General features: G+C 43.0%; 4 protein-coding genes across 4 annotated transcripts; all 4 read left to right on the top strand.

The window, feature by feature from the left end:
• Positions 1-26,679: 26,679 nt before the first annotated feature.
• LOC311138828 (aquaporin-5-like) lies at positions 26,680-28,128 on the top strand (the record flags this gene model as incomplete). Its single annotated transcript, XM_084173636.1, has 4 exons — positions 26,680-27,189; positions 27,376-27,537; positions 27,737-27,817; positions 27,961-28,128. 4 exons carry the CDS (start codon positions 26,680-26,682, stop codon positions 28,126-28,128), a joined length of 921 nt encoding a protein of 306 aa, XP_084029762.1.
• A 1,421-nt stretch (positions 28,129-29,549) lies between these two features.
• On the top strand, positions 29,550-49,894 carry LOC311138817 (integrin alpha-IIb-like; the record flags this gene model as incomplete). The annotated part of the gene is made up of 27 exons (XM_084173629.1): positions 29,550-29,585; positions 29,673-29,854; positions 32,227-32,357; positions 33,941-34,038; positions 34,448-34,619; positions 34,971-35,020; positions 35,209-35,254; positions 35,688-35,807; positions 36,091-36,135; positions 36,462-36,515; positions 37,231-37,276; positions 37,459-37,566; positions 40,790-40,845; positions 40,950-41,101; positions 41,457-41,573; positions 41,733-41,800; positions 42,049-42,196; positions 42,481-42,573; positions 43,102-43,181; positions 43,485-43,565; positions 44,120-44,225; positions 44,472-44,624; positions 44,813-44,911; positions 45,183-45,299; positions 48,561-48,662; positions 48,849-48,971; positions 49,238-49,894. 27 exons carry the CDS (start codon positions 29,550-29,552, stop codon positions 49,364-49,366), a joined length of 2,712 nt encoding a protein of 903 aa, XP_084029755.1. The 3' UTR covers positions 49,367-49,894.
• Positions 49,895-50,265: 371 nt separating this feature from the next.
• LOC311147662 (protein FAM171A2-like) lies at positions 50,266-121,414 on the top strand (the record flags this gene model as incomplete). Its single annotated transcript, XM_084184409.1, has 8 exons — positions 50,266-50,431; positions 69,588-69,815; positions 84,628-84,720; positions 101,114-101,272; positions 102,949-103,128; positions 113,874-113,987; positions 119,153-119,279; positions 119,752-121,414. The coding sequence occupies 8 exons, from the start codon at positions 50,266-50,268 to the stop codon at positions 121,412-121,414; spliced, it is 2,730 nt and encodes a 909-aa protein (XP_084040535.1).
• Positions 121,415-125,420: 4,006 nt separating this feature from the next.
• Positions 125,421-141,904, top strand: LOC311147675 (synaptogyrin-1-like; the record flags this gene model as incomplete). The annotated part of the gene is made up of 4 exons (XM_084184429.1): positions 125,421-125,534; positions 136,328-136,565; positions 137,777-137,922; positions 141,695-141,904. 4 exons carry the CDS (start codon positions 125,421-125,423, stop codon positions 141,902-141,904), a joined length of 708 nt encoding a protein of 235 aa, XP_084040555.1.
• Positions 141,905-144,179: the final 2,275 nt, after the last annotated feature.

Below are 144,179 nucleotides of genomic sequence, written 5' to 3'. Positions count from 1 at the left end.
TACCGGGCGCTCAATGACATCAAGGTTTAGAACCGCTACCCACTCCCCCTGATGATGACGGCATTCGAGTCATTGCAGGGAGCCTGGGTCTTCACCAAGCTGGACTTACGAAATGCCTACAACGTGGTGAGGATTCAAGAGGGGGGGGGGGGGGGGCGAGTGGAAGATGGCTTTTAACACACCCAGTGGACATTACGAGTACCAAGTCATGCCGTTCGGTCTAGCCAATGCGCCTGCTGTGTTTCAGGCGTTGGTCAATGATGTGTTCTGGGACCTCCTCAACGTCTTCGTGTATTTGGATGACATCCTAATATTTTCAAAGAACATGAGTGAACACCAGCATTACGTTTGACAGGTCCTCCAACACCTTCTCCGTCACCAGCTCTACGTCAAGGCGGAGAAGTGCGTGTTCCACACAGACAGTCTCCTTCCTGGGGTTCATCGTCACCCAGGGGTACCTACGGATAAACCCAGCCAAGGTCAGCGCGGTACTGGATTTGCCCAAGCCTTCATCCCTCATTTAACTACAACGTTATTTAGGGTTCGCTTATTTTTATAGGAGATTTATTTGCAATTTTAGCTCACTAGCCGCTCCCCTGACAGCCCTCACCCAGACGAGCGTGCGCTCCTTCGCCTGGACCCCGGAAGCGAGGAACGCATTTGAGCACTTTACATCGGCCCCGGTCCTAGGGCATCCTGATCCATCCCTGCCGTTCATTGTGGAGGTGGATGCTTCAGACGTTGTGGTGGGAGCAATCCTGTCCCAGCGGTTCCTCACAGATGGTAAGACTCACCCTTGCACGTTTTTCTCCCATCGACTGTCCCCAGCGGAGCGGAATTACGATGTGGGGAACTGTGAGCTGCTAGCAATCAAACTCGCCCTGGAGAACCGCATGAAGAGCTCACGTCAGCTCGCCGCAGGGCTGCTCTGACCCCTGCCTATCCCCAAGCGCCCCTGGTCCCACATCTCGCTGGATTTCATTTCCGCCCTACCCACCTCAGATGGATACACAGTCATCCTGGTCGTTGTGGACCGGTTGTCGAAGGCTGCCCACTTCATTCCGCTTCTCAAACTCCGGTTGGCCCGGGAGATGGCTAAGTTGGTGGTGCAGCACGTTTTTCAGAGTCCACGGCCTTCCCCAAGATGTGGTGTCGGATCGGGGTCCTCAGTTCGCCTCCAGGTTCTGGAAGGCGTTCGTCACATGCCTCAGCACCTCCCTCAGCTTGTCTTCCGGCTTCCATCCCCAGTAGAATGGGCAGACGGAGTGTGTCAACCAGGATCTGGAGGGGGTGCTGGGGTGCTACGCCTCCAGCAACCCAGCTACGCGGAGTACGCCCACAACACCCTTCTCTGCTCGTCCACCGGCCTGTCTCCCTTCCAGTTCCAATACGGGTACCAACCCCCCCGGCGTGTCCCGGCCCCAGTTTTTCGCCCGGGACAGAGGGTGTGGCTCTCCATGCAGGATCTTCCCCTTCCAGAAAGCTGTCCCTCTGGTTCGGGCCTTTCAGAGTGGTCCGGCGAGTCAACCCTGTGGCCTACCACCTGCAACTTCCCCCCACCATGTGGGTGCATCCCACGTTCCATGTGTCCCTACTCAAACCCGTCGCCACCTGTCCCTTGGCTCCCCCTCCTCATCCTGTTCCCCCCCTGCGCCTTGTCGGAGGGCAGCCGGCTTTTACTGTGGACCGGATCCTGGACTGCCGGCGGGTGGGTAGGGGTCTCAAATTTCTGGTGGACTGGGAGGGTTATGGGCCGGAGGAGTGGTCCTGGGTGCCCAGGAGGGACATTCTGGACCCAGGGCTGATGACAACAAGTTTCCAAGATGATTCAATAGACATCTCACTGTGTCCAAAGGGAATGATATTCCGGTAATGGCTGAAACTGGTTTCTATACCATGGACCAGTATCAGATTAATTTAGTGAATTTCCAGATCATATGTATAATTCATCCATTTCCCCCACTACAGTGCCAACATTTGTTAGACACTTTCACTTTCAATGACTTTCCATTTCCTAGGAGTCAGATTCAAATTCATGCAGGTTGTTGAAGGATTCACTGGTTTCTATTATGTTCTGTCCTCTGATTACTCTATTTTGTCCTCTGGTTACCCTATTTAGAGGTAAGTCTTACCTGACAAAAGTAAGGCGATTACATTAAAGGTTTCATTTCGTAAAACACCAAACGTCTTCCATAGTCCTGCTAGAATTCCATTTGGAGCTAATAAATTGATGATCATACCTTTTCAATTGTGGTTTGTAACATTTACGCAGAATTTTTTAATTTATTAATATATTCCAAACAGAATTGGACACTTTGTAAATGTTTTTCCAGATATTTTCCCATGTTTCAGGAGAAAAGTGGACACCCAAATAATTCTCCCAGCACAGTGCTACACCTTGGCATGCAGAAGATCTGGAGTTATTAAGGAATTTATCAAGTTGACTACCAATGTGTCTTTTGGATTTAAGAATTCCAATACATTTGATTTCCAATCTACTCTCCCACATGTTTTGAAAAATGTGACCTTATTTGTAAGTAGAGTAGGAAGTCTATAGTAGGTCAATTGAATTAATTTCTGAGTTGTTCAAACATTCTCATATTGTTGTCATCAAAGAAAGCCGCCGATCAGCCTGATTGCAAAAAAACAGGATGTGTCCTGTTGAGACAGAGACTGACTCCTAAATGGTTTCCTCGCCCCATCCCCTTTCTGTCATTACTACTGATAAGTCATAGAACTTGATAGGTCTACACCAGACCTAGAGTGCCAGATGGGTGGGATTTGCACTTTTGGGACTATTCCATCAGTTGCACCAGGTAATCTAAATCAAGCCTATTTGAAGAATCCATGATGAATTGATAAGGCTTGTTGAGCTCCTTCCATCAGATGTATGATTTGGGTAGTTAAAGACCATTTTGTTTGAGAGTGGGAGGTGGATAATGAGGGGTTGGTGGCTGCTGAGTGCTAAATGAAGGAAGGGGTGGATGACAGTGGAGAGGGTGTATCAGGGTTGCCTCAGGGGGTGGATGACAGTGGAGTCGGGACATCAGCACTGACTCCAGCGATCTGAAGCTAATATGGATAATAACGCACATGATGAGTGGTGACCTATCAACGTCACCGAAGTTGTCCATCTTTGTCACAGCGGCTGCTTGCCAGTGAGGTGGCCATATGTCACTAAGCACACGGATGGATCAGCACAGCCTGTGCCCTCTGAGGGTACAGCCCACCCACCCAGCACAGAGGACTGAGGTCTTTTTCAGGAGGGTGAAAAGTTGTTAACAGAGCACACCGAATTGGACTAACTTGCACAAAAAACTGTACCCTACAACATTCAGAACATTTTGTCATACTGTTTGTTGTGGTTTGTGTCCTGGCCAGGACCATTTCAACTTAAAATAAAAACTGTAATTTGGAACTTACAGTGGGGAAAAAAAGTATTTAGTCAGCCACCAATTGTGCAAATTCTCCCACTTAAAAAGATGAGAGAGGCCTGTAATTTTCATCATAGGTACACGTCAACTATGACAGACAAATTGAGAAAAAAAATTGAGAAAATCACATTGTAGGATTTTTAATGAATTTATTTGCAAATTATGGTGGAAAATAAGTATTTGGTCACCTACAAACAAGCAAGATTTCTGGCTCTCACAGACCTGTAACTTCTTCTTTAAGAGGCTCCTCTGTCCCACTCGTTACCTGTATTAATGGCACCTGTTTGAACTTGTTATCAGTATAAATGACACCTGTCCACAACCTCAAACAGTCACACTCCAAACTCCACTATGGCCAAGACCAAAGAGCTGTCAAAGGACAACAGAAACAAAATTGTAGACCTGCACCAGGCTGGGAAGACTGAATCTGCAATAGGTAAGCAGCTTGGTTTGAAGAAATCAACTGTGGGAGCAATTATTAGGAAATGGAAGACACACAAGACCACTGATAATCTCCCTCGATCTGGGCCCCACGCAAGATCTCACCTTGTGGGGTCAAAATGATCACAAGAAATCCCAGAACCACACAGGGGGACCTAGTGAATGACCTGCAGAGAGCTGGGACCAAAGTAACAAAGCCTACCATCAGTAACACACTACGCCGCCAGGGACTCAAATCCTGCAGTGCCAGACGTGTCCCCCTGCTTAAGCCAGTACATATCCAGGCCCGTCTGAAGTTTGCTAGAGTGCATTTGGATGATCCAGAAGAGGATTGGGAGAATGTCATATGGTCAGATGAAACCAAAATATAACTTTTTGGTAAAAACTCAACTCGTCGTGTTTGGAGGACAAAGAATGCTGAGTTGCATCCAAAGAACACCATACCTACTGTGAAGCATGGGGGTGGATACATCATGCTTTGGGGCTGTTTTTCTGCAAAGGGACCAGGACGACTGATCCGTGTAAAGGAAAGATTGAATGGGGCCATGTATCGTGAGATTTTGAGTGAAAACCTCCTTCCATCAGCAAGGGCATTGAAGATGAAACGTGGCTGGGTCTTTCAGCATGACAATGATCCCAAACACACCGCCCGGGCAACGAACGAGTGGCTTCGTAAGAAGCATTTCAAGGTCCTGGAGTGGCCTAGCCAGTCTCCAGATCTCAACCCCATAGAAAATCTTTGGAGGGAGTTGAAAGTCTGTGTTGCCCAGCGACAGCCCCAAAACATCACTGCTCTAGAGGAGATCTGCATGGAGGAATGGGCCAAAATACCAGCAACAGTGTGTGAAAACCTTGTGAAGACTTACTGAAAACGTTTGACCTGTGTCATTGCCAAAAAAGGGTATTGACAAACTTTTGTTATTGACCAAATACTTATTTTCCACTACAATTTGCAAATAAATTCATTAAAAATGTGATTTTCTGGATTTTTTTTTCTCATTTTGTCTTTCATAGTTGACGTGTACCTATGATGAAAATTACAGGCCTCTCTCATCTTTTTAAGTGGGAGAACTTGCACAATTGGTGGCTGACTAAATACTTTTTTCCCCACTGTACCTCTGACTCACTGGTGTCTGTGTTGGTGTGGCCTGTAATCCTAGAACCTGAAAGGAAAATGTGTTTAGTAAATGTTACAAACCATAAGTGAAAAAGTATAATCATCACTGTATTAGCTCCAAATGGAATTGAAGCAGGACTATGGAAGATGTTTGGTGTCTTACAAAACCTTTAATGTAATCGCCTTCATGAAAATGCCTGTCTCAATTGTCAGGTAAGAATAGCCTCTATATAGGGTAACCAGAGGACCAAATAGGGTAATCAGAGGACAGAACATAATAGAAACCAGTGAATCCTTCAACACCCTGCAATTCATTGCTAAACACTGTGATGCTTAGTCTACAAGCTGTGATGTACACGGTGACAGTCAGTCTGTATAACAATGCTATGTTACAGCTTTCTGAGCCATGCTAATTCAGAGCGTTATGTTTTTTTTTTAGAGCAGTCCTCTTGGAATTGCTTCTCAGAGTTTGAAGATATTTTCTTAATGACTTCCCTGAGGAAGGAAGACACCATGCAGATGAGTTAATCCCTGGTCCATAGGGCTCTGGTCAAAAGTAGTGCACTGTATAGGGCATAGGGTGCCATTTGGGACGCATTCCAAGTCTTTTATTCCACAGAACAATTAACCAATAGGATAGTCTATAGAAGTGCATTAATAGCTTTTCAAAGAAATATACTGTCTGTTCTGGGGTTTTTTTTTTCTTTGCTACGACGGTTGTTGTTGCAGTGGAAATGGAATCAGCTAAATCTAAACGAACACACAAATGCCCCTGAAGCATCCCGGTGGGTATTCTTTTAATAGAATCTTGGGTTAGAACTGATGGATACACCATTCCATATTATGCCATTCATTTCTAAGGCAGAAGGATTGTACAATAGACCTCCCCCATACACTCAACTGTTAAAGGCGTACATTCCCTACTCTCTGTATCCACAACACAAAAGACCTGAAGTACTGTCTCAGCTCTGGGCTGCTCCCCTCTGTCACATATATGATGTGTGACTGTGAGACGTTGGAGGGGGTGATGGGAGGTGTGGGAGGGGGTGGTGGGAGGAAGGTAGCTGGTCCAAGGTGTAGACCTGGTTTACAGTTCATGAGTATTCAGGCTTCGGCACATATTTAGACCTGGCTTAGTTGACTAATTAGGTTCAAGCACAGGTGGAGGCTTCGTAGGTATGTCAATTGGAGCTGAAGTACAGGTGTAGACCTGGTTTGAATGACTATTGGGGCTGACATGTAGCAGTAGACGTGTTTTTAGGGGGGTTATCAATATTGGGTTAGACGTGCAGGTGTACACCTGGTCTGTAAGAATATTGGGGCTGAAGCATATCCATGGGAAGTAGTTTGGGGGTGCTGTTTAAAAAAAATATATATATATATTATTTATTTAAAAAATTCAAAGGGAGGTGCTGATAAAAAAGATGCCCCCTGATTTTTCAGGGGGTGCTGCAGCACCCTCAGTACCCCTACGTCCTCCCGCTATGGGCTGAAGTACAAGTGTAGACCTGGTTTGTATGAATGCTGAGGCTTGGGTGCTGGGGTAGACCTGTTTTATATGAGTGTGCATATGGATTTACCTGGTTTATATGTTTAATGGGGTGTAGGGATACACAAGGCTCATACAGGTAATGGGTCTGGATGGACGTCTATTGCCCATTCAAATCCTTTCTGGCAAGTTCGTGGCAGGAAAAAAAGTGAATGGGGCTGGGGCACATGTGTTATAACCCTGTACTTTTATAGTTTATCTATGAAATGATTAGCGTATACAGTCAGAGATCATAGGACTAAGATATTCAAATAACAAGGTTGGGATGTGCAGCAAATAGCTGGATATAGGTTAATGTTGGTGACTTTGGGAATACAGGCCTAGGTAAAGTGGGTAACAGGGCTGAGATAGGAAAGAAACAGGGATGAGGTGTATTGGCAAAGGAACTGGGGTCTATGATTAGCAAATAGGGCATTTAGGACTAGGATATGGGTGTATCGGTACTTGATTGTATCAATATTAGGGTATTGGCATGTGGGTTTTAGTGCATTGGGGTAACAGTGTTGGGGTGTGTGGGTTAGTTTGTAGAAGTACATAGATATTGGGGCTGAGGAATAAGGGGTAAATGTATCTTAATTGTATTATAGGCAGAGCACTGTATGTTACCATCGGACACATCGATCACAAAAATACTTATTAAAATACTTTTCAATATAAAAAAGCAATATGGATTACTTGATAGGGTTACTAATGGCATAAGATTTGCATAGTGGCATGTCTGGGAAAAATTGGGGAACAAATGGGTTAACTGTCATCTCCATTGTTACATGTAAGGCGTGGTACTCTCCATGTCAATCAAACGAATGGTCTTTGTGTTAGTAACATAAGAGCGATATGGTCAAATTATTCATTATAACCTACATAATAGGTTATAATTAAACAAGTAATCCAAATAGGGAGTTCATTTAAACTCTTTGCAATAGGTAATATGTTGTAGCCAATGCCGACAGGCTATAACAACTGGATTAGAGTAGGCTTATTTGTGATGCTCTCTGTCATTGAACCTGGATATTTATGTTAGCCTATATTGTCATGATGCCCGACATGTCATGGTGTAGGTCCAATGCAGCCGTTTTTATGTAAATATCAAATCATTTCTGGGTAACAATTAAGTGTCACGTTCGTCGGGAACAGAGGACCAAGGCGCAGCGTTGAATGCGAACATATTTATTGTTAGAGAGAAAACACTCGAACAAAACAATAAACGATAACGTGACAGTCAACGGTCTAACACAAACCAACTCGAACAAGAACCCACAAACACAACGGGAAAAACAGACAGTTTAAATATGGCTCCCAATCAGAGACAACCAGACACAGCTGACACTCGTTGCCTCTGATTGGGAGTCACTCAGGCCAACATAGAAATAAACTACATAGATCTACACACCCTGGCTCAACATAACAGTGTCCCCAGAGCCAGGGCGTGACAGTACCCCCCCCCCTAAAGGCGCGGACTCCGACCGCGCCAACTAAATACCACAGGGGAGGGACAGGGTGGGCACTCCACCTTGGCGGCGGATCCGGCTCCGGGCCTGATCCCCACTCCCTCTCCAACCCCCCAAAGTACCCCTGGTCCGGTCTGGCCCCCCTGGCCGGAGCTGGACTGCACACTGATGGAGCGGATTGCTCTAGCTCCGGCGTAACGCATCTGACCGGTGCCGGACCAGGCACCAGTGGAACAGGCACGGGCCGTGCCGGACTGACGACGCCCACCACTGGCTTGGTGTGGAGAACAGGCACGGGCCGTGCTGGACTGACGACGCACACCACTGGCTTGGTGTGAGGAGCAGGAGCGGGCCGAACCGGGCTGGCGACGCGCACCATTGGCTTGGTGCGGGAAGCAGGAGCGGACCGGCCTGGGCTGACGATGCGCACCCCTGGCTTGGTGCGTGGAGCAGCAACGGGCCAGACCGGGCTGACGATACGCACCCCTGGCTTGGTGCGTGGAGCAGGAACGGGCTGGACCGGGCTGACGACTCGCACCATAGGCTTGGTGCGAGGGGCAGGAGCAGGCCGGGCCGGGCTGGCGACGCGCACTGTAGGCTTGGTGCGAGGGGCAGGAACAGGCCGGGCTGGGCTGGCGACGCGCACCTTACACTTGGTGCGGGGAGCAGGAACAGACCGGACCGTACTGGGGACACACACCACTGGGCATACACTGGGATCTGGAACGGGCCGGACCGGACTGGTAACACACCCCAGTACCTCTCGCCGTGCCTCTACACCTTCCATCCCCTCTTTGACCAGTGGCCCCCGTAACCTGGCGGCCTCCTCTGCCAACCCGCTGGACCGCTCTATCGCGGCCTCCTGCTGCCCCGACGTCGTGAGCCCCCCCTAAAAAATTTCTGGGGTTCTCTCCTCCCCGTGGGCCAGGCCTCTATAATTCTCACCCAACTCTCGCTCTTCTGCTTCCAACTCCCGCCATTCAGCTCCTCATTGGGCTTGACCCAGTCGAAGCTCTTCCTCCACTGTTCCCAAGTCCACCCTCTCTGCTCCTCACTAGGCTTGACCCAGTCGAGGTTGCCACGGAGATCTGCTAGCGATGGCTCCTGGACACGCTGCTTGGTCCAGTTTTGGTGGGATCTTCTGTCACGTTCGTCGGGAACAGAGGACCAAGGCGCAGCGTTGAATGCGAACATATTTATTGTTAGAGAGAAAACACTCAAACAAAACAATAAACGATAACGTGACAGTCAACGGTCTAACACAAACCAACTCGAACAAGAACCCACAAACACAACGGGAAAAACAGACAGTTTAAATATGGCTCCCAATCAGAGACAACCAGCCACAGCTGACACTCGTTGCCTCTGATTGGGAGTCACTCAGGCCAACATAGAAATAAACTACATAGATCTACACACCCTTGCTCAACATAACAGTGTCCCCAGAGCCAGGGCGTGACATTAAGTACCTTACTGTGATTGTTATAAATTAAAATTGCCAAAAAGAAACAAAAATAGCTCCTTAGCAAAGAATAATTTCTCAAGCAATAATTTTGCTAGGACTGTCTGGGAGTGGACTGTGATGGGGAAACTGAAAAGTAGGTGTTATTGGCAGAGAGGTAGGCCAAAACTCAATCCCACCAAAACAGGCTGAAATTTCAGGCGGCCTTTTGAAGAAAGCTCTTACACTATAACTTCACAATTTCACAGTATTATTCCAACCTCACAGTGTGGAAATACAGTGGGGAAAAAAAGTATTTAGTCAGCCACCAATTGTGCAAGTTCTCCCACTTAAAAAGATGAGAGAGGCTTGTAATTTTCATCATAAGTACACGTAAACTATGACAGACAAATTGAGAAGAAAAAAATCCAGAAAATCACATTGTAGGATTTTTTATGAATTTATTTGCAAATTATGGTGGAAAATAAGTATTTGGTCACCTACAAACAAGCAAGATTTCTGGCTATCACAGACCTGTAACTTCTTCTTTAAGAGGCTCCTCTGTCCTCCACTCGTTACCTGTATTAATGGCACCTGTTTGAACTTGTTATCAGTATAAAAGACACCTGTCCACAACCTCAAACAGTCACACTCCAAACTCCACTATGGCCAAGACCAAAGAGCTGTCAAAGGACACCAGAAACAAAATTGTAGACCTGCACCAGGCTGAATCTGCAATAGGTAAGCAGCTTGGTTTGAAGAAATCAACTGTGGGAGCAATTATTAGGAAATGAAAGACATACAAGACCACTGATAATCTCCCTCGATCTGGGGCTCCACGCAAGATCTCACCCTGTGGGGTCAAAATGATCACAAGAACGGTGAGCAAAAATCCCAGAACCACACGGGGGGACCTAGTGAATGACCTGCAGAGAGCTGGGACCAATGTAACAAAGCCTACCATCAGTAACACACTACGCCGCCAGGGACTCAAATCCTGCAGTGCGAGACGTGTCCCCCTGCTTAAGCCAGTACATGTCCAGGCCCGTCTGAAGTTTGCTAGAGTGCATTTGGATGATCCAGAAGAGGATTGGGAGAATGTCATTTGGTCAGATGAAACCAAAATAGAACTTTTTGGTAAAAACTCAACTCGTCGTGTTGGGAGGACAAAGAATGCTGAGTTGCATCCAAAGAACACCATACCTACTGTGAAGCATGGGGGTGGAAACATCATGCTTTGGGGCTGTTTTTCTGTAAAGGGACCAGGACGACTGATCCATGTAAAGGAAAGAATGAATGGGGCCGTGTATTGTGAGATTTTGAGTGAAAACCTCCTTCCATCAGCAAGGGCATTGAAGATGAAATGTGGCTGAGTCTTTCAGCATGACAATGATCCCAAACACAACGCCTGGGCAACGAAGGAGTGGCTTCGTAAGAAGCATTTCAAGGTCCTGGAGTGGCCTAGCCAGTCTCCAGATCTCAACCCCATAGAAAATCTTTGGAGGGAGTTAAAAGTCCATGTTGCCCAGCGACAGCCCCAAAACATCACTGCTCTAGAGGAGATCTGCATGGAGGAATGGGCCAAAATACCAGCAACAGTGTGTGAAAACCTTGTGAAGACTTACTGAAAACGTTTGACCTGTGTCATTGCCAACAAAGGGTATATAACAAAGTATTGAGAAACTTTTGTTATTGACCAAATACTTATTTTCCACCATAATTTGCAAATAAATTCATTTCTCATTTTGTCTGTCATAGTTGACGTGTACCTATGATGAAAATTACAGGCCTCTCTCATATTTTTAAGTGGGAGAACTTGCACAATTGGTGGCTGACTAAATACTTTTTTCCCCCACTGTATATATAAAACACAGAAAAATCTGGTGTTTCACTGCACTGGGCCTTTAAACGAAATTGGGATCATTAACATTTAAAAACAATCCCTAACCCTTTCCTGGAGATCTACGGTCTTGTAGGTCTTCAGTCCAACCCTAATTTAGCATATCTGATTCAGCTAGTTAAGGTCTTGTTGAGCAGCTAGTAAGTAGAAGCAGGTGTGTTAAATTAGGGTTGGACTGAAAACCCACAGGACTGTAGATCTCCAGGAAGAGGGTTGGGCAGCCCTGGTATATATACACTACCAGATTAGGGCCTAATCAATTAGATTAGGGCCTAATGAATTCATTTCAATTGACTGATTTCTTTATGTGAACTGTACCTCAGTAAAATTGTTGTGTTTATATTTTTGTTCAGTATATATACTTCAAATACTGCCTGAGACACCTTTGCTATTTGTCTCGGTACTCAATACAAAAACACTATTTGTGATGGTGTTCTTTTTTCATATGTATATGCATAAAATGTACATTATGGAATACATGTCTCACACTCAGTCATAGTTAGTAGAATAATGAATGGATTGGCAAGATTTTGGCACTATTCACTTTTAGTTAGAAAGTTAATCATTTAAACCACCTAAATATACTCACATTCGCTGAACATTTAGTCAGTATGTGTTGCACCTGTGCTGGCTTGTCCATCTCGTTAGTCGGAAGGTTTCACCTCTGCTGGCCCAGGTGATATTTAAAAGTGTCTGGCCTAGTGCTCCAATTGTCTTGAGAGATGTGGAGGGTCAACACATTTAGTTGGCTTACCCTATTTGATTTCTAGAAATAAATTCCTTATATCTTCCCCGTTTTCATTTTGCTGCATGTCTTTAAGTTTGCTGTGTTTTTTTTTGTTTTTTTGCCTCTTAGTGGCCAAATTTAGTGGGCACTGATGGTGGGTGTCTTTTAGGTCCCAGTTGTTGTTGCTATGCAACTTTCAGTGGACACCCTGATGCGTGTCTTTTAGAGCCCCTCCTAAAACCCCACCTATTTCGTTTTGGTTGTTGTCAATGACTCTTTGTTAGTTCCCCCTTCTGTTTGAGCGACATTTTTGGTTTTCTTTGCAGGGGAACTTAACATTTATGGGCTAATATGCATATGCAACTGTTATTTTTAAACCATTCTAGCAAACATGAAACACAAACATCTTTCTATCTACATGCTTTTATTTGGGTTTCTATGCAAAGTATACACTGAGTGTTTAAAACATTAGGAACACCTGCTCTTTCCATGACATAGACTGACCATGACACCTTATTGATGTCACATGTTAAATCCACTTTATTCAGTGTAGGTGAAGGGGAGGAGGCAGGTTAAAGACACATTTTTAAACCTAGAGACAATTGAGTATGTATGCCATTGAGGGTGAATGGGCAAGACAAAATATTTAAATGCCTTTGAGCGGGGTATGGTAGTAGGTGCCAGGCGCACCGGTTTGAGTGTGTCAAGAACTGCAACACTGCTTGGTTTTTCACGCTAAGCAGTTTCCTGTGTGTATCAAGAATGGTCGACGAACCCAAAGGACATCCAGCCAACTTGACACAACTATGGGAAGCATTGAAGCCAGCATTCCTGTGGAATGCTTTTGACACCTTGTATAGTCCATGCCCCAATGAATTGAGGCTGTTCTGAGGGCAAAAGGGTGTGTGACTCAATATTAGGAAAGTGTTCTTAATGTTTTGTACACTCAGTGTATGATTGAATGTTTCTTGAAGCCTGCAGTTAGTTACTTGAAATGAGACGCACTGTATAAGCTTGACAAAACATGATTCAACTATTTAATTCACTGACAGAGATAGCTAATGAAACACAAATGTACAGTTTCAGTAGCTGTCAATCAATCAATCAATTTTATTTTATATAGCCCTTCTTACATCAGCTAATATCTCGAAGTGCTGTACAGAAACCCAGCCTAAAACCCCAAACAGCTAGTAATGCAGGTGTAGAAGCACGGTGGCTAGGAAAAACTCCCTAGAAAGGCGAAAACCTAGGAAGAAACCTAGAGAGGAACCAGGCTATGAGGGGTGGCCAGTCCTCTTCTGGCTGTGCCGGGTGAAGATTATAACAGAACCATGCCAAGATGTTCAAAAATGTTCATAAGTGACAAGCATGGTCAAATAATAATCAGGAATAAATCTCAGTTGGCTTTTCATAGCCGATCATTAAGAGTTGAAAACAGCAGGTCTGGGACAGGTAGGGGTTCCATAACCGCAGGCAGAACAGTTGAAACTGGAATAGCAGCAAGGCCAGGCGGACTGGGGACAGCAAGGAGTCACCACGGCCGGTAGTCCCGACGTATGGTCCTAGGGCTCAGGTCTCTCAGTTGGCTTTTCATAGCCGATCATTAAAGAGTTGAAAACAGCAGGTCTGGGACAGGTAGGGGTTTCGTAACCGCAGGCAGAACAGTTGAAACTGGAATAGCAGCAAGGCCAGGCGGACTGGGGACAGCAAGGTGTCATCATGCCCGGTAGTCCTGACGTATGGTCCTAGGGCTCAGGTTCTCAGAGAGAAAGAGAGAACGAGAGAATTAGAGAGAGCATACTTAAATTCACACAGGACACTGGATAAGACAGGAGAAGTACTCCAGGTATAACCAACTAACCCCAGCCCCCCGACACATAAACTACTGCAGCATAAATACTGGAGGCTGAGACAGGAGCGGTCCGGAGACACTGTGGCCCCATCCGAAGAAACCCCCGGACAGGGCCAAACAGGAAGGATATAACCCCACCCACTCTGCCAAAGCACAGCCCCCGCACCACTAGAGGGATATCCTCAACCACCAACTTACAATCCTGAGACAAGGCCGAGTATAGCCCACAGAGGTCTCCACCACAGCACAAACCAAGGGGGGGCGCCAACCCAGACAGGAAGATCACGTCAGTAACTCAACCCACTCAAGTGACGCACCCCTCCCAGGGACGGCATGAAAGAGCACCAGCAAGCCAGTGACTCAGCCCCTGCAACAGGGTTAGAGGCAGAGAACCCCAGTGGAGAGGGGAACCGGCCCGGCAGAGACAGCAAGGGCTGTTCGTTGCTCCAGAGCCTTTCCGTTCACCTTCACACTCCTGGGCCAGACTACACTCAATCATATGACCTACTGAAGAGATAAGTCTTCAGTAAAGACTTAAAGGTTGAGACCGAGTCTGCGTCTCTCACATGGGTAGGCAGACTGTTCCATAAAAATGGAGATCTATAGGAGAAAGCCCTGCCTCCCGCTGTTTGCTTAGAAATTCTAGGGACAATTAGGAGGCCTGCGTCTTGTGACCGTAGCGTACGTATTGGTATGTACGGCAGGACCAACTCGGAAAGATAGGTAGGAGCAAGCCCATGTAACGCTTTATAGGTTAACAGTAAAACCTTGAAATCAGCCCTTGCCTTAACAGGAAGCCAGTGTAGGGAAGCTAGCACTGGAGTAATATGATCAAATTTCTTGGTTCTAGTCAGGATTCTAGCAGCCGTATTTAGCACTAACTGAAGTTTATTTAGTGCTTTATCCGGGTAGCCGGAAAATAGAGCATTGCAGTAGTCTAACCTAGAAGTAACAAATGCATGGATTAATTTTTCTGCATCATTTTTGGACAGAAAATTTCTGATTTTTGCAATGTTACGTAGATGGAAAAAAGCTGTCCTTGAAACAGTCTTGATATGTTCGTCAAAAGAGAGATCAGGGTCAAGAGTAACGCCGAGGTCCTTCACAGTTTTATTTGAGACGACTTTACAACCATCAAGATGAATTGTCAGATTTAACAGAAGATCTCTTTGTTTCTTGGGACCTAGAACAAGCATCTCTGTTTTGTCCGAGTTTAAAAGTAAAAAGTTTTCAGCCATCCACTTCCTTATGTCTGAAACACAGGCTTCTAGCGAGGGCAATTTTGGGGCTTCACCATGTTTCATTGAAATGTACAGCTGTGTGTCATCCGCATAGCAGTGAAAGTTAACATTATGTTTTCGAATAACATCCCCAAGAGGTAAAATATATAGTGAAAACAATAGTGGTCCTAAAACGGAACCTTGAGGAACACCGAAATGTACAGTTGATTTGTCGGAGGACAGACCATTCACAGAGACAAACTGATATCTTTCCGACAGGTAAGATCTAAACCAGGCCAGAACTTGTCCGTGTAGACCAATTTGGGTTTCCAGTCTCTCCAAAAGAATGTGGTAATCGATGGTGTCAAAGGCAGCACTAAGGTCTAGTAGCACGAGGACAGATGCAGAGCCTCGGTCTGACGCCATTAAAAGGTCATTTACCACCTTCACAAGTGCAGTCTCAGTGCTATGATGGGGTCTAAAACCAGACTGAAGCATTTCGTATACATTGTTTGTCTTCAGAAAGGCAGTGAGTTGCTGCGCAACAGCTTTTTCTAAAATTTTTGAGAGGAATGGAAGATTCGATATAGGCCGATAGTTTTTTATATTTTCCGGGTCAAGGTTTGGCTTTTTCAAGAGAGGCTAGTCTGTCTAGGCTAGTCTGTAACATTGGCTAGCTTTCAATCAATTGGATAAATAGTCTGCGGAGTTACCTCTTTAGATGATCAAGACAATTTGTATTGAAAGCTGCATATTTCAAGTGCACTCATAGATTTATCTTATTTCAGTCTGGGAGTTAGCTAGCTATCTCTTTTCATCTTCATCAGACAGCAGCTCACATTTTCATAAGAAGCTGTGTTTACATTGTATTGGCTGCCTTCATCACAAAGGGGTATGTACGAGAGTTCTGATTGGTTCCAAGTTTAGTCGTTTGGCAAATTTGCCTGAGCAGCCAAGTGTTGAAATATACCTTATTAGTAAATGTGCAAGAATTGAAGGTGCCGACAAATGTTATAGTCATAATGTTTTACTGTCATATACAAAAAATCAGCTCCTCCCTCGACGGGATCAATCAACTTCACGTTTAATGGCTTTGGCCCACCAGCTAGCTAGCTATCTAGTTATTTTCATAAACTGAAGTTCAATTTCATTAAGAGAACAACAAGTGGCTTCCTAGCTAATACTCAGTCACATGGAGTCCTAAATCATTGCTAAGAATATTGAAAATGATTGCAGTTTTCAGGTTGGTTGCATTGGTGCTAGCGCTAGGTACCACGCTAAAGCTAGCTAGCTACAATGCCTTCAGGAAGTATTCATAGCCATTTGTTTTGTCACTGGCCTACATACAATACCCCATAATGTAATTGGATTTGTTTTTCAACATTTTTACAAATTAATAAATGTAGAGCTGAGGAAAGCCCAAAAAATTGTCTAAGACTCCAGTCCCCCAAGTCATAGACTGTTCTCTCTGCTACCGCACGGCAAGCGGTACCGGAGTGCCAAGTCTAGGACCAAAAGGCTCCTTAATAGCTTCTACCCCCAAGCCATAAGACTGCTGAACAATTAGTCAAATGGCCACCCGGACTATTTACATTGACACCCCCTCCCCTTTAGTTTTTACATTGCTGCTACCCGCTGTCTATTATCTATGTATAGTCACTTAACCCTACCTACATGTACAACTTACCTTGACTAACCTGTACCCCCACACATTGACTCCGTACCGGTACCCCCTGTATATAGCCTTGTTATTGTTATTTTATTGTGTTATTTTTTACTTTCGTTTATTTGGTACATATTTTTTTAACTCTTTCTTGAACTGTATTGTTGGTTAAGGGCTTGTAAGTAAGCATTTCACGGTAAGGTCTACACCTGTTTTATTCGGTACATGTGACAAATGAAGTTTGATTTGATTTGAAATGTCCTGATTTAATAAGTATTCAACCCCTTTGTTATGGCAAGCCGGAATAAGTTCAGGATTAAACATTTGCTTAACAAGTCACATAAGTTGCATGGACCTATTCTGTGTGCAATAATAGTGTTCAACCTGATTTTTGAATGACTAACTCATTTCTGTACCCCACACTTACAATTACCTGTAAGGTCCCTCAATCGAGCAGTGAATTTCAAACACAAAGACCAGGGAAGTTTTCCAATGCCTTGCAAAGAAGGACACCTATTGGTAGATGGGTAAAAATAAAAAAGGCAGACATTGAATATATCCTTTGAGCATGGTGAAGTTATTAATTACACTTTGGATGGTGTATCAATACACCCAGTCACTACAAAGATACAGGTGTCCTTCCTTACTCAGTTGCCGGAGAGGAAGGAAACCGCTCAGGGATTTCACCATAAGGCCAATGGTGAGTGACTTTCATCCTTAAATCACACTTCTCCAGCATGCCAATGGCCATCGAAGGTGAGCATTTGCCAACTGAAGTCTGTAAGGACGACGAGCACACAGATGAGCTTTCCTGAGACGGGACAGTTTGTGCAGAAATTATTCGGTTGTGCAAACCCTCAGTTTCATCAGCTGTCCAGGTGGCTGGTCTCAGACTATCCCGCAGGTGAAGAAGCCTGATGTGGAGGTCCTGGGCTGGCGTGGTTACACGTGGTCTGCGGTTGTGAGGCCAGTTGGACGTACTGCCAAATTCTCTAAAACAACTCAGGTGGCTTATGGTAGAGAAATGAACATTCAAATCTCTGGCAACAGCTCTGGTGGACATTTCTGCAATCAGCATGCCAATTGCACACTCACTCAAAACTTGAGACATCTGTGGAATTGCATTGTGTGACAAAACTGCACATTTTAAAGTGGCCTTTTATTGTCCAAGGTGCACCTGTGTAATGATCATGCTGTTTAATCAGCTTATTGATATGCCACACCTGTCTGGTGGATGGCAAAGGAGAAATGCTCACTAACATTGTGTAAACAAATGTGTGCACAAAATTTGAGAGAAAAGCTTTTTGTGCATATGGAAAGTTTCTGGGATCTTTTATTTCAATTCATGAAACATGGGACCAACACTTTACATGTTGCGTTTATATTTTTGTTCAGTATAAATGAGCTTTCTGTATTTCATTTAACAAATTTGCAAAGATTTCAACAACAAAAAAAATCACTTTGTCATTATGGGGTATTGTGTGTAGATGAGTGAGAAAATAAATCATTTTAATCCATTTTGAATTCAGGCTGTAACACAACAAAATGTGGAATAAGTCAATGGATATGAATACTTTCTGAAGGCACTGTAGCTACCCCAGAAGTTGCTAATTGTCACGACTTCCTCCGTGGCTGCCTCCTCTCCTTGTTTGGGCAGGCTTCAGCGTTCGTCGTCACCGGCTTTCTAGCCACTGCCGCATCACATCTCATTATACCATTTGTTTTGTCTTGTCTATTGCACACAGCTGGTTCATATCCCCTCATTATCGATTACTGAACAGGGGGACGGAACAATTTAGTTATCCTCTCCCCCTCATTCCTTCGGTAATTGAGTCAATGCATGGGGCGCGCTTCTTCACCAAATTAGATCTCCGGAGTGCGTACAACCTGGTGCGTGTCCGAGAGGGGGACGAGTGGAAGACAGCATTCAGCACAACCACGGGGCATTATGAATACCTGGTGATGCTGTACGGTTTGATGAATGCTCCATCCGTCATCCAGTCCTTTGTGAATGAGGTGTTTCAGGACATGCTTGGTCACGGTGTAGTGGTCTACATCGATGACATTCTGGTGTATTCCGCTACACGCGCTGAGCATGTGTCCCTGGTTCGCAAAGTGCTGGCCCAGAAGGCCAACTGCCACCGCAGTGAGGCCCGGTCTTCGTACCGGGTGATCGGTTCTGGCTCTCGACCAGAAATGTGCCCCTCCTCCTGCCCTGACGGAAGCTGAGCCAGCGGTTTGTGGGGCCGTTCAAAGTCCTGAGGAGGATAAATGAGGTTACCTATAGGTTATTACTCCCACATTATTATCGTATTAACCCCTCGTTCCATGTGGCTCTACCTCAGGCCGGTGGTGGCTGGTCTGCTCCAGGAGTCTGAGGTGCGGGAGGTCCCTCCACCTCCTCTGGACATCAAGGGGGCCCCAGCGTTCTCCATCCGTTCCATCCTGGATTCGAGGCGTCGGTTGGGGTGCCTTCAGTACCTCGTGGAGTGGGAGGGGTACGGTCCGGAGGAACGGTGCTGGGTCCCGGTGAGGGATATCCTCGATCCCTCCCTGTTGCGGGATTTCCACCGTTGCCATCCGGCTCTTCCTGCTCCGCATCCTCCTGGCCGTCCCCGAGGCCGGTGATGTAGCCACTGCCACATCTCATCATTCCATTTGTTTTGTCTTGTCTATTACACACACCTGGTTCATATCCCCTCATTAGTACGTGTATACGTGTTCCCTCTGCCCCCTTGTCCTTGTGGGGGATTGTTTAATGTGAGGAGAGTGTAGCTCGGTTGAGCTCCGTGAATTTTGTATTGCTGTGTGCCTGTTTGGTTCCTGTGCGCCTGTTTTGCGCACTGGACTGTTTGATGCAATTCTGCATAACTCTGTATTCCGGAATAAACTCTGTATTCTGTGATTTACCCTCCTGCGCCTGACTCTTTCAAATCACCCATCACACTAATAACATCTGTATAAACGATATGTGTGAGTGACTTTGTCATGCTGCAAACCGAAGTCAAAGTACTAGGGACAATGTTGGCAAAATGATTGATTGATTATTTTCTGTATTTTGACTAGCTGGAATGAATCAGGTGCAAGTGTTTGGGATGTGGCTGGCTGCCACTGGGATAGTTGCATGTCGGGGAGAATGTTGGGCTACCTAGCTACATTTGTTTAATCCTGATCTAATTTCAAATGCTCACACAGATGTTTTCCCATTTGGTCGAATAAATAATGACTGTTTACCAACGTGGTATTGTAAACACCAACGCGGTATTGTGGCCGGTGTGTGTGCTTGTTTGCAGACTTTTTGTTATTTTTTTGACAGTGTTACTGAATATAGTGGTGGCGCTTGGTCTGCGCAAATTACAGCTTTATTTTACACGTCAAATAGATATATGTTTTGATCCGCAAAGTCCCAAACGTTGTTCCATACCCGGATGGCATATCTAGAGCCAGACAACAAGATGCCATGTCAAAAAACCGTGACAGCCCGGATGGAGAAATTGTATTAACTACAATCATTGCTGAGTGGGTGGAGGACAGCAGTAAGTGCCGTCTGGTAGTCATGACTGCGGTAGATGGAACTGCATTGCCCCCTAGCGGTCATACGCAAGACCATATCTGCATTATGAATTCACATGTAATTTTATGATTCTTTTTTTCTTATCCTTTAACAAACTTTTAAGTATATAGCTTGGATGCATTTGTGACCTTCAGGTCAAAAGGGTCAAACTCAGTGATTAAATAAATCTTCTATTCCCATGACCACCACTGTGCATAGGAAGTAAATGTACCGCTACGACCAGTCCAGTCCTGAAAGCATTTGGTCACAAAAATAAATGGTTCAAAGGGTCCCGCCTCCCTGTTTTTCCACATAAACATGGTTGACTGAAATTTCCAGCCCTCACTCTTTGAGGTAGCCTCTCGAGAGGACATTTTAGAAATAAGGCCTAAATATCCCTACTGATTTCATGTCATTCTGGTCATGAAGAGCCAGTTGATGATGAAGAATGGCCTAGAAGACTGGTCTGGACTGGAGTATCCTCTGTGTCCAGCGTCCAACACAAACTTTTTTCCTGTACAGACAGGGTAAAGGTAACAAGTCTCTCTCCAGTGTAAACAATCTGGAGACAAGCTGAGGGATTTATTGAGTGCCTGCTACATTTCTTGGTACCCCTTCAGAGAAAAATCCTCAATCTTGAAATAATAATGAAAACACATTGTTTATGTGAGTGGAGTGTCCTTACATAGTATGCATACAGTACATACCTGGAACTCAGTCTACCTAAATATTACATAATTTTTTAAAAGTCTATCTAACACGATGAGACAATGAGTATGTGTTATATTGTATTTCAACTTGGACTCTTCACAGTGATATTAAGCTTCAGGGAGGATTCCAAGTATCACAGAAAAGTGGTTCCAAAGGGCCAATGTCTCTCATCGAGCACATTGTGGATGGTTAATGGGATGTGTAAGCTCCCATGGCTATTCCAATGACATCTCTGGGTTTGTGTGCCCACTATATTGAGCATATACTGTATGTATCTTTGACCACAGAGGATACGTATTTTTTTTGTGTGCACTTTGTCAAAAATGACTACATGTAACATGACAAAGGCTACCAGAATACTTGTGAATAATTGTGCTAATGTATCTGCTTCTGTCTTAATGATGAATATAACATTTTATAGATACGGACATCATTGTTCTTCTAGTGCTGAAAGTGTCCATTTAAGTTGGACATTTCAGACCGTATTTAGCTCATGCAAACTGAACGTAAATGTTTTGAACAGTGTGAAAAAAGGACAGATTATTCAAGAACAATTGAGCACTCTGTTACAGTCAGTGATTTTATAGATATCAAAGACAAGCACTGCCCCTGTAACCAAAGCAACTGAATGGAGAGGGGTGACCGATAGAAGCCCTAATATTCTGCCAATGTTCACTGTAAACCCTCTCTAGGGCTTCTGCTGATGCTCACTGTCTACCATTTAGCCATGGGAAACACTCTTTATCAAACAACTGACCAGTTGAACAACACCCCTTGGCGACACTACTATTTATTTAGCTATTAGGTTCTGGTCCAGTGTCATTGTGATGCGACGTGAGCACTCCTGGCTATCACTAATCAGCCCAGAGCCGGAGGACAGAGAACTGGAGACATTGGAGGCCGGCGCCTCGAGCCTTGATCGTTTTCTGAGGCATGCCACTTGCCTGCCAACAAACTTCTCTCCCCATCAGCTCTTATTTCACTGTAATGTCAGAATACAATATTGAGCGAGGCGCCATAGGATTGTTTGTGTTCCGCTGCACCACTGCCATTTCTCTATTCAACTGCCTGCCTCTCATGGATTCTTCCTGTCTCTCTCGCTCTTTCACACTCTTGTATAGTAAGTAACATATAAGAAATATGAACTAACACATTGTACAATGACTTGGCTTTTCATGTCATCTTTATAATTTGACATGTACCTTTTAAACAAGATCATGGATACTCTGAGTTATTTGATTAGGCTCAGTGCTTCGTTTCAGTGGGAGCAATGAAGCTCTGTTTTAAACGAGTGCAGCTGTTACCAAGGTGATGTCAATTACGTGCAGACATACTGTAGGAGAGGGATTTGTTGTCTTTGGGGATGAAGGGTGGAGGAGTTCTCAAAATCATGTTTTTAGCACAGCTTATTTGCAAAGCAAATCTGGAGCACTACATCAAAGTACGAAACAGATGAATGAACTACATTGTATTTCAGAGGACCTGATGAGTGGATAATCAGTTCAGTTAAGTGTTATAGTGCTGGGTTGGAGCAAAAGCCTGCTTAATGTAGGTCTCCAGGACAAGGTTTGGTGAATACTACTACAGTATATCTGAGTTGGGATTTTTCAAAGAAGCAATGTTGCCCTCTAGTGAAAATAGTATTTAAAAGCATGCTGTTCAACATGTCCTTTTAAGCTGGTTTACTGGCTGTCTGAAAGATTTGATGACATCAGAAAACTAAGGGTTAAGAACAGTGAGTGCACACACACACATTTTAAGCAGTCATCCATCTCCCCACACTATGCTCATAAACTCTTTGCTCCCTATCCCTCGTTTCCATATTAATAGTATCAAGGGTGTTTGACTGACGCATGGCTAATGATTTCACAAACACAACTTAAAACATAACGCCTCTGAATGATTGTTTAGTGTACCAAACATTGCATGAAAACAAGCTAATGAAACAACATTGACATTTTACCACATTTATGATGGGCTTACTACAGCACACAAGCCTTTCCAAAAAAGCTTTCCAGTCGTGCAATAAGAAAGTGTTTATGATTCCTTCATTAGATTAGTTAAACTGCAATAAAAAAGCCAGAGAAGCTCAATAATAAATGCTCCGCTTCAGAAAAAAAACATTTTTCTTTGAGGTCTGACCATTTCCATCTTCAAATGGTTCTGGCAGTGTGCATTACAACTTCTGACTCTGCTGCCAAGGTCATATAGCCATCAACAAAATACAACTTAGCTGCTAAATGGTGTTGACTGCGTCGCAAATGGCACCCATAGCCCTTGGTCAAAAGTAGGAGTGCCCTATGGGCTCTGGTCAAAAGAAGTGCACTATATAGGGTGTCGTTTGAGACACAGCCTGTGACTCAGTTTTTCCAGCCCAGTAGAAAGACGTAATGAGAGACGATCAGACCATGAACAGCACATTAGAACAGGTGTCGTCGGGACTGATCACGATTTACAAGCCGTTTGCATTTGGCGTAACCCAACCCGGGACAGGCCAGGGGCCCCGAACCGGGCCTGTATCAATGTGTTGTTTCAAAGCTACCCATAAATAACTGTCTTTGTATGCCTATCAATCACAAATGTACATTGTTTGAATCACTCTTTAAAAAGTCTGTCACAAATGATAGCTCCAATAAGCCCCCTATGGTGAACGATGCTTGTAGAATCATGATTCTGTCAAGTTTTTAGTTCGCTGCTAGATGGTCCTGCATTACTGAATCAAATTGTTTATAATTTTTGTCATTTTTTGTTGGGGGGGGGTTACAGGTCCATTATCCATTTACATTTTTAAGTTTATGAAACATGTACCCATAGGGTGCCAAAAAAGGGGAAAAAAATATAAAACAGTAAGAAATACATACAGAGTTTAAGTAATAATACATTCAGTAGAAAAAGGAAAAGAAAACACAAAAGAAGTGGCCCTCCACCCCTACCTCATCCCATTCCTCCAACCCCAACTCCCAACAATTTCCTTTGATTGATGAATTGCCTGGTCCAGGGGTTCCATGGATAATAAAAATAGCAAAGGCGAAATTGGATCACCTTGTCTGCTGCTTCCAGTGATTCTGAATAGAGCAGAGCAGATATTGCCTGTTATAATTATGGCTGATTCAGTCTTAGTACTGGTGGTCCTCTGTAGCTCAGCTGGTAGAGCACGGCGCTTGTAACGCCAAGGTAGTGGGTTCGATCCCCGGGACCACCCATACACAAAAAAAATGTATGCACGCATGACTGTAAGTCGCTTTGGATAAAAGTGTCTGCTAAATGGCATATTATATTATTATATATTATACTGAATGTGCTGAAAAGACCTGAGTCAGTAAAAAAGAGATGAACTTGGTTGCGGTGCGTGTGCGCGATGACGTCTGGTCGTAGTACATTTTTTAATGTGATTTCCTCATTCAATAGCATCGACTGTTCTGGGTTTTTAATAATATGTTTTTATCAATTAAATTAGACTAGTAATGTCATTTTTTACGACATAGCCTAGGCATTTACAATCTATCTAGCACCCAATCCGTCTTTTGCCCCTTTTTGCATTGGTCTCAATCTTATGTAAAAACATGCAGAATTCCTGGGCACTGGCACATTTAATTCCCAGTGTGTCCCATGGCCATGCCAATGTCAAAAGTGAGTCTGGAGTGGAATGTGTTAGTGTGACCACTGCATGGGGAGTATTGGCAGGCCATTGAAAGTTCAGACCCAACCTCATAATTTACTCTCCATTAGCTACAAACTGAGACAGAGTCCTCCTCACGTTTCTGGAGAGTAGAGAGGAGAGGGACTCACAAATAAGTGGGTCGTCATCGGATACAAGGGGAACGGGCCCGGCTTGGGAAACAGAATAGCCACACGTAGCCATCTGGGAGAATCGGTCTCTTAGAAGAAAAACAAGTTGCTTGACCTTTGCAGAAAAGCAAGGGAGTAAAAGGAACAACACCTTAGATTCTGTTGCCGCCAATTCCCTGTGATGGTGCCATGGCACACGTGACTGTCACAGTCCAAATCCCCTATACCCCTTTATCCATTAGTGGTAAGTACTGAGGGGCACTCAAAGCTGTTTTAATCAGGGGAGGGGGGGGGGGCATAAAGGAATTCTTTGTCAGTAAGGAACTAAGACAGGAATGCAAGAGAATGGGGAGGCAAGGTGACAAGGAGACAAAGAGGAATCAGTACAGATGATGGAGAGATATGACAATGGAAAGATGACTAATAACTGAAGGACAGCAGATTCTACACTAACTCAATTCATCTATATACTGTATTTCATTGCACAGTATCTGCACAGTAGGGTACAATGAATCCCAGCTAACCATTCTTAACTTTTGTTCTAGACTGTAGGCTACCTTTTAAGATACCCTCCTCATGTTTTTATATGAAGAACATTTCACAAATGCATGCCTCAAGTTTCCCCTTGTTAACACACACACACACCAATTTATACTTTGTATAGTCTAAAGGGTCATACTGTACTCTCCCCCTTTTCCGTTGTATGTATAATGTCCTACTATGACATTCCCTGTCATCTACATTCATCCCGATCTCCACATGTTGTTATATTTTACACAGTTGTCCGCTCTGTCCTGACTCAACCAGCCTCAGGTACTGTATCAATTTCCATGACCTTGGTAGGAAGCTATCTCTGCAGGGGAATCTCAGTATAACTGTACTGCCATTGTTCCTAACGGACCTTCACATATTTTACTGTGGTCGTTTCTAGTTACCCCACCCTCTCTTAGTCACCCTGTTACAGTAAAACTTCCCTGGGCACTCTGAGGTGCACCTTTTGAGGGGATAGAAAATGCCCCTCTTGGCATCCTTTACCTGCTACGCCGGCTTAAAATGCTTTATTTGGCTTGTTTTTGGTTGGACAGAATATATAGTATCTTGTTTAGTTTACTTAAAATTACATAAATTGATCCTACATTTTGATTGACCCCAGGTCAGGAAAGTACACCTTTTGGATGAATCCCAGGGCACCACTAACTGCAAATCAGTTAGTTGGCTTCGGCTTGTTCAGCTCAAACCTCAGCAACACTCCTCTTCTACCTGAAAGATAGAAAGCTTCAGGTAACCCTATAATCCTCTGTGGTGAAGCACTTTTCTTTGAGAAACAGAGGCAAGGGTGTATGTGAGAGAGTTAGAAGAAGGGAGAAGGAAGTGACCCCCCCCCCCCCCAGCTGCAAAGAGAGACCAGAAGCTAGCGACCCCTAGCTAGTGGCCCCTCATTACCTATGGGTAAATCTGTGGCCCCCCGGAAAGAAGACACCACTCGACATTTACCGGCAGCCATCTGAGAGTACGGGAAAGCAGAAAGCCAAAACATGCATTGGCTAAGCTAAGCCTCCCCACCTCCCCTCCACCCTTACCCACCTACAGTACACATCACAATACAAGCAGTATACTGAGGGGACAGGTAAATAATCTCAGCGGGGGAAATAAAAGGCCACCTTCCTGATATATGCGTCACACAGCGGTAGGTGCCCCCTCTATATAGGTTACCATTGCAGTCTGTTGTGGTTGTTTGGTTCTGCTGCTGCTGACTACTGGATGTGTTTCATGGCAGAGCAACAAACAAACAGAGAAACAGGACAACAGAGAGACAGAGATTCATTCATCCATCATGCAAGTCCTTTCCAGTCTGGTGTTGGTTCTGAAGAACATTTGGACACTCTCCTTCCTCCGGGACCTTCTGTGTGAATTTGTGGGCACTGCCCTCTTCCTCTTCGCCAGTCTGGCCTCGGTGGTGCTACGGCCCCAGCTTCCAGCCTGGGATGGTAGCCTCTCCAGTCCCACCAGTGATCATCATCTCCATGCCTTGTCCTTCGAGTCAGACCCATCCTCTCTCTCGGACACCCAGCCCCTCTCAGAGTGCCACCCTGACCCCCTGCATGTGGCCCTGGCGTTTGGGACCTCTGTGGCTGTGGTATCTGTGTGCCTGGGTCCTGCTACCTCTGGAGGAGGGGTCCACCTGAACCCGGCTGTGACCCTGGCTCTGGCTGCAGGACTGAGGGTGAGCCCCTGGAGAGCTGTCCTCTACGTGGGGGCACAGCTCCTCGGTGCACTCTGTGCCTGTGCCCTCCTCATGGGAATGGTGCCTGCCCCGCTCAGAGGGCATTTGGGGCTGAACGAGGTGAGTCACGTCTGATTCATTTTTATTTGATTCTAGGTTGTAGTGAAGTATTGTTTTTCTGTAGTATTATAGCTTCCGAAAATACATTATTAGAAATGTTTTGCCAAAAACGTCTTTGTATTTTTGTATGGGCTTAATTGATTATGGGTGTTGTAAACATTATCTATAAAATGTTTCTTTTTCCAGGTAGCCTTGGGTGTCCACCCATGCCAAGCCTTCTCAGTGGAGACAGCCATCACCTTTCAGCTGGTAGTCTGTGTCCTCACTACGTCTCGACCCAAATCAGCCTTCCACCTCCTGGGTCCTGTAGTGGTCGGCTTGTCTGTCACTTTGGGAAATCTAGTAGCGGTAAGGAAGATGACAGATCCTATTTATGTTAGTTTAAATTCTGTCTGACCACAATAGAGTTTCTATGGGTAATTTGATGGATTTTGTCAATTAAAACATTTTGTAGATCTTTACATTTGTCCTATGTCTTATCTTTTGATTTCATGCCCCCTTTCTCTCGTATTATCCCTCTCTCTCTTTACCTTCTACCTCTGACCAGATTGGGTACACTGGCTGTGGGATGAATCCTGCTAGGTCTTTTGGTCCAGCTGTGGTCACTTTAAAATTTCATAACCATTGGGTGAGTCTGGCCAAACACAAGTTGACTATCTCTCATTGTGCTCCATGAAAATTTCAAAAGTATATTGACGCTATTTACTAACATCACACCACAGTGCACACATACAAATCTACTTACAAAAAAAGTATCTCTCTCCTCTGCAGGTGTATTGGGTGGGGCCGTGTGTGGGGGCGGTACTTGCTGGCCTACTACATGACCTGGTGCTCCACCCACGTTGGGGTTGCCCTGGCGACTGGTTGGCTGAGTTTAAGGAACTGTTTCCCAAGGATCCACTTAAACAGCCCACCATCTTGGAACACACAGTGGAGTAGAGATGGAGGCAGTTCTCTTACCATTTTCTGACCATTGATCAAAGGTGACCACACACCATTCTCTGATATCTGACCACTCGCCACTGGTGTACACAAGTGGCCGTGCTAGCTGGGTCCATCGTTGAGTACCACTGAATGAAGAAACTCAAAATGTGTACACATCTACAGTATTCATGCACATCTACAATGTAGCTATGATAATATACTCTGCTGTATTCTCTGGGAGACTGCTCTCTCCTCTCTTTTCCTGACTGTACTGGCTAGTTTCCTTTCTGGCTAGTTCTGCGATAGAACTGAACAAAGCACTAATCCACCATCTCAGGTTCTTCACAATCATGTTGTTTGTCAGCTTGACCTCATTTTGTGCATCTTTGTACCTCTCTGAGGTGTTGAACCATCTGTAGAAGCAGATAATTTAAATTCAGACCAAAGCCTAGACATTTTAATGAGTGTCCAAGGGGATTTCATTCAGGTCAGTTAAAGTACGGGTACAGTTCTTCAACCAGCTGTGTAATCATTCACATTATGGGACAGATCACTATGATATGTGTTTTTATATACCACAATCATGGGGTTTGTCCTGTTATACATAATTCAATGACAGCTGTATGACTCAGTAAAATGTTCTTTATTATAGAATTAATTCTACATTTGTTTTTCACTAAATTGAAACAGAGCATTATGTTTTTCATGTCCTCTGTGCAAGAGTTTATTAAAGATGAAAACACCAAACTTATGAGTCGTCCTACCGTGGGTTCAGGGGAGGGGAGTGTAAAGTGAGTGTGAAGCTACAGGAGTCATTTTGTGTCAGGTCCACTTACATTTTTCCATCTGTTTCCATTGTCATGCCCTGGGGAGGACTCATCTGGGAAGGAAGGGATTGGGTTTAATCTCTCAAACCCAGCAACCCCGCCCTGTGTGTGTCTGTATATGTGTCTGTGTGTGTCTCTGTCTGTCTGTCTCCCTCTCTCTCTCTCTCTCTCTTAACTGAGAGAAAAAAATAGAAAAAATAGTATTTGGATCCACATCACGATAGTTTTATACCTTGGTTATGCACGCTCTTGAATCGTGTACTTAATACAATGTTTTTTTTATTTTTTTATTTATGTGCTATGAAAGACATTGTTGACAAGTTAATATAACACTATAAATATATGTGCCAATGTGTGTGAGAGCTGCAGTTCTGTTCTGACAGACTCACATCTCTTCACTTCATTGCGCAAAATATTATCTGCAAAGTCCTATCTGCAGGAAACAGAGTTTCCATATTTGGTGGCATACACTCCACTCACCACAATGCTATGAGAGCTGCAAAGAAATTTCGTTTAGCAAGAAAGAAATCCTTAAAGAACTCTGCACTATCTATGACAGCCCTCTCGATGTGACTGTGTAAGTTCCCTGCCTTGCGGAAACAACTGAAGATGATAAGAATTACTCACATAGGAAGAACACATTTGGTAAGAAATTTGGATTACAGTTTCACTTGCAGTGAGGGAGCCTTCCTTTTAGGTGAAGGAGTTGACGTAGAGACAAAAGCGGTATAGCTGAAAAAGATGGAGGAACACCGGATTCATATGATAATACAAATGATGGGTCTCCTGCTATTTGCTCTCCCACATTACTCTGACACCTTAAATCTAAACCTGGTTAACTTCACTGAATTCTCTGGCCCTGAGGGAAGCTTCTTTGGCTTCTCTGCAGATTTCTATCAGTTTAGCAACAACACGTGAGTATTGCAATGTACTATTTGGTAAGTTTTGGCTATGCTTCATTCAGTAGGGTTTGCATAGTTTTTATGGTATCTGTAAACTACACTATATATACAAAAGTATGTGGACACCCCTTCAAATTAGTGGATTCGGCTATTTCAGCCACACCCGTTGTTGACAGGTGTATAAAATCGAGCACACCGCCATGCAATCTCTATAGACAAACATTAGCAGTAGAATGGCCAACTGAAAAGCTCAGTGACTTTCAACGTGGCACTGTCATAGGATGCCACCTTTCCAACAAGTCAGTTTGTCAAACTTCCGCCCTCCTAGAGCTGCCCCGGTCAACTGTAAGGGCTGTTATTGTGAAGTGGAAACATCTAGGAGCAACGTCTCAGCCACGAAGTGCTAGGCCACACAAGCTCACAGAACGGGACCGCCGAGTGCTGAAACGCGTAGCGCGTAGAAATTGTCTGTCAGCAGTTGCAACAATCACTACCGAGTTCCAAACTGCCTCTGGAAGCAACGTCAGCTCAATAACTATTCGTCGGGAGCTTCATGAAATGGGTTTCCACGGCCGACCAGCCACACACAAGCCTAAAATCACCATGAGGAATGCCAAGTGTCTGCTGGAGTGGTGCAAAGTTGGCCGCCATTGGACTCTGGAGCAGCGGAAACGCGTTCTCTGGAGTGATGAATCACGCTTCACCATCTGGCAGTCCGACAGACGAATCTGGGTTTGGCGGACGCCAGGAGAACGCTACCTGCACCAATGCATTGTGCCAACTGTAAAGTTTGGTGGATGAGGAATAATGGTCTGGGGCTGTTTTTCATGGTTCGGGTTAGGCACCTTAGTTCCAGTGAAGGGACATCTTAATGCTACAGCATACAATAACATTCTAGATGATTCTGTGCTTCCAACATTGTGGCAACAGTTTGGGGAAGGCCCTTTCCTGTTTCAGCATGACAATGCCCCCGTGCACAAAGTGAGGTCCATACAGAAATGGTTTGTCAAGATCGGTGATGAAGAACTTGACTGACCTGCACAGAGCCCTGACCTCAACCCCATAGAACACCTTTGGGATGAATTGGAACGCCGACTGCGAGCCAGGCCTAATCGCCCAACAACAGTGCCCCACCTCACTAATGTTCTTGTGGATGAATGGAAGCAAGTCCCCGCAGCAATGTTCCAACATCTAGTGGAAAGCTTTCCTCTTAAGGATCTGACAGTTTTTTTCAATTTTCGCCTAAAATGACATAACCAAATCTAAATGCCTGTAGCTCAGAACCTGAAGCAAGGATATGCATATTCTTGACACCATTTGAAAGGAAACACTTTGAAGTTTGTGGAAAAGTGAAATGAATGTAGGAGATTATAACACATTAGATCTGGTAAAAGATAATACAAACTAAAAAACATGCGTTTTTTTGGTTTTTTTGTTCCATCATCTTTGAAATGCAAGAGAAAGGCCATAATATAATATTGCAGTTTAGGCGCAATTTAGATTTTGGCCACTGGATGGCAGCAGTGTGTGTGCAAAGTTTCAAATTGATCCAGTGAAGTATTGCAATACTGGACTATTTTGTATCAAGTCTGCCCAAATGTGCCGAATTGGTCAATTGATAAATTTTCAAGTACACAACTATAGAGAACATACAACAATTATATGGTAATACAAAATGTAAGTTTACACACTCCCAGGAATGTCATACATGATGGATCATTAGCTTATACACTAACTTTCACACATCTAGATGGCCGGGCGGGGTTGGTGTGGAGCCAGAGACAGCAGGGGTTCAAACTGTAGAACTCAGTTCCTACATTTGAATCTAAAAATGGATTTGATCAAAAAAAACTATGCTACATTTTATCCCTGGGACCCTTAGGATGACAAATCAGAGCAAGATTACTGAATGTAAGTACATTATTTACCTTCAGAGGTGAATGTATCAAACCAGTTGCCGTGATACGTTTTTTGTTGTTGTGCACTCTCCTCAAACAATAGCATGGTATTTTTTCACTGTAATAGCTACTGTAAATTGGACAGTGCAGTTAGATTAACAAGAATTTAAGCTTTCTGCCCAAAGAAGACATGTCTATGTCCTGGAAAGTTTGCTGTTACTTACAACATTCATGCTAATCACATTAGCACATTTTAGCTCAACCGTCCTGTATACGGGACACCGATCCCGTAGAGGTTAATGCCCATGATTTTGGAATGAGATGTTTGACGAGTAGCTGTCCACATACTTTGGGTCATGTAGTGTATATGCTGGTATTACTCTTATATTAAATTGGGTAAGTTATGTGGTGTTTGAATGGCTTTTCATCAGATGCTTGTCTGAAATCTCAGAGGTTATTTTAACCCTATTTTTTTCTGTCCCACAGCATCAGTGTTGTGGTTGGGGCCCCCAGAGCCAACACAAGTCAGCCAGGAGTCACTGAGGCGGGGGCTGTGTATCTCTGTCCCTGGGCACAGACAGGAGGCGCCTGTACTACCATGACCTTTGACACAAAAGGTAAACATTTACGTATCAACAGTCAAATTCATGCATTTCTCTATTTTTTACTGATGCTGTAGCATACTGTAGATCAGTAAGTACAATACAAGTCAAAAGTTTGGACACACCTACTCATTCAAGGGTTTTTCTTTATTTGTACTATTTTCTACATTGTAGAATAATAGTGAAGACATCAAAACTATGAAATAACACATATGGAATCATGTAGTAACCAAGAAAGTGTTAAACAAATCAAAAAATATTTTATATTTGAGATTCTTCAAAGTAGCCCATCTTTGCCTTGATGACAGCTTTGCACACTCTTGGCATTCTCTCAACCAGCTTCACCTGGAATGCTTTTCTAACAGTCTTGAAGGAGTTCCCACATATGCTGAGCTGTGTTGGATCATTGTCCTGTTGAAAAACAAATGATAGTCCCACTAAGCGCAAACCAGATGGGATGGCTTATCACTGCAGAATGCTGTGGTAGCCATGCTGGTGCCTTGAATTCTAAATAAATCACAGACAGTGTCACCAGCAAAGCACCCCCACACCATCACACCTCCTCCAGGCTTCACGGTGGGAACCACACATGCAGAGATCATCCGTTCACCTACTCTGCGTCTCACAAAGACACGGGGGTTGAAACCAAAAATCTCATATTTGGAATCAGACCAAAGGACAGATTTCCACCAGTCAAATGTCCATTGCTCATGTTTATTGGCACAAGCAAATATCTTCTTATTATTGGTGTCCTTTAGTAGTGGTTTGTTTGCAGCAATTCGACCATGAAGGCCTGATTCACGGAGTCTACTCTGCACAGTTGCTGCTGAGATGTGTCTGTTACTTTAACTCTGTGAAGCATTTATTTGGGCTGCAATCTGAAGTGCAGTTAACTCTAATGAACTTAACCTCTGCAGCAGAGGTGACACTGGGTCTTCCTTTCCTGTGGCGGTCCTCATGACAGCCAGTTTCATCATAGTGCTTGATGGTTTTTGTGACTGTACTTGAAAAAACTTTGAAAGTTCTTGATTTTTTCCAGATTGACTGACCTTCATGTCTTAAAGTAATGATGAACTGTCATTTCTCTTTGCTTATTCGAGCTGTTCTTGCCATAATATGGACTTGGTCTTTTACCAAATAGGGCTATCTTCTGTATAACCCCCCTACCTTGTCACAACACAAGTGATTGGCTCAAACGCAGTAAGAATGAAATAAATTCCACAAATTAACTTTTAAGGAGGCACACCTGTTAATTGAAATGCATTCCAGGTGACTACTTCATGAAGCTGGTTGAGAGAATGCCAAGAGTGTGCAAAGCTGTCATCAAGGCAAAGGGTGGCTACTTTGAAGAATCTCAAATATATTTTGATTTATTTAACACTTTTTGGTTACTACGTGATTCCATATGTGTTATTTCATAGTTTTGATGTCTTCACTATTATTCTACAATGTAGAAAATAGTAAAAATAAAGAAAAACCCTGGAATGAGTAGGTGTGTCCAAACTTTTGAATGGTACTGTAAGTAAAGTAGGTATTTATTTATTCTGGGCTCAATTACAAAAAAGGTTGACAAACTGAGCTGTCTGATGTAAATACAGGTGATGAGGTTTATCCTCACCAGAACTTAGGGATAAGGTCTTCAAAGTCCCACCAGTGGTTTGGAGCTACTGTGCGATCCTCCGGAAACTACATTGTGGTGAGTTTTTCCAGCCATTGTGGCACAATACTCTTCCCACTCTCTCTGACTCTTTGAATTCTCATAAACCAGTCACTCATTGTGTTGTGAGTCTGAAGGCCGCTGTATACAGTCACTGTGCAGTATAGAATGCATCAGATATCGATCCTCTAAATCTTTTACACATCCCCTCTCCCTCCCTCGATTTATTTTATTTCCTCTCCCACTGTCATTCTCCCTTTATCATTATGTTTCTACCAACCACTGACCCCCTCTCTCTTTCGACCATTGTTATGTTTGTATGCCTCTGCTCATTCTCTAAATCCCTTTGTTTTACCCTTCTATTTATCTCTATATCACTTTCCTTCTCCCCCACTTTCTCTTTCTCTCTCTCCTCCCGTCTCTCTCTCCCTCCCTCACCCTGCGCCAGGCCTGTGCCCCCCTGTTCCACTGGAACGTGATAGACGTGGGTAAACGTGACGAGGCCCAGAACACTCCAGTGGGGAACTGCCTAGTGTTGAACACACTGACGGGGAAAACGGTTGACTTCTCCCCCTGCAAAGAAGTCATGACGGAGAAGGTTTACAAAGCCCTGAAGTACAGTAAGAGATATTAGTCATGCCATTAGTACCTGTACAGTACAGTACTTTTGTCCACTAAAAACTTAAAGGCTGCATTTATGCATTCAGCCCAATTTTGATCTTTTACCACTAATTGTTATTTTGACCAATCAGATTGGGCAAAAGATCAGATTTGGGCTGCCTGTGTTAACGCAGCCAAACAAGCATCCAGTCAGAACCGTGGTGGTAATTTAGTATTATTCTCACTGCTATGCCTCAAAACGACTAGGGCATTCCTTCTTAAAATAGCTGACTTCATGTTCACAAGTTTGCCTGCTGGTCTTTCTTTCTACTCTGCGTGTTTTCATCTTTAATCCTAATCTTGATTCTCAGATAACGACAGACGATACTGTGAAGTGGGATTTAGCTCCGACATAACAAAGGTGCCCACACTCCAAACTTTTTCTTTTTGATTCATATAATGTTATATATTGCACAGTAATGTAGCAGAATAGATCAGTAATGGTTAGATCCACATAGTTTATGATATTTTAAGGTAGTAATTACACCAACAGTGTTATGATACCATCTATAACAATAATTTGATTTGTTTCTTGCTGTACTATTCTAGGAGGGAAGACTCCTTATTGGTGCCCCTGGAGGCTACTACTTTCAAGGTAACATGTGTCATCTGGTGTTCGGAGTGTGTTAACAAACTTATTAGCCTGGTTAAACCAGATTGAACCATTCACTGCGGTAAAACAGTGATGAGTGCAGCGTTCAGTCTGGTTTAACCAGGCTACAACATGGTGTCTTCCATAATTGCATTCATCAACACTCCTAGGTAGAATGTGTACATTAATAGCCCTGTTCTTAGGATGTCTCTGGGAAGATAATGGTTGATGATGACTGAGTATGATGAATTATCATGTTACTAGTCTCGGAAATCCCAGACCTAGAGCAACAGCATGTCAGAACATTGTGTGGGAGGCAACCCGTCTGCTTTATTTTACTAATATCACTGTGGAATATTATGAAATAAATACGTATAAACATTACTAAAGTGTCTTCCCCAAATGCTGATTGCGGTGCTTAACCTTTCTGTTGCAGGTCAGATCATCAGTGCAGGACTGCTTGACATTGTCAACAGTGCCAAGAGACAGAATGCCAAACCTTATGTGACAGGACAAACCCATTCCCCTGAGACTGGTGGATACGATCGTTACCATGGTAAGAGGGTTACACTCAAGACTTGTGGTCTAAAGCAATTGTTTTCAAGCCTCTTCTCAGAGACGCCCAGATGTTTCACTATTTTGTTGTAGCCCTGAACTAGCAAACCAAATTCACCTAATCAAGGGCTTGATGATTAGTTGACAAGCTGAATCAGGTGTGCCACCCCGAGAAGATGTTTGAGAACCACTGGCCTAAAATATTCAGTCCAATGATATTCAGAGACATTCTCATTAGTTCAATAAACCAGAAAGGTTGATGCGTTACACTGGTTCGCCAACAGGGTATTCTGTGGCCACTGGCGAGTTCACTGGAGACTCAATACCAGGTGAGAAAGTTTCCGTCAAAAGTGTCCACACAACCAGATAATTACTAGCCTGGCTCAGTTTGTACTATCATTCCAACTCATTGTCATGCCAAGCATTTGTTCATGTTTGGCATGACATGGAATGGCAAGGAGTGGAATGTTAGCACATGGCACAGACTGGTGCCCAGGCTAGAGAATAACTTCCTACACTTTATGTGCCTGGTAGTGATAGTGACAGCTGCACAAACCTTCAAACATTTGTCGGTAAGATACAAAAGGTTGAAACATTTCTCAATAATTAATGATTGTGTTTTAAATCCAGTACAAGTATTTATTTTCTGTTTCAGATTATGTGGTTGGGGTGCCTAATGACCGCAACACAGCAGGAACAGTAAGGGCCAGCTCCTGACCTAAATAGATCTTAGCACAACATTTTACTCAACATATCATATTCCATATTCACTATAACAAATATATTTACTACGACATTAGCAAGAACCGCCACATCCTCAGCCGGCTAATCCAGTGTGTGAAGTTTTGCGGAGTGTTTGAGTTAGCTTTGCGAGGCAAAGATGAAACTGAGGGCTCCACCAACCCTGGTAAGCCAACACTTTTGAGATCAGTCAATAAATGCTTCTGGTATTGACTTATATGCTGCCCCTGTCTTCATGTTGTTGCTGGACATATCTTTTTTTTAAATGTGTGTAGGTCACCTAAATCATCAGAAAAATTGCCCCTCCTGAGAATTTTTTCAGGAGCCGCCACTGCACTCATGGCACTCTTTGTCTCTTGTCTCCCCAGTGAGGTCGTTACAGTTCAACTCTTTGGGACAAACTGGTCACTGTGAAAACGATTTCCTTTTTTTTTCAGCTGACCTCTTTCCCTGAAAATAGTTTTGTTTCTTAGGAGTCGCCGTGATATGAAAGCAGACGTCCTGGCTGTTAGCAAAGGGCAATCAATCCCATGGACTATTTTTGTGACGCTTTCATGAGAAAGTGCTATCGATCATGTATATCTTTTTTCAGAAGTTGTTTCATGACCCTATATTTCTTACGTTTCAAGGCTAGAAAAATAAGAGCTTGCAACTTGTTACTATGAATCTTTGTTGCCTCACAGATCTAATTGTTGGTGCATGGGGAGTCAATAAGATTGCTGTGTACAGGTAAAGTAGTGTGAGATAAACAAACAGTTTATATGTTACTTTAAATTAACTCGAGAAATGTTATCTATAGCAGGATTAACATTTGCATTCACAATGTACCCACAACGTCTGTTCAGTGGAATGAATGTCTATTAGTATTCTACAATGTCTATTTTTTCTCTGTTTGTGTGGGGTTGAACCAGGGCTCAAGCCGTGGTGATGGCCAAAACCCAACTCTCCCTCTACCCTGACTTCTTGAACCCAGATGTGAAGGAGTGTGAGCGCCCCACCACCAACGAGCCTGTGGCCTGGTAAAGATTCTCCTCATACCAGAGTATCATACCACTAGTGTGGGCATTAACCATAGCTGCGGGAAGTAGTTTGGGGGTTGGGGTGCTGCGTTGATTCTTATTATTTCATTATTGTATTTTTTTAAGGGTGGGGAGTGCTGAAAAAAGATTTGTGCCTGCACTACAGACGCTATATCGGTCCGCTAATAGCACTATTAACGGTCCAGTGCAATATTTTGTGAACAAATGTTTAAAAGTTGTATTAATATTATTTTTTATTCCGATTTTTTTAGGGGGTGCCGCAGCACCCTCAGCACCCCTACTTCCCGCCGCTATGGCATTAACCCAACTCACCTCTGCTGCAGGAATGTTTGTGTATTTTTGGCCAACTGGGAAGAACATTTCTGATGGACAAATGTTGGTGGGCATGGCAAGCATGCACATGTTGGCACTATGTAGAATTCCTGTAGTATCCTAAGTGCCGAACACATTATTGAGATGTGTGACATGCCTGGACAGTTCCTGGTTGTGTTAGACCAGTGGCGGCTCCTGAAAAAATTCTCAGGAGGGGCAATTTTTCTGATGATTTAGGTGACCTACACACATTTAAAAAAAAGATATGTCCAGCAACAACATGAAGACAGGGGCAGCATATAAGTCAATACCAGAAGCATTTATTGACTGATCTCAAAAGTGTTGGCTTACCAGGGTTGGTGGAGCCCTCAGTTTCATCTTTGCCTCGCAAAGCTAACTCAAACACTCCGCAAAACTTCACACACTGGATTAGCCGGCTGAGGATGTGGCGGTTCTTGCTAATGTCGTAGTAAATATATTTGTTATAGTGAATATGGAATATGATATGTTGAGTAAAATGTTGTGCTAAGATCTATTTAGGTCAGGAGCTGGTTATAAGTTCTGTTCCTATCCAATAACAATGGACAAAAGGGTCCTATCTTGTCAGCCTTGTCAGCAGGTGGCCAAGGACAACACCCACGCCATAGGCCTCTCAGTTCTTCCAACTCACGAGTTCTTGCTCTGAGGACACACACACACACACAAACACACACACACACACATCATCACTGTTAAACACACACACACACACACACATCATCACTGTTAAACACACACACACACACACACATCATCACTGTTAAACACACACACACACACACACACAAATCCCCTCTCTTAGGCTGAACATTTGAAGACAGAGAACCCGACTCAGAGCCAATGCAACAGTGACAGTAGCCTGGAGGTGACCTCGCCCAACTCATCAGGACCAATCAGAAGATCAGAACTACTAGATTGAACCTACTTCATTTATTGCATAAAATGTCTGCACACAATGTTTCGGGGCTCTCTTCAGATAATAATAATAATAATAATAATAATAATAATAATAATAATATGCCATTTAGCAGACGCTTTTATCCAAAGCGACTTACAGTCATGCGTGCATACATTTTTGTGTATGGGTGGTCCCGGGGATCGAACCCACTACCTTGGCGTTACAAGCACCATGCTCTACCAGCTGAGCTACAGAAAGTGGATACTCATGGGTGCGCATTGCAATTGTAAAATGTCAACACAATTGGAGACACCACGTCATTTTTGGAGACATGTTATTGACAGTAAACTATTGTAGATGCGACTGCTAACTAAATAAAACATTTTAGCTGGCTAGCTAATCATCTTAGCTAAATGTGGGGCAAACAATTCAGTTATTTACCGTTAATTTGAGGGATTGGGGTGAAAGAAATCGAGTTACATAGTGATACTTTACGATATACTGTATTGACAATATCGCAATATTTTAGCGCTAGTTGGCTGTACCTGCACCAAAACACCATTATTGTTCCTTCATAGCTTGTTCTCAATCTTTTCACATTGGGAGCCAATTAGTTTTCAGCACTTTTATTTCCATGACTGATCAAAACTCGTTCTCATGGCTTTCTGATCCCTCTGCAACAGACATATGGTGCGCAATAAAATCACAGTATCGAATCGCAATACGTATAGAATCATGAGACTCGCAATGCTGATGCATATATCTTATCGTGAGGTTCCTGGCAATTCCCAGGCCAAGTTCATTTGCCACAACAAATCTCTTCGCTAGCAAACGCGATGTCTTCTCCAAAACGACAATGTGTCTCCAGCAATGTTTACTTTTTTGACGTTCTATGGCATCTCCACTTTCCAAGCATATATGACCACATGTAATATTTTGGTAAGTGATGCAAATAGTGAACTATGTAGGGCCAGGATGTAAAATATATGTAGCTGCAGCAATTTCTCTTATCTGATATGGATATGCTTAATTTATAGCTCCCTAAGAGTTTGACGAACGGGTCCGTGAACGCGATTCCAGATATATTTACCTCTGAATAAACTGCCTTTATTACACCATATCCACATCCAGTAAACTTGTGATTATCAACACTAACCTCATCGTTGTGGCGGCGGACAGCTAGCCTGTATCCCTCGTCATCCAGTTGAGTGAGTGGCAATGTCTTTTTTCGTTCGTACCAATTTTTGGAAAATCCTCGGGTGTAGGACTTTCCGCCTTTAGTAGAAACCTGTTGAATTATTAAATTTGGTCTGGGAGGTCCTAATTGTTTCGTTGCCAATTTATCTTCATTTGTTCGCCGACAAAAAGGAACTTCTTTCAAAGACACAATCGAGTTGGACTGAAGCCTAGCCATTTTGATAGTAGTAGTGAATTGATTGAGGCTGCTACCTGGTCTTTTCTTAGTTACGTTCATTCGTGGTTACGTTATGTATGACGAAAGCGCGTAAGTGCAAGCCCACAGACACCCATAGAGAATGTATTGAAAGCTTTGAAATGTGAAAAAAATAGATTTTACATGACAGGCTATGAGAGACTTCTGGGCGATTTTCAACCTGACTGAAATCGCCCAAAAAACGGGCGGGGCCATTTGAAGCACGACTTTAGCCTGATTTGACATTTAGTGGCTGTCAGATCAGACGTGAACACTGATAACTGCTGTTGCCGTGATATAATTTTTTATAAATTTATAAAAAAAATATATAATTTTTTTTTTTTTTTATTTTTTATAATTGATTAGAAAAAAAATCCCTTCCTTTTCCCGTTTGGCAGTGCGTCGCCCATATCGCCCTATTGAACAAGCCGTCCCTGTGTTAGACTGATCTTTCCCATGATGATGTGTGAATTTGTTCTTTTAAATTCAGAATGACATTATGACTGTCTCTCTTCTTACAGCTTCACAGTCATGATGTGCATTAGTGTGTCTGGCCACAGCATTCCACAGGAGATAGGTAGGAGATGCATACTGAAGTCATTGATTCCTGTTGAAACATACATATTCTCTTTGAGTTTGAGTTTTCTGTTTGTTCAAGATACTGTAAATCCACTCTTGTAGTTCTAGATGCAGAGCTTCAACTGGACAAGATGAAACAGCCAATGGCCAGGAGGACCCAGTTGCTGCAGACCAATCTGCCCCAAGAGTATTTCCAGCTAACCATTCAGAGAGATGTGGGAGTGGTCTGCAGGAACCAAACTGCTTACCTAAGGGTGGGTTGCTTTTGACAATTTAGCCAATTTATAGGCCTGTATTTTGTTTATAGAGTATTACAATGGTCAGTGCTCAAAACCTGAATGTTGCAGCATTGTTCTTACCAGGCTGATGCCTCCAAGTGGCCATTCACTGAAGTGACACTACAACAGGCTCCAATACTATTAGTAACCTCAGAAACATGTAGTGAACACTGCCATTGTCAGTGGCAACAGACAAACCTGAAAGGGGAGTAGATTGATATTGTCTTAACACAACATGATCCACTAAACTGCAGTAGATTTTTACTGAATTTAAATTGAATTAAGGGTAAATTGCATCAATGTCAGTACTGCATCCTGTCTCTCTTTCCAGCATGAGTCAGAGTTCAAGGACAAGCTGAGCCCCATCTTCATCTCCCTGAACTACAGCCTGTCCAACTCCAACTCCCAGGAGGCCTTGCTGCATGGCCAGAGAGCTGTGGTCACACAGGTGACATCACACATTATATTCTAAATGTATTAATACATTTTAGTTTGCAAAGGAATAACATTTTATAAGTGGTGATTACACAGTTGTAACTTATGAATTAGCCTACGTGTTTCTTTGTTTTGGTATACAAATGTGTCTATGTGTCTGTGTGTTGTACAGACCAGGATCATTCTGGACTGCGGAGAGGACAACATCTGTGTCCCTGACCTGAGGCTGACTGCTGAAGCGTGAGTGTCAAACTCCCCTGAGGTCCACATCACTTAGTAGTGTCATCTGTTTTCTTGGTCAATCTACATTTTCAAGACTTTTAACAAGTGAGATCTCATGGGATCAGTGTGCTGGAAAATAGGGTTACGTTATTTGTACTACGAACCATGCAGGTAACGGAATATCAGGGAAATGATTGTCTAGTTAGAGCATTTTATTCCTGTCTACTATACAACCCTTTACGCCTCTACCTTTGACCCATCCTCAGAGGTACCGACCGTCTTCTGATAGGGGATGACCACCCTGCCCTGTTGGTCATCACAGCGGAGAACAGAGGAGAGGGGGCCTACGAGACCGAGCTGGAGATAATCCCACCAACCAACATACACTACCAGAGTATGGTGACTGATAGAGAGGTGACTGTCACTCTCCTGTTCATAATAAAAGGGAATTGTTAATAGAGTGATATCAACTGTCCCACGCACGTGACCTGCAGGAAAAACTCTGAGCCCAGAGTTTTGCTGGTCAGGTTACGTGGTCAGCATAACCTACTGGCTCTACGTAAAACACACTGTCTGCATCTGAAATGGCACCCTATTCCCTATTTAGAGCACTACTTTTGACCAGAGCTTCATGGGCCCTGGTCAAAAATAGTGCACTATATAGTGAATAGGCTGTCTGAGTTTGCCATCTCTCCCAGGGCTTCAGCAGGTTGATCTGTGCTCAGAAGAAGGAGAACCAGACAGTGGTGGTGGTCTGTGAACTGGGGAACCCTATGAAGCAGGGCCAGAAGGTAACCACCATGTAATTATAGTAAAAGTAAATACCCTTGAACGTGCCTTGCATCTCCTGTTTCTGTAGCATGAGGCAGCTTGATGGACAGGACACTAATCTATCACAGGGCCTTAACCCCAATCTCCTTAATGCTGTCTGAGTGCCAAGCAGAGACTCATCGGGTTCCATTTTTACAGTCTGTAGTATAACTTGGCCGGGGATCGAACTCCCAACCTTCCAAACTCTGGCCGGACACACTGAGTTGGCATAGAGTTACATCTAAAATAATAGTAATTCAATAGGATTTCTGTGGTAACCACTAACCATAGCTAGTGCTAGGGGAGAGGTGTGAATGTGTTACCGAGACATGTCACTGTGTGCTCTGGTTTCCTGTGAATGTGTGAAAGCATCAAGAAGGCTTCCGGTCGTTCTGGGTCTTCGCTGTCAACGGACGTGGATGACATGTGACTGTGTGTTTACAATAGCTTTGTTGTCCTGTCAGTCTGAATGATACAGTACAGTATGTTCTTCTCTCTGTCTGTCGTAGCTCCAGGCCGGTCTGTTCTTCAGCGTGGGGAACCTGGAGGAGGTGGAGAGCCAAGTGTCATTCACATTACAGATCAAAAGGCTAGAACAACACTTTCGTCCCGATTTGTGATTTTAATGCCCTCAATGCCCCCAAGGCATTGTTTTTATGGTTTTTATGTAACATTTGAATGTGAGAATTCAAGATAATATTTAGTGTAGAGTGATCAACACAATGTAAGGCATATTTAGAGTCTCTGAGATACACATGGTTTACATGCTGGTTAATCCTGTCGTCTGTATTTTAGACATTCAAGGTGTCAGCTGAAGGTTCATGGCTTTTCTAATGAGACAAGGGAAATGTTCTACACTCATTCAGCTTCTCCGTTCCTTTATTATCTCTAGCAAGAACAGCCAGAACCCTGACAGTAACGTAGCCCATCTGAGGATTGATGTCAGCGCTGTGGCAGCTCTGGAGATGCGGGGGTGGGTGGGCCTTCCTTCATTCTCCTCCAATTATCATCAGAGCCATAAACTGTGCTGTTTTGTGCTACCATGGCAACGAGCACTCCTCCTGTGACCTTAGACACACTTGCTGTGTGACAATTCAGAGCTGCCTTGGCAGACTAGTAGCAGACTGACTATCTAATATCCAAAAGGGATTAGTGATGTTTGCCATTGGAAGATGTTGTCCTAATGCGAGCGTATTACAGTACAGTAACAGCATGGTTTCCTCTTGTCCTTGTAGTTGTTGGCTTTCCCAGGACACGTAGTTACTAATTATCACCAGGGCTATTTAACTATAAGACCGAAAGGTGCAAATTAAGCATCCTGAAGCAGTCTGATCCCTATGTCCCACTGAGATCAGTTAGAAACTAGGCAATATATTGGATCCCGGATCGGCTGTCTGTGCTGCCATGCATGACAACAACCATATAAGCATTGGCAAGACAGCAAAAAACAATCTGGGACCAGGCTAGTGTTATCAGTGTTGTCCTCAGTGTTTGGTCCACCCTTGTAGCCTGTTGTTTTTTGGACAGGGGCTCCTCTCCACCTGAGTGTGTCCTGCCCATTGCCAAGTGGGAAGAGAAGGAGCAGCCTGCTGACCTGGAGGAGGTTGGCCCACTAGTGGAACATGTCTATGAGGTAACCTTATTATGGTTTACTCAGGTTCACTCAGTGATTCACTCAGAAAAGAAACAATGCATTTAAGACATTTGTCTCTCTGGGGTTGGTGCAGTTTCAGGCCAAAATGCGTAACATCTATTTGAAGAGTCCATAAGGCCCTTATAGAGCATGTTTTGTATTCGTTATGTCATTTATACAAAGACAATGAGATCCAACTTAGTGAGTGAAACCTGAAAGCATGTGTTTTTGTGTTGAAACACTCAGTTGAGGAACCTGGGTCCGAGCACGGTCAACGCCAGGGTGGAGGTAGAGTTCCCCACCCGTCACCATGGAGACTTCCTGCTCTATGTGTTCGCCAACGCCTCTGAGGATTTCCTCACCTGCCACACTGACTCCCCTGACATCGACCCATACCAGGTGAGAGAGGTAGCCATGTTGTGGCCCTGCAGTGTGCCAGACAGCAAATCTTTCTATAGCGGGAAAAATATGTTTTATTTAAAAGGAAATCACTATTTTATTTTATATTTGCCTTAAATAGAAGCAAAACCACATGTTCTATTCATTCTTTTCATATGAAATTGGAGTACACTCTTCTGTTTTGGCAGTTGGTGAAGACTGGGAATGCTACTGTTGGTACAGTGTACAAGGTCAAACAGAATGAGGTGGCACGGCCGGAGACACAGCGCAAAGAGACCGTTCACGTGGTAAACAAGTGTCGCCTCATAATGACATGCATCAGTGTACTTCTGACAGCAATACAATCAAACTGTCTTGTCTTTACTTGATGCTGTACAGTAGGCTAGTACCACTTTGCTGCAATTTCAGTGACAACTTGCAATATTCTGTATATGCCACAAGAGGGGGATGTACAACAAAATATTGCATCTCTCAGGTGGATGGGGACATTCCATTGATGTGTTATGGGGGAAACAAGTTGACTCAGTTCGGTGTGGTCCTCTCTCGATTTCTCCACAGAACTGCACCAGTGGAGATACCTGTCTGAGGTTTGTGTGTGAGGCCACAGGTCTGGAGAGAGGCTGGAGCGCTGTGGTGAAGGTGATGTCCCGACTCTGGGTACAGACTTTCCTGGAGGTGAGTGAGTGAGTGAGTGAGTGAGTGAGTGAGTGAGTGAGTGAGTGAGTGAGTGAGTGAGTGAGTGAGTGAGTGAGTGAGTGAGTGAGTGAGTGAGTGAGTGAGTGAGTGAGTGAGTGAGTGAGTGAGTGAGTGAGTGAGTGAGAGAGAGAGAGAGATCCAAAACTGAGATGTATGGGTAAACCACTTCTCCAATCTTTTTGGCCCTATAACAAAGAACAAACAGAAAAAAAATATACATGATCAAATGGAAATCTTAGAATCAACTATTAAAGACTACCAATGAATGAACTACAGGACAAAATACAAACCCTCCAACCCAAAAAGGCCTGTGGTGTTGATGGTATCCTCAATTAAATGATAAAATATACAGACCACAAATTCCAATTGGCTATACTTAAACTCTTTAACATTACATTTACATTTTAGTCATTTAGCAGACGCTCTTATCCAGAGCGACTTACAGAAGCAATTAGGGTTAAGTGCCTTGCTCAAGGGCACATCGACAGATTTTTCACCTAGTCGGCTCGGGATTAGAACCAGCGACCTTTCGGTTACTGGCACAACGCTCTTACCCACTAAGCTACCTGCCGCCCCCACATCATCCTTAGCTCTGGCATCTTCCCCAATACAGGACTGATCACCCCAATCCACAAAAGTGGAGACAACTTTGACACCAATAACTACCGTGGGATATGCGTCAACAGCAACCTTGGGAAAATCCTCTGCATTATCATTAACAGCAGACTAGTTAATTTCCTCAGTGAAAACAATGTACTGAGCAAATGTCAAATTGGCTTTTTACCAAATTACCATACGACAGACCATGTATTCACCCTGCACACCCTAATTGATAAACAAACAAACCAAAACAAAGGCAAAGTCTTCTCATGCGTTGTTGATTTCAAAAAAGCTTTTGACTCAACTTGGCATGAGGGTCTGCTATACAAATTGATGGGAAGTGGGGTTGGGGGAAAAACATAAGACATTATAAAGTCCATGTACACAAACAACAAGTGTGCGGTTAAAATTGGCAAAAAACACACACATTTCTTTACACAGGGCCATGGGGTGAGACAGGGATGCAGTTTAAGCCCCACCCTCTTCAACATATATATCAATGAATTGGCGAGGGCACTAGAACAGTCTGCAGCACCCGGCCTCACCCTACTAGAATCTGAATTAAAATGTCTACTGTTTGCTGATGATCTGGTGCTTCTGTTACCAACCAAAGAGGGCCTACAGCAGCACCTAGGTCTTCTGCACAGATTCTGTCAGACATGGGCCCTGACAGTACATCTCAGTAAGACAAAAATAATGGTGTTCCAAAAAAGGTCCAGTTGCCAGGACCACAAATACAAATTGCATCTAGACACTGTTGCCCTAGAGCACACACAAACTATACATACCTCGGCCTAAACATCAGCGCCACAGGTAACTTCCACAAAGCTGTAAACGATCTGAGAGACAAGGCAAGAAGGGCCTTCTATGCCATCAAAAGGAACATAAAATTCGACATACCAATTAGGATCTGGCTAAAAATACTTGAATCAGTTATAGAACCCATTTCCCTTTATGGTTGTGAGGTCTGGGGTCCGCTCACCAACCAAGAATTCACAAAATGGGACAAACACCAAATTGAGACTCTGCATGCAGAATTCTGCAAAAATATCCACTGTGTACAACGAAAACCACAAAATAATGCATGCAGAGCAGAATTAGGCCGATACCAGTGAATTCTCAAAATCCAGAAAAGAGCCGTTAAATTCTATAACGACATAAAAAGAAGCGATTCCCAAACCTTCCATAACAAAGCCATTACCTACCGAGAGATGAACTTGGAGAAGAGTCCCCTGAGTAAGCTGGTCCTGGGGCTCTGTTCACAAACTCAAACAAACCCCACAGAGCCCCAGGACAACAACAACAACACAATTAGACCCAACCAAATCATGAGAAAACAAAAAGAGACTTACTTGACACATTGGAAAGAATTAACAAAAAAACTGAGAACTAGAATGCTATTTGGCCCTAAACAGAGAGTACACAGTGGCAGAATATCTGACCACTCTGACTTACCCAAACCTGAGGAAAGCTTTGACTATGTACATACTCAGTGAGCATAGCCTTGCTATTGAGAAAGGCCGCCGTAGGCAGACCTGGCTCTCAAGAGAAGACTATGTGCACACTGCCTACAAAATGAGGTGGAAACTGAGCTGCACTTCATAACCTCCTGCCAAATGTATGACCATATTAGAGACACATATTTCCTTTAGATTACACAGATCCACAAAGAATTCGAAAACTAACCCAATTTTTATAAACTCCCTTATCTACTGGGTGAAATACCACAGTGTGCCATCACATCAGCAATATTTGTGACCTGTTGCCACAAGAAAAGGGCAACCAGTGAAGAACAAACACCATTGTAAATACAACCCATATTTGTGTTTATTTATTTTCCCATTTGTACTTTAACTATTTGCACATTGTTACAACACTGTATATATATACATAATATGACATTTTAAATGTCTTTATTCTTTTGGAACTTCTGAGTGTAATGTTTCCTGTTAATATTTATTGTTTATTTCACTTTTATTTACTATCTACTTCACTTGCTTCGGCAATGTTAACATACGTTTCCATACCAATAAAGCCCTTAAATTGAAATTGAATTGAAATTGAGAGAGAGAGAGAGAGAGAGAGAGAGAGAGAGAGAGAGAGAGAGAGAGAGAGAGAGAGAGAGAGAGAGAGAGAGAGAGAGAGAGAGAGAGAGAGAGAGAGAGAGAGAGAGAGAGAGAGAGAGAGAGAGAGAGAGAGAGAGAGAGAGAGAGAGAGAGAGAGAGAGAGAGAGAGAGAGAGAGAGAGAGAGAGAGAGAGAGAGAGAGAGAGAGAGAGAGAGAGAGAGAGAGAGAGAGAGAGAGAGAGAGAGAGAGAGAGAGAGAGAGAGAGAGAGAGAGAGAGAGAGAGAGAGAGAGAGAGAGAGTGACTGACTGACTGACTGACTGACTGACTGACTGACTGACTGACTGACTGACTGACTGACTGACTGACTGACTGACTGACTGACTGACTTGGGGGCCTATAGCATATCACAGTGACATCGTTTCCACACAATTTTTCACTATAGCTACATTCATAGGTGCAAAGTAAAAGCTCTCCAAGACAGCTCTGCATCAAATTAAGATAGCATTTTGTATGATCTTACCTCTTTGACATCAATCTGTAATGATTATGAAACCCTCATTCTGTTTCCCCTAGAGGCCCTATGAGAATTATGTTCTCCACTCTATAGCACGCTATGAGGTTATTGATATGCCCTCTAAGATCCAGCCTAAAGAGCTGCCAAGTGGACAGGCTGAGGTAAAAAATTTACCAAAGTTTCCCCTTTTAACTTTTATTGGTGTGTAGACAACATTTATTTACTAATTAAGTAATTGACTTACTTGAGGCATATACACAACCATATCTCACAAAGCAACCATTTCTTCAGTACTCATTGGAAAAATGAAATTGGAGCCAGTTGACCATCTGTGTATGTGTGTGTAGATCCAGACCAGTGTGGTGTGGAGAGCTCCTGATGGAGAAAAGGAGGTGCCGGTGTGGTGGATCATTGTGGCCGTGGTCTCTGGCCTCTTCCTCCTCGCTCTGCTAGCTCTGATCTTCTGGAAGGTAATGTACTGACATAGTTTAAACAGCAGGTGGCGCAGGATTGGGCCCATAACTGGGTAGCGTTTAGAATGTGCTACTCAGCTATCATCTAAGTATTGATCAGTCAGTCTTTTTAAATTATGTGTTTTTCTCAAACCTGTAACTATTGTTTTAAATGGTGACAATGTAGAGGGGGCATAAAGGAGAATGTCCTCAGTGACACACAAATGAAACCGGAATCAGGATACAATATGTGGAAATGTAAATGTTTTGTGTCTATGCTTCAGGTGGGGTTCTTTAATCGCAACCGTCCCCCATGTGATGATGATGATGATGACGATGCAGAACAGCTAGCTGGTGCTGGACAGTCTGAATACGCTGAGATGTCCCCAAACACAGAGGACAAGCAAGCATAAACAACTACTGTATCACCCTGAAAACCCTGGTGTTTTATGTATTTATTTGATTTGACACAGACGCCAACACTTTTTCTGAGTGTTAAACTGTTTCACATGGTTTGTAAATGTTGCTATGGGCTTCTTGTTTTACTCCCTATAACTGCAAATTTTTTAAAGATGCACCCTAAAGATGTTTTTTAAAGGGTATCTTGCAGCTATTGCATTTCGTAATAGAATAATCATATAATCTTGATTTAACACTTTGTGTCCTTTTGAAGCCAAACTGGCATTCCATTGTTCACAGAAGGGATATCCTTGTTAGTGTGATGGCATCGGCCTGCTCACTAAGTAACCATTGTGTTGGGGAGACCATCATGACTCACTGAAGGCTGAGACAGCTTCCTGTTATTGTAAAGGAGAGAGGGTAGAGGGGAGACCCTAGAGTGACAATAACACTCAGACCAGGCAATTCTGTGTTTATGCAGCCCATGTAAAAAGAATAAGAAATAAATCCCCAGATATGGCAAGAAGGGTACAGTACTTATACCTATTTGTGTGTTTTTGTTACACTGACATTTTATATGCATTTCAATACAAATGCAAATGAATAGTGGCTATTGTGCATGCAAACAGATAGGTAGCCTACTTTTAAGTGAAATGGAACACTGTGTGCTTACATTGTAATTACACTGTCCTCCGAATTTGGTTTGAGATCTTACTTATCAGGGCCCATAGACATTCATAGGGGCTCATCTGTGAACACACTCTACCTTGGTACCGTTAGGGGGCGATCACGACCACCCACTATGCAGAGCAAGCGTCCCCTCCCACGTAGGACAATTTAATTGTGAAGCCACTCTGGAGCGCAAGCCGAGCAAGGAGTGGGCATCCGAGGCAGCGCAGAAAGGGAGCAGTCAATGCCAACCTCAAAAGCAATATGGATGAATGGCCACCTAAGTGGAATTGGTGATGTCGCAGTAAGAATGCCACCGCCCCACATATCTCGTCTTCTTTTTCTCTTTCTTTTTCTCGGCAGTCTCTGGGAAGGATTTGCTAAATCCATTCCGGACAAGGGAGCACTTGGTGAGTTATTCGTAGAGATTCGAGTTTTGAGGGGAAAGTCTATGGTTGGGAATAGGATAGGCTGCTACAGCTAACGCCATTGGCTGTTGTTATTATTTGTGCCCCTTGTCAGTGATGAGGACAGTTATTATGTAACCGTTCATTAATTCCGCTATAACAGGCTACGCACGAATAGATACAATGTAGTCGCCGCATGCTTTAGTCTTGTGGCTACTTCTTTGCATTCGAGAATGGAATAGGGCTTCAGTTTTTAAACAAAGGATCCTGAACTGCAGCCCGCTCCCCTGATGGGCCATCTGTAAGTTAAATATGTAGGTCAATCTAACTTAAAGCTAGGCTATATAGCCTATCAATAGTAGTTGCATTATTCCGTTACGATGTGCGATCTGAGTTGTGCGATAGCAATTAGGCTACGATGAGGAGTCAGCTTAGTTCAAACTTCTATCCCTGCCCAGTCTGTTAACTTTATGTAACTCTGGAAGATCCTAACTAGATATTTTCAATTAGCAAACGGTCAATTGTCAGACACCAATGGTTAGTATAACTATTTGTTATGAAAATCAACTTATTGAGAAAAGCATTCCATGCAAGAAAAATAGGCCTATAAGAGCTTCAAGTCTTTTAGCCGGTATAGCACGAGCTCATGTGTATTTGTGAATGCGAGATGGTCGACAAGCTTGTTTTGGCAGCTGTCATCTGCACGCACCCGTTGTTGTTGTTGTTGTTGTTGTTGTTGTGTCCCAAGAGGCCTCATGAATGGCCAAAGGACATAATGTCAACAATGTTTGTTTGTGGTTAGCAGGACTTTTGACACATTTCAGTTATCCTACTTCAATTCAGTTTCTCTGCAGGAATCATTTCACCATTTTATAGCCATATACAATGTACATTTTTATCATTGATTGTTGTATTATTATTATTATTATTATTATTATTATTATTATTAAATAGACTGTCCTGGGACAGTAGACTAGGGTTTGCAATGAAACAGACTGATATAGGCCTACTGTCTTTCTGCTGTCATAGTAACTGAACAATAGAAGAGGGGACTTCCAAGGTGCTTGAAGTGGATGCTAGTGTCAATGCTTGGTAGTGCTTTAGTGAGTGTCAATGCAATGGTAATTTGTCCATTGTGAATCCTGCCCCATCCCCTCTTAGTGACCTCTGTGTTGTCTCCTGGTCCAAGCACAGTTTAGTTCAAATGCTTTCAATATGTTGCAATTCCTTGTAGATGCCTCTTTTTAGAGCTAAGCAGGCTTTTAGGAAGTCGTGTCCATCATCTATATTTCATTAGCTAAGCTGTTTCCCAACAAAGAAGCCTATTTCTGGAAGATGTGCTTAGTGCTTTGGACAAGTTTGTCAAGATGGCTTCTTAACCCGTACATGTCAAATTCAGTGTGCTTTCATCTTTTAGCTTCTCTAATATTATCTATGAATAATCATAGATTATCCATGTGAATACCGCTAGTTTCACTGACTGAGCAAACTGGTTGTGGTTGGTCTAATAGTTTGTCCTTGCAGTATAGCTATATAGATTAAACTTTCTTGAAACACTTTCAAATGGGAAATCACATCTAAGTCAATCATATTTCTACTGGAGAGACAGGAAATGTTGATTTAATTCATTTGAAGGTGCTATCGTCAACCCCGACCTCACCTTCACCCCATATTGATTTGTCAGACTGTGTTCTTTCATTACTTTATCATAGAGCTCATGACCTCAATCTCTCCTCAGAAGTAAAGGTCTATTTGAAGCAGTCAGAGAGCTTGGATGGGAAACTAAGTTGAGTCGCTGAAAGAATTTGGCGCTTGTGGATTGAGCTGAGGCCGGGAAGCTTGGGCTGACTGTTAAAAAGCTTGAGTGTCTCTCTTTTTTATCGCAGTAGAAATTCATTTCTTTTAACAGCACAGTGACTTGCAATGTTCTTTCGGCTCAGTAGCTCAGCAAGAATGAGATGAATCACCAGAGCCTATCAAAAAAAGGGCTACTATAACCAATTAAATGCTTGGTCTAGGAAGAAAAAGGAAATTCTTTCAGAGATCAGTGGAGGGTGATGCTATGGACAGGGTCAAAGCATGCCAGACTGTCTTCTTGTGTCAGCTCAGCTCCTCCTGAAGATGCATATTTAGTTACGGGTAGATGTTGGGTACGTCCCAAATGGCACCCTATTTCCGATATGCCCTGGTTAAAAGTAGTGCACTTCATAGGGAATAAGGTGCCATTTGGAATGTGGAGTTTTGGTACACACTCTCTGCAGCATCCGTTATCAAGGCATACATATTCATGATATACTGTTGAAATTAATTAAGAAGGGATTAAACCCAGCCATGGGGATGTTATGTGTTCAGTGAATAACATTATAATTTAGTCTAATAGCGCAATATTCAATGTAAGCCTGATGTCCCCAGAGAGAAGGTTTGCCTACTGGGCCCCGTGTAGCTCAGTTGGTAGAGCATGGCGCTTGCAATGCCAGGGTTGTGGGTTAGATTCCCACAGGGGGCCAGTATGAAAAAATTAAATAAAAAAATGTATGCACTCTGGATAAGGGCGTCTGCTAAATGACTAAAATGTAAATGTATGGTAATGGAGTTAAGGGTACTTTGAAATACTATGTATGGAAATGGGTCAACATGTCTTATTTTTTCAAACAAATTTGACCTTTCACTGACATCAGAAATCATCATATCTGAATTATTGTCCTGAAAATAAACTTTTGGTACAAGGTCATCTTCAGTTTGGTGTAAACCATACTCTTGGTTTATCTTAACATTATTTCACGCTGAATTCTGCTGATCATTTGTCCTCTCTCTGTCACGTGATGTTGTAGCCATGGTAATCTGTCCATGGTGAGTCCTGTCCCTTCCCCTCTCAGTGACATCTGTGTTGTCTCCTACCCAGTTGAGGTGCTTTGTCACATGTCAATTTGTGGCTTTCTTTGGAAGTTCATGTTTATCTGTCTTACAAGAGCAAGGTGCTGTCTGTCATTCAAGACTGAAAGAAACCCTAATAATGACATGCGCCATCATAACTGAGATAATCATACGATCGTTGATCCTTCTACGGTACGTCTCCTTGAATTTTCAAACGTCTATGGTGTACTGCTAGCTACTTAGCGCCTGGGGTTGATTTAAAAAAAACTATTTTGTGAGGATGGATCAGGGGTTTATGTAAAAGCATCAGCTGTGCATACTTGCAGACTGACTGTGCCCACTGCCCAGAGCAACAACCAAAGCATGAACAATTTATGTTATTCTTGGGCTGTTTCTGCACGACCAATACTTGACTGTCCTAATCGGTCTGACACCCTGTGCAGCCTGCCCCGGTGTGTCAACAATAGCCGGCTAAGGCCTGGCCAGGCAGGGGTCTAATGTTAGCTGACTGCCATGGCTTTGTGTTGTCTGTACCCCCCATCTTTCTCTCCACTGACGCTTGGCAGGTGAACCATACAGACTCAAATTCATAATTGTTCAGATTCGTAATTGTTTGGCAGTTCAGTCCCTTCTGTACCCTGAGATCTAGGTTTTATTGTGTTTTTCAGAGAGCAAAATGATACATTTTCTTGTTTGGTTTCTATCGATGTCATGGGGTAGTTCAGTCAAAGGGCGGTTGTTCTGTATAGCTACACTTCAAGGATAGTCTGTCCATATCTATACACTGCTGCACTTTGAGCCTCTATCGCAGGGATCGGCAACAGGCGACCAGTGGGCCAAAACCTTTCTTTTAGTTTTTGGTCCAAAAAAACTGTACAATCACCAGGAATTCAGCAAATATGTGTTTTAATTAGGAAAACTATTCCCACGAATAAAACCCCCACACACGTGATCATGTCTCAATGTAATCAAGGTATGATTTTTGGGCTTAGTTGTGGTCAGTTTGCAGTGTACAAATTATTATAATTATGTTTCCGGCCCCCGACCCATCCGCTCCGACAATGCCACCGCCGCACCTCCACATACAAGTATTATTTCGTTTCTCCTTCATTGTGGTCATTGGGGACCCCTTTTTCTGATGGATTAGGCCTACAATCTCTACAGGTCATATTATTTGACATTTGATCATTTCTGATCTGGATTGTGGATCTTGTGAGAATCAAAAATGGCTATATTGTGATGTGAAAATGTTGTCTCACTAAACCGTCCAGGGGAAATAGCAGGCAGTATAGACTAGACATGAGCTTATGTTAAATATGGAAGCAATGTCAACAAGAGGTCAGTTCTAATTAGCAATTCAATCATTTCTTTTTAATTATACATTCTACTGCTGGGAGTGGAGCTGAGGCATGTGCAAATAAGGTGGTTTCTACTAAAGAGTGTTAGCATGGTCCCAGATCTGTCATATGGTCACAATGACCATAGGAGTTGGCAAGACAGCACAAACAGATCTGGGACCAGGCTAGAACGAGTTAGTCTGTCTGACTCATAAGATCTTGCTTTGACTGACATCCCTGTATTAGAACTCAGAGCACCGTGGACCAGGACCAGCCAGTCTGTTTTGCTGCAGCAGTAGCCTATGAAGGGGGGCTGGCTATATGCCGAGGAATTTTTGCCCAGGCAGCTGTACAGTGGGAGGAATCCGACTGTTGACACCTAACACCCTCTCTCCTCTCATAGGAGACTAGTAGAGCTGTCTGGACGTAGCACAGCATAGCACCCCTTTGGAAATATAGACAGCCTAACACACCTGGCGCAGTCCTGCTATGACAGGGACCAGCCCTACTCATTGAGTACTCAGTCTTTTCTTTTATTCTATAGAAGGTCTTTATTGGTTGTTCTTAAGCACAACAAAAGACATGTCCATACATGGATTACGTCACAGCAAAAGTTTTCCATGGCTTTTGTGTGCCGGACAAGTTATATACACATATTCTTCCTAGGCTGATGATAACAAATATCATTCGTACTGGACATTTTGTTGACACTGGCGCATATTCTTTTTGGAAATCTTTTCAGAACAACAACTGTTTCTTGTTTCCGCACAATGGGTGGATCCCTGAACCGTGGCTCTTTCCTCAAATTTCTTGCCTTGTGACTTTATTTTCCTCCTAATTCTGGAATGAGATTCATTTACAGCAAAAGTGAGCCTGATAAAATCTCAACAACCTGCCTTGTCTCTAAACAAGGACTTCCAGCAAGCAATACCTAAAGATATCGTTTGACTTGCAATATAGTATTCAGTTCGGCTAGGATACTAACAGTTCATATCCAACTTTCCTGCCCTTAGTAATGGAGTAAAATCTTCTCCTTGGAAAATTGGATATTTTGAAAGGCTTTCAGTAAGAAACCATATTACATAATCTGTTGATTAGCATTTAAAACTAAGTCCCCTCATTATTTTCTGTTTGCACTGTATTATCTCAAATGTGTTAAGTGGGCTTCCACATTTTAATCTGGATTATGTTTGAGAACAGTTGACTAATTTGCCACACATACCCATTTTAGAAAATGTCCAAAGATAATTTTCTCCCATTTCCCAAATTCAGTTGGAGCACAACATATTTTGTAAAGAAAGAATGGCACAAAAAAACTGGTGAGAAAATACTGGAGCCAAATAGTTAAGTAAGATAACACATTTTAGTCTACGCTCTTATCCAGAGCGACTTAAAGGAGCAATGAGGGTTAAGTGCCTTGCTCAAGGACATATCGAAAGGTTTTTCACCTAGTCGACTCAGGGATTCGAACCAGCGACCTTTTGGTTACTGGCCCAACACTCTTACCTGCCGCCTTATGACATTGCAAAGAAAATGCAAAACAGTTGCAGGAAATGATGGACACAATAATGTTGTCAGTTTCTCAACTACCCTTTCTCTGTGTGAGGATGAGTGCACTACATCGTCTTATAACTGTCATGATATCTTTCCTTGATTTATGATGATGTTAACGCATGATCAGCCATAACTAAATCATGAGATACTGACACTGTACAAGGTTGTTGTATGTATGTCAGTGCCATATACTGTATGGAGATACTGCATGAAAGGTATGTAATTCACCTCCACATGCTAGTTTCTCTAGCTACTCCTCTTAATCCTCTCACTGACCACATACAGTACAAGCCAATGTGATGTCCCAGGCCAGCTTTAAACATCTGGGTTAGGCTGCAGAGATCCAAAACATCTGGACTGATGACCAAGTTGTATTACTGCATCCCAGCAAGCTGCCGTGGCCTCACTCTGACCACAGATTATTCCTAGTGTAACCAGATCGTGTGTGTGCGTGTGTATTTGTGTTTTTTCCCTTCCAGCAGCTGTTTGATTCAGATACCATTGTTTTGCTCAGAGTGCTATGAGTGCCTGAACATCACATAGATTCAACAATCTTCTGTGACTAATTTATGACTATGTAACACAAAAGATTTTGATACCATTAATATGTACTAGCCGGTGTTTTGTGTGGGCGCGGGTGAGCGTGTTCTTCGATGATTGCCATGGTAACAAATTGCCGCATTCGGCCTGTTGTGTTGACATCAGGTTCTGTGGAATCCTTACTGTAAACAATGGAAGTATCGGTAATTTACACGCCACTCATAGTAATGTGGGGAAATCATTTGATTTGATTTGATTATTCACCACTTCCTTCTTGTGCAAATGAGCAGAAACAATTACTATTACCCAGCAATGAAAAGTAATAACCCCTTAATTATATGAATCACTGTTCATAATTACAGATCAGAAATTACTATTGATTTCATATGGAGCAGGATGGCACCGGTAAAAAAAACCAGTTGATTGTAACAGTTATGTTTCTACTTTGTCAATCAGAAATTGTGCCATCTGTTTGATTGGTGTGTCTTATCCTGTTTTCTCTTATCAAGTGTATGTAGTGTCCTCTCCTTTCTTCACTGGGATAATCAAGGGGACTAGCCTCTTGTCCACTGGGATCCTGGCTCTCAAGGAGATCACAGTAGGGGGAACTGTTTGTGGACTTTGGCTTGGAACTCGGAACTGTGTTTTCCTGTTCTAGAACAGCCTTGATGTGTCCTGTGAGGCTGTGATTCCACAATGCTCTGTATGAGTGCCAACACGGTCTGACCTGTGGATGGGTTTCCTCTCTGGGGACACTCAGCAGTAGTTTATGACACTTGGAAATCACCCATATCAACATATCAACCTTAACTGTGTACTGTACTGTTAACCTGCTGCTGAGGAAGCTTAAATCTTTTTTATTTCATCAAAACCTTTACAACAAGCTAAATAACGACAAGCTAAGCTATCATTGCTTGCAGAGTCAGTCAGAAACCTCCACGCATGTTACGACAAAAGCACCAAATCATTCACTTTCCAAGCTCATCTCATGCTGGCTATTAGTGGAGAGTGGAGCTGTAGTTATTCTGAAATGTCTTGGTAAAGATCTCAATGTTACACATTACATGCTTTTAGGGCCCTTCTTGTGTGTAACCAAAGGTAGCTTTTTTAGCCTCATAGGTGGTAGGGTTGAAGCTGAAAGTCTCAACCAAAGCTTAAAAAACTTTAAGGACCCCTACAAACCTTCACACACCATATAACTCTCCCCCTGGGCCCTGGTAGACAACGGTGCTGAGGCCTGAGAGACCCTTTCTACTGATGTGCTCCAGCTGTGGACCTAACCTTGGACCCCCCCTCACCCCCACCCAATTCTCTCTTTCTCTCTCTCTTTCCCTCTCTGCACTCTCTCTCTCTCCTCTCCCCTCTATGTGCAGCCTGGGGAGGTCCCTCATGATGACTTCCAGCTGGTCTATGCGAGTAGGGAGGAGGTGGAGATGATTTGGTTTGATTCATCTCCTCTTAACTCTCTCCTCACCCTTGGTACCTCTACCTTAAACCCTTTGTATTTCATTTGGGGTAAGAGTGAGTCTCCTTAGATCAAGAAGTTTCCAAGGAGGATTGACCTTGCTCACAGGAGAAGGACAGACTGGGATTGTGACACGTCAGCCTTCCATCCTATCTGCCCTCTCAGGAAACTCCCCCAAACAGTTTTACAAGGCTGTCCAGATTGAGGAAGCCCTTATGGAAAAACCACATGATTTCACATGTGGAAAATCACCTGATTTCACATGTGAAATGTCCACATGTTTTGCACATGCAACATTTTATTTCATAATGTTGTTATTATTATTATAAATAATGTAAAACCATGTGGTTTTGGAAAACTTCACGTGATGCTATTTCACATGAAGTTTCACATGTGGATTTTCACGTGATCACACATTTTGCATTCATGGTGATTTGTTTTTACATGATTCCCTTCATACAAAAAGTTGTTAGGAAGTCCCAGGGAATGTCATAAAATAGCTGCAGTGTTTCCCTCTTACCTATTTGACACACTTTGACATTGTGTATGTTTATTTATACTGTATATATTATTCAACATGTCCTCACCTGGGATTTGAACTCACAAGCTCTTGGTTCATGGCATTCCGATCTTCCTGCTACGCCACCATGTCTGTGTCAATGACTGATTTCTCCTGTATTCCTAGACTTTGGACTTCAAAGTAAATCTCAGCTTTGTATAATACACTCAATAAAATTATTATATTTATCATAGTGATTCAGGAGTAACATTAAAACAGAATAACATGCCTCACCAACATTAGACAACTACAGTGAGGGAAAAAAGTATTTGATCCCCTGCTGATTTTGTACGTTTGCCCACGGACAAAGAAATGATCAGTCTAAAATGTTAATGGTAGGTTTATTTGAACAGTGAGAGACAGAATAACAACAAAAAAATCCAGAAAAACACATGTAAAAACATTTATAAATTGATTTTCATTTTAATGAGGGAAATAAGTATTTGACCCCCTCTCAATCCGAAACATTTCTGGCTCCCAGGTGTCTTTTATACAGGTAACTAGCTGAGATTAGGAGCACACTCTTAAAGGGAGTGCTCCTAATCTCAGCTTGTTACCTGTATAAAAGACACCTGTACACAGAAGCAATCAATCAATCAGATTACAAACTCTCCACCATGGCCAAGACCAAAGAGCTCTCCAAGGATGTCAGGGACAAGACTGTAGACCTACACAAGGCTGGAATGGGCTACAAGACCATCGCCAAGCAGCTTGGTGAGAAGGTGACAACAGTTGGTGCGATTATTCGCAAATGGAAGAAACACAAAATAACTGTCAATCTCCCTCGGCCTGGGGCTCCATGCAAGATCTCACCTCCTGGAGTTGCAATGATCATGAGAACGGTGAGGAATCAGCCCAGAACTACACGGGAGGATCTTGTCAATGATTTCAAGGCAGCTGGGACCATAGTCACCAAGAAAACAATTGGTAACACACTACGCCGTGAAGGACTGAAATCCTGCAGCGCCCGCAAGGTCCCCCTGCTCAAGAAAGCACATATACAGGCCTGTCTGAAGTTTGCCAATGAACATCTGAATGATTCAGAGGAGAACTGGGTGAAAGTGTTGTGGTCAGATGAGACCAAAATCGAGCTCTTTGGCATCAACTCAACTCGCCGTGTTTGGAGGAGGAGGAATGCTGCCTATGACCCCAAGAACACCATCCCCACCGTCAAACATGGAGGTGGAAACATTATGCTTTGGGGGTGTTTTTCTGCTAAGGGGACAGGACAACTTCACCGCATCAAAGGGACAATGGACGGGGCCTTGTACCGTCAAATCTTGGGTGAGAACCTCCTTCCCTCAGCCAGGGCATTGAAAATGGGTCGTGGATGGGTATTCCAGCATGACAATGACCCAAAACACACGACCAAGGCAACAAAGGAGTGGCTCAAGAAGAAGCACATTAAGGTCCTGGAGTGGCCTAGCCAGTCTCCAGACCTTAGGCCCATAGAAAATATGTGGAGGGAGCTGAAGGTTCGAGTTGCCAAACGTCAGCCTCGAAACCTTAATGACTTGGAGAAGATCTGCAAAGAGGAGTGGAACAAAATCCCTCCTGAGATGTGTGCAAACCTGGTGGCCAACTACAAGAAACGTCTGACATCTGTGATTGCCAACAAAGGTTTTGCCACAAAGTACTAAGTCATGTTTTGCAGAGGGGTCAAATACTTATTTCCCTCATTAAAATGCAAATCAATTTATAACCTTTTTGACATGCGTTTTTCTGGATTTTTGTTGTTGTTATTCTGTCTCTCACTGTTCAAATAAACCTACCATTAAAATTATAGACTGATCATGTCTTTGTCAGTGGGCAAACGTACAAAATCAGCAGGGGATCAAATACTTTTTTCCCTCACTGTATACTATTTTAGTTGTCAGTTAATCTGACTATTCTCTCATCATTGATTTTATTTACTTATCTGAGGTAAGTCCATTTTGCTAAGAGAAGTACATTTGATCAATGATGAGAGAATAGTCAGATTAACAGATAACTAAAATAGCAGTGCTAAGTGCAAAGATGTACTGTATTATAGGTAATGAATGTGTAGGGACTTCTGAGAATTCTACAGAAAGATCAGCATAACCCAAATCCGGAGGTTTGCGACTTCAAATCCAAGGTGGGGTCATATTGAAAAGTCAGTTGTAAGTGATCATGCAAATGTAATTATATTGTCATTGGTTAAAGATTTTACAACTTTTTTTATTACATCATTTAGCTCAACAGTGTACCATTTAGCTTAAAGGTATAATTCTTAATTGAAACAATACGAAAGCTGTCACTCCGCCTGTGTTTTGGTGAAAAGCTGAGGGATGGGCCTGGCGAAATGTAACCACTCTCAAATTCACAAAAAAAAAGTGTGAAATCACATTACCTTCCCATAAGATCACGTGTGGAACGTGAAATCATGTGGTTTTTCCGTAAGGGAGGTTCTTACCCCATGTCAGATACACATTCTACACATAAGGAGCTATTCATCAGTCAAAGTGCTCCACTATATCCCCCAGTCTCAGGAGAGCTGTGTGTCTGTCTGTCTGGATGGAGGGCCCAGAGTCTGCTGGCTACTGAGGAGGGTCACAGACAAGCACAGACATTCCTGCAAGGCTGGGGTTTGTATGCTACCCCCCCCCCCCCCCCCCTCTCTCTCTCTCTCTCCCTGAACAAACAAGACAGCTATCTCTCTTTCTCTCTCCTTGTGGCCCGTGGAGCCCTCTGTCACTGCATTGCATTCTGGAACAATTACTGCTTGCACTGAGACCACCTAATAGGGAGTGTGAGACAGCAGCAGTGTGTGTGTAGGCATTGGGACAGAGGAGCTAAAGACACATAATGAAGATGATCTCCGTTTTACATCCTCGTTCAGTGGAGGCTCCTCAGAGGAGGAAGGGGAGGACTATCCTCCTCAGTGAATTTCATAAAAATAAAAATAGTGAAACATTAAAAAAGTTATCCTTTTTAGATTAAACTATACTGAATATATTCACATCACCAAATAATAGATTAAAACAAACTGTTTTGCAATTAAGGTCTCCAGTAGCCGCAACGGCACTCTGTAGGGTAGCACCATGGTATAGCAGGAGGACAGCTAGTTTCCTTCCTCCTGACTTCAATACAAAACCCAGGAGGCTCATGATTCCCACCCCCTTCCACAGACTTGCACAGTAATTATGACAACTTCTGGAGGACATCCTCCAAACTATCAGAGATCTTGCAGCATGAACTGACATGTTGTCCACCCAATCAAAGGATCAGATAATTAATCTAGTACTGAAAGCATAAGCTGCAGCTAGATAGCACAGCAGTGCATAAAATGAAGGAGCAAGAGAGAGAGAGCTAGCTATATTCCATTATCTTTCCCCCCCCCCCACTTTCACCTAGCTAGCAAATGCAGCTAGCTAGTTTAGCCTACTCAAACACCCGGCTCAAACAGCTAGGGATGCTATGTTAGCTAGCTGGTTATGGCTATCCAACACTAGAACTCTTCCAAGTCAAGGTAAGCTTTTGGTTTTATTAATTTATTGCCACCGGGGCCCGCTGGTGTAACTGCTAAACTGCTAGCTGACTGTACACTGTACTGCATGATTCTAGCGGGTTTGCTAATGCGTTAGTTCTAGTAGTTATGTTGACTTTAGCTAATATTGTGACAACGATGTAGGCTGTGTGTAGCAGTAATGATATGAAGGTTTGGCTTGGGACGTTTTTTTAGGCTTGGGATGTTTTGTGCACTGAAGTCCACAAGCGAAGGGAAAAGGTGAGAGGAGGAGAGTGTGTAGATGCGAGAAGGAGTGATACAACAAGCAAAAATTAGCATGCTGTTTGTATGTGGCTGCTATTAAAGTGAACTGTGTTTGCGTGTGATCAAGTGTGTATTCATTCTGCCGATTCTGTTGAAAAAACATTTCTTAAATGGAAGCAAACGGAACGAAACTGGGATATGCATACCGGAATTTGTCCAATAGAAACTCTCGTTTGCAACTGTTGGACTAATGATTACACCCTAGATCAGCTAGATGCAGGCAAGAGTGTGCAAGGCGGTATTGAATGTCTGTCACCTTGATTTCTCAAATTAATTATCTCGACCTGTGTACCTATGTTTTAAACTTTCATTCATAGGCTAAGTTAGGTTGTAGCAACCTCATGATGGGTATAGGGAAAATGTTAGTATCATGTAGTAGCCTAAACCTATCGATGTTACATTGAGCTGGGTGAATGGAATATGAATGACAGCAATATTCGTATAGAAATAAGGCCATGCTCAATTTAAAAAAAATTGTCCTCCCTCATCTTAAACGTCACCGACCGCCACTGTCCTTGTTCACCCCCTAAACCTCATCATTAGTAACCCACACATATGCTTGAATAGGTTTGTGCATCATGTCTGGGGAGGCTAAAGAAAGAAAGTGTGTGAACATTGAATAACAGCTGATTTCTATTCAAATAACCTACAGTACCTCAATCTGCAAAATCACCCATTTATATTGAGCTGTGTAGTGTGAGCAAGGTGTGAAGTGACTAGATGAGATTTGGCCCATACCCATAATGAGCTGGCTCAGATCAGATCGTGGTGGGTAATGTCTGTGTTAAACAATGGGATGGAAATGAGCCAACTGTACATACAGGAAGAGCTGATACAGGAAGCTACATCATAATAGCTGCATTAGGTAGTTAGCTGAATGCTAATGTTAGCAAACCTTAGCTGAACCATAGCTAGATAGTGCTTAGGCCTACATTTACATCATTTAGCAGACGATCTTATCCAGAGCGACTTACAAATTGGTGCATTCAACTTATGATAGCCAGTGGGACAACCACTTAGAAGGATTACTTTTATACTATTCCAGGTATTCCTTAAAGAGGTAGTGTTTCAAGTGTCTCCGGAAGGTGGTCAGTGACTCCGCTGTCCTGGCGTCGTGGGGGAGCTTGTTCCACCATTGGGGCGCCAGAGCAGCGAATAGCTTTGACTGGGCTGAGCAGGAACTGCGGGAACTGTGCTTCCGTAGAGGTAGGGGGGCTAGCAGGCAAGAGGTGGATGAACGTAGTGCCCTCGTTTGGGTGTAGGGTCTGATCAGAGCCTGAAGGTAAGGAGGTGCCGTTCCCCTCACAGCTCCGTAGGCAAGCACCATGGTCTTGTAGTAGATGCGAGCCTCAACTGGAAGCCAGTGGAGTGTGCGGAGGAGCGGGGTGACATGAGAGAACTTGGGAAGGTTGAACACCAGACGGGCTGCAGCGTTCTGGATAAGTTGTAGGGGTTTAATGGCACAGGCAGGGAGCACAGCCAACAGCGGGTTGCAGTAATCCAGACGGGAGATGACAAGTGCCTGGATTAGCACCTGTGCCGGTTTCTGTGTAAGGTAGGGTCGTACTCTGCGAATGTTGTAGAGCATGAACCTGCAGGATCGGGTCACCGCTTTGATGTTAGCGGAGAACGACAGGGTGTTGTCCAGGGTCACGCTAAGGTTCTTTGCACTCTGGGAAGAGGACACAATGGAGTTGTCAACCGTGATGGCGAGATCATGGAGCAAGCTGTCCTTCCCCGGGAGGAAGAGCAGCTCCATCTTGCCGAGGTTCAGCTTGAGGTGGTGATCCGACATCCACACTGATATGTCTGCCAGACATGCAGAGATGCGATTCGCCACCTGGTTATCAGAAGGGGGAAAGGAGAAAATTAATTGTGTGTCGTCTGCATAGCAATGATAGGAGAGACCATGTGCGGATATGACAGAGCCAAGTGACTTGGTGTATAGAGAGAATAGGAGAGGGCCTAGAACTGAGCCCTGGGGGACACCATTGGTGAGAGCACGTGGTGCGGAGACAGATTCTCGCCACGCCACCTGGTAGGAGCGACCTGTCAGGTAGGACGCAATCCAAGAGTGAGCAGCGCCGGAGATGCCCAACTCGGAGAGGGTGGAGAGGAGGATCTGATGGTTCACAGTATCAAAGGCAGCAGATAGGTCTAGAAGGATAAGAGCAGAGGAGAGAGAGTTAGCTTTAGCAGTGCGGAGAGCCTCCGTGACACAGAGAAGAGCAGTCTCAGTTGAATGACCAGTCTTGAAACCTGACTGGTTTGGATCAAGAAGGTCATTCTGAGAGAGATAGCAGGAGAGTTGGCTAGAGATGGCACGCTCAAGAGTTTTGGAGAGAAAAGAAAGAAGGGATACTGGTCTGTAGTTGTTGACATCGGAGGGATCGAGTGTAGGTTTTTTGAGGAGGGGTGCAACTCTCGCTCTCTTGAAGACGGAAGTGACATGGCCAGCGGTCAAGGATGAGTTGATGAGCGAGGTAAGGTAAGGGAGAAGGTCTCCAGAAATGGTCTGGAGAAGAGAGGAGGGGATAGGGTCAAGCGGGCAGGTTGTTGGGCGGCCGGCCGTCACAAGTTGCAAGATTTCATCTGGAGAGAGAGGGGAGTCAAAGCATAGGGTAGGGCAGTGTGAGGAGGACCAGTGGTGTCATTTGACTTAATAAATGAGGATTGGATGTCGTCAACCTTCTTTTCAAAATGGTTGACGAAGTCATCCACAGAGAGGGAGGAGGGAGGGGGAGGAGGAGGAGGATTCAGCAGGGAGGAGAAGGTGGGAAAGAACTTCCTAGGGTTAGAGGCAGAGGCTTGAAATTTAGAGTGGTAGAAAGTGGCTTTAGCAGCAGAAACAGAGGAAGAGAATGTAGAGAGGAGGGAGTGAAAAGATGACAGGTCCGCAGGGAGTCTAGTTTTCCTCCATTTCCGCTCGGCTGCCCGGAGCCCTCTTCTGTGAGCTCGCAATGAGTCGTCAAGCCACGGAGCAGGAGGGGAGGACCGAGCCGGCCGGGAGGATAGGAGACATAGAGAGTCAAAAGATGCAGAAAGGGAGGAGAGGAGGGTTGAGGAGGCAGAATCAGGAGATCGGAGGGAGAAGGATTTAGCAGATGGAAGAGATGATAGGATGGGAGAGGAGAGAGTAGCGGGAGAGAGAGAGCGAAGGTTGCGATGGCACATTACCATCTGAGTAGGGGCAGAGTGAGTAGTGTTGGAGGAGAGTGAGAGAGAAAATGATACAAAGTAGTGGTCGGAGACTTGGAGGGGAGTTGCAGTGAGATTAGTAGAAGAACAGCATCTAGTAAAGATAAGGTCAAGCGTATTGCCTGCCTTGTGAGTAGGGGGGGACGGTGAGAGGGTGAGGTCAAAAGAGGAAAGGAGTGGAAAGAAGGAGGCAGAGAGAAATGAGTCAAAGGCAGACGTAGGGAGGTTAAAGTCACCCAGAACTGTGAGGGGTGAGCCATCCTCAGGAAAGGAACTTATCAAGGCGTCAAGCTCATTGATGAACTCTCCAAGGGAACCTGAAGGGCGATAAATGACAAGGATGTTAATAATATAATATAATAATAAAGCTTGAATGGGCTAGTGACTGTGACAGCATGGAATTCAAATGAGGAGATAGACAGATGGGTCAGGGGAAAAAGAGAGAATGTCCACTTGGGAGAGATGAGGATTCCTGTGCCACCACCCCGCTGACCAGATGCTCTCGGGGTATGCGAGAACACATGATCAGACGAGGAAAGAGCAGTAGGAGTAGCAGTGTTTTCTGTGGTAATCCATGTTTCCGTCAGCGCCAAGAAGTCGAGGGACTGGAGGGTAGCATAGGCTGAGATGAACTCTGCCTTGTTGGTCGCAGAACGGCAGTTCCAGAGGCTGCCGGATACCTGGAACTCCACGTGGGTCGTGCGTGCAGGGACCACCAGATTAGAGTGGCAGCAGCCAAGCGCTGTGAAGCGTTTGTATGGCCTGTGCAGAGAGGAGAGAACAGGGATAGACAGACACATAGTTGACAGGCTACAGAAAAGGCTACAATAATGCAAAGGAGATCGGAATTAACTAAACATCTGGGAAAGCGAGAAAGCGGGGCCTCCCTCACTTATGTTTCACTGAAACACTCAAATATAACTCTCCCAACTTCCACTTTAGAAATTATAATTGTTGTAAACTACAGCGGTCCAATGTTTTCTAGGAATAGACTCTAACTTAGTTTATTCAGCTAGGTAACTTGGTACAGTATTCTTCCGTGAAAACCGCCCAGGGCACCGTATCCTATGACGCCATAGCTAACTAGCATGCTAGCTTCCAATAACACGGTTTAGCACCAATACACAGTTACAACAAACTACCAATAGTGTGTTAACGCGCTAAACAGATCATTTGTGTCCGTGTCTAACGTTGTGTAAAGTTTTGGGGTTAGTTTTGAAAGTTTGAGTGAGTACATCGTCAACTTATTCAGCCAGTTAGTTAGCTAGCTAGAATAGTTAGCATATTAGCTAGCCATTGCTCTCTGTCAACGAACCAACCCCTCCTCTCACGGTATGAAACACACAGAGAGAGCCAAGCTAACGTTAACTAGTCACCCATGTCTTGAATTCCTTTTGAACGACTCTGGTTACCAGTATGTAAATATAAAATTAAAATAAATGTAGGTTATACCTTACCCTTAGTAGCTACTGTTAGCTAGTTAAGTGTAAAGCTAGCTACTGAATCGATTTAGCCAGTTCGCATCTGTCCCAACAGAGAGAAAGCGTTTCCAAACATTACAGCTAGGTCGTTCCAGCTATTGTTTAGTTAGCTATCCAGGTATTAACAAGCTAGCTACATTTCGAGTACAGTAGCTACTAACTACCTAACGTTAACGCTTCAGATTATGAGGTTAGAAAAACAGCTGAATGGTAGGTAGCTAGCTGGCATAATTACAGGTACTCTTAAGCGTGAAATAACATAGGAAACAACTATCCACAGTTGCTAATAGTTGCCAGTAGCTACCCGCTAGCTAGCTAGCTTTAATGGTCCAGTTAGTGGGTTAGCTAGCCTCGTGCTTCACCGGGCTCAGACGAATGCAATACTTACCTACAATAATTACCTACAATAACTACCTAGATAAACTACCTACAATACCTAACTACAATACCTACCTACAATCTAAATACATGGTTTAAGCTTTACTCGACACCACTCGATATAAAGAAGAAGCCAAGCTTACCTCCCGCTTAGAGAAACACAACCTCACCCCATCGCGTCCTCTGACTACATTACAACTTCAGCGTATTACATGAAAGGTTCCTCCATCTTATACAGCGACAATTTCAGAATGTAACAGGCAGTTACTGCAATTTCAGGTGAATACTCTATAAAACAAGTAATCTCCTTCAACTTTCATCAATGTAAAAAGGACCAAAGAGATAGGTACCAGAGAGGGTGCTGGGAAAGATAGAGAGAGAGGGGCGTACTCTAAGCCTGTTCAGTGTCAGGTTTAAAACGAAAAATATTTAATTTGCATCACAATGTATTTCCTTCCATTATTTCAGCCTTTTAGCTATTGGCTCTGTATCCTCAAATATTTAGGAGGCTCTCTCATCAACCTCAGCTTGCTGCATTGGCACAATAAACATTATTTTGCCTAGCACTACATGGGGGACCACCAACAACCTACTGAAGTCGCAGAGAAAACTTTATTGTAATGTGGGCACATAGATGAATTCAGTACCTCTATTGAGTACCAGTTCATGCAATGTGATTTCCCTCATAGCTTCATGTGGGTTGTTGTGTTTGTTGATTAATGTTGTATGTTGATTATGGAGATGAGATGATATCATCTTCTCGGTATGGCACCATGGAATCACTGGGCCTTGTCCTCCATGCTAGATGGAGCTGCCAAGCGACCCATTTTCCCAACATTATTTTCTGGGGACACCTCAGAGTATCCATAGCAACATGCATCAATTGAGCCATTGACCCATTTAGAATCAAAATAGTTTTCTGAAGGACTCTCTGGAGCATGTGAAAATGTGAACTGGGCCAATCAATGGTCCTGTGAATGGGCTAGCCGTACACACACACACGCACACACACACACACACGTGATTCTGCGAAGCACATAGTGTTACAGTGTTACCCCCTACAGAGTCTGTATCACAGTCTATTGAGAAAGAGTATCACAGCCAATAAAAGCAACTGTTAATTGCAAAAATGTCTGTCAATAGACCTTGGACTCTGTGTGTGTGATCTCATGATCATGAGAGAGGATGTTTTCCATGGAATATATTCTTGAACTGAATAACTAGAATTGTTCTGAACAGCTTATGAGGAGTATGCCTGTATGATCCAGGTCATCACCATGGGTACTAGAAAGCACATGGTCATAGCAGTGGAATCAGCCAGCCGTTCTGCCCCTCCAGACAGTTTGGCTGGGGTTTGGAGGATCAGTCGAATCTGATGGCAGAAGTCCCAGCATGTCCTAATATGGTCGGGTACTAGACCGCTAAACTCCATTAAATGCTTTTTGATCTCATGGTAAACAACGATGAGTCATCATGCTTTGTCAGCTGAAAACTAGAACACTTCAACAGAGACAAGCTTGCTCTGTCATTTACTTTATGTAGGGCAAGATGACACTTGAATGTGTTATATAAGAGCAACACATGTCCTATTGTTAGCTACAAGGGAACTTAGAAACTACAACATAAAAAAAAAACATTTTAGTAATTTAGCAGACGCTCTTATCCAGAGGGACTTACAGTAGTGAATGCATACATTTCATACTTTTGATCCCCCGTGGGAATCGAACCCACAACCTTAGCATTGCAAGCGCCATGCTCTAACAACTGAGCTACATGGGACCAACTATATGTGAAAAAGCAGAACAATCGGTGTGCTTTCAGATTGCAATAAGAGTTAATTGTAGAAGTTGTACGATGGTCTACAAGTTTAGCCTTCAACTTTTAATCAAAACCAAACAATACTTTTGTGCATTCACTGCATATTATTATTTCTGATTTAGTTTGAATAATTTAATCATTCTATTTCATGTCTCTCCACAGAGGTGCTCATCAGAGTCCAGGTGTTTGACAACAGTGACCTTTCACCTCTGGCAGAGGCTGCAGTGGAGGTTTATGGGAACCAGTCTACCTTGGCATCCAGCAAGGCGGGCAAAGATGGTGTCGTCATGGTCACCTTCCTGTACCACCCTGGCACGTGGGTCATTATCACGGCAACCAAACAGGGCTTTGTCACTAACTCCGCCCCCTGGCATGCCAGCCGCATCCCCTGTGAGTATAGTGTTTCATTTCTAACATATCACTCTTTCACCTCAGGAATGAAAATAATGTTGTGTTGTTGTGGTATACCACCATTCCATCAAAGTCTTATTCATACTACTTTGTGCGATCACTTTATGAGAACTTAATCCTCACAAAGCTATATTTTAAATACTGATGGCTAAACTATGCAAGTAACGGAAGAATTACAAGAATAATTACCAGAATCCTTTGGGACATTTGATGGAATCAGAGGCCAGGATGCCATCATAAAGGAATGTCCAACAAGCCGTCTCTGCCGATCTATCCTCTGTGGTGTGTGGACAGTCCTATCCAGTTGTTGTTTAACCTCAAATCCTCCACCACATTTCACCTTCTTTGCCTCCTCCTCTTTGGGTCCACTGCCAGGGTGTTACCCCTACGTTGGCACACCCCAGATAACTCCCATCATCTGCAGCATCTCTGTCTCCACCCGCCCACTCCATCTCACCCAGTTGTTGCTGTAGTTATATCCCACCATCGGAGCTGCAAATTCAGCCGTAAGTGAAAGAGCTGTCCTGTCGGCACTAGCGGCTGGAAGCCACTTAGCTGTTAGTGCTGGTCTACTTTTAGCATCAGGGCCAAAAAGTGACAGGAGCCTGGGCTTGTATGAACTGTATGTTGTCCTCCACCATCCACCCTTAAGAGTTAAGCAACCCCATGGCTGCATCATGGGCCCTGGTCAAAAGTAGTGCACTACATAGGAAATAGGGTGCCATTTGGGAGTGGTGTTTTTTGTTTTTTATAGCATCTCCTCTCTGATCCTTGAGGGTAAAATGTCATGGATGCCATCATGCCATGGATAGGGCTGTGACAAATTTTAAATAACCGTGTAATCGACGATTATGGATGAAGTCCGTCATGAAAATAAAAAAAACGTCATAACTGTTTTAATGTAGAAAATATATATATTAGTATTTTTTCAAAATACATTTATATTCAAGTCGACAAACTTTACCCAAAAGTGTTCATACTCTCATACCGTTTCTGTACCATGCCAGAGTATATGGTATTACTGAATGTGCACACAAGGAGCGCTATTTAAAAAAGATATATATATAACCTCAGCAAAAAAAGAAACGTCCTCTCACTGTCAACTGTGTTTATTTTCAGCAAACTTAACATGTGTAAATATTTGTATGAACATAACAAGATTCAACAACTGAGACATAAAATGAACAAGTTCCACAGACGTGACTAACAGAAATTGAATAATGTGTCCCTGAGCAAAGGGGGGGTCAAAATCAAAAGTAACAGTCAGTATCTGGTGTGGCCACCAGCTGCATTAAGTACTGCAGTGCATCTCCTCCTCATGGACTGCACCAGATTTGCCAGTTCTTGCTGTGAGATGTTACCCCACTCTTCCACCAAGGCACCTGCAAGTTCCCAGACTGGGGGGAATGGCCCTAGCCCTCACACTCCAATCCAACAGGTCCCAGACGTGCTCAATGGGATTGAGATCCGGGCTCTTCGCTGGCCATGGCAGAACACTGACATTCCAGTCTTGCAGGAAATCAAGCACAGAACGAGCAGTATGGCTGGTGGCATTGTCATGCTGGAGGGTAATGTCAGGATGAGCCTGCAGGAAGGGTACCACATGAGGGAGGAGGATGTCTTCCCTGTAACGCACAGCGTTGAGATTGCCTGCAATGACAACAAGCTCAGTCCGATGATGCTGTGACACACCGCCCCAGACCATGACGGACCCTCCACCTCCAAATCGATCCCACTCCAGAGTACAGGCCTCGGTGTAACGCTCATTCCTTCGACGATAAACGCGAATCCGACCATCACCCCTGGTGAGACAAAACCGTGACTCGTCAGTGAAGAGTACTTTTTGCCAGTCCTGTTTGGTCCAGCGACGGTGGGTTTGTGCCCATAGGTGACGTTGTTGCCGGTGATGTCTGGTGAGGACCTGCCTTACAACAGGCCTACAAGCCCTCAGTCCAGCCTCTCTCCGCCTATTTCTGACAGTCTGAGCACTGATGGAGGGATTGTGCGTTCCTGGTGTAACTCGGGCAGTTGTTGTTGCCATCCTGTACCTGTCCCACAGGTGTGATGTTCGGATGTACCGATCCTGTGCAGGTGTTGTTACACGTGGTCTGCCACTGTGAGGACGATAATCTGTCCATCCTGTCTCCCTGTAGCGCTGTCTTAGGCGTCTCACAGTACGGACATTGCAATTTATTGCCCTGGCCACATCTGTAGTCCTCATGCCTCCTTGCAGCATGCCTAAGGCACGTTCACGCAGATGAGCAGGGACCCTGGGCATCTTTCTTTTGGTGTTATTCAGAGTCAGAAGAAAGGCCTCTTTAGTGTCCTAAGTTTTCATAACTGTGACCTTAATTGCCTACCGTCTGTTAGCTTTTAGTGTCTTAACGACCGTTCCACAGGTGCATGTTCATTAATTGTTTACGGTTCATTGAACAAGCATGGGAAACAGTGTTTAAACCCTTTACAATGAAGATCTGTGAAGTTATTTTGATTTTTACAAATTATCTTTGAAAGACAGGGTCCTGAAAAATGGACGTTTCTTTTTTTGCTGAGTTTATATTATTATAAAACTATTTAGGCAACAGAAATCTTGATCCAGGAGTGGATTGAATGTCTCTGCTGTAACCAAGAAGCTTGATCTTGACATCTAGCCACTTAGCTATCAAGTTAGCAAACCAAATGCATAGCTGGAGCCCTGAGCTGGATATAATGTATTTGACAGGTCTTACATTTCTTATAGTTATACTTAATTTATAGTCTGTGCTTAATTTGGAACAGGATCCGGCACCTCTCACGGCATGATTTATTAATTGTTTGATTACATTTTTAAGTCCAACAATCAAGAGAAAGATGGTGAATCGAACCCGAAACGAGCCGGAGAACTGTCAGTGCCAGATGAGAGGAGTGAGGGGAAAACTGCCTTAGCTAGCAGCGCTGCTAATCCCGCCAGTTCAGCACCACCACCGGCACCTAAACTAGCTAGTAGGTGTACTAGCGAGTCAGACTCGGCGGGAGAGGGGGACGGGGAGCTGGGGAGGGGATGGGGGACAGTGAATCCACCGATAAAGTGTTCGGAGCAGGTTCAATTTGGACGGAAGCTCAGTTCGAGAACAAGCAAACGTATAACCCCTGGCTTGTCATGCAAAATTCAAAGCTGGGATGTACAACATGCAAAAACGTAGGGAGCTTGGGTCTAGAAAAGACTGGAGGGATTAAATTAGTCAAAGAGTAGGTGGAATGTACAGTAACGTCCTCTGCCTCTGACGTAAACAAACAACAAAGGGCACTCCGTTTTTCAACATACCCGAACCAAGGTGCATTTGGTGGCAGCAAGCATTGTAGACAAGGTTAAAGAGGGTTCCCAGGTTTATAGTTAACACTCAAAATGAGAAAAAAAAATTGACACTACAGCCAGAGTCTTCCGAACAGCCTTACAAGGAGTATAAACGTCATGGCTTTGAGCAAGAAATTAACTGTCAGGAGTTAAATGGACTTGACAAGGGGAGAGTCATTGTGGGAGATTTTGAAAACTAAGGTAGGAACATATTTTTCCTTTACAAACTTGTTCTGTACTGTGAAGTTAATCTGAGTATGTGCTTCATATTATCACAGAGGCAGGAGGCCTATGTATTCTCATATGTGTGTTCTGCTGTAGCCTACATTGATTTATTTTATTGTGATATATATATATTCCAATATTGTGATATTTGTTCTACTGCTACATTGATTTCTTGAAAGTTATATGACATTCGGGTCTTGTAAGCTCCACAGCTGAGTATGTGTGCATATGTTTTTGGCGGGTGTTTTGCAGTGACGTAATTTTATTTTGCTATACATTGATGTCTTGAAAATTAGGCTATAAGAAATTCGGACTTGTGTAAGCCCCACAGCTATACTCGAGTATGTGGGGTGTTCTGCAGTGACGTCTAAAATGCTTTTAATTAATCAGCACCTTGGAGAGCGCTGTCCATTTCACCACCATAGATAGTAGGCTAATTGGCTGTTTAGTCTGCCTGCTGCCCTGCTATGTTGTGTTTGTCACTTTTTTTTCTCTTCCAGTACCTCAGAGGCCCCCGGATAACGCCCCCACTCGTGCTCACTATGTGTTCCGGGACCTCCCTATTTACAAATTAAGCAGTGTGCATTGTAAGGGCACCCCAATCTCTGATCCCAGGGTTGGGGTCAATTACATTATAAATTCAGTTAATTCAGGAAGTAAAGTTTCATTCCATTTCAGTTAGCATTGGAATAGAAAGTTGGCATTGGAATGTAAGTTTCCTTACTGAATTGAAACAGAATAGTCCCTACCCCTGTTTGATCCCTTCACTGATCTGGCTCCATGCCTTAGACGGTGGTGGGAATATTTCCTGTGGTTTCCATCGTCGTATTTCATCCCTCATGCCGTTTGAGTTGATAATGTTCTGAAAGCATCTGTTGTCACTCGAACAGCCAGGCGGATTGATCCAGCACACATTTCTTGTTGATAGTCTTGCTGAGACCTCCAAGCTTTTAAAAGGCCAATAAGCTTTTAACTGCCATTCATTTGCGGGCAGAGAGCTGCTTCAGAAGGGATGGAGCATTACTGTAGCTCTTTCCTCCATTATTCCAACCGCAGCACCTTTTTGATCTAACACTTTTTTACCTGCACTCTCTGATACTGTAGCCTACATTCAATGACATACAGTACCAGTCAAAGTTTGGACATACCTACTCATTCAAGGGTTTTTCTTTTTTAAACTATTTTATACATTGTAGAATAATAGTGAAGACATCATAGCTATGAAATAACACATATGGAATCATGTAGTAACCAAAAAAGTGTTAAACAAATCAAATATATTTTATATTTTAGATTCTTCAAAGTAGCCACCCTTTACCTTGATTACTGCTTTGCACACTCTTGCCTTGATGACAGCTTTGCACACTCTTGGCATTCTCTCAACCAGCTTCATGTGGTAGTCACATGGAATGCTTTTCCAACAGTCTTGAAGGAGTTCCCACATTTGCTGAGCACTTGTTGGCTACTTTTCCTTCACTCTGCGGTCCAACTCATCCCAAACCATCTCAATTGGGTTGAGTTCAGATGATTGTGGCCAGGTCATCAGATGCAGCACTCCATCACTCTCCTTCTTGGTCAAATAGCCCTTACACACACAGCCTGGAGGTGTGTTGGGTCATTGTCCTGTTGGAAAAACAAATGAAAGTCCCACTAAGCACAAACCAGGTGGGATGGTGTATCGCTGCAGAATGCTGTGGTAGTCATGGTGGTTAAGTGTGCCTTGAATTCTAAATAAATCACAGACAGTGTCACCAGCAAAGCACCCCCACACCATCACACCTCCTCCTCCATGCTTCACGGTGGGAACCACACATGCGGAGATCATCCGTTCACTTACTCTGCGTCTCACAAAGACATGGCGGTTGGAACCAAAAATCTCAAATTTGGACTCATCAGACCAAAGGACAAATTTCCACCGGTCTAATGTCCATTGCTCGTGTTTCTTGGCCAAAGCAAATCTCTTCTTATTATTGGTGTCCTTTAGAAGTGGTTTCTTTGCAGCAATTCAACCATGAAGGACTGATTCACGCAGTCTCCTCTGAACAGTTGATGTTGAGATGTGTCTTTTATTTGAGCTCTGTGAAGCATTTATTTGGGCTGCAATCTGAGGTGCAGTTAATTTGCTGATTTCTGAGGCTGGTAACTCTAATGAACTTATCCTCTGCAGCAGAGGTAACCCTGGGTCTTCCTTTCCTGTGGCGGTCCTCATGAGAGCCAGTTTCCTCATAGCGCTTGAAGGTTTTTGCGACTGCACTTGAAGAAACTTTCAAAGTTCTTGCAATGTTCCGTATTGACTGACCTTCATGTCTTAAAGTAATGATGAACTGTCATTTCGCTTTGCTTATTTGAGCTGTTCTTGACATAATATGGACTTGGTCTTTTACCAAATAGGGGTATCTTCTGTATACCCCCCTACCTTGTCACAACACAACTGATTGGCTCAAACGCATTAAGAAGGAAATAAATTCCACAAATTGACTTTTAATAAGGCATTCCTGTTAATTTAAATGCATTCCAGATGACTACCTCATGAAGCTGGTTGAGAGAATACCAAGAGTGTGCAAAGCTGTCATCAAGGCAAAGGGTGGCTACTTTGAAGAATCTCAAATCTCAAATATATTTTGATGTGTTTAACACTTTTTTTTGGTTACTACATGATTCCATATGTGTTATTTCATAGTTTTGATGTCTTCACTATTATTCTACAATGTAGAAAATAGTCAAAATAAAGAAAAACCCTTGAATGAGTAGGTGTCCAAACTTTTGACTGGCACTGGATGGTCATAATGATTGAACCACAATGTTCATCCAAGTGGTAAACCTCTTTCTTGTCTTTTTTTCTTTCTCTTTTTGTGTTTCTCATTTTCACAAACCCTTTTTAATTGCTCTTCCATTTCATGCCTGCATTTGTTCCCCAGCCATTGTTGTCTCTGTCAACAAGTTCTCTCCACAGAGCACACACACTGTCAGCAGACTTAGCATTGTAATTATGGGTATACAGAAATAGACAAACTTCAATGTCCCCAAGTTATCCCCCTGGGCCCTGCCTATTACCCCAATTACGTTTCCATGGATTCTGGAATCACTGAAGTCATTCTGAAGTGAACTGGATTGATTAAATTAACTTCATTTGGAATATATTTCATAATATTTATTCTCTATAGGTCTATACTATAATCCTATTTAATTTAATTACAGTATATCCATATAAATTCCTGAGCCATTTTAATAAGGCACTGCATGGAAATTGGAGAGGGCTGCAGAGTGCTGACAACAGAACAGAATCATGTCTTTGATGATTGTGATAATGAGAATCCACTCGGTCTGTTTGCATTTCACAAACTTTATAGACACTTAAACCATTATGACATTGCAGAAATCCAAAGAGAGATGCTAGCCTGGTTCCAGATCTGTTTATATAGTCAACTCATATGGTCGTTATCATAGGGTAGGATTTGGCAAGACCGCACAAACAGATCTGGGACCAGGCTGGAGATATACAGCTTTTCTGTCCCTATCACAATAACTACCATATGTGTGTGAACATAAGTTAATCAATAACTATGTGTAAACTGTTAACGTACTATAACCATGACTCAACAAACTGAGAGAGGATGTGGGTCGGCCCTGCATCCTTTGTCCCTTATGCTTTCAAACCCAAAACGCCTTCCCAGTCTCCGTCAGTAGTGTTCTGTTCGTCACTGACTATGTTTGCCCCTCTATTCTCCTCTCGTATTTTATTATCGTCGGTCTAAGAGAGACAAATGTCTATTTTGAAAGCCGCAGTGTCCTACAGCCCGGCTAGGCCGTCCCCTCCAGCCCTTCTATAATCTGTGGTTGTCATGCAAGTCCCAGGGATGGATGACTCATCGCCATCGCTGATATGTTTCATTGTGCAGCGAGACTAGGTGCTGCTCGCTCACAGCTCTGGTTGATTCAGCTGAAGTCAGGGGGCCGAACCTGAACTGAAGGGTGGATGATAAAACTGGTGTCTAGGAGGCAGGTGTCTTGTCTCTCTTTCCCCTAATGTGGATCCTCCTCTCTCTCTCTCTCACTTTCCTCCCCATCCCCTTTCCCTTCTCCCCTGTGTCAAATTCACCCTTTTTTCTCCCTCTGTCACAAAGTCTTTTCTGGCTCTAGATCTGGCTCTTGTCTCTCCCCCTATCTGTGCCTCAGGCCTAATGCTGTATATGCTCTGGTCTGACAAGCAGTCACCTTCCCTTTTCTCTGCTTCCCATGGTGGAGAATATTAAACACTGTGGGATATGCCTGCCTGTTTGTGTGTGCGTGTGTGATCTCTCTGTGCGTGTGTGCGTTTGCGATCTGTGTGTGTGTGTGGGAGAAAGGGGCGAATTTCCCAGTTCTCTCAGTTAAAGCACCATCTATGAACCTGGGGTGGCGTAACCTGCCAGTCTCACTCTAACTGTAGCTCTTAGCTCTTGGAAAGCATCCACCCACACACAGAGCATACCTATACAGCTTAATAATTCAAGCTGCAGGGAACGGTGTAAACACTGCATGCTGCATCGACTCTCCTTCTAAACCACAGTGACTTCAATACAGACATCTGCACACAAAGCTTTCCCTTTATGGAATGATCAGCATTTAACATACAATGCACGGTATACAGTGGGGAAAAAAAGTATTTAGTCAGCCACCAATTGTGCAAGTTCTCCCACTTAAAAAGATGAGAGAGGCCTGTAATTTTCATCATAGGTACATGTCAACTATGACAGACAAAATGAGAAAAACATTTCCAGAAAATCACATTGTAGGATTTTTTATGAATTTATTTGCAAATTATAGTGGAAAATAAGTATTTGGTCAATAACAAAAGTTTCTCAATACTTTGTTATATACCCTTTGATGGCAATGACACAGCTCAAACGTTTTCTGTAAGTCTTCACAAGGTTTTCACACACTGTTGCTGGTATTTTAGCCCATTCCTCCATGCAGATCTCCTCTAGAGCAGTGATGTGTTGGGGCTGTCGCTGGGCAACACGGACTTTCAACTCCCTCCAAATATTTTCTATGGGGTTGAGATCTGGAGACTGGCTAGGCCACTCCAGGACCTTGAAATGCTTCTTACGAAGCCACTCCTTCGTTGCCCGGGCGGTGTGTTTGGGATCATTGTCATGCTGAAAGACCCAGCCACATTTCATCTTCAATGCCCTTGCTGATGGAAGGAGGTTTTCACTCAAAATCTCACGATACATGGCCCCATTCATTCTTTCCTTTACACGGATCAGTCGTCCTGGTCCCTTTGCAGAAAAACAGCCCCAAAGCATGATGTTTCCACCCCCATGCTTCACAGTAGGTATGGTGTTCTTTGGATGCAACTCAGCATTCTTTGTCCTCCAAACACGACGAGTTGATTTTTTACCAAAAAGTTATATTTTGGTTTCATCTGACCATATGACATTATCCCAATCCTCTTCTGGATCATCCAAATGCACACTAGCAAACTTCAGACGGGCCTGGACATGTACTGGCTTAAGCAGGGGGACACGTCTGGGACTGCAGGATTTGAGTCCCTGGCGGCGTAGTGTGTTACTGATGGTAGGCTTTGTTACTTTGGTCCCAGCTCTCTGCAGGTCATTCACTAGGTCCCCCCGTGTGGTTCTGGGATTTTTGCTCACCGTTCTTGTGATCATTTTGACCCCACGGGGTGAGATCTTGTGTGGAGCCCCAGATCGAGGGAGATTATCAGTGGTCTTGTATGTCTTCCATTTCCTAATAATTGCTCCCACAGTTGATTTCTTCAAACCAAGCTGCTTACTTATTGCAGATTCAGTCTTCCCAGCCTGGTGTAGGTCTAGAATTTTGTTTCTGGTGTCCTTTGACAGCTCTTTGGTCTTGGCCATAGTGGAGTTTGGAGTGTGACTGTTTGAGGTTGTGGACAGGTGTCTTTTATACTGATAACAAGTTCAAACAGGTGCCATTAATACAGGTAACGAGTGGAGGACAGAGGAGCCTCTTAAAGAAGAAGTTACAGGTCTGTGAGAGCCAGAAATCTTGCTTGTTTGTAGGTGACCAAATACTTATTTTCCACCATAATTTGCAAATAAATTCATTAAAAATCCTACAATGTGATTTTCTGGATTTTTTTTCTCAATTTGTCTGTCATAGTTGACGTGTACCTATGATGAAAATTACAGGCCTCTCTCATCTTTTTAAGTGGGAGAACTTGCACAATTGGTGGCTGACTAAATACTTTTTTCCCCACTGTATATCTTACCAAGCTGTAGATATATTGTGCATCCAATAAAATAAATAATGATAATGTATCAAGCAAATGACAACTGTATACCAATTGACTGATGCAGATGAGTGTGCACTTGGTTTTACTGTGAGGATCTGTACAATGAAAAAATGCACAAAAAGCTTGATTAATGTTATGTTTTGAGTCCTTGAGTACACGATGTCTCTGCTGAATTATACACACAGGCTTATACCTCAGGGGATACATCAGTAGCAGTATCACCCTGATTCTTCTCAATAACAGATGGGCATTAGCCTGTTTAACCCAGACTGAACACTGTATTCAATGATGCGTTCAGGGTTCAGTCTGGTTAAACCAGGGTAGATAGGCACAGGGCACTGCAGCTTACTCCAGCCACCATGCTAATGTGTCCTGGAGAGTAGCCAGCACTTGCTACAGCTTCAGATGCTCCAGACAGCCCTAGGCTATACTGGTCAGTGGGTATAGTCAGATTCCTAGAGACAGATGGGGGAAAAAACATTCTGGAGAAAACAATGCCCAAATGCCATAGAGTTTAGTTGTAATTTCTGCTGACGCTGAGCCAAGTAATGAATGCCATTCAATAACCTTACTCTACTTCAGTGGTTCCCAAACTGTGGGGCGCGAGGGGCCCCCCAAAACTCAGTCCGGCTTTCAACTTACTCCTGAATGTTGTGATAGTAAACTCAGCAAAAAAAGAAACGTCCCTTTTTCAGGACCCTGTCTTTCAAAGATAATTTGTAAAAATCAAAATAACTTCACAGATCTTCATTGTAAAGGGTTTAAACACTGTTTCCCATGCTTGTTCAATGAACCATAAACAATTAATGTACATGCACCTGTGGAACGGTCGTTAAGACACTAACAGCTAACAGACGGTAGGCAATTAAGGTCACAGTTATGAAAACTTAGGACACTAAAGAGTCCTTTCTACTGACTGAAAAACACCAAAAGAAAGATGCCCAGGGTCCCTGCTCATCTGAGTGACCGTGCCTTAGGCATGCTGCAAGGAGGCATGAGGACTGCAGATGTGGCCAGGGCAATAAATTGCAATGTCCGTACTGTGAGACGCCTAAGACAGCGCTACAGGGAGACAGGACAGACAGCTGATCGTCCTCGCAGTGGCAGACCACGTGTAACAATACCTGCACAGGATCGGTACATCCAAACATCACACCTGCAGGACAGGTACAGGATGCCAACAACAAGTGCCCGAGTTACACCAGGAACGCCCAATCCCTCCATCAGTGCTCAGACTGTCCGCAATAAGCTGAGAGAGGCTGGACTGAGGGCTTGTAGGCCTGTTGTAAGGCAGGTCCTTACCAGACATCACCGGCAACAACGTTGCCTATGGGCACAAACCCACCGTCGCTGGACCAGACAGGACTGGCAAAAAGTGCTCTTCACTGACGAGTCACAGTTTTGTCTCACCAGGGGTGATGGTCAGATTCGCGTATATCGTTGAAGGAATGAGCGTTACACCGAGGCCTGTACTCTGGAGCGGGATCGAGGTGGAGGGTCCGTCATGGTCTGGGGCGGTGTGTCACAGCATCATCGGACTGAGCTTGTTGTCATTGCAGGCAATCTCAACGCTGTGCGTTACAGGGAAGACATCCTCCTCCCTCATGTGGTACCCTTCCTGCAGGCTCATCCTGACATGACCCTCCAGCATGACAATGCCACCAGCCATACTGCTCGTTCTGTGCTTGATTTCCTGCAAGACTGGAATGTCAGTGTTCTGCCATGGCCAGCGAAGAGCCCGGATCTCAATCCCATTGAGCACGTCTGGGACCTGTTGGATTGGAGGGTGAGGGCTAGGGCCATTACCCCCAGAAATGTCTGGGAACTTGCAGGTGCCTTGGTGGAAGAGTGGGGTAACATCTCACAGCAAGAACTGGCAAATCTGGTGCAGTCCATGAGGAGGAGATGCACTGCAGTACTCCAGATACTGACTGTTACTTTTGATTTTGACCCCCCCCCCCCCCCCCCCCCCCTTTGTTCAGGGAGACATTATTCAATTTCTGTTAGTCACGTCTGTGGAACTTGTCCAGTTTATGTCTCAGTTGTTGAATCTTGTTATGTTCATACAGATATTTACACATGTTAAGTTTGTTGAAAATAAACGCAATTGACAGTGAGAGGACGTTTCTTTTTTTGCTGAGTTTAGAATGCACAAGGTGCAATTTTGAAATTGGTTAGTGCATCAGCAGTTTTCCTCTTGTCATTGCAGAGAGCTATTTGTAACTCAGAAATGTCCAGGTCAGCTAATGTTTTTTAGCAAGTTTTTTTCCCCATTGATTTTGTTGTAATGTTTGAGTCACTCAAATATCACACGAACACACATAAGACATGGCAAAATGTATAGAATTGCAGGAAATTAGCTTTAACACTAGAACCGCTGGGCCTCGAAGGACCCCCCCTCAAGCTAATGAGCAGTCATTCTGACTGCAACATTCTTTTTATAAAAAAAAGAAGTTAGTTAGTTTAACAACTAAAAACACCAACAGTCAAGTGTTCAATCAATTTATTTTTTGTGGAGTACCTTTGTTACAACTATAAAAGAGAAAGCATATGTGTTGGAACACGGTAACCGCTTATTTTTATAACAACAAAATAAAAAAAATACCCCAACCCCAAAGACGCATGGTCAGCAAGACCCACAGTCAAATTATGAAAACACCAGTATCCTAAACATCATTATAGTGTGCTTTTTATCAAGTTCATCAAGTGTGCTTGGTAAATAGTGTAAATCTGAACAAAAGCAATAATGGCATTATAATGAATAGAAGTATCTATATGACAGCAGTAAAAAAGCAGTCAATTATTGTCAGTGCTTGCTGTTCTGTACAAACTTGTTCCAAATGTCAGATACCATGGCGAATTTCCAGGCATCACGTTCTAGTTTCTTTGTCATTAAAATGGAGGTAACGCATGGTCTCTCGAAATGAAGCGATCCCTTGAAATGCTTTCTCCAAAGAAAGGTATCCCATACATTTTGTGTGATAATTGGCCCGTAACATTGGTCCCATGTTTCATACGCACAAAAAGCTTATTTTTTTCTCCAATTTTGTGCACACATTTGTTTACATCCTTGTTAGTGATCATTTATCCTTTGCCAAGATAATCCATCCACCTGACATATTAAGAAGCTGATTAAACAGCATGATCATTACACAGGTGCACCTTGTGCTGGGGACAATAAAAGGCCACTGTAAAATGTGCAGTTTTGTCATACAACACAATGTCTCAAGTTTTGAGGGAGCGTGCAATTGGCATGCTGACTGCAGGAATGTCGCCAGAGCTGTTGCCAGATAATTGAATGTTCAGTTCTCTACCATAAGCTGCCTCCAACGTTGTTTTAGAGAATTTGGCAGTACGTCCAACTGGCCTCACAACCGCAGATCACATGTAATCACGCCAGCCCAGGACCTCCACATCCAGCTTCTTCACCTGCGGAATTGTCTGAGACCAGCCGCCCGGACAGCTGATGAAACTGAGGAGTATATTTGTCTGTAATAAAGCCTGTTTGTGGGGAAAAACTCATTCTGATTGGCTGGGCCTGGCTACCCAGTGGGTGGGCCTGGCTCCCAAGTGGGTGGGTCTATGCCCTCCCAGGCCTACCCATGAATTAATTTATTTCAATTGACTGATTTCCTTATATGAACTGTAATTCAGTAAAATCGTTGAAATTGTTGCATGTTGTGTTTTATATTTTTCTTCAGTATAGTTTCGGTTCAGTTTCGGGGTGATTATCAACTGGGCACGGCACTTTCAAATGTCGGGAGAAGGAGTGGAGCAATACCTACTGTCGGGAGAAGGAGGGGCAATAGGGGAAAACCATTTAAAAAATGACATGCCCTCTTAAAACTGATTATAACTTCAGTTCTGTTTGTGATATTAAGATTCTAACAACAACACTGTGTAATGACTTAACAAATGGCAGAGTAATATATATATATATTTTTATTAATGAGCAGTCCAAATGACTGCTTTAGTGGTTCTAGTGTTAAAATGGCAACAAAAAAAGCCTCCATCCCATGGTAAAATGTATAGAATGGCAGAAAATAAGCTTTAAACCTGCTAAATGTTTTCTCCACCAACAAGAGGGGTGTGAATAGTGCTTGTACCCATAGAAATATATACGCGGTGCGGGATGTTCCCCAATGCTGGAAGGGGGGCCTGAGTCAAAACGTTTGAGAACCCATGCTCTACTTAATACCTCGCTTATACCTAATGCTAATACCTGACAACAAACAGAGACGGGTCATAGGTTTCACAGCATAGTGCTGGTTGTTTAGTCTACGCCCTCTCGAGATATAATCCAATACATGTAACTCTCCTGATCAGCAAAGCATACACCTGTCAGGAGTGTAAAGACAGCACACATCCTTCCACGCCCCCTGAACACAAAAGCGAAAGGATATGAGAGGCTTGTTAATGTCAAGTGTGTTTTTAATCTATCCTGAGCGCTTTCGCTCTGGGTGGATTTCAACGCCTTGTCACAATCCCTCTTTCAAAGATGTCAACGAACAGAGACGGTTATTGCTCATTACCTGTCTCTACTCCCCTAGTGGAGAGTAGAGACACACACACACGCTCCTTTCAGTCTGCCTGTCAGGGAGGGAACTCTTAGGTGGGATGCACTAGGATTTCCTCACCACACGTATATAGTATACTCTGTGGACCGCTGAGGAATGAGGTGGCCTGGTTTCTTTTATATAACCCCACGCTGGCTGTATTGTTTGTCTTGTTGCACAGATGGAAACACTTTGTGAAGGGAGCAATCTAGGTCATGACTGTCTCTTCATGTTTGATAAACGTTGTGTTGTTATGACTTGGGGGGGGGGGGGGACAAAACAGCAGTCAACAGAGTCCGGTGTCTGTCTGACTGATGATTGATCTGTCATAACTAACTCTGCTTGTTTTGTTTCTCTCTCTCTCTCTCCATTTTCCTCTCTCTATCTCGCTCTCTCTCTTGCTCTCTCTCTCAGTGTATGCGTCAGTCAGCCTCTACCTGCTCCCCCAGCGGCCTGCCAACCTGATCCTGTATGATGACGTAGTCCAGGTTCTGCTGGGATCCCCAGGTGAGTGTCTACATACATGCCTGCCTGGTCCTGTATGTGGTCCTGTATGTGGTCCTGTATGGCTCAGTAGGTAGCGCATGGCTCTTGTAGCACCGGAATTGTGGGTTTGTTTCCCGGGCCCACCCATACGTGAAATGTGTTTATGCATGCATGACTGTAAGTCACTTTGAATAAAAGCGTCTTCTAAATGGCATATATAAAATATGTACCTATACCTTCTCCAAACTATACTTACCGTCCTCTTTTACACATCTCTCCTCTTCTTCCAAACACAAAACTCCATTACAAAATGTCTGGCTTGTGGCTTTTCAACCCTTCTCCACATGACCTTAGATCAGTAATCACACATTTGTAAATAGAAAGTCTATAATTTTCACATGGTTGAGGGCCCAAATATATTTTCACTGTGGACTGTTAGGGTAGTAGCACCGCTTGATATAACACTTATAAAGCGTAGCATTGGGTTCAGTGCACCCTAGCACAGACAGAGCAGAACAGATACTGTATTACGGCCCTACTATAGCCATCAGGCGTCCGGCATTGCCATCAGCCATTTAGGAAAGGCTTCCTTTGAAATCAATGAAAGCTCACGTTGCATCATATCCAATGGCAGCATCCAAGCTCAAGAATCGGCAAGGTTAAATTCTCGATTGCTGACGCGCGCATTCATTCTATCATGTGAATTTAAATAATGACGTCACAAGAAGCTACTACTACTAGCTAGCTAGCTACATTGACTAGCTAGGTTCACAATGTAAACAAAAGCAACTTGGAAAATTACAGGATAATTTAGTACAACCACTAGCAACAGTTTAAAGGTGCATTATGCAGAAATCACTCTGCCATTTCCTGGTTGCAAAAATGCAAATAATTTGCCTAATTTCAGTTTATGTGACAAAACAAGCATAGAGAATCATTGTACCATTGAAACTGTTGTGAAATATATTTCCAATAACCCAAAATGTTGTATTTTCAGCTTTTTGAAAGTAAAAGACACAAAAACAAAACTTAAGAACGGGAAGCACAGAAAGAGTGCACATACTGTAGAACAGATCTACCACTTCTTAGACTTGCTTTCTAGATCTATATCTCTTGTAAATTTGGTAAGGTCACCCAAAAAGTTACATATTGCAGATTTAATGAGTACCTGCGAAAAACTGGACTAAAGCTATTGTACTTACGCAGGTCTCCGCTCTCAAAACAATGCTCTGTGTAGCAGGTAAAACACGACAGCAACATGATGCGTTTAGTGGAGCTGAAGAATAACATGCTGACCACACCACTCGCGTTACGTGCACGAGCGTTGCAAAATACATTTACACATACATGTTATTCAATAATTTCATCCAAACTGCATGCTCGCGTCAACGAGCGTCTGCGTAGCCAGGCGCTAAAATAGAACTTGGTTCTATTTTTGCCGCTTGACGCGCTGCAAGTCCCGCCTCTCCCATCTCCTCATTGGATTTTACGAGCATACACTCACGTGGGTGATTGAAAGATGAACTGAGGTGCACACTCCAGTCCAGTTGGTGGTGGTAATACACCTTAAAGTTGGTTGCCAACCGCAATATAAAGTCAGAAGAAGAAGACGACTAAAGGAGGAGAGATTACTAGAAACTAACTAGGTTTCCCCTTTTATCTGTAGATTAATTGTCGAAGTAGAGGACCTTGTGCATTTCAGGTAAAATAACAACCCAATGTTTATATCCCAGGACAACAGCAAGCTAGCTAGCTAAATTTGCATGAATGTTAATTAATATAGTTGGTTCAGAGTTCGTTTTGATATTTCAACCTGTGTGTCCTGATCGCGTCTGGTGTGGATGGACAAAATCAACATGCATGCAATGGCGCACGCGCGTGCCCGGTCTAGTCAGCATGTAAGTGGCAGAACAAATGGAGCGTGCTGTCCTCTAGCAACGCAAGCCTCTCTGTATTCAAAGCCAATTACATCACTAATACATCACCTGGCCGCTACACTACAGCAAAAAAGAAACAGGCTTTTATTGCCAAATCAGCTAATCACATGTCTTAGTAGTGTGTGTGCGTGTGCGCGTGCGGATGGTGTGTGTGCGCTTGTGTGTACGTGCGTTCATGCTTTTGTGTGTGTCTGTGTTTATTGCCCGAGCGCTAATCGAACAGATCCGATAAAATATACTCGTAACTTTCCACATTGTTGATAGTGCCAATAAACTAGCAGCTCAGAAGATGAAGCATCCAAATTAAATTGACCTAGATACAGCACTCTATCTGTCTCAAGGCATTTCTAGGCAAACCAAACAGGCTATAAATGTCTTCCAGAATTTACGCCTGTTTAGGAATGGGCTGGGTGTAAAGTGCATGCTTTGTTAATCTCTAAGAAATAAATTAAAGAAAGACCTATAGATTCACCAGTCGTTGTTCCATATGATTTTAATAATTGCTTTCACAACAGCAGGAGCAGTGCGTATTGTTGTGTTGTTATAGCCCACATTATGGGATGGGATAAATTGGGATAAATGTGATAAACGTGATAGATAAATTCCTGTTTAATGATACCCTCTGGGTGTGAAAATCTAATTCAAGCATATTTATTTTATAAACCCCCTTTTACATCAGCAGTTGTCACAAAGTGCTTTACAGATACCCAGCCTAAAACCCCAAAGAGCAAGCAATGCAGATGTAGAAGCACAGTGGCTAGGAAAACTATCATGACCTGCAGTTGGGGGTGTGGGGTTTGTGTTTCGGGGAATGCTGGGTAGGAACAATACCCGATAATTTAAGAAAATAATGTTCTATCTTTAACTCTCTATTCCTCTTAAATATACAGTATGAGGTGTTAGCAATAGGCACAGTGTACACCTCCCTGTCTTCTCACCCTCCTTCTTCCTCACTATATCATTCTCTTCGTCTCTGTCAGTTTCTCTGCTTACGCTGCCATTACAATGCTGTACGTGGTGCCACAGCCAAGTGAATTAAATATATAATCATGGCGTCATCCCTCAACGTCCCATCACCTGTCCAGTCCAATGAGTGAGCCAGAATGATGTAACCAACCAAGGTCCCTTAGGAAAGCTGTACATGTGACATGCTCACACTTTCTCTGAAGCTCTTGCTCTCTATTTCTCTCTCTTCCTTTCTCTCTTGCTCTCTCTCTCTGACACACACAACATGCATTCTCTTTACCAGTGGTGGGAAAAGTACCCAATTGTCGTACTTGAGTAAAAGTAAAGATACCCTAATAGAAAATGACTCAAGTAAAAGTGAAAGTCACCCAGTAAAATGCTACTTGAGTAAAAGTCTAAAAGTATTTGGTTTTAAATATACTTAAGTATCAAAAGTAAATGTAATTGCAAAAATTTACTTAAGTGTCAAAAGTAAAAGTACAAGTATAAATCATTTCAAATGTCTTATATTAAGCAAACCAGATGGCAAAATGGTCTTGTTTTTATAATTTATGGATAGCCAGGAGCACACTACAACATGCAGACATCATTTACAAACGAAGCATTTGTGTTTGGTGAGTCCTCCAGATCAGAGGTAGTAGGGATGACCAGGGATGTTCTCTTGATAAGTGCGTGAATTGGACCATTTTCCTGTCCTGCTAAGCATTCAAAATGTAAAAAGTACATTATTTTCTTTAAAAAATATAAATAGTAAAGTAAAGTAAAGTACAGATACCCCAAAAAATAAGTAATACTTTAAAGTATTTTTACTTAAGTACACCACTGCTCTTTTCTGTCTATCAACTGAATCTCCATACCTCCTCTCTCTCTCTCTCTCTCTCTCTCTCTCTCTCTCTCTCTCTCTCTCTCTCTCTCTCTCTCTCTCTCTCTCTCTCTCTCTCTCTCTCTCTCTCTCTCTCTCTCTCTCTCTCTCTCTCTCTCTCTCTCTCTCTCTCTCTCTCTGTTCCCCCTTCTCTCTGAACTGTCAAGCCCAGGGCCCCTGACGCAGCGGTTTTCCCTTATCTCCTTAACGATCCCAGAATCTGGGACTGATGTGACTGTATGTGTGCGTGTGCGTGACAGGATGAGAGTCATTTATTGTGACTGCAGCGCATTGATTTCTGTAGCAACAGCCTCAATGAGAGCCCTGTCTGTTCCCTTTAATTATGCCCCAGACAGCTTTCTCTCTTCCTCTGCTCTTCCCTCTGTCAAGAGGGCCTTTCATTCAGTAAATGCTTACATATTGCTCCACCCCCATGTAGTGTTTTAGTAGTGTGTTGGCGATTTTATATGGCAAGGAGATGCTTCCTTTACTTGTTCAATTGATTTGGGTCTACCTTAGGTTGTTGTATGTACAACTGTTGTACAAACTTACCCCACCAGACAGGCCACCAGGCGTCTTTTCACAGTCCCCAAATCCAGAACAAATTCAAGAAAGCGTACAGTATTATATAGAGCCATTATTGCATGGAACTCCCTTCCATCTCATGTTGCTCAAATGAACAACAAACCTGTTTAAAAAAAATAACAGATAAAGCAACACCTCACAACGCCTCTCCCCTATTTGACCTAGGTATTTTGTGTGTATGTATTGATATGTAGGCTATGTGTGCCATTTTTAAATGTATGTAGTTCTGTCCTTGAGCTTTTCTTGTCTATGAATGTTCTGTATTATGTCATGTTTCATGTTTTGTGTGGACCCCAGGAAGAGTAGCCTGATGCTTTCGCAAAAGCTAATGGGGATCCTAATAAAATACCACAAATACTTAACCAGCTCCAATGACTAGCTACCCCTGTGTTCTTAGTTAGTTAGTCAGGTTTGAATAATACTTAATTGAATCAGGATGAGATACAGTTATACAACTCTCTTGTTAACATCTAGAGCATCTGGCAACTTTTATAGAGGATGTGGTCGCTGACAAACACACACACACACACTCTCTCACACACACACTCTCTCACACACACACTCTCACACACACACACACTCTCACACACACACACACTCTCTCTCACACACACACTCGCTCTCTCACACACACTCTCTCTCAATGCCTCCAGGGTATTCTCGCTCAGTCGGTTAAGACACACACACGTACTCGAACACACTCTATCTCTCACACACACTCTCCCACTCTCTCCCGCTCTCTCTCAATGCCTCCAGGGTATTCTCGCTCAGTCGGTTAAGCGAGGAGCAGTTTAGCACGTTTTCTCTGCTGTATCTCTAAGCGGTAGAGACGAGTCTCTCAGGAGGACTAAGCATGGTAGCGTATCACGACGAGGGCCTTAGTAACAGGGAGAAGAAAGACAGTAGATCCTTGTGCTGATGGATAGGAACTGATGAGAGGCCATCTGAAAGTGCAGCGCTCAGTGCTGAGGCTGGTCACCATGGAGACAACCGGTGGCAGGAAACTAAATTGTTTTGGAGAGGTGGTGGAGTGCCAATGAGGGGGAGAGGGGGGTGCTTTTCAAGCTGTGTTTAACAAAACCCAAAATGCTGTGTTTGGTAGAGTGGGACTGTTAGTGTGGCTGTGTACTTGAAAGCATGCAGCACATGATTGGTGTAATTAAGCTGTGTAATCACAAGGTATGTTAGCTATTTAGTCAACATCGTAACCTATTTGAGTGTTAATCCACTCTGTGTTATTGTCATTATGAAACATCATTACACAAGTAGTAGCAGCTACTGTATATCATTCAAGGACAGCCTGCAATGAAGGCATCATTTTACAACCTTGATCTTTTTACCTCTTTCGTTACATTGTTTTAAAGACGATTCAATATACGTTACCCACTTAACACTCATTCTATCTTTGCCCATAAAGCCTACATTTCTCTTTCTATCAGAATCACCCCATTGTGATGTGAGTTCAGAACAGCGCTACTGAAATAGGCCATGGTTGAGTTGACTCCCCTATATTTTGTGTTGCATAGAGTGTGTTAAGTCTCTTGGCTCAGACGTCATAATAATGCATTACTGGGGATGAAGCAGTGTTGCTGTGGATGACTGGGTAGACCGCTGTAACTTTACACACAGATCACTTTGGAAGCCAGTTTCAATTACTTTTGCCAAATGGATTGAAGCCACTGACACAATTAATTTGAGCAGCACGGGAGGCTAAGTTATCCCCTCGACAGTCCTTTGGTGGAGGCATATTCAGGCTCTGAAGGTACTATGCTATGAGAGGTTGTTAGCCAGTCAAAGGCCCTAGAAGTACAATGAGGGAAAAAAGTATTTGATCCCCTGCTGATTTTGTATGTTTGCCCACTGACAAAGAAATGATCAGTCTATAATTTTAATGGTAGGTTTATTTGAACAGTGAGAGACAGAATAACAACAACTAAATCCAGAAAAATGCATGTCAAAAATTGTATAAATTCATTTGCATTTTAATGAGGGAAATAAGTATTTGACCCCTTCTCAATCAGAAAGATTTCTGGCTCCCAGGTGTCTTTTATACAGGTAATGAGCTGAGATTAGGAGCACACTCTTAAAGGGAGTGCTCCTAATCTCAGCTTGTTACCTGTATAAAAGACACCTGTCCACAGAAGCAATCAATCAATCAGATTCCAAACTCTCCACCATGGCCAAGACCAAAGAGCTCTCCAAGGATGTCAGGGACAAGATTGCAGACCTACACAAGGCTGGAATGGGCTACAAGACCATTGCCAAGCAGCTTGGTGAGAATGTGTCAACAGTTGGTACGATTATTCACAAATGGAAGAAACACAAAATAACTGTCTATCTCCCTCGGCCTGGGGCTCCATGCAAGATCTCACCTCGTGGAATTGAAATGATCATGAGAGCAGTGAGGAATCAGCCCAGAACTACACGGGAGGATCTTGTCAATGATCTCAAGGCAGCTGGGACCATAGTCACCAAGAAAACAATTGGTAACACACTACGCCGTGAAGGACTGAAATCCTGCAGCACTCGAAAGGTCCCCCTGCTCAAGAAAGCACATATACAGGGCCGTCTGAAGTTTGCCAATGAAAATCTGAATGATTCAGAGAACTGGGTGAAAGGTTTGTGGTCACATGAGACCAAAATCGAGCTCTTTGGCATCAACTCAACTCGCCATGTTTGGAGGAGGAGGAATGCTGCCTATGACCCCAAGAACACCATCCCCACCGTCAAACATGGAGGTGGAAACATTATGCTTTGGGGGTGTTTTTCTGCTAAGGGGACAGGACAACTTCACCGCATCAAAGGGACGATGGATGGGGCTATGTACCGTCAAATCTTGGGTGAGAACCTACTTCCCATTGAAAATGGGTCGTGGATGGGTATTCCAGCATGACAATGACCCAAAACACATGGCCAAGGCAACAAAGGAGTGGCTCAAGAAGAAGCACATTAAGGTCCTGGAGTGGCCTAGCCAGTCTCCAGACCTTAATCGCATAGAACATCTGTGGAGGGAGCTGAAGGTTCGAGTTGCCAAACATCAGGTTCGAAACCTTAATGACTTGGAGAAGATCTGCAAAGAGGAGTGGAACAAAATCCCTCCTGAGATGTGTGCAAACCTGGTGGCCAACTACAAGAAACGTCTGACCTCTGTGATTGCCAACAATGGTTTTGCCACCAAGTACTAACTCATGTTTTGCAGAGGGGCAAATACTTATTTCCCTCATTAAAATGCAAATCAATTTATAACATTTTTGACATGTTTTTTTCAGGATTGTGTTGTTGTTATTCTGTCTCTCACTGTTCAAATAAACCTACCATTAAAATTATAGACTGATCATGTCTTTGTCAGTGGGCAAACGTACAAAATCAGCAGAGGATCAAATACTATTTTCACTCACTGTATGTCCCAACCTTTACTCATCTGGTTGTGTGTCTTATCTGTGTGCTTCATGATAGAGACCATAGCAGGGATATAAACAAGGCTATTTCTCAGCTATGGCATTGAGTCTGATGTGTCCACATCTACAGAAATACCTCCAGGGAAGTCAATTGGTTGTCTCAGAAAATGGATAAACACGTACAGTGTCAGCAGTACGTGACTATTACCTAGCTAGCACGAATCATTCTGTGATTCAATCAATCACTGCTCCCCATCTGCACTTCTAACTCAAATGTCAAGCCTTTACAACACACACACACATAACATTATGTAAATGTAGGCAGCCTCCGCGTCTGGCATATGCTGCTCTGTAGTGGCTACGCTCGGTCGTCACGCCTTCCCATCATGCCTCTCTCCATATGCTCTTCCCCCTCCATTGTTTCTGTCGTTGCTCTGTGATGTCGTACTGAACACCTGGGCCTTGTCCGTTGGTATGGAAATGAGGGAACAAAGGGTACAGAGCGTACTCAAAAATCACACTTGTCCTATCTCACCCCGCTGTCTCTACACCTAGCCATGTCGCAGCATCAAGCCATTTTATATGTTGATTAGTGCTGTGGCGTATAGCACAATTATTCAGCAGCACCCATTTAGTACGAAGCCCTATCTTTGAGTCTGGATGAGGTAGGGGCATACATTTTCGATATATTGAAGCAACATCTCAAGACATCAGTCAGGAAGTTAAAGCTTGGTCGCAAATGGGTCTTCCAAATGGACAAGCATACTTCCAAAGTTGTGGCAAAATGGCTTAAGGACAACAAAGTCAAGGTATTGGGTTGGCCATCACAAAGCCCTGTCCTCAAGCCTATAGACCATTTGTGGACAGAAATGAAATCGTGTGTGAGCAAGGATGCCTATAAACCTGACTCAGTTACACCAGCTCTGTCAGAAGGAATGGGCCAAAATTCACCCAACTTATTGTGGGAAGCTTGTGGAAGGCTACCCGAAACGTTTGACCCAAGTTAAACAATTTAAAGGCAATGCTACCAAATACTAATTGAGTGTATGTAAACTTCTGACCCACTGGGAATGTGATGAAAGAAATAAAAGCTGAAAGAAATAATTCTCTCTACTATTATTCTGACATTTCACATTCTTAAAATAAAGTGGTGATCCTAACTGACCTAAGACAGGGAATTTTTACTAGGATTAAATGTCAGGAATTATGAACAACTGAGTTTAAATGTATTTAGCTAAGGTGTATGTAAACTTCTGACTTCAACTGTAGCCTACACCTTCACAATAAATCCATTATTTATTTTAGACAGGTCTAAAGAAGCATGATATGAAGAAAATGTAGTCTCTTTCAGAAGAACAGAATAGCATACCCTGAGTTGTCCCTATGTTAGGTTATGATCTGGCTGTTGCCAAATGGCTGTGGCCTACACTAGTTCATTTAGCAGACAAGATTTGCTTAGAATTCCGTGGCATTATTTGATATTATTTTATAGTATGAAGAATACAATTGAACAAAGCTGAATAAAATAGAAAGGATATTTTTTCCAAACGATTTGAGGGAGTGTGCACATGCGGCTATTCTTTGTTGAGTGGTTAACAAAGACATAGGTACTCCTACAGTGGGGAAAAAAAGTATTTAGTCAGCACCCTTTGTGCATGTTCTCCCACTTAAAAAGATGAGAGAGGCCTGTAATTTTCATCATAGGTACACGTCAACTATGACAGACAAAATCAGAAAAGAAATTCCAGAAAATCACATTGTAGGATTTTTAATGAATTTATTTGCAAATTATGGTGGAAAATAAGTATTTGGTTAATAACAAAAGTTTCTCAATACTTTGTTATATACCCTTTGTTGGCAATGACACAGGTCAAACATTTTCTGTAAGTCTTCACAAGGTTTTCACACACTGTTGCTGGTATTTTGGCCCATTCCTCCATGCAGATCTCCTCTAGAGCAGTGATGTTTTGGGGCTGTCGCTGGGCAACACGGACTTTCAACTCCCCCCAAAGATTTTCTATGGGGTTGAGATCTGGAGACTGGCTATGCCACTCCAGGACCTTGAAATGCTTCTTACGAAGCCACTCCTTCGTTGCCCGGGCGGTGTGTTTGGGATCATTGTCATGCTGAAAGACCCAGCCACGTTTCATCTTCAATGCCCTTGCTGATGGAAGGAGGTTTTCACTCAAAATCTCACGATACATGGCCCCATTCATTCTTTCCTTTACACGGATCTGTCGTCCTGGTCCCTTTTCAGAAAAACAGCCCCAAAGCATGATGTTTCCACCCCCATGCTTCACAGTAGGTATGGTGTTCTTTGGATGCAACTCAGCATTCTTTGTCCTCCAAACACGACGAGTTGAGTTTTTACCAAAAAGTTCTATTTTGGTTTCATCTGACCATATGACATTCTCCCAATCCTCTTCTGGATCATCCAAATGCACTCTAGCAAACTTCAGAAGGGCCTGGCGTAAGCAGGGGGACACGTCTGGCACTGCAGGATTTGAGTCCCTGGCGGCGTAGTGTGTTACTGATGGCAGGCTTTGTTACTTTGGTCCCAGCTCTCTGCAGGTCATTCACTAGGTCCCCCCGTGTGGTTCTGGGATTTTTTTTTCTTGTGATCATTTTGACCCCACGGGGTGAGATCTTGCGTGGAGCCCCAGATCGAGGGAGATTATCAATGGTCTTGTATGTCTTCCATTTCCTAATAATTGCTCCCACAGTTGATTTCTTCAAACCAAGCTGCTTACCTATTGCAGATTCAGTCTTCCCAGCCTGGTGCAGGTCTACAAATTTGTTTCTGGTGTCCTTTGACAGCTCTTTGGTCTTGGCCATAGTGGAGTTTGGAGTGTGACTGTTTGAGGTTGTGGACAGGTGTATTTTATACTGATAACAAGTTCAAACAGGTGCCATTAATACAGGTAACGAGTGGAGGACAGAGGAGCCTCTTAAAGAAGAAGTTACAGGTCTGTGAGAGCCAGAAATCTTGCTTGTTTGTAGGTGACCAAATACTTATTTTCCACCATAATTTGCAAATAAATTCATAAAAAATCCTACAATGTGATTTTCAGGAAATTTTTTCTCTCAATTTGTCTGTCATAGTTGACGTGTACCTACGATGGAAATTACAGGCCTCTTTTTAAGTGGGAGAACTTGCACAATTGGTGGCTGACTAAATACTTTTTTCCCCACTGTATATGCTTAATTTAGAGTTATTAATGTAACTTTAGTTGTTCTACAAACATTGGACTATATATTTTGATTTTTAATACATTGTAAGGCTGCATGATGTGACTCTAATGATGATTTGAAAAAAGTCGCTTGAAAGGCATGCGCTCTGCTTCACGACGCATCCCCTTCGTGTGGCCATAATGCTCCCTAAAAAAATCCATGCCTTTTGTGGCCAAAGGCTGTTGTGCCCTTGGCCCGGAGTGCTGCACACATGGCTCTCCATCAGGTGATCGGGTCTTTCTCACAGGCTACAAGTGAAGACAGACACATTGGGGACGCAACTGCTCGCGTCCTTATCCAAGTCCGAGGTGCATTTTGAAGATATTGGAAGAACTGTCCACATTTACTTTTCATCAGCTAACAAGATGAGTAGGCCTAACAAACGGCAAAAGCACTAGCCTATGTCAATCTACTATCCCCCATAGTACAAAAGATGACCTATTCTGTGTGAGAAATAAATATTCCAAACATAGTCTGGGACAGTTGTGGGATGCGATAGATCCCAAATTAATACAACCACTTTGGGATGCGATAGATCCCAAATTAATGCAACACAACTTTTTTTATGCAATGTGGCTGACGCAACAGATCAGAGCGTTTAGCTTAAAATGTTGATAAAGTATTAGGCTATTTCTTCACATTATAAGCTCAGCAATGCGCACACGGCAGTAGGCTATAAGCATGGATGTTCCATTAGCGGGAAAACACCATTATCAAAATGTGATTATGCATGTAATGCCTTTATTATAAAGGTTCATTTTTATGGTGAAAATTATCTTCACCAAACTTGAAACTCACGCGCTGCTTATGTATGCCAGTTAGGCTCTACACCCCATTTAAAGCGGATTAATGTGCTTAATTTTAAGAAGTTATTTGGCCACTTTAGTTGTGATACAAACCTTATTAAAACATATAGGCCTATGGGCTAGGCTACATGAGGTGTGCGACTATGATTCGAATAAGTCGCATAAAATAAGGCATTGTCTCTTGCCTTACGCTGGGCATCATTCACAAGTGATAGGCTAATATTGTCACCCATCAGACTATTCTTGATTTAATCTTGTCTTTACATATACTAAATAATATATGTGTGAAATTTGTTTTGATTTAGAATGGACGATTATCATGCACCTATCTCGAAACAGGGGCAGGGAAAAAAATACATGTCATCTATGCACTTAAATAGCGAATGGAGGACCACTTTTCCCTTGGTTCATTTTCATGCCAGCCAGATAGGCTATACTCCTGTTGTAAAGATAATCAATGTGCTTAATATTTGGAAAGTTGATAAATAAATATAGTAGGCCTAGCCTATAGAAAGCTGATGGGATCCTCCTCTTTTTAATAGAGGCCATCACTCTGTTTTCTCGCGCAATTGCATAGCCTATAGAAATCTTGCGCAACATGAGCTCATGGGCTCTCATGAAGTGTTTGATTAGATTTTCAATTACGTTTGCATTGATGTCAGAGTGGTTAGAAGGGAAAATAGGGTGCTGAGTTGAGTACCAGGCAGTTAACAAGTTTGGTAGGCTACTAATGACCATCAGCAGCATCAGAGCTTGGAGAAGCCTAATTACCCTGACTAAACGGTCATGTGGAATTTGACTGCCTTCATGACTCGTGACCGCCTGTGTGGCGGTAATACGGTCACCGCAACAGCTCTATGAATGAGTAATTACATTATATGGCCCAATGAAACTCCAACACGCTTTGTGAAATGGAGTGCAGTGCTTTTAACTGATGAATGGCTGGGTGGAATTAATCATTGTCCTATTCCCTCTGGGGGTCTCTTCTTAATCTCAACCAGGCTTTCAGTGGGGGGGACATTTAGGTGTTGGATGACCCATGTTATTTCTTGGGACCCCCACTGACACTCTCCCCCTGTGGCCCCTGTGGCCCCTGCCACCCCCCTTCCCCTCCTCTCAGAGCAGAACCCAAGGAGTGACCCAGTCTGCCTGCCTCTCAGGGCCATTTTAGAGTCCTTTGAGGTTTGTTTGTGTGTCTTCATACTCCCTTCTCCTCAGTCCTCTTCTCTCTCCATCTTTCCTTTGTGCTAGAGCTTCCTCCTCAGTCTGGCTGGGATCCTCCTCTGCTTAACAGACGGGCACTGTTCAGTGCTCCTCATGGGGCGAGGACCCCCTGTACCAACCAATCAGCTCTGTGTTTTCTAGAGCCATGCCCCAGATCATGTCCTGTCCTGGGCTGGCTTCAGTGAAGGAAGGGCAGCAGCTTGGCCCATCAGATGGAGGGGGGGGGCTACGGAAAGGAGGGAGCAGAGAGGCAGGAAAGGAATGGTGGAGAATAAAAAGTTAAAGCTCTGAGGGGACATAGTCTTATAAGGAGTGGTTTGGCTTCTGTGAGGAAGTCCACTCTTCACAGGACCATATAATTATACTGAACAAAAATATAAACACACCTGACAGGTGTGGCATATCAAGAAGCTGATTAAACAGCATGATCATTACACAGGTGCACCTTGTGCTGGGGACCATAAAAGGCCACTCTAAAATGTGCATGTTTGTCACACAACACAATGCCACAGGAGCGTGCAATTGAAGGAGCGTGCAATTGGCATGCTGACAGCAGCAATGTCCACCAGAGCTGTTGCCAGAAAATGTAATGTTAATTTCTTTACCATAAGCGCCTCCAATGTCGTTTTAAATAATTTGGCACTACGTCCAACTGGCCTCACAACCGCAGACCACGTGTAACCACGCCAGCCCAGGACCTCTACTTCCATCTGTTTCACCTGCAGGATCTTCTGAGACCAGCCACCTGGACAGCTGATGAAACTGAGGAGTATTTCTGTCTGTAATAAAGCCTTTTTGTGAGAAAAAACTCATTCAGATTAGCTTCGCCTGGCTCCCAAGTGGGTAGGCCTATTCCCTCCCTGGCCCACCCATGGCTGTGCCCCTGCCCAGTCATGTGAAATCCATAGATTAGGGCCTCATTTATTTATTTCCATTGACTGATTTCCTTATATGAACTGTAACTCAGTAAAATCGTTGAAATTGTTACATGATGAGTTTATATTTTTGTTCAGTATACATATAGAATCAATTTCTGTCGAACAATCCTACAAAATTACTAAATACTACAAAATTACATATAGTAATTTAGTAGAATCGATGTTTCAAAGGACTGAATGAAATGACATTTGTATTGAGTAGGGTGCTGAGTACACCTCCCACACCTTATCTAAGAAAATGCTTAAGACTTTGTTGTAGTGCCAACTTAAATGAGAGCCAATTTGGATCAGGAAAGTGGCCTAAAGAGACTGTGTCAGACGTCTCAGAGCTATGGAATCTTACCCCTGGTTACCCTTGACGACCTACTCGAATCAGAGTCCTTTGGTGTGAATTGGCAGTTCCTGCATCGTCCAGTAATATCGCTGGTTTGTTTGTCTGTTCTTCACTTGAGCTGAGTAACAGTTTGTTTGGGTGGTTAGCGGTATCTCTTTAGGTTACTTATTTCATTGGCATTCACACTGATACTATATAGAGTGAAAATTATTATGCTTGGTTGAACATTTTGAACAGCATATTGCAAACATTATGAGTGTTGCTATGTAATGTAAATAATGGCTGTATAGAGGAAATTACAGACATTACGATTAAACATTAGCCCTTGGCGGCTGCTCTTTTGAGGTGGTTTCACATTCAAGCATGGGTTGTATCATGAGTATATTGTATATGGGTGAAAACAGTAATACAGTGCCTTGCAAAATTATTCATCCCCTTGGCGTTTTTCCTATTTTGTTGCATCACAACCTGTAATTTAAATTAATTTTTATTTGGATTTCATGTAATGGACATACACAAAATAGTCCAAATTGGTGAAGCGAAAAAATAAAAAAAACTTGTTTCAAAAAATTATAAAAAATAAATAACGGAAAAGTGGTGTATGCATATGTATTCACCCCTTCGCTATGAAGACCCTAAATAAGATCTGGTGCAACCAATTACCTTCAGAAGTCACATAATTAGTTAAATAAAGTCCACCTGTGTGTAATCTAGGTGTCACATGATCTGTCACATGATCTCAGTATATATACATCTGTTCTGAAAGGCCCTGTGTCCTGTGTAATGATCATGCTGTTGAATCAACTTATTGATATGGCACACCTGTCAGGTGGATGGATTATCTTGGCAAAGGTGAAATGCTCACCAACAGGGATGTAGACAAATTTGTGAACAACATTTTAGAGAAATATGGTTTTTATGCGTATAGAACATTTCTGGGATCTTTTATTTCAGCTCATAAAACATGGGACCACATGTTGTGTTTATATTTTTGTTCAGTATAAATAGACACGTAAAATCAGATTTCCTGATTTATCAATAACTCAGCCATCTCTTAACCAAACTTTTCTCAAATTCAGAGATGTACCATGGGCCTACATACCGAATGTTGTGTTATTTGGACATATGGTTCATGAGAAGAAGATCCAAGATGGAGGAAAATCTATCCTGACAGGCCTAATGGGTCCTTGAGGCAAATTTGTTCAGCATGAGGAAACACACCTACATGAAAAGTTTCAAGTCTTTAGATCAAACAGGGCAACAGATGTGAGGCTTTAAGTGAGACCGCTTATAACAATCGGTGGCATTCTTTTTGACCATGGCATCTAGTTTCTGTGTGCCAAATTGGAAAAATTGTTACCAATCTAAGCTTGAGTTATTTGACAATGTCAACAACAAAAAAAGAATTCAGAGAATAGCAATAGGTTTTACAGTTTTGCAGAAAGAGAGATGAGATAGAGATGGATGCTACAATACAGCAGGCATGGGCTGTTCAGTATAGTATAGACCATCTGCTTGGACACGCTTGCCTGGCTGTCTGCACAGATCAGGCCCCATGCTCACCAAATACTAATCATATCAGACGAGTGGCACCGTTACGAAGGGCCAGTGTATTTTTAGTCCCCTTTTTTCCCTCGTGGCAAGCCAAATCAAACAGTGAGAATGGGATTATAGTATGACAGGCAGGGAGACTAGGGGACTGTTGTCCAACCTGCAGGGTTAGTCTCTTATTGTCTTACTATAGACCAGCAAATCCTTCTAGCTGCCACTATCCCTGGATGCTCCTACTGTATGTGTGCTGGTTGTCATTTCAATTTGAGGGTTGATCCCGTGGTTAGGTTCTGTATAATCAGAAAAAATTATAGATAAATGATTCAGTGTCTCTCTAAAACTGTTTTGTGGGGAGGAAATATTGATATTCTATTGTTACTAGTATTATAAACAGTATTATGTATATTTAATAAAAACTGTCTTCAACTCTTCACTTTGGATTATCAACTTTCATATGGCATATGGTTGCCACGCCGATACCGTAACCTTTATGCTTCTTGTTCAGTTGCACCCACAATCTCACAGACTCTCTCTCCTCTCCTTCCCCCACTTTCTCCCCTCTATCAACCCTTCCCCCTCTAGGAGTCAAAAAACAGCCATGGATACAGCTCCAGAGGAAAGCAGTGACTCTGGCCCTCAACTCTACCAACCCAGAGCTTTCTGCTGTGCTGACGTCCGCACAGAGTCAGTATGAGATAGGAGGTTTCCCCTACCCACTGGGCCTGGAGAGCAATGCCACAGGTGAGACAGAGAGGGAGGGGATGGAAGGTGGGAGGGATGGAGGGAGAGGAGGAAGAAGAGAGGGTGGAGGGAGGAAGGGCGGGAGGCAGAAGGAGGGAGGAGAACAGGGAGGATTGAAAATGAGAGGGAAGGAGGCACACAGGAGATGAGATAGGAAGAGAGAGAAGGAAGGATGGAGGGAAAATACATGGGTAAAAGAAAGACTGAAAAGGTAGAATTGCTCAAGTGGAAAATCGAGAGATTTTGTCCGAAAGAGATTTCTGTAAAAAACTCCCAAACGATGAGAAATGATGGCAGGAAACCAGGGGAGAAGTGTGATTACATAGTATTGTGTCTGAGTGTCATGAATGATGAGAAGCCAATGGATAGCGTCTCTGCAACCCAACACTAAGATGAGTGCATAATAAAGACACCATATTGATTTATATTCAGTCCAAACCACCAGAGGGTCCCTCCCTTTTCTCATCCTGCTCTCTCCAGAACATCACACTCTCCTTCACACATCTCCCCCTCTCCGTGTCAAAATCTGTCCATCCATGCTACGGTAGTAGTGTGAAGTAACTTGCGGTCTGCCACAGTTTATTTCAATCTGTGATGTGAAGTCCACGAAAAGAGTGTTTACTAGGTTTAGTGATTACAGTGACTTCATTATCATTGTAGGATGAAATATGCTGTTGAAAGGAATAGTTTGCTACATAAACAAGGATAAGCCTGTGGTGTTGTTGATGGATGATTTGGTATTTTTGAGCTGACCCGACCATAACGACCACGTCTCCCTAGCAGCAAGCGAGACATGTTCATTAGCAAACATGAAACTGTACCAAGTGTGTCACTGTGTCTTCTTTAAAGGATGCATTTTGTTGAAGTGTGTTGAAGGCATTGACAGTGACACAAATAACTATTGCATTGATGAGGACTTGAAAAAAGTTGAACGGTCATAATGATTATGATGAAGTAGAGGAAGGCTGACATGTTGGAAAGACTCTTCTGACAAGTGGAAACCAAGTCAACCATGATGATGATGATGCCTTAGTATGCTGAACAAACAGTAAAATGTTTACAAGACTATGGTGCTTGCCTACGGAGCTGTGAGGGGAACGGCACCTCCGTACCTTCAGGCTCTGATCAGTCCCTACACCCAAACGAGGGCATTGCGTTCATCCACCTCTGGCCTGCTGGCTCCCCTACCTCTGCGGAAGCACAGTTCCCGCTCAGCCCAGTCAAAACAGTTCGCTGCTCTGGCACCCCAATGGTGGAACAAGCTCCCTCACGACGCCACGACAGCGTAGTCACTCACCACCTTCCGGAGACATTTGAAACCCCACCTCTTTAAGGAATACCTGGGATAGGATAAAGTAATCCTTCTACCCCCCCCCCCCAAAAAAAAAAGAAGAAAAAAGAAAAGAAAACATTGTAAAGTGGTTATCCCACTGGCTATAAGGTGAATGCACCAATTTGTAAGTCGCTCTGGATAAGAGCGTCTGCTAAATTACGTAAATGTAAATGTAAATGTAAAATGCTGAGGGTGAATATTGTGATATTTGCATGGTGATGGTAGCATTAGCATTATCTGTGTTGAGAGGCTTGGTAGCAAGCCTTGTTTGGGAATTGTCTACTGTTGGGTTCCACACCACACTGGTGTTTGGTCTAAAGACCTTTGTGTCGTCTCTCCCCAGGGGCTAACAATAGCTGGGTGGAGCTGACGGCGGTGGCGGCGGTCAATGCCCAGCTCTTCAGTCGTAACGGGACCAGTGTTCAGGTTTGGGACCCCGTCCATATCTGCATCCCCCTGCCCTTAGACACACCCCTCCAGACAGCCACCAGTGTCCCCGTGTGGAGGTTTGAGGACAAGACAGGTAAGGGGAACCACCCACCACCATAGCGAACCAATACTGAGCGCCCTCCATGTACAAGTGTCATCCATTTGTTTGAACCTACATGAATGGTTACTTTAGTTACTTTACTTCAGATAGAGTGTTGACTCTGAGTGCTGTCAGTTGAAAAAGGTTTCCCTAAAAAAAAACATTGTATACAGAAACATCCTCGTACATACTTTGCTAGTTTTATTTGTTCACCAATAGTAAACTTTCTGCTATACTCAAATACATACATAAAAATGCCAGTCAATAAAGAACTGCCATTGATAGTAAGCCACCGCCCGTCGGACCACAAATCGTTTATCCAAGCTAAATCCCCTCTAAGGCATATAGATGGCAGTGGTCTGAGCTGGGAAGGGCGAATAAGAGGAACCACCAGTCCATTTGCTCTAATTATGGCTGCCTGGACTCCCAGCTGGTCACAGCTAGCCTGGATCAACCAGACTGAACGCTGTGCTCAGCAGTGGTTTACCCAGGCTAGCTGATCCGGTCTCACATGGGGTTAATCCTCCTCCTCGCTGCTCCTCAGTGTCTGGGATATTGCAGTTCACTTGGCTGACAGAACTGTTATACAACTGCTGTGCATGCTTTCATAGGGAGGGAGCCACACAACTCTCTCCATCTCTCTCTCTCTCTTTCTCGCACACATTTCTCTCTTTCTGTCTATCTCTCTCTCACAAACACACTCTCTCTCCCTCTCTATCCCTCTCTCTTGTTCTCTCTATCTCTTTCTCACTCTTTTTCTTTCTCTCACACACACTCTCTGCCTCCCTCTCTCTCCCTCTTGCTCTCTCTCTCTCTGCCTCTCTCTCCCTCTTGCTCTGCTTCTGCCTCCCTCTCTCTCCCTCTTGCTCTCTCTCTCTTTCTCTCTCACTCACACACTCTCTCTGCCTCACTCTCATACACTCACTTTCCCCTCTTGCTTTATGGAACCGATGCCTGAAAACACCAGGTCAGGGTTGTTTCTTGTCTTGACAACCGATCCGGACTCCCCATGGCAGCCATTGTTCCAGTGTGTCTGAACCGGGACATGCAGATCATTGACATGCTTGGTATTTCCCTACCGAGATTCACATTACCATGAGTATGTTGAAGAAGCCCTGGTAAACACTTCCTAATAATGCCCTCTTCATAACGCATTATGAATGTGGTCATAGATGTTTATGAGCAGTTATTAGTGCCTTTGTTGTGCATTATTATGCGTGATTCATAGCTCAGGCATTCTAAATGTGCTTATAATGCATTATGAAGAGAGTATTTCTAGGAAGTGTTACCAAAGCCCCAGGCCTATTTCTACAGATCTCCACGAAAACCTCAACTTCTTGAAGTGGGATTTCAAGGATGGTACAGTACACAATGGACTGAGAAGAGCAAACCTAAAGAATACAAAGTAATAACCAACCGGACACTTGCCAAGTCTGGATATGTCTTCCCAAGGGTAGATAATGAAGCACCTATCTGGCAGGCTCCATTTCGATTCCCAGGATCCTTCTGTGATGGTATCTTAAATACAGAGAGCAAAATACAGTTGAAGTCGGAAATGTACATACACTTAGGTTGGAGTAATTAAAACTAGTTTTTCAACTACTCCACAAATGTCTTGTTAACAAACTATAGTTTTGGCAAGTTGGTTAGGACATCTACTTTGTGCATGACACAAGTAACTTTTCCAACAATTGTTTACACACAGATTATTTCACTTATAATCAGTGGCGGCTGGCCGATAGAGGGCGCTAGGGCGCCGCCCCCTTAAATAAAATTATTTAAAAAAATAAAATAAAAAATAAATAAAAATAATAATAATAATAATAAAAACATCAGTATGTCAATATTTGTGTGTTTGAAATATGGAATGCACACAGTAATATGTGTAAGATATGATAGAAAATCATATTCGCAATCGCAACCTTTCCTCTGCCTGTCAAACGCCTCGTCAGCTCTGGGCGATACAGAAAGTGCCCCGAGGAGGCGGGTCTACGTAGCAGTTAAGCCAATTGCTAATTTAAGATATGAATGTATGACATAAAATGTAGCTAATCAGCGATTTTAATTCGAATCCAAGGAGGGCGATTATTTTATCGCCCCAAGCTCGCCCCTGATAAAATAAGGACCGGGCTCCAGTGGCGCCATTTTTACTAGACGACAATGGCGAACGCAAACGTTACTCCTCCAAGACCCAACCCTAACTCGGTGAAATCTCTCCTCCAAGATCCGTTTGAGAGGAGAACTTTGTCAGAGAAAGTTTGGGTGAAAGAGCTGGGCCCAGATCAACCTGACCTCTCAATCAGACAGCAGGCTAGCGAGAAAGGGAAGCAGTATATGCGCGGCTTCTCCCGTAGCTGGTACACCAGGAAGGCTTGGCTAGCTGGGTGCACTGATGCTAATGCTTTATTTTGCTTTCCGTGCTTGCTTTTTAAAACGACGGGGTCAGATTCAGCATGGACAGGTACCGGAGTGAGGGATATGAAGCACCTGTCAGAGAAGGTAAAGAAACATGAGAACACCAGGGCACACATGGACAACTCTGTAAAGCTAGCTGTATTAGGAAGGGTGAACATTGCTACGCAGCTGGATGACGGCCACAGGATTGCGGTGAGGAAACACAATGAGGAGGTGGATAAAAACAGGCACATTCTATCCAAAATTATCGATTGTGTGAAGTTCTGTGGGGCTTTTGAGTTGGCCTTGCGTGGGCACGAGGAGACTGATTCCTCGGACAACCCCGGCATTTTCCGGGGCTTAGTGGATTTTGTTGCCTCCCTCGACAGTGTGCTGGAGGAGCACCTGAAGACAGCTACCGTTTTTAAGGGCACGTCAAAGACGATACAGAACGAGCTGTTGGAATGTATGCTGTCAGTGCTTAAGGATTACATCCTGGAGGAAGTAAAGAGTGCTGATTTTATCGCCATTCAAGCTGACGAGACGACTGACGTTTCCACCCACTAACGTGTTTCCAGACCATCAGAGACTCGGGGAACTTTGATGCCCCGACTGTCAGAGAGGCGGGGGGCTTTGTGAGGATGCTCGAAGACGAGGCTTTCTGTTTTTTCCTGGCACTGTTCCACAAGATCATGCCAAATGTGGACATGCTTTTCAGCCAGCTGCAGAAGAGGAACATCGACCCTGTCTTCATTAAAGCACTTGTCCAGAGGTTCACAGACAGCATGCTAACAATCAGGTAAATAACTATATTTACTATTGGCTGATAAAGATGTTGTTAGAAAGATGAATAGTTCACTTACAACAGTTTAAAAGCCTAAATGTGTCTGGTCATCAAAGTGAGTGATTATCATAGAGCCGTCACAATTATATTTGTTTTAGTATTTTAAAAGGAAAGAGAAGACACAATCAGACGTTGATAATAATGCAGGAAAGTACTACACAGTTTGTAATAATTATTCAGGTGTCCACCAGGTCAATTTCTAGAAGAGGCCTAGTTGTTATTGAAGATTAACTTTATTGCTAAGTGCACAGCAGAACAAAATTATGTTGCATCCTTCTCACAAATGTAATAGAAAAAGGCTTTAAAACGTAATAACATCAGTTAATTATGTACATCACAGGTTAAAAGCAGTTACTAGACATAGTTTGTGTGTATATACACACTATCTGTCTGTCTGTCTGTCTGTCTGTCTGTCTGTCTATATATATATATAAAATTCCTGTACAAATAAGATGACAGACACACACACACAGAGCAGCTCTGGCCGCATGTTTCTTTGTATATAGTTGACCTTAGCATAAAAAATCCAGTTATATATGGTACTCTAGAAAGTCTTAATAGTGTCTTTGCTAATATTACTGTATATATGTTGTTTTGTATCAATTAATTGTTGCAGTTCTGGAGCACATTAACAATTAGTCACATTTAGTATGATCATAAAATACTGTATGCTATTCTTCCAGTCAAAGGTTTGAGTTCATCCACTTGATATCCATTTCTATATTATACATCCTTTTATACAGTGTAAGATTTCCTATAAACTTTATAATAATTTCATGTTATTGTCCACTTTCCACTCTGTTCTGACAGCATGCCTGTTGCGTTGCCTGTTTACTACCAATGGTGAAAAGTTCACTTTAAATGCAAATGAAAGGCTTGGGTTTGTGTAATATGTTTTTGTGTAAGAATGCCTCAACTTTTTAATATTGGCATTAAATAATTACTGAATGTTTCACTGAGCACTGCTGTCCTGCAGTTTGTGTTAAAATATATCGCGATGGTTACAGGAAAAAAAAAGTATGGCACAGCCCCACCGAGAATATTTTTCGCCAGCCGCCACTGCTTATAATTGACTGTGTCACAATTCCAGTGGGTCAGAAGTTTACATACACTAAGTTGACTGTGCCTTTAAACAGCTTGGAAAATTCCAGAAAATGATGTAATGGCTTTAGAAGCTCATCATTTGAGTCAATTGGAGGTGTACCTGTGGATGTATTTCAAGGCCTACCTTCAAACTCAGTGCCTCTTTGCTTGACATCATGGGAAAATCAAAAGAAATCAGCCAAGACCTCAGAAAAAAAATGGTAGACCTCCACTAGTCTGGTTCATCCTTGGGAGCAATTTCCAAACGCCTGAAGGTACCACGGTCATCTGTGCAAACAATAGTACGCAAGTATAAACACCATGGGACCACGCAGCTGTCATACCACTCAGGAAGGAGACGCGCTGTCTCCTAGAGATGAACGTACTTTGGTGCGAAAAGTGCAAATCAATTCCAGAACAACAGCAAAGGACCTTGTGAAGATGCTGGAGGAAACAGGTACAAAAGTATCTATATCCACAGTAAAACGAGTCCTATATCGACATAACCTGAAAGGCCGCTCAGCAAGGAAGAAGCCACTGCTCCAAAACCGCCATAAAAAAGCCAGACTACGGTTTGCAACTGCACATGGGGACAAAGATCGTACTTTTGGAGAAATGTCCTCTGGTCTGATGAAACAAAAATGTAACTGTTTGGCCAGAATGACAATCGTTATGTTTGGAGGAAAAAGGGGAGGCTTGCAAGCCGTAGAACACCATCCCAACCGTGAAGCACGGGGGTGACAGCATCATGCTGTGTGGGGTGCTTTGCTGCAAGAGGGACTGGTGCACTTCACACAATAGATGGCATCATGAGGAAGGAAAATGATGTGGATATATTGGAGCAACATCTCAAGACATCAGTCAGGAAGTTAAAGCTTGGTCGCAAATGGGTCTTCCAAATGGACAATGACCCCAAGCATATTTCCAAAGTTGTGGCAAAATGGCTTAAGGACAACAAAGTCAAGGTATTGGAGTGGCCATCACAAAGCCCTGACCTCAATCCTATAGAATATTTGTGGGCAGAACTGAAAAAGTGTGTGCGAGCAAGGAGGCCTACAAACCTGACTCAGTTACATCAGCTCTGTCAGGAGGAATGGGCCAAAATTCACCCAACTTTTTGTGGGAAGCTTGTGGAAGGCTAGCCGAAACGTTTGACCCAAGTTAAACAATTTAAAGGCAATGCTACCAAATACTAATTGATGTAAACTTCTGACCCACTGGGAATGTGATGAAAGAAATAAAAGCTTAAATAAAAAATAAATGGTCCTATGTTGCCACGGTAACAGGTTATGAGATGCAAACAGAGACACAGATGGATGGATGGATGGGAGGAGGGAGGGAGGAGAGGGTTAGTGTTTTTGAGTAGAGGAGAAAGGAGAAAACAAAGCTGTCGTGGAGGGAGATATTTTGAATAGTGTGATGAGCTTGTCTGTTGGAGTTAGCTGTAGGCTATTGTTCACATCCTGTTTGCGTGGCTAAGATGAGTGAAAATTAATGGTTGTGACTCTATACTGAGTGCTGACCCTAACATTCAGTATTGGGACAAAACAAGTTACTGAGCTTGGGACAAAACAGGAGACTGCAAATTGACTAGGCACCCCCCACTAACAACCATTTCTCACTCTCTTGCTCCACTACATGGCTTATATTGTGTGTGTTGAATTTAGTAGTTTGCTAAAATTCGATGTATGAAAATGTTTACTCTGTACGTACAGTAGCTGAGTGTAAATGGAAATCAAATCTTTACAGTAAAACCCAAAGAACAATACAGCACAGGATTTTAGCGAACTGATTAGTTAAACAGAGCATTGCAGCGTTAGGTTCATGCATTATTTAACTGTATGTTTTTTTTATTCAACCACTCACTAAGTGGGAGGCTCAGCCAGCCCAGAGCTCCTATCTCATTATCTGCGGTGACGACTTAACAGTTGGTGGTGAGAGGCTTACTGATTATAATGTGGACACCAAGGTGGATGTGTTGTTAACTGTGTCATCTCTAAAGGGGTCACCTCTAATCCCACCATACACACACACACACACACACACACACACACACACACACACACACACACACACACACACACACAAACATATGCACACTCACCAGTGGAGGCTGGTGGGAGGAGCTATAGGAGGACGGGCTCATTCTAATGGCTGGAATGGAACGATATCAAACACATCAAACATATGGAAACCACATGTTTGACTCCGTTCCACTCATTCCATTCCAGCCATTACAATGAGCCTGTCCTCCTATCGCTCCTCCCACCAGCCTCCACTGACACACGCATACACGCATGCACGCACGCACACCCTGCTCTGGGCATGTGGGGTTTTATTTGCTTAAGAGGGAAAGGTGCCCCCCACTGACCCTCATGTAGTACCGCAGCAAGTGGTGTCCTATGTCTCAAGTACTCTATAAAGTATTTCAGTATATATTGTATACATAAAAGCTGGTTAACTTCTGGATGACAGCATTTAGGAATATGGAATTATTTGTTTCCATCATGGTTTAGCTTACGTCCAACAAAGTAACCTTCTTTCCCTGAGTTTTCCCTGACCTATGCAGAAGCAGTAAACCTGAACCTTTCTACTCAAAACAAATCAACTAACATCGCAGGTTCACCCAATGTCATCAAGTACAAGACGGAAGGAATCCCACAGAGAGCAATAAAATAAACTCCTGTGGAGCTTTAGATCAGTGTTGAGTAGAGAAATGGGCCTCTAGTCTAGTATGACTAGGGGTCCTCTAGATTTATGAGTTACTGTAAGTCTGGATGACTGGGCCTCTCTTCCAGAGTCAGGTAGCTTAGTTTCACACACACACACACACACACACACACACACACACACACACACACACACACACACACACACACACACACACACACACACTCCACTCCTCCAGTGTGCCAGGTTACACTTGCAAGACTTTGTGCTAAGGCTTTAAATCCACCATGGGTTTTGTAGATGTTTGGGGTGGAAGGGGAGGTTGGGGACACCTGCCAGGAGCACTCTGAACACTAGCAAATAGAATCAGGTGCTGCAGCGGAAGCCTTTAATTGGTGGGTACTGTAGTGTACTGTGGAACACTGTGGCACTGTGACAGGTCTATCAAGGGAGAGCTAAGTGGGCTGTAATACCAGGCTGCTGACTGTCAGTCAGGATTGAGACTGAGAGGAAATTAGATGTTAGAGAGAAACATGGAGAAGATGAATATTTACATTGGGCGTGGGTGGATGGCAACAGTGAGCTGCTGCTGAAGAGAGAAATTGATTTGTTTTGGACTGAATCACAAGTTTGTGCATATGTGGGTGTGCGTACGGTCTGTGCATTAACATTTGCATGACAAATGAGTACAAGAGAAAATACAGTGTGATGTTGAGTCAAAAAAGTTGAATCGACTCTCTTGCTCTCTCTCTGTCCTTGATGACCCCTCCCATGTGATCTCCTCCCATCCTCCTCCTTCAAGGCATCCTTAAAAGAGGAGGAGAAAGAAGGACAACCCAGTGTTTCTTGTTCCCTATAGCCCAGGAGACTAAATCAGAGGCTCCATTATCTCTCCAGACTCAGCTGTGAGTCTGTGTTTGTTTTGGAGACAGATCACACACACATACACACACATACACACACACACACACACGGCTCAGCAGAAAGAGGAGCATAAGCTGCATAATAGCATGCTCTGTCAGGTGGCAGGGTAGTGGGGGGTGGCTTGGAAATCCCCCTGCTTTATACTGAGGAGATAAACCAAAACCCCTACTACTGTTCCTCTGTGTGCACGACGACCCCTAGTGGTCGACAGCCAACATTACAACCTTGGTCGAGCACTTCCTAGATAAGTGAGCTGGCATGACACACATGCACACTTCAATTCACTCTCACCTCCCTTTTACCCCTAGTTTAGAGGATTTTTGAAGATACCATTTTAGCCAAGTGTGTTGCTATTCACACCACTTAGGGTGTGTTAGTTAGAGCTTGGCTCAAAGTGTAGCCTAATGAATAAGATGACCTGATCCTAGATCAGCACTTTTGATGAATACAGGCCCTGGTTGAATTGCTGCTATGATGACAAAGGCAGTATATTCACAGACTTCCCTTGCCTGGGGTATTAGCACTAAAAGCGGAGTCCAACACATTTTTGTAGTCTAAGGGAAACGGATGATATTGAACTAATAGTTATTTCAACTAATAGTTGTATTGCTTATTTGAATTGAAAGGCAATATTATGTTTATTTTTTCAAATATGTTATTAATAATAAGCTATTTTAGGCCACTGTTTGCATTAGTTAGGCAAAGATTCTCCCCTACAATGTGTTAAAATCATTCAGGACACTTGCATAAGTAACATGTAGGCCTAATCATAACCTGCATCTGTATTTATGTTTTCTGCAAAGTGAAAATGCTAACGAGAATGACAGAAATGAAAACTATTTTAGGAGAGGGAGCATGATGTAGAAATGGGACCTTGGGTGTACTGTGGGCCGAGGTCACCCTTTCAAGACGCATTAAGCTACCAAATCCTGACCCTCTCCTCAGGGCGCTTTGCATCATGGGAAATGGCCAACCAGCTAGGATACTGGCTGGCTGCCTTTCCCTCAACCACAGGTACAGTAACTATGTCCAGAGATGGGCAGTATTTATCTTACATGTATTTGAAATATGTATTTTAATTACTTCTGAGTATTTTTACATTTGTATTACACTGGCTGAATTACACTCCAATGTATTTTGTAACAACTACAAACAAGCAAGATTTCTGGCTCTCACAGACCTGTAACTTCTTCTTTAAGAGGCTCCTCTGTCCTCCACTCGTTACCTGTATTAATGGCACCTGTTTGAACTTGTTATCAGTATAAAAGAAACCTGTCCTCAACCTCAAACAGTCACACTCCAAACTCCACTATGGCCAAGACCAAAGAGCTGTCAAAGGACACCAGAAACAAAATTGTAGACCTGCACCAGGCTGGGAAGACTGAATCTGCAATAGGTAAGCAGCTTGGTTTGAAGAAATCAACTGTGGGAGCAATTATTAGGAAATGGAAGACATACAAGACCACTGATAATCTCCCTCGATCTGGGGCTCCACGCAAGATCTCACCCTGTGGGGTCAAAATGATCACAAGAACGGTGAGCAAAAATCCCAGAACCACACGGGGGGACCTAGTGAATGACCTGCAGAGAGCTGGGACCAAAGTAACAAAGCCTACCATCAGTAACACACTACGCCGCCAGGGACTCAAATCCTGCAGTGCGAGACGTGTCCCCCGGCTTAAGCCAGTACATGTCCAGGCCCGTCTGAAGTTTGCTAGAGTGCATTTGGATGATCCAGAAGAGGATTGGGAGAATGTCATATGGTCAGATGAAACCAAAATATAACTTTTTGGTAAAAACTCAACTCGTCGTGTTTGGAGGACAAAGAATGCTGAGTTGCATCCAAAGAACACCATACCTACTGTGAAGCATGGGGGTGGAAACATCATGCTTTGGGGCTTTTTTTCTGCAAAGGGACCAGGACGACTGATCCGTGTAAAGGAAAGAATGAATGGGGCCATGTATCGTGAGTTTTTGAGTGAAAACCTCCTTCCATCAGCAAGGGCATTGAAGATGAAACGTGGCTGGGTCTTTCGGCATGACAATGATCCCAAACACACCGCCCGGGCAACGAAGGAGTGGCTTCGTAAGAAGCATTTCAAGGTCCTGGAGTGGCCTAGCCAGTCTCCAGATCTCAACCCCATAGAAAATCTTTGGAGGGAGTTGAAAGTCTGTGTTGCCCAGCGACAGCCCCAAAACATCACTGCTCTAGAGGAGATCTGCATGGAGGAATGGGCCAAAATACCAGCAACAGTGTGTGAAACCTTGTGAAGACTTACAGAAAACGTTTGACCCGTGTCATTGCCAACCAAGGGTATATAACAAAGTATTGAGAAACTTTTGATATTGACCAAATACTTATTTTCCACCATAATTTGCAAATAAATTCATTAAAAATCATAATGTGATTTTCTGGATTTTTTTTTCTAATTTTGTCTGTCATAGTTGACGTGTACCTATGATGAAAATTAGATGCCTCTCTCATATTTTTAAGTGGAAGAACTTGCACAATTGGTGGCTGACTAAATAGATTTTTTCCCCACTGTATTTTATTATCCTTGAAATGATTGTGTACAGGGATTATGAGCAAGCATTGGCAAAAATGAAGGAAATAGGTTTGAAATCAGTATTGTTAGTGCAGAGCAGGGATACTCACAACAAATATATTTTCTGTTTTAGGAAGATATTATTGATTGATAAGGATCTACATGTAAATCTACACACACATCTGTGAAATTGTTAAGGAAGTTGACATACAATGTTTAATGTAATTCCTACTCTACCATAACTAATTCTGTCCTCATTTTGACTTGTACTTCAACAGGACTCTGGGTCAGGAAAGGAACCGGATACATCAAGAAAGACGGAGCACAGCTGACATGGAGTTTTGTGGCCAACCAGCTAGGATACTGGCTGGCTGCCTTTCCCTCAACCACAGGTACAGTAACTATGTCCAGAGATGGGCAGTATTTATGTTACATGTATTTGAAATATGTATTTTAATTACTTCTGAGTATTTTTACATTTGTATTACACTGGCTGAATTACACTCCAATGTATTTTGTAACAAGATACTTTCGAGAGCTGCAAAATAATTTTTTATAGCTGTTCACACTATTGTGGCCCCCTTTCACCCTACATTGGTATCAGAAGTCTGATGACACTATGGTGTGATTAGAGCATCAGCTAAATGAACTAAATGTATATGTAAAAATGAGTGTTATTCTAATGAGCTCCGTCCCGAAACAAGGCCAATAATAATACCCAGTGTGCTTTGCAGTTAATTTTGCTATGTTCATTTTCACATATACTGTACATTTTGGTCATTTAGCAGACACTTATCCAGAGTGACTTACAGTCAGTGCATTCAACTAAGGTAAATAAACAACATATCACAGTCATAGCAAGTAAAATGTTTCGGTAACCATTACTGAGAATGTTTTTGCTGTTCGGGCCAGCTACTTGCAAATGTATTTTCTTATTTTAAAATACACAAACCATGTATTTTGTAATGTATTTAATTAAAATACAAGTATTTTGTCATTTATTTTGATACATTGATCTTTATGGTATTTTGTAATTGTATTTTGTAATTTTTGCTCATCCCTGACTATGTCAACAATGTTGACATAGCTGGGGACTGCATCAGTCTGACATTTTTTCTACAGCCCCACTGTCATCTTGGTTCCATTAAGACAGGTTTTCCCTACTGGCGGCCCGCGGGCCGGATTTTTCCAACATTTGATTTTATTTGGCCCCCCATGTTTTTCATCTTGGAAATCTGTTCGAAATTATTCCCACATAATATAATGAGAGATATGTGATTGTATACAAATGTAAGCAAGGTTTGAAATGATTATGTTTTAGTCAAATATTATATCTGTTTGGGCTTCTTGAGGTCAATTTGCAGTCTACTGATTATTTGTAATTATGTTACGGCCCCCTGACCATCTACTCAATATAAAAAACGGCCCGTGGCTGAATCTAGTTGATGATCCCTGTCTTAAGACCATGTCAATATGAGATAGAAATTGAATAATGAACACTTGTTTGTGCACTTTTGCAATGAAACTGTATAGCTAGGGGTTCTGGTCAGTCAATCTTACAAAGCTTTTTGTAGGGAGTCCTATTGCAGACTTGGCCCTTCCTAGTATCTTATTTATCGCTGTAACAAATTGCTGTAAATTTACTGCAAAAAAAATGTTAGCTACTGTAATTCTATATTACCGTACAGTACTCTAAAGAGGAATACATTATGGGGGCTCAATGGCATTACGCGATACTGCTGTGAAATTACAGTAAAGTACTGTATTACCTGTTTTACTGTATATTTACAGCAGCATACTGTGAATTATGGTATATTGTAGGAAAATGTTGTGAGCAGGGAAATAATCTCTGGCTTATTAACCTATTTTGAGGCATGCCTTGTAAGACGCTATATTTGTTGCAACCGTTAGTGAGAATGCTGTACCCCACAGAATACAGTACCATATCGTATTTTTGGAATCTAAAAACCTGTTCCTGTAATCTACAGTAATTTACTGGCTACTGTGCTGCCAGTAATTTCTTGTAATTCAGTACCACCCCACAGAATACAGTACTATACCGTATTTCTGGAGCACCAAACAACACTAGTGTTATTGTTGTTTCTGGGTCATTAACATATTTTGAGGCGTGTAGGGGACAAATCAAAGTGGCAGCAAGTCTCAAACCTTTAATGGTTGAGTGTTTAGTTATGTCCTTTTGATCGGTTTTGCCCTGTAGTCACTGCCAGTTTAGAAGCCTTTGTTAAGGCCTCTACAAGTGCAAGTGATATAAAACACCAAATATGCATTGCTATGCTGTAATTATTAATTACAATTGCTGTAACTTTATTACAATACATTTTAAGAAAGTACTGTATTGCTGTTTTGCTGTATATTTACTGCAGCATTTTATAAATGATGGTGCTTGTAGAAAAATGTTGTGGGAGGGGAAGAATATCTGGCTCATTAACATTTTGAGGCGTGCCTTGTAAGTAGCTATATTTATTGCACCCATTAGTAAGAATGCTGTACCAATTGAACTGATATGTGGTAGTAGTGCCCTAACAATTTAATGTGTATAGGGACAGGTCAGAGTGGCAGCAAGTCTTAAACCTTTACTGTTTGAGTGTTTTGCCAAGTCTGTTTTGCCCTGTAATCTAGTGATGTTACGTTTGATACTGGCGCTCCGAGACATGCGTCGAAATCACTAAGCAGTTTACTTTGAAGCAGTGTGCCGATGCCTGTATCACTTTATCAGAAGCACGTGATCAATGATGTCCGAAGCTTCATTTTGCCGAACAACCACCTGATTGGTTTCGGTAGAAGACGTCATCTATATAATCTAAATTATTTTGACCAGCAGGTACCACTAGTGTACACTTTGTTTTGATCAAAGCCTTGAGTAATGAACCTGTTTTTGACACAATTGTCTGGAAAGCCTCAATGCGTCAGGAAGCTTAGTTTCCCCATCACTACTGTAATCACAGCCAGTTTGGAAGCCTTTGTTTAGGCCTCTAGTAGTGGAAGTGATATAAAACACCAAATATTCATACAATTGCTGTAATATACAAATACCTAGCAGCCAACCTGCTTGAACCAATCCCATGTAATTACAGTAAAATACCAATATTACGGTTACAGTAGCATTTACTTTCTTACAATATTGTACTGTATCGTTGCTCTGATATTACAGTAACTTAAAGGAATCTGGTATCAAGTTACTGTGAATATTACAGTAACATACTTGGCACTAGCCAGAGATGGGCAAAGATACATCAAAAGTTATCTTGTTACAAATACAAAATACCTTGAAGACCAATGTATCCTTAACTACAACAACATTCTCAGTAATGGTTACAGAAATGTTTTACTTGGTATGACTGTGATGTGTTTTTTTAATGCACTGACTGTAAGTCACTCTGGACAAGAGCATCTGCTAAATGACCAAAATGTAAAAATAAACACTTACAAAGCACACTGCTGGGTATTATTCTAGTGTGCTCCGCCTTAAAACTGTTTGTATTTTTATGAAATGTATCCTTGTTTGGGGGCAGAGCTCACTAGAATAATACTAGCAGTGTTCGTTGCAAGTGTTCATTTTTACATTTACAGTCGTGGTCAAAAGTTTTGAGAATGACACAAGTATTGGTCTTCACAAAGTTCGCTGCTTCAGTGTTATGAGATATTTTTGTCAGATGTTACTATGGTATACTGAAGTATAATTACAAGCATTCCATAAGTTCAAAGGCTTTTATTGACAATTACATTAAGTTTATGCAAAGAGTCAATATTTGCAGTGTTGACCCTTCTTTTTCAAGACCTCTGCAAGCCGCCCAGGCATGCTGTCAATTAACTTCTGGGCCACATCCTGACTGATGGCAGCCCATTCTTGCATAATCAATGCTTGGAGTTTGTCAGAATATGTCTCAATGGGACCCCACACATGAATGGTCTCAGGATGCTTTACTGTTGGCATGACACAGGACTGATGGTAGCGCTCATCAGGTGTTCTGGAAGGTGTTTTCCAGATGCCCCAAACAATCGGAAAGGGGATTCATCAGAGAAAATGACTTTACCCCAGGCTTCAGCAGTCCAATCCCTGTACCTTTTGCAGAATATCAGTCTGTCCCTGATGTTTTTCCTGGAGAGAAGTGGCTTCTTTGCTGCCCTTCTTGACACCAGGCCATCCTCCAAAAGTCTTCACCTCACTGTGCGTGCAGATGCACTCACACCTGCCTGCTGCTATTCCTGAGCAAGCTCTGCACTGGTGGTGCCCCGATCCCGCAGCTGAATCAACTTTAGGAGACGGTCCTGGCACTTGCTGGACTTTCTTGGGCGCCCTGACGCCTTCTTCACAACAATTGAACCTCTCTCCTTGAAGTTCTTGATGATCCGATAAATGGTTGATTTAGGCGCAATCTTACTAGCAGCAATATCTTTACCTGTGAAGCCCTTTTTGTGCAAAGCAATGATGATGGCACGTGTTTCCTTGCAGGTAACCATCGTTAACAGTGATTTCAAGCACCACCCTCCATTTAAAGTTTCCAGTCTGTTATTCTAACTCAATCAGCATGACAGAGTGATCTCCTGCCTTGTCCTCGTCAACACTCTCACCTGTGTTAACGAGAGAATCACTGACATGATGGCAGCTGGTCCTTTTGTGGCAGGGCTGAAATGTAGTGGAAATGTTTTTTTGGGATTAAGTTCATTTTCATGGCAAAGAGGGACTTTGCAATTAATTGCAATTCATCTGATCACTCTTCATGACATTCTGGAGTATATGCAAATTGCCATCATCAAAACTGAGGCAGCAGACTTTGTGAAAATTAGTATTTGTGTCATTCACAAGCAGGTAGCTTAGTGGTTAAGAGCGTTGTGCCAGTAACCGAAAGGTCGCTGGTTCTAATCCCCGAACCGACTAGGTTCAAAATCTGTCAATGTACCCTTGAGCAAGGCACTTAACCATAATTGCTCCTGTAAGTCGCTCTGGATAAGAGCGTCTGCTAAATGACTAAAATTATAATTCTCAAAACTTTTGACCACGACTGTACATTTAGGTAATTTAGCAGAGGCTCTAATCCAGAGTGATTTACAGTGAGTTTATTAAACAAGAATGTTTTTGTAGTTAAGCGGGCTACTTGCAAGTTTATTTTTGTATTAGAAAATACAAAATACATGTATTATAATTAAATTGTTACAAAATACATTAATTGTACTTCAGGCCAGTGAAATACAAATTACAAAATAGGTATTGAAACTATTGAAATTCCTAACAGAAATACTGCCCTTCATTGGCACTAGCTGCCTGCACTGTACATCTGCAACAGTTTACTAACAACTGTGCTTCCAGTAATGCACTGTGAATTCAAGGAATACAGCATGTAGCTGTAGTCAGCTGTTACAGTAATATGCTGTAAATTTGTGTTTCAGTAAAGGTCCTGTAAATCTACAGTAATTTACTGGCTTCTGTGCTGCCAGTATTTACTGTAAATTTACAGTAACCTACAGGCTACTGTGCTACCAGTAGTTTACTACAAAAATTACAGGACATTTTTTACAGTGGACCCCTATGTTGCAGGCTCAGCTTTGAACCCCACAGGCCTGCGAGACATCACCACCTACCACACCATCTTCCTCATGACCATCCTGGGTTCCATGGCTCTGCTGGTGCTGGTGTTGCTCTGTCTGCTGCTCTACTACTGCAGGTTGGTATCAGACCCAGCATGTCTCAACTCAGGTCCTGGAGTAGTCAGTCCCTGTGTGGCACATTTTTGTTCCACCCCAGCACTAGTTTTGAACTAGCTACTCAACGAATCATCAAGCACCAGAATTAGGGTCAATTTCATTTAAATTCCAGTAAATTCAGGAAGTACACTGAAATTCCAATGCCAATTCTCTTCAATTCTTTTCATCAAGGAATATGTGGAACTACTTTCTGAATTGACTAGAATTTAAATGGAATTGACCCCAACCATGTCAAGCACTAGCTTAGTTGAATCAGGGGTGTTATTACTGGGCTGGGTCAGTCAAAATTGTAAAAGAAAAATATAACCAATCCGGGATATTCCAGGACTGTATTTGTTGTTTCATTTCCTGTTTACAGGGTGTTAAAATGTGATACATGGATGTGTGTGTTTGGTTGCATTCTCCTTTTAACCCTTCTCTGTTTTGTTTTAGGCGGAGATGTCTGAAACCGCGGCAGCAGCACCGTCACGGCAAGATGCATGTCTCCTCCGGCCTGGACGGCTCCAAGAGAGATCAATGCACGTCCATGTCCCACCTCAACCTCATCAGCTCAGGCCACATCCACATCGACACAGTTTCCTCCACCGGGGGGGACCCAGACGCTCTCAAATCAAACCTGTCCTCCACCCGGGACCTCCACAGCTCCAGGGAGGATTTCTTCCGGCACATGCCCCCAGGGAAGGCCCAGCGCCACTCCAAGGTGAACACGGACAATATCACCAGGCGTGGCGGTGGGGAGAGTTTTCCCATGAAGGTGACAACACGCTCTACTAACACTAACAACTTGGATCCTCAGCTGCTGGTCCGCAATGACACCCGCAGCTTCAGCTCAGCGGAGGATAATACCCATGATCCTCGATGTCGTCACAACCACCACAATCACAACGCCAATGACAACCAGGGCTACTCCTCAGATCCACCATCTCCACCACCTTTACTGCCTCCCTTCGCCGGGCACTACCAGGAGTACTCTGGCCTGCCCCCGGAGTACTCAGCGTCCCAGACTGGGGACCTCCTAGCCAGGCCCAACTCTCTAAACACCCAGCCCGGCCAGCTCATCTTCTGCCACTCCATGGACCAGATGAAGGAGAGCATGTACCGGAGCGTGGTGCCCACGCTGGTCATCCCGGCCCACTACATGCGCCTGTCGTCGGACCTGTCGGCTGTGGAGCAGGTCCTGGAGAGGCAGCAACAGATGCAGCACGACATGGAGGGAATCCAGGTTAGCATGACCCTGCCCAGGCAGCAGGGACAGGTACACCAGAACCACCAGCAGAAACAACAGAACCAGCAACAACAGAATCATCAACAGGAGGATGAGGAAGGGGAAGAACCAGGCCAGCAGAGGGAGGACTCGGAGGGACACTCCAACTGGGCCTCGGACCCTAACGCGGCTCCAGTCCGCATCCCGGTCCTGTTCAACGACAACACCATATCGCAGATGAACGGAGAGCTGCAGGCGCTGACGGAGAAGAAGCTTCTGGAGCTGGGGGTGAAGCCGCACCCCCGGGCCTGGTTCGTCTCACTGGACGGTCGGTCCAACTCCCTGGTTCGCCACTCCTACATCGAGCTGGGGGGAGACTCTCTCAGCATCCCTGGAGGAGGGGGAGGTGGAGGAGCCACGGGGAGTCGTCATGACAACAGAGTAGACGTCGCTCGCGAAGCCAACATAAAACAGCGGAAGGGAAAGGAGGAGAGGAAGGCCAAGGAAGCAAAGGAGGCTGCAGCGGCGGCTGAGAGGAAGGGTCACGCAGGGAAGACCTATACTAAACTCCCTTGCATCGACACCACAGACCCCCCCAGCAGCAGCAGCGAGAGCCACGCCGCCATGTACTCTCCAGAGGACAATTCTCTGGCACCACTGCTGGACGAGGCCCCAGAGACGACGCCCCGTGGGGGCACGTTCCCCCGGAAGGGCCGCAGCCGGGATAACAGCGCCCGGAGCAGTACCACCACTACCACCAGCGAGGTGACACGCAGGGACTCAGCCACCAGCCCCGAGGATGGGGAGGATGCCGATGATAAAGACGAGGAGGGGAACAAGAAGAGTCCCTGGCAGAAGCGCGAGGAGAGACCCCTCATGGTGTGGAAGTAAGGCAGACCTAGGGCTCTCAGGGAACATTGAGCTACAGGAGAACAGGGGGAGAAGAACCACTGTGTCAACAAACGCCTAGTTTCTGACTGTGTCCCTCGTAGATTCTCTACAGGAAGAAGAGCAGAGAATGTGAGAGGTCTGTCTTGGAGAACAAAGAGAAAGACGTGTGTGAAAGAGATTATGAAGTGAGAAAGGAGATCAAACAAACAAGCACAATTGTCACATGAACCGTGATAGGAACCAGGTGTTTTGTAGTCCCACTTTTGCTTGTAGTCATCACTGAGATCGGTAGCTATATCTGCATCTCTAAAAACGTCACTGAGATCGGTAGCTATATCCGTATCTCTAGAAGTTTCACATGGCTGTGGATTTATTTATTTCCAAAATCATGATCCCTAAGCATGTGGATGGTGTTTGTTTGCCACAGGAACAAATGGGAGAGTTCCTCTGACTGGTTGGTATTCTGAGATTTTTGAGAAATGCTCGACAATGTTTTTCTCCACTGAGCTGTTAGTAGAATTCCTTGGAAACGTTACCTATCAGATTTTCCTGTTACCTTAGCATTAACCTCAAGTCATTTTTACAGACCTTTTGGGAAACGTCAGCTGGCCAAACAGAAACATTTGATTCCTATGGAAAACCAAGACTGTCTGGCCAGAACTGATGGAGAAAGTGGAATGAATTAGTATTTTTGTTTCACTCTTTAATCTTGGTTTTTTTAACAGATTGGATGGCCTTCTTTTTATGACTGAGTGGTACGTAATGTCATTGAGGAGACAGATCAATGTATTAAACATTAGAGAAAGGGTTGCAGTTGTGTTTGTGAAATCCTAATAAGTAAGTCTTAAAACCCAGGATTTACAATGATGTTGTTGTTTCATTTTGTACTCTAAAGTTTTCCTTGGAGATAATGGCAGAAAACCACCTCCACGTTACTATCACTGAAGCCTGGAGAATAATGCAAACCGTTTTGGTTGTTATTTTCCTTGCTGACAGAATATGTTAGTCATATTTTTTCCTTGTTTTACTAACCTGCTGCCTTGTAACATTAACATCTATGGAAGCATGTACCTGACAAAATTATTTGAAATATTCATTAAGCATTTGCTAGAACATTTTTGTTAACTTAGCATTACTAGTCTGTACCTTTTGTTGCAATATCAATTTATAGTCAGACATGGATTGGATGATACAGACATGTAAAACATTAGCTTAAAGAACGGAATAATTGGCTATTATTGCAAACATGAAGGATGTAGTGAAAGGAAAAGATGCTGAGTTGAATGAGTGGAAATCACAATGACCTAATGTTCCCATGAACTGTGCCATATTAGATAGTCAATTATGCGGCATCTTCACTGGCTCATCTTCTCAAAACATCTCATTATTAGCCTTCAGATAAATAAGACAGGAATCCATCCAGGGTTTCTCAGACCTAAAAATGTTAATGTCCAACAAATCACACCAAACAATTAGTCTCTTAAGTGCCTTCTGTTAGCATAAAAAATAATGTATTGGATTCAAGGCCTCAGTATGTAAACCCAGCAGTTACAACCATTGTACAACCATTCAGAAAGCTACTGGCTAAACCAGGGGTTTAACGCATGCTCTGTAACATGTTTGCTCATTCTTTTCAGGTTACGATATTGAGTCGTACACAATGTCAAACTATTGTTAGCTAATCAACTTTGATTTAAACAGACAGCACTCAACCTTGAGGATCAGGGGTCATTTGAAGGCAATCAAGCCATACACTCGCTATCAGGTTTGTAAAGTCCAGTTGAAGTTCTATCACGTTGCCTTGTGGACTACTATACAGAATGGCATAAAGCAAATCAGGTGTAGGACCTTGCCTAAGATGCACAGCAATGGTCCTCTTGATTTCAAACCTGCATTGTCACAATCCCTGTTTTCAACCCACTCATTTTTTGGATAACTATCACTGTGCTCTCTCTCTCTTTTTTTTCTCCATTCAAAAGTATGTGAATGACCCTGGAAATTCTCTTTTTAAGGCATGATACTTTCCATGTTTTGAGTGACTGGGTTGATACTAGTATGCGAAGTGGTTTGAGACTAAGGATCACAACGAACGTACATCTTCCTCCTCTCATAAGCATTTGTGCTGTTGTGGTCTTTTTTGTTTCATTCATCATAGAATCAGCTTCTCTCACCTTGGTTTGATGCTTAAGCTTGCAGAATTGAGCCACCTGTCTCTGTGAATAAACCATCTCAGCTCTGATATGGAATCTCCTTAGACTATTTCAGAGATTTTATGTTTGTTTCTTTTTTGGGGGCCAGGGAACACATAGCCTAGGGTATGTTTTTGGGATGAAGTTAATGTCCTATGTCAATTAAGGGATGAGGTTGGCACAAGAACGCTAATAGTTCTATTGGCACTACGAGGCACTACTGAATTGTGTGTTCTATGTGATGTGTTCTATTCAATGAGCGTTTTTTCAAATTCGTCATCAGAAATTGTTGTGAGGTCAAGGATAATACTGGTGTTTAACGTCTTTAAACAAGACAGTCAGAGCTTTGAAAGTGTGTCAAGTCTCTCCACCTCTGTCAGTGCAGGGCAAGCCACTGGTGAAACTCCCCATATTAGCAAGTGCAGCATCTGTGAATTCGGACAAATCACAGCCTACCACACGATGGTGTCAGTGCTGGAAACCGAGGTCAATGGAAGTTAAACGGTGTAAATGGGGTGTGTTGTGTTATGATTAAATATGACTTGAGCAAGGTTTTTTTGTTTACTTTTTTACACAGTTCTTTTTATATATGTGAATGGCTGGCTAATTTTAATTTCTATAGGCCTACTGTTTGAGTGCTTATACAAGGTCAGTTGTTGTCTCCTAGGCAACAGACAGAGGGATGATGTGCTGTTATGGTAAACTGGTGCCACCTCCTTTCCCTCAGATCTATATTTCTGAGGCAAATATTTGCTAACTTTTATTGCTTGTTATTAATAATGTTAATATACAATCCAATGATTAAAGCATTTAACAAGTAATCTTCGTGCTTGGAATTTGTACTGTGTGCTTGGCTTCAGCAGCTCACTTACAATTGTTTTTCTATTTATCTATTGTCCTACTGTCATTGTTGGCTCTGAAGAAGAAAAAGCAATGGGCTTATAAGGCTATCTTTTGGTGGTAATGTCACAATTTCTCATGAAATATAATTTTACCTCGGGATTTGTAGGATTTACTCATTTTCATTGGATATGGCTCTGGGTGGCTCTTTAGGCCTTGGACTAAAAACACTAGTCTGTAAACTACTGGAATGATACATTCTAGATTTATACACAGCACAATGCATAGTCATGAACAATTTTTGCCTAGTGAGAGCCACTGCCAATAGTTATCCGCCAGGTGGCATAGGCCTCTCCTACGCGGTTGACTGGGGAGACGAACAGATTGAGAAAAGCAGTTGATCCAATTTGTAAATCAGGGAGAGATCGCTGATTATCCATGCATATAATGAATATGTGAGCCTGCAGTGAGTGGGCTTGTGTTTCTCCCCACTTCAAGTCCTAACGTGTAGGCTTCTTTTTAACTAGTGATAGGTTTATTTTTCCCGTTATTGAATGAGATAATGTTTTCTGTCAGGAGCGCGCCTCAGTAAAAAATGGCAAGGCGCTTGCCTGTGATTGTCGAGAGTGAGTGCGCGTCAAAAGTTTAACTGCGCCGTATGCGCGCGCTCGCTACTCACAAGAATGAGTGTCTGCTCGGCTTCTTTCTCTCCACCGTTTAGATGAGAAAGAAAGAGGCTGTTGAGGGAAATAGATTAGCTTCGAAACCACAGAAAGCAACCACGGGCGGAAGGTTTTGGATTGGCAAAGGGGCAGAGCAGAGACTAGAATAAATTCAACCCGAGTCAATCCCGTTCTAACGGGCAGCGTTATAATAATACCAAGGTCAATACACCGAACGAGCGCACAAACCCACGTCATTTAACGTCTTAGGCTGGGTACTGAATTCGGAGACGGGGAAATCGCCACCAGCTGAAGATGGAGGGGGTGATGCAGGGAATGCAAGCATACGGAGCGGGGAAGGCTGGAGGAGCCTTCGACCCTTTGACGTTCTTTCAACAGCCTCAAACTATCCTTCGGCTTGTGTGCTGGGTGAGTGAGTGGTCATGTTTTGTGCTGTTTATTTGAGCATGTCGTTGTTTTAATAATTCAAGAGTGGAGGACACGGACGGTCTGTGTGTACAGTAAAATATCTACAAACAGTCGAGTAAAGTGTAGGATTTAAAAGCAAACCGATCGATTCCTAGGCAATCTGTTAACCCCATAGGCTAGGCTATATACCCTGCTTACGCACAGAGTTGAGTAGAAGGACGTTGATGAGACGCACAGAATAAATATTATGGTTTTCAGACTATCATATTTTACTACTGACTATAGCTACCTTGTCTTGAAAGTCATTTGTGTTCAATTAAAATGTTATGGCTACCACTGAGTTAAAGACCCCTGTTTTATAGACTACTAAATGTCAGTTAAAGTGGCAATCAGTAGTTGAAACAATAACAAAGACACCCCAGCCACTGTTTCGCAAAAAAACTAAGGAATGGGGCTGGAGTAATGTAACCACTCAAAATCATAGACAGAGCTATGGATTCAAGGTTTGACCATCCATGATATCACAATTATAGTTTTAACATTTTTGAGGCTCTACAGTGTTTGTTTACATGTATTTTGTTTACAAACATTGAAGTAAGAAAAGCTTATATTTTGGGTTCTGATGAGGTAAGACAGTGGTACTAAGCTCATGAGGCATTTATAACTTATATTCTTCAAAAATCAATGGGTACATATTAATAATTGTTGTCCAAACATGGCTGTAGCAACTACAGATTGCCCTTTAACATAGGCTGCGTTTACACAGGCCAACCTGGAATCAAGGGTAGACGTAACATAGTAAAATAAAATCCAGGACATCGAAAATAGTGTTTTATGTTACGTTACATTACGTTTGGTATGGTATGTATTAATTTGTGGATGTCCATCTATTTCAAATGATATGTTACGAATTACAATTTCTATGATATGCTACGAATTGCAAATCAAACAATATATTACGAATTTGCAATATGTATGATATGTTATGATTTCCAATTTGTTGTGGCTAACATTAGCTAGGTGGCTAATGTTAAAAAAAAAGTGTAGGCCAAATATAATGTAGGTCAGATCATTTATATTAATGTCTAAAGGCTTGATTCTGTCATACTCGAGGTACTGTTAGTTCAGATAGAAGAGAAAGGCCAAAAGACCATTACTTAGGCAAAATATTAGAATTGGTCTGTCTGTGTAAATGCAGACAGGCTATTTTTGGAACCATCTCAGAACTCAATAGTCAAGCATGGAAGGATTTTCAGTCCGCCACAAATCAATGTGATAACCAGAGCTTGATTTCCTCTCGTTAAAGGGATATTTTGGCAATGAGCATGCTAGTAGATACCCATAGACTTCCAGTCATTGTGCTAACGCTAGTTAGCATTGGCTCGCAAAACTACCTCTAACTTCCTTCATACTGGACACAGAGACATAAAAATTGTATCCACAAGTTCATCTGACTAGATAAAGGGCCTCATTGCCAAAATCCCCAAGTATCCCTTTAACGTTATTGTTATTATGGAACTCTTTGTGCACAATTAGTAGTGACAAGGCCTTTGTAGGCTAGTATTTACACAGACAATGATCAGCAAGCTTAGGATTTAAAGAGTTAGTAAGGACAAGGCTTTGTAGGCCGTGATTACAACCTCAGATACAGTGGTGGCACGAGCAAGGCGCCTCGTCAGTGCCTGTGGACCATAAGGTTCAATTACTGGAGCCAAAGATTCCTGTCTGCTGTAGGCCACGCATGCACTGGTTTTCAGGCCCTTATTGTTGCAAACAGGTGTAATTGGACATGAAGGCTATTATTTTGTATCTAAAATAACCAGAGACAAAAATAATGTATTTGCTCTTGTTCTGGTGTGTCATTTAGTTCTGAGAAATGACCTGCATCATGCATAATGAATGATGTTTCCAAATAGGCCTAATAAATAACTGTAATAATCAATAGCCAAGCCTAAGACACAGCATCTCTCAAGAGTGTGTGTATCTGTGATGTGTGAGCGCATGGATGGGAAAAAATTACAAAATACCATAAAGATCAATGTATCAAAATAATCTTCAAAATGCTTGTAGTTTGAAATGTATTTAATTAAAACACATGTATTTGGTATTTTTAATTTGCAAGTAGCCGGCCCCAACAGCAACAACATTCTCAGTAATGGTTACAGAAACATTTTACTTGCTATGACTGTGATATGTTGTTGTTTATCTAGATTAGTTGAATGCACTGACTGTAAGTCACTCTGGATAAGAGTGTCTGCTAAATGACCAAAATGTATTTGTGAAAATGAACAAACCAAAATTAACTGCAGAGCACACTTGGTATTATTATTGGTCTTTTTTGGGGGGGGAAGGAGCTCATTAGAATAATACTCAGGATGCTTTGCAATTTTCCAGTTTTAAATATACATTTATATTTTGTTAATTTAGCAGACGCTCTTATCACACCATAGTGCCATCAGACTTCTGATACCAATGCAGGGTGAAAGGGGGCCACAAAATGGTGAACTGCTATAAAAAATGGTATAGAAAAGTATTTTGTATTTTGAAAATACTAATTACAACTCTCGAAAGTATCTTGTTACAAAATACATTGGAGTGTAGTGTAGCCCAGTGTAATACAAATTACTAAATACTCAGAATAATTGAAATACATATTTCAAATACATGTAACAGAATTACTGCCCACCTCTGTGTGTGAGCGTGTGTCTATCTGTCTGTCAAGCATAGTGATTAGAGAAAAGGTGTACAACACTATATAGGACTGGAACATATTTGATGTTCAGCAGATTGGGGAGGGAACTCCAATGATCATGGTGAGGTTTTATTCCTCATTCAGCTAAGATCCAGAAATGTGTCATCAGACAACCGGCTTTCATGAATACTAAAGCTAAACAAAACAAAGATGGACACCAACACATTTGTCTTGGTGGAGAGAAATCTGCCATTGTATATCGAGAAAGGGAATGTAAGCTCAGACTTTTTCTCAATGTATTGGACTTTATTTTTGTCCAGCTCCATATTATTTTGTATGTGCGTAAAGTCCCCTCCCATTTTTTTAAGTCTGCCATTGTAGCCCTCCGTGCTGTGGTGGTGGTGATGAGAGAGCTCAGTATTAACCTGCTGGACCACAGCTCTCTCTCCAGGATGAGAGGGAGGCAGACCCCGCCCCCCCAACCGATGATCCTGATTGACTGATTGAGGTCTGCTGAGTTGGCATGACGACTGTCAGAGACCACCGGCAAGATGTCACCGGCAAGCCCACTCATGAGAAAGGGAGGGAGGTATGGGGACAAATGAGAGGAGGCTTGCTCATGACATAAGGATGTTATTCACAGGGACAGTCTTCCGAATGGCTGGGTCTTTGTATCATGGCAACCTTGTAACCAGGGGTGTTATATGATGTACTAAACTGTCACGTCACATGACCTATCATCCCCCTTTTAGTTCAGCTTTCTTTTCCTTGTCCGATCATCTGCTGCCTTTTCAGTGTGAAGCCTTTGTCTGAGCAAATAGAATAGTCATGTGCTTGCGAGTCATGAGGGAATGTGGAATGAGTTGTCTGTTTTTTTCTTCATTCCATGGAAGCATTCTCTGCATAACATGGTTCTTTTCTCTAATACTCCTGTTAATGATGCCACTGGGATCTGTCGAGTGATATTGGGTGATGATACATGATGGTGTCCCATTGGGAAACGCCTCAGTCACGAGATCAATACAAGCTTTATTGAGCTAATACAGTAGATGAAGGAGACCTGGAAATAGAAAAGTATTTTCTTTCGGTGGATCTCCAGTCCTGGAAGGCTGCAATGTCTGCTACTTTGTCAGTGGTGTTACCTTGTAATTAGCAACTGATTTTAGGTTTGGTAACTCAAGGGAGTGTAGTCACTATTTAGTCAATGTGTTTAATTTACCAATTAGGCACAGAGGCACAATAAAAAAAAAACTAAATAGACACTATTTCCCACACTACTGAGCAGAGCAGAGCCGAGCCAAAATCTACTGCACTGGCCTGATGACGAATCCACCATCGTTGCTGGAACTGAATTAGACAAGACTGTGTGTGTGGCATGTTCATTCAGATGTCTGAGTCACTATAACCGGAGCACTATTAGTGCATTTCCACGGTCAGGCTTTGCACCAGTGTTTGGCAGTGTGGCAGTAATGCTGGGGGCATTGGGACAGATTTGAAATGTTCTCCATCCAAAGAGATTTTTTTTTTTATGTGGTGTTACCACCTGGAACTTGTTTTTCGTTACAAAACGTTTTGCTACGGTGTGTCCTGCTGAAAGCTGCAGACTGTTATCTCTTATGCCGCACAGCAAGTGGTTCCAGTGCACCAAGTCTGGAACCAACAGGACCCTGAACAGCTTCCACCCCGAAGCCATAAGACTGCTAAATAGCTAATCAAATTGCTACCCGGTCTACGGCATTGACCCTTTTTTTTTCTGCACTAACTCTCTTACACTACACACACACACACAACATGAGCTCACATGAATAATGACGCCACACACACACACTTTCAAACTCAACACATACACTGCTGCTACTGTCTATTATCCATCCTGTTGCCTAGTCACTTTATCCCTACCTATATGTACATAGCTACCTCAATTACCTCATACCCCTGCACATCGACTCGGTACTGGTACTCATATATATATATATATATATATATATATATATATATATATATATATACAGTGGGGGAAAAAAGTATTTAGTCAGCCACCAATTGTGCAAGTTCTCCCACTTAAAAAGATGAGAGAGGCCTGTAATTTTCATCATAGGTACACGTCAACTATGACAGACAAAATGAGGGGAAAAAATCCAGAAAATCACATTGTAGGATTTTTTATGAATTTATTTGCAAATTATGGTGGAAAATAAGTATTTGGTCACCTACAAACAAGCAAGATTTCTGGCTCTCACAGACCTGTAACTTCTTCTTTAAGAGGCTCCTCTGTCCTCCACTCGTTACCTGTATTAATGGCACCTGTTTGAACTTGTTATCAGTATAAAAGACACATTGTCCACAACCTCAAACAGTCACACTCCAAACTCCACTATGGCCAAGACCAAAGAGCTGTCAAAGGACACCAGAAACAAAATTGTAGACCTGTACCAGGCTGGGAAGACTGAATCTGCAATAGGTAAGCAGCTTGGTTTGAAGAAATCAACTGTGGGAGCAATTATTAGGAAATGGAAGACATACAAGACCACTGATAATCTCCCTCGATCTGGGGCTCCACGCAAGATCTCACCCTGTGGGGTCAAAATGATCACAAGAACGGTGAGCAAAAATCCCAGAACCACACGGGGGGACCTAGTGAATGACCTGCAGAGAGCTGGGACCAAAGTAACAAAGTCTACCATCAGTAACACACTACGCCGCCAGGGACTCAAATCCTGCAGTGCAAGACGTGTCCCCCTGCTTAAGCCAGTACATGTCCAGGCCCATCTGAAGTTTGCTAGAGTGCATTTGGATGATCCAGAAGAGGATTGGGAGAATGTCATATGGTCAGATGGTCAGACTCAACTCGTCGTGTTTGGAGGACAAAGAATGCTGAGTTGCATCCAAAGAACACCATACCTACTGTGAAGCATGGGGGTGGAAACATCATGCTTTGGGGCTGTTTTTCTGCAAAGGGACCAGGACGACTGATCCGTGTAAAGGAAAGAATGAATGGGGCCATGTATCGTGAGATTTTGAGTGAAAACCTCCTTCCATCAGCAAGGGCATTGAAGATGAAACGTGGCTGGGTCTTTCAGCATGACAATGATCCAAAACACACTGCCCGGGCAACGAAGGAGTGGCTTCGTAAGAAGCATTTCAAGGTCCTGGAGTGGCCTAGCCAGTCTCAAGATCTCAACCCCATAGAAAATCTTTGGAGGGAGTTGAAAGTCCGTGTTGCCCAGCGACAACCCCAAAACATCACTGCTCTAGAGGAGATCTGCATGGAGGAATGGGCCAAAATACTAGCAACAGTGTTTGAAAACCTTGTGAAGACTTACAGAAAACGTTTGACCTGTGTCATTGCCAACAAAGGGTATATAACAAAGTATTGAGAAACTTTTGTTATTGACCAAATACTTATTTTCCACCATAATTAGAAAATAAATTCATTAAAAATCCTACAATGTGATTTTCTGGATTTTCTTTTCTCATTTTGTCTGTCATAGTTGACGTGTACCTATGATGAAAATTACAGGCCTCTCTCATCTTTTTAAGTGGGAGAACTTGCACAATTGGTGGCTGACTAAATACTTTTTTTCCCCACTGTATGTATGTATATATATATATATATATATATATATATATATACACACACACACACACACAGTGGGGAGAACAAGTATTTGATACACTGCAGATTTTGCAGGTTTTCCTACTTACAAATCATGTAGAGGTCTGTAATATTTATCATAGGTACACTTCAACTGTGAGAGACGGAATCGAAAACAAAAATCCAGAAAATCACATGTGTATGATTTTTAAGTAATTGATTTGCATTTTATTGCATGACATAAGTATTTGATTAATCAGAAAAGCAGAACTTAATATTTGGTACAGAAACCTTTGTTTGCAATTACAGAGATCATACGTTTCCTGTAGGTCTTGACCAGGTTTGCACACACTGCAGCAGGGATTTTGGCCCACTCCTCCATACAGACCTTTTCCAGATCCTTCAGGTTTCGGGGCTGTCGCTGGGCAATACGGGCTTTCAGCTCCGTCCAAAGATTTTCTATTGGGTTCAGGTCTGGAGACTGGCTAGGCCACTCCAGGACCTTGAGATGCTTCTTACGGAGCCACTCCTTAGTTGCCGTGGCTGTGTGTTTCGGGTCGTTGTCATGCTGGAAGACCCAGCCACGACCCATCTTCAATGCTCTTACTGAGGGAAGGAGGTTGTTGGCCAAGATCTCGCGATACATGGCCCCATCCATCCTCCCCTCAATACGGTGCAGTCGTCCAGTCCCCTTTTGATGTTTCCACCTCCATGCTTCACGGTTGGGATGGTGTTAATAATAATAATAATAATAATAATAATAATAATATGCCATTTAGCAGACACTTTTATCCAAAGCGACTTACAGTCATGCGTGCATACATTTTTTTTGTGTATGGGTGGTCCCGGGGATCGAACCCACTACCTTGGCGTTACAAGCGCCGTGCTCTACCAGCTGAGCTACAGAGGACCGTGTTCTTGGGGTTGTACTCATCCTTCTTCTTCCTCCAAACACGGCGAGTGGAGTTTAGACCAAAAAGCTCTATTTTTGTCTCATCAGACCACATGACCTTCTCCCATTCCTCCTCTGGATCATCCAGATGGTCATTAGCAAACTTCAGACGGGCCTGGACATGCACTGGCTTGAGCAGGGGGACCTTGCGTGCGCTGCAGGATTTTAATCCATGACGGCGTAATGTGTTACTAATGGTTTTCTTTGAGACTGTGGTCCCAGCTCTCTTCAGGTCATTGACCAGGTCCTGCCGTGTAGTTCTGGGCTGATCCCTCACCTTCATCATGATCATTGATGCCCCACGAGGTGAGATCTTGCATGGAGCCCCAGACCGAGGGTGATCGACCGTCATCTTGAACTTCTTCCATTTTCTAATAATTGCGCCAACAGTTTTTGCCTTTTCACCAAGCTGCTTGCCTATTGTCCTGTAGCCCATCCCAGCCTTGTGCAGGTCTACAATTTTGTGTCCTTACACAGCTCTCTGCTCTTGGCCATTGTGGAGAGGTTGGAGTCTGTTTGATTGAGTGTGTGGACAGGTGTCTTTTGTACAGGTAACGAGTTCAAACAATTGCAGTTAATACAGGTAATGAGTGGAGAACAGGAGGGCTTCTTAAAGAAAAACTAACAGGTCTGTGAGAGCCGGAATTCTTACTGGTTGGTAGGTGATCAAATACTTATGTCATGCAATAAAATGCAAATTAATTACTTAAAAATCATACAATGTGATTTTCTGGATTTTTGTTTTAGATTCCGTCTCTCAAAGTTGAAGTGTACCTATGATAAAAATTACAGACCTCTACATGCTTTGTAAGTAGGAAAACCTGCAAAATCGGCAGTGTATCAAATACTTGTTCTCCCCACTGTATATAGCCATGTTATTTTTACTCTTTATTGTTATTCACTGTGTATTTATTCCTTGTGTCACTATTACATTTTTATTTAATTTGATCTATAACTCTGCATTGTTGGAAAATGACCCGTAAGTAAGCATTTCATTGTTAGTCTACACCTGTTATTTTACGAAACGTGACAAATAACATTTTATTCAATTTAATTTAATTTGAACATGACCCTGATTGATCAAGGTCTCATTAGACCGAAACATTGGTTGACCCCCCCCTTAAACCTTGTTGGAGTTACCAAGAGCCCAAGTGTGGAGGAGTTTCTCACATATTAACTAGAGGGATACCATGAAATGTGTCGATTGAATGGAAGTGTTGAGTAGTAGTCTGAAGTGAATTGTAGTCTTGTGTTGGTAGGATATCTAATAATTCCCAGAAGCTGTTGAGCTAATAAGCCAGAAGACTCTGCTGGGACTTTGCCCTAGTGAAATGTGATCTAGAGTTCATGTTTTGGATGCTCTCTGTTATTTTCCAGCTAGCAAATGGATGAAATTTGATCTGTTTCTTTTGACAGTTCAAATTGAACAAGTGTGTGTGTGCCATGGATGTATATACACCAGAGGAGGCTGGTGGGAAGATCTATAGGAGGATGGGATCATTGTAATGGCTGGAATGGAATTGATGGATCAGAGTTCCATTTATACCATTCCAGACATTACAATGAGCCTGTCCTCCTATATCTCCTCCCACCAGCCTCAACTGATACACACACTATGGTACAGCAGCTAAATGTCATTCTAAAGCTGCACTTCACCTCCACAATACCAATGCTATCTTTGTCTTCTCTATTACGAGCAGTACATTCCCAACTAGCTGTCTCCTTTCCTTCCCTCTCTCCTCCCTGTGCGTTGTGATCCGCTGCGATGTGGAGAGGACCTCTGAGTCTCTGTGTATGTGGCTCGTTGGAACGGTGCTGAAATACAGTTGCCCAAAACAAGGATGACATTAGTGTCATTGAGTGTGCGGTTTTCACACTTGTTTTTGAATAATAGTTGTTCCTCCAGCCAAAACCAGCATCTGGATCTAGACGCTCTACTGGGCACAGGATTTTGCCTTTAGGTAAAGATGGACTGGGAGATTTATAAGGGCTTATGATGTAAGTAGCTGAGGCCAATCTGCTCCGAGAAGACCTCTATAGCTCAGCTGGCAGAGCGTGGCGCTTGTAACGCCAAGGTAGTGGGTTAGATCCCTGGGACCACCCATACACAAAAAAGAAATGTATGCACGCATGACTGTAAGTCGCTTTGGATAAAAGTGTCTGCTAAATGGCATATAAAGACCAGTGGAGAATAGAAACCTCACTTAGCTTTCTAGGAACAGGGTTGTAGTAGGTAGTGAACTGTTTAGTGTTTTGTTTTGAAGTTGCTATTACCAACCTTGCTCTAGCAATCGGTTGTAATTTTGTAACTGGTTTTCGCACTGTTTCGTTGAAATTACTGTGATCAGTTTTCACACTGTTCTGTTGATATTTCCATAGCAAAACTTGGGTTTGAAGGTTGGTTTGTCTAGGATGAATGTGCCTTTTCCTCCTGTGTTTGTTTTGTTTAGCTGTAGGCTACTTATGTGTGCACATGCACACCTGTAACCTCATGGCAGGCCTATATTTCAGCTAGCCATCTCTATGTAGGTAGTTGGCATTTCTGGTTTCCTGGTTGTACTCACAGTACCAGTCAAAAGTTTGGACACAACTACTCATTCAAAAAGTACAGTGGGAGGTCAAAGGGGCAGGTGCTGGGCACAGGTTGACTCCTATTTGTGCATGTACCTGAGCGCAATAGATGCAGTAGTATACACAAGCCCCCTAATATCATCCCATCTCGTCATCAACGAAACAAACATCAACCCTGGCCTGAACCTGGATTAAAGCAGTTGTATGTTGCTTCTAATGTATGTGAATTCAATGAGTAGAGGTTTTTAATGCTGTTATAATTCCTGGTGGTTTTATGATGTAGTTACTGGCATTGGGCAAGAGGTCAACAAGGGGCCAGTTTTGATTTCGCTTACTATTTCACATGATCTGTCATTAGGATGTTGCATCATCTACACTCATGTCAAATCAGGTCCTGTCACACAAATATCTGATCGTAGACAACTGGGTAAAAATGTAACAGTGGATTTATAGGTTTTGGATTTGCCTTACCACAAACCGTCACTTAGCGTCATTGAGGAGAGGGGTGCGACCATATGATCATGTTGTCTCTTCTCTGTATGACGCCAGACATTACTATGACAGATTTACATAGGATGCAAAAAATTATCAGCTTGTGCTACTGATGTACCATCCACATTGATTTTACTCCTGTATGCTCTAGATCAGTGGTTCCCAACCAGGGGGACTAGGACCCCTGTAGGTACTTGGCCTATCCACAGGGGGTACTTGAAAAGACTCATGAGTCCATAGGGTTACATGAGGGTGTACCTCAGGGGTACTCTGGGCAGAGCAAAATTCAGTTGGTGGTACGGTAACCAAAAAAGGTTGGGAACCACTGCTGTAGATCAGGGGGTTGCCAACTCTCCTGCTGGTTCTAATGGTTTTGCAGGCTTTTGCTCCTTTGCATTTCTCCTTTTCTCCCTACTCTACTCTACCCGCTCTCCTCAATCCACTTCTTTCTCACACCCTTTCGATCTCCCGTCCCTCTCTTTTTCCCCCAGCTCTTCTCCATCGTGATCTTTGGCTGTATCGCCAATGAGGGCTACGTGAACCGGCCTGACGAGATTGAGGAGTTCTGCATCTTCAACAGGAACCAGAATGCCTGTAACTACGCAGTGGGGATGGGCACCCTGGCTTTTCTCAGCTGTGCTGCCTTCCTGGCCCTGGATGTCTACTTCCCCCAGATCAGCAGCGTCAAGGACCGCAAGAAGGCTGTGCTTGCTGACATCGGAGTGTCTGGTAAGCTCTGGGGTGTAGTTTCCCCTAGGCACAGATCTAGGAACAGCTTATCCTCCCCCAATCCTAACCTTAACCATTACTGGTGGAAATGTAAAACTGACCACAGATCAACTTCACCCCACACAGGAAGGATGTTGTTTTGGCTTGTTGGTGTGAGTTTGCGCTTTGACTGGGGGATGTGGGAGGTGATTGTGTGTTCGTTAACAGAAAAGACGGGGGTTGTTTTAGTTGAGAAGTTGGTCCTCTGTAGCTCAGCTGGTAGAGCACGGCGCTTGTAACGCCAGGGTAGTGGGTTCGATCCCCGGGACCACCCATACACAAAAAAATAATAATTATGCACTCATGACTGTAAGTCGCTTTGGATAAAAGCGTCTGCTAAATGGCGTATTATGATAAGGCTTTGGAGGCACACGGTTTATCTGGGTGCTTTGTGGAGATTTGGTTCAGTGGTGGGGAGGTGGATGTGACTTTTGTCTTTAGCCTTTCTAAACTCTTAGAAAACACTGATCAATACATGGATATTGATAAAGGTCTTGTTTCCTCAATAGCCATTAGGCATGCTTGGCCCTGTCTGTATACTCTTAAAATGTAGAATGCCTCCTTCCTCCTTTCCTTGATGTAATCACTCCGACATGACTGGATTGGCGTGGAAGCTAGCTCTTTACTGCATTGCTCTCACCAATTATATTATATCAGATTGGTGATTACTTCAAGGAAAGGATTAAAGAAGGATGCATATTAATAGTATTGGAACAGAGCCCTGGAATTTTAATCACAGGTCTAGGACGTTGGCAGACTTGAGTTCTGTAGGAGCCATTTTGTATGTGCACAGGTGCCCCCCTCTGGTTAGCTGTGGTGTGGCCGATAAACCCTAACATAGTCATTATGACCTTTGAGGCTCGGCTTTGATTCCTGTGAGGCTATTGTGGCTTGTAAAAATGGTTGCAAAATATGTTGTGTATCAGTAGTTGATATGTTTTTTTATATTGTTTCATGACCTTTGTGGTGTTGCTCATAATGCGCAAACATACTCATGTCAGCGGCTTGTTTCAGTCTGTTATTGGCATGACATTTGCAATGTGGTATTACTGAGTATGATATTACATTTCAAGAGCAGATGTTTTTCTTTAGTTTTACCACCCATAGTATTATTGGTTTTTACATTTGTAATTATCTCTCTCTCGCTCTCTCTCCCTCCCTCCTTCCTGTAGCATTCTGGTCGTTTGTCTGGTTTGTGGGGTTCTGTTTCCTGGCCAACCAGTGGCAGGTTGCCAAGGAGGAGGATAACCCTCTAAGGGAGGGCGCGGACGCAGCCCGAGCCGCCATTACCTTCGCCTTCTTCTCCATCTTCACCTGGGTACGTACAGTACAACAGCCCTCCATTTCATTAACCTTCCTGTCTTGTGTAATGGCCATTTGTACGTCTACAATATAGAAAATATTATTTATATTACGCAAAATGGATTCATATCACATTCTTTCCATCGGTGACCCTTCAATTAAATTGGTTACATAACAACTCTGCCTTCTTCATGAGGCTCTAATTCTGCTCCGTCTGAAGCTGGGTCCTAACGTTCTACTCCTCTTAACCTACCTCTGTTTAACACACTGCTTTTTCTTCATCTGTAGATGTGTCTACTGTCTTCTGTTTTTCTGCAAATGTGTAACCTGGATCTAAACTTTCTCTCCTTATTTTATCTTCTCTGGGTCTGTTTTAGATTCCTCTTTTTCTCCATTTTAATCTCAGTCTATGCTGTGTTTTTGTCTATACAATAAGGCCTAATCTCTGTTTTTTTGCTGGATCTGAACTATGTTTCTCCCAATTCGCTAATTTAAACTTTGCTTCTGTCTCAGTCTAGAAAAAGCTTAAAAAGTTGTGTTATGATACATCACTTTATGGAAGGATTGTATCTGGTGAATATTGGGGTCATTCTCACCACCCTTTCTATCCCATAACTGTCCACTGATCCAGTCCCTGACCTGTCTGTCTCTCTCTAGGGTGCTCTGACACTGCTGTCCCTGGAGAGGATAAAGAGAGTGTCGTTCGAAGAAGAGTACAACAAACTGTTCATTCCACAGCCCACACCACCACTAGCCTAATGATAGATATCCTGACCCTTACAGTGAGGGAAAAAAGTATTTGATCCCCTGCTGATTTTGTACGTTTGCCCACTGACAAAGACATGATCAGTCTATAGTTTTAATGGTAGGTTTATTTGAACAGTGAGAGACAGAATAAGAACAAAAATATCCAGAAAAACACATGTCAAAAATGTTATAAATTGATTTGCATTTTAATGAGGGAAATAAGTATTTGACCCCTCTGCAAAACATGACTTAGTACTTGGTGGCAAAACCCTTGTTGGCAATCACAGAGGTCAGACGTTTCTTGTAGTTGGCCACCAGGTTTGCACACATCTCAGGAGGGATTTTGTTCCACTCTTCTCCAAGTCATTAAGGTTTCGAGGCTGACGTTTGGCAACTTGAACCTTCAGCTCCCTCCACAGATTTTCTATGGTATTAAGGTCTGAAGACTGGCTAGGCCACTCCAGGACCTTAATGTGCTTCTTCTTGAGCCACTCCTTTGTTGCCTTGGCCGTGTGTTTTGGGTCATTGTCATGCTGGAATACCCATCCACGACCCATTTTCAATGCCCTGGCTGAGGGAAGGAGGTTCGCACCCAAGATTTGGCGGTACATGGCCCTGTCCATCGTCCCTTTGATGCGTTGAAGTTGTCCTGTCCCCTTAGCAGAAAAACACCCCCAAAGCATAATGTTTCCACCTCCATGTTTGACGGTGGGGGATTGTGTTCTTGGGGTTATAGGCAGCATTCCTCCTCCAAACACGGCGAGTTGAGTTGATGCCAAAGAGCTTGATTTTGGTCTCATCTGACCACAACACTTTCACCCAGTTCTCCTCTGAATCATTCAGATGTTCATTGGCAAACTTCAGACAGCCCTGTATATGTGCTTTCTTGAGCAGGGGGACCTTGCGGGCGCTGCAGGATTTCAGTCCTTCATGGCGTAGTGTGTTACCAATTGTTTTCTTGGTGACTATGGTCCCAGCTGCCTTGAGATCATTGACAAGATCCTCCCGTGTAGTTCTGGGCTGATTCCTCACCGTTCTCATGATCATTGCAACTCCACGAGGTGAGATATTGCATGGAGCCCCAGGCCGAGGGAGATTGACAGTTATTTTGTGTTTCTTCCATTTGGGAATAATCGCACCAACTGTTGTCACCTTCTCACTAAGCTGCTTGGCGATGGTCTTGTACCCCATTCCAGCCTTGTGTAGGTCTACAATCTTGTCCCTGACATCCTTGGAGAGCTCTTTGGTCTTGGCCATGGTGGAGAGTTTGGAATCTGATTGATTGATTGCTTCTGTGGACAGGTGTCTTTTATACAGGTAACAAACTGAGATTAGGAGCACTCCCTTTAAGAGTGTGCTCCTAATCTCAGATCGTTACCTGTATAAAATACACCTGGGAGCCAGAAATCTTTCTGATTGAGAGGGGGTCAAATACTTATTTCCCTCATTAAAATGCAAATCAATTTATAACATTTTTGACATGCGTTTTTCTTAATTTTGTTGTTGTTATTCTGTCTCTCACTGTTCAAATAAACCTACCATTAAAATTATGGACTGATCAGTTCTTTGTCAGTGGGCAAATGTACAAAATCAGCAGGGGATCAAATACTTCTTTCCCTCACTGTATACTTAACATTATTTCCCTCACACCAACTTCCCATCCAGGCTGTCTGAATGATGTCCTCCTTAGATGGCCAAACACAGTGAAGGAGAACCTTGTATGTGTTTACTATAATTGCCTAGTGTTTACAGCTAGGATATGCTTGCTGGACTCAGATTGCCCTTCCAAAGTGCCTTGATATCAAACCATTGCCAAAAATGAGTGTCTTTGTGGGGTTAAAACAGTGGTACTGTTGACATATCAGGTTCTCATTGCCTGGCATAGTAATCCACCATTTTAGCTATGTTTACCTAAGCTGGTTGTCTCAATTCATTTTCATGTAAAGGATTCTTTTGTTTAGAACTTTTTATATAAATCATTTGATTTCATGGTACCATTCAAATTAGATTGTACATTTTCTGTAGAGCCACTTTGCAAGGTTGGGGTCAACTCTGTCAATTCAGGAAATTATTAGAAAGTGATACAAATGTACAGAGTTCATGTCAATTTGAACCCAAACCTTGTTAGATTGTATCTTAGATATGTAGTAATCGTTAATTGTTCACATTGTATTTCAATGCCAAAACTGCAAATATGTGAAGGAAAAGCTATGACCTCTGTTCACCTCCTCTCCCTAATCTAGCCTTCTGCTCCCCATACACACACGCCACAGCTTTAGCTAACTACTACAGCTTAATGACGTGCAATTAGTGTTACCAGGTCCAGCTGGCTGCAACCACTATGTGAATCTATGTCTGTTATTTTGTGTTATGAGTTAGGATTAAAATCAGATTTTTTAATTTAGTTTGGGTATTTTTGCTTTGTATATGACACTGGGATGATATGTGAATGTTTATTATTTATGATACATTGTTATTGTTGTATTAAAAAGGAAAAACAAAGACAGTGCCTGATCAGGTGAAAGGTTACTCACTTCACTCCAAGACCACTGACTGTAATCTGTTTTGACACTCCCCACTTAAAGCCGACTAACGGACTTAATCCTCCCGCTCTAATCAAACACATTTTCTCTCTTCCTTCTTCCTTCCTCTCTTATTCTCTCATTATCCCACCCTTCTTATCATCTAACTACCATTCGTCCTCCTAACCTTACTTCATACCTTTTAAATCAATGGCATGCTCCCTGATATATCCCCCTCCCCCACTATCATTGGTTCCGTCTATCGCGTCATCCCATCTGTCATATTCAAATTCCACCCACACAACCCCATGTCTCCACCTTTCCTGTTTATCCCCCCACCCACATATATATTGTTTTGCTATTGCTCTCATGTTGTTGCCCATCCCCTTTCCAATCGCTCGCTGCCCTTATGGTCTGTGATCCCTCTTCACGCATACATTGTTTGCTATCGCCTCTATATTATTGCCCATTCCCTTTCCAATTGCCTGCCCGTCCCATAACACCCTCTCTGCTCTGAAGGCGGTGCTGGCCTTCCTGGGCTTTCAGAAGTACAAGCTGGGGGCTGACTCAGCCCTCTTCTCCCAGGAGTATGTTGACCCCACCGCTGACCCCAACACTGTGGCCCCCATGGGCACTGACTACACAGGCTACACTGCCGACATTGACCCCGTGGCCAGCACGGAGCCAGCCTTTGACGGCTCCGCTGGCTACCAGGGCCAGGAGTACTAAGCCAGAGGGCCAAGGGAGGAGGAGAAGGCCCAGGGAGGGGCTTACTCAGCATAAGAGGTGGTTTAAGGGGGCATTTTAGTGGTTTATGGGGACATGGGGTGGCTTAAAGGTAGCCAAGTCCCAGATCTGTTTGTGTTAGGTGTGATAATGAAATACAGTGCCTTCAGAAAGTATTTCCACATTTTGTTGTGTTACAGCCTGAATTTCAAATCTATTACATTTCGATTTTGTGTCGCTGGCCTACACACAGTAGCCCCCAAAGTGTAATTATGCGTTTAGAAATGTGTACATATGTATTTTTAAATGAAAATCTGAAATATCTTGAGTCAATAAGTATTCAAACCTTTATTTATGGCAAGCCTAAATAAGTTCAGGACTAAACATTTTCTTAATTTGAGCATGGTGAAGTTATTAATTAGACTTTGGATGTTGCATCAATACACCCAGTCACTACAAAGATACAGGCATCCTTCCTAACTCAAGCAAACCACTCAGGGATTTCACCACGAGGCCAATGATGACTTTAAAACAGGTAAAGAGTTTAATGGCTGTGATAGGGGAAAACTGAGAATGGATCAACAACATTTTAGTTACTCCACAATACTAACCTAAATGACAGGGTGAAAAGGAGGAGGCCTGTACAGAATACAAAATATTCCTGTTTGCAATAAGGCACTAAAATAAAACTGCAAAGAAATCAACTTTATGTCCAGAATACAAAGCGTTATGTTTGTTGCAATTCCAACACAAATCATCACTGACCACCACTCTTCATATTTTCAGACATGGTGGTGGCTGCATCATGTTATGGGTATGCTTGTCATCAGCAAGGACTAGGGTTTTTCTTCAGAATAAAAAGAGATGGAATAGAGCTAAGCACAGGCAAAATATTAGAGGAAAACCTGGTTCAGTCTGCTTTCCAACAGACACTGGGAGACAAATTCACCTTTCAGCAGCACAATAACCTAAAACACAAGGCCAAATATACACTGAAGTTGCTTACCAAGATGACATTGAATGTTCCTGAATTGCCTAGTTACAATTTTGACTTAAATCAACTTGAAAATATATGGCAAGACTTGAAAAGAATGTCTAGCAATAATCAACAACCAACTGGACAGAGCTTGAAGAATATTAAAAATAATAATGTGCAAATATTGTACAATCCAGGTGTGCAAAGCTCCAGGTGTGCAATCCAGAAAGATTCATCGATGTAATCGCTGCCAAAGGAGATTCAAACATGTATTGACTCAGGGGTGTTAATACTTATGTAAATTAGATATTTCTGTATTTCATTTTCAATACATTTCCTAAACTTTTTAAAAACATGCTTTCACTTCATCATTATGAGGTATTGTGTGTAGATGGGTTAGAGAAAAAATTTATGTAATCCATTTTGAATTCCAGCTGTAAAACAACAAAATGTGGAATAAATCGAGGGGTATGAATACTTTCTGAAGGGACTGTAGGAGTTGGCAAGATGGCACTAACAGATCTGAGACTTGAATAGCTGACAGGGACTTTGGGTGGCTAACGGGGTGGGACAGGACCAAGGGTTGGTCAATCACTGTGTGTGTGAGTGTGAGAGTGCTACAACATTACTGGGTTTGCAGGATATGGGGGAAAGCGAGGGGATTCTCAGAGACCATGGTCGGTGTGTGTGTCGGTGTCCGGAACCAGTTTGCCTTCAGTGTGGGTGTGGGGGGGGGTGCAGTGTTGGTTGGCCACCTCCATGAGATCAGACAGAGTTCTAACCAGAAGAGGGGTTATTTTCTGCAGCCTTAATTCACTTGTGAATCCAATTGTCCACCCTTCTCCCAAAGTGTGCACTTGCAAACTCCCCATCATGGATACAATGGATTGGTGTAAGCATTGGCTGGAAGGAGTTTCCACCAACCGTTGTTGGGGAGTGTGCAAGTGCACACTTTGGGAGAAAGTTGGAGAATCGGGATGCAGTCTTGGAACTCATACACACCTACAGTGGGGAAAAAAAGTATTTAGTCAGAAACCAATTGTGCAAGTTCTCCCACTTAAAAAGATGAGAGAGGCCTGTAATTTTCATCATAGGTACTCGTCAACTATGACAGACAAATTGAGAAAAAAAAATCCAGAAAATCACATTGTAGGATTTTTAATGAATTTATTTGCAAATTATGGTGGAAAATAAGTATTTGGTCACCTACAAACAAGCAAGATTTCTGGCTCTCACAGACCTGTAACTTCTTCTTTAAGAGGCTCCTCTGTCCTCCACTCGTTACCTGTATTAATGGCACTT

This window comes from Coregonus lavaretus (genome assembly GCF_964263955.1).
Source record: "Coregonus lavaretus genome assembly, chromosome: 2".
Taxonomy (NCBI): Eukaryota; Metazoa; Chordata; class Actinopteri; order Salmoniformes; family Salmonidae; genus Coregonus; species Coregonus lavaretus.
This window is presented reverse-complemented; position numbering and strand designations above follow the sequence as displayed.